This window comes from Pholis gunnellus, assembly GCF_910591455.1.
Source record: "Pholis gunnellus genome assembly, chromosome: 10".
In the NCBI taxonomy this organism is placed as follows: Eukaryota; Metazoa; Chordata; class Actinopteri; order Perciformes; family Pholidae; genus Pholis; species Pholis gunnellus.
In genome coordinates, this window is record NC_136537.1 from 15257284 (window position 1) to 15393434 (window position 136151).

Here is a 136151-nt window from a genome sequence, read left to right on the forward strand (position 1 = left end):
TACTGAAGTGCTGTGTGTGCGACCGCAGCTCACTCACACATCCGCTGCCACGTCTTTAAAGTGCCCAGGATGAGACGCTGGCCAGCAGCATGGGTGTTACTACAGCTCTCAGACAGATCTTTTTTCATGCACAGGCAGACAAGATAAGAATAACTTCTATTTGGTTCCAGAGAAAATTAGGCTCTGGAGGCTTGTAATTCAGTCTGTAAAAGTAATTCATCAGCGTGAACAACCCAACAATCTGATTTCACAACATAGCTCATGTTATTGTGTGTAATAGAACATTGTTAGTGTCAAGACAAGGAGGGAGGGGAGAGATAATCTCTCCGAAATAAACATTTAGTTATGTGATTAAATTGGAACCCACCTAATGTCGGTGATAATCTACTCGTGCCAGCAGAGAAAAAAGCCAATTCTACCTGCTATTTGTAGATAGTCTAATGGAGTGTAATAATATAAAACAGTAAGGGAATGCAGTAAATGGGCAAAACTCTTAAAATGAATGAAAACGTAATATTCCATTGTAGCGTTGGTCATTTATTTTGTAAACATTGCATACTTGTCTTGTGTTACAGGCCAGATTAAACACAAACACAGTTAAATGGGGTTTTAAAGAAGACCTGCTCTTCTCACGCTGGGAAAAAATGCTGATGGTTGACGCACAATGTTTGTATTCTGCTGTGAGTGAGGTCATACCAGGAAACGGGGCGAGGATGTGTGAGTTTCCCTGGCGATACAAAGTGGCTCCTGTGTGTTGTGGTGTAGCTGATAATGAGCATAGATGTGTGTGTGTGTGTGTGTGTGTGTGTGTGTGTGTGTGTGTGTGCTGAGCTAATTCTGGAAGAGGCAACCAACGCCCTTTCTCATAAAACATTCACCCCAAGAAGTTCTGTGTTTTCCCAAAAGTTCCCACCGAAACGCTTTCTAGCTTTTTGACACTGTGTCATCCAAAACAAGGATGTGGCAAATTGGTTTCACGCGATTTGTGTGACACCAGCATTGTCATCTGATATCCATTCGTTAAGCGCTCATCTTGAGGAATATTGATAGTGTTTACGGCTTTTAGTCTGTTCTGTTCCGTCAAAGCCTTGACAGTTCATTTACCTATAGGTTGAGTTGACTGAGCACAGCGACAGCCTTGGTTCAGGCTGGATAATTGAATATAGTGAACTTGTCACCACTCTTGTCCTTTGTGTTTTATTTCAGCCAAACTGTGTGAGCGGTGTTCAGAACTCATTAGCCTGTGTACATTTCACCACTGACATTTATCTGTGCCTGGTATTCCTTTTTGGCATGTTAATAGATGATTTATGGTGGACTAGAAAAAGCAAGCCATTTTATTGTATTGGACCAAGAAAGAAAGGGTGTTGATGGAATGTCTAATTGTATTTGTCAAGTATTAAGTGGGATTGTGACCAGAAAGGGGTCGGCACCTACAGCAGCTAGAAGAATGTGGTTTGGAAAAGTGAAGGACAGCTAATGTCAAGGTGCATTTGTGCAATTTGTGCTGCTGCAGAGTGGCCAACAGTGGAGGATTGTGGTTGAACTGGGCGGATCCCGGTGGCCTCCTGCAGGAGACTGTGGTTGTGAGGACTGGGGAAGAATTTTCTTGAATTAGTTAAGATAAAAAATAAATATATATGACTCAATCAGGGCTATAAAGTGTTTTGTTGACTAGTCTATGTAAATGGTGTACGGCTCGTCTGTGCTTAATCCTTAAAGACATACTTTAACGATGGGATCTATGAATAAACCTGACTTGACTTGATCAAATGTTGACATGCACACTTAGTATCAGGGTCAGAGAGACCTCATTCACAAACACAAATGTTACGCTAACGTCTTATCTGTTTGCCAGACCAGACTGTGGTCAGAAAGGTCTTTTATCTACATCAAAGGCTTGTTGCTGCTCAACACATGTTGCTTACACAAGATTAGCTTCATTTTCTCACAAAAATCGCTGGCTATAGTGAACGAAAATCTGTTTTATGACACCCATATAGAGTTTTACTTTTTGAAGCAGTGCTTCTGCCAGACTGCAAGTGAAGTTGGAGAAGTTCAAGTACAACCTTTGGGCAAATGACACCAAACAAGATGAAGAAAAGGCACATTATCTTTGTCGGCTCAATTATTACATCTGAGCTTTTACCCACATGAATCCCTTCACTTTTGGTTTCATGCTATGCTCCCAATTATCCCATTCATCCCTTTTGTCTGTTAGGTTTTACTCAGCTCTAACAGGGTACTCTCATCAAAGGGAAATCACTGTCTGTCTCTTACCAGAGCATGTTTAGGACCTGTGAGGGAGGGACAGAATATCTGAGTTATTTATATTCACAGGTTGGATATTTTTCCCTGGGTGTCCTCCTGACTATCTTTACTTTTCCGACTCCCACAGGAAGAGAATTGTGGGCTGGAAACCTAATTTTTTTGTTGTAGCTTAATTAAACTAAAGTAGGCAGAAAAGCACCAAGTGAGAAAGCCTTGTTGTTCTGCTGTTCACAGGTTAATGACAAACCTGTTTCCACGTTGTGTGCAGTATTTTCCTTTTTGAAGTCAGAGGGACCTCTTTGGCATCACCAGCCCATGTAGCCACATGTATGAATGTGCTGACCCCTGGTTTTCACTGCCACACCTGTTTCTATTCAGAGGATCCAAATGTTCCACTCAGATGAAAGAGTTTCCTTTTGTGAAAACATTGTGAAGGTTAAAGGAGACATCCACTTTTTACATTGTTGGTTGGATCAATCCATCCGGGCCGTGTTGTGCTTGAGGGGTGTGTCGTTGGGGTTGCTGCAAGAATACGGGGCTCTGAGGTATTGATACGAGCCATTTGGTCTGTTTGGCCTGTGGAGGTTTTCCTAGACCCCGAGGTAGACCCAGAACACGCTGGAGGAATTATACATCTCATCTGGCTTGAGGAGCTGGAAGGCATTGTTAGGGAAAGAAATGTCTGGTAGCTCTGGGCGATAAATAGATCTTATAAATTACTTTGAATTCATAATTAAATAATGGATTTTCACTATAATTCGGGTAATTACGGTGTAGAACTGCCACTGCTTCCCTGTGCTCGCGTAGTTAATAGTGAACGTGTGAGTCACAGGTAAAGAAATGTGCTCTCCTCAGCAACCTCAAGCAAAACACTGTCCTCTGTAAAGTTGATCTAAAGTCTGTGACAACTCAAAGCAGCAGCTCGACTAATTGATTCCAGCCTCTCAACCAGATGGAATATGGAACTGGATGACCCTCTCGCTGGTTCCCCGTCAGCTGCAACAGCAACGGAGAAGAGAGTTGCGTACGAGACGGGGACGGTGTATCCGCATTGCTCGACCGTTGTAGGGTCTGTGAGCGGAAACGCATCCAACGTGCTAACGCACCTTCGCAGTAATCTGGCCAAGAAATATCCCTCCATCGCAAGTGCCATGGTCAGGGTTAGCCGTAACGCCTGGACTGCTTTGATTAGCCTGCAGCCATGGCCACCCTGCCCCAGATAAACAGCAGAAAATGGACGGGTGGAAGTCAACAATCAGCAATGTATTCCAAGAGTAACTCTATGATAATGATTGAAATTACCATATAGATTGTAGAGTAGAGTAGAGAGTTTTTCTCATAAATATTTGTTATGCTGCCACAGAATTCACTCACTTAACCTGAGTCCAGATATGACAGGGCAGTGATGGCAATCTTTAATCAAATTGGTAAATGCTGGTGAAGGCATGTTTATATGTTTTTTTTTTACTTACTTGTTGTCAACCTGCTTTCGTCTGTTTTAGTAAGTACGTTTCTACATATATTGCTACAGCTACTAGAGAATGACTGAGCTTTGTTGTCTCACATCAGAGTCGGTACAAATTGGCTGCTCTTCAAAGGCCCTGAAAACGTACTGTTGAGTTTTTGTTTTGAAAATGATTCCACTATCAAAGTCTGGTACAGCACAACATCACGTTGTCATCGGTCGTCTGGGGAACATGGAAAATACATCACTAAGCAAAATAAGTTGCCTTGAAAGTCACGGTTTGATTTCCAGAATCTGTTCGTGTCAAAAGTGTTTTGATTTTGGCTTTAAACTTGAACACTCAATGTCCCTTAACTTTTTTTTTGTTTTGACATCAGACCCTTTTATGGGTTTCCTATTCGAGATTTAACAGTGATGTAAGATTTGTAATTTAATCAATAATAGTCATAATTCTCAAAGACATAAAACTAGACTAAATGCTGTCACCAGGTACTGTATACTGCACCTGCTTGCAGAATAGAAAGACATATTATAGTCTATTCTAATTCATCTCACGTGCACAAGGCTGTAAGATTTGTTGGGTGATCACACTATCTGTTTATAACTGCTAATTGATATGATCACTGAAATAAACCATTCTCACTGGTCATTATGTAGCAGTAGCAGATAGTTGTGAGCTGGCATAGACACTAATCTCACATTTACATTTATAGTAGACATTAACTGACACATACATCCAGACCGAGTGAATGAGTGCAGTGCCAATGATAACTGTTTATTAGGACGATGTTTATCTGAAGTGTAGAAACAAAATGGAAATAAAAAAAACAGTTAACTGTTAATAACTGTGTCCGGTTTGAAAATGTATACATTAAATATAGATCCCCTTTAACCATTGAAAAACATCATGTAAATTCAAATGTATTTTTCAGAATTAATAAAAAGTTTTGCCTCTGTTTGTATTCGTCTCTTTTGTCTGTGATGAAGAGACTACTTACTTACTTGGCATTCAGAGGAAATGAAAACTTGTTGCACCACTTCGTCATCCATTGTCTCTTATTAGGCAATCATAATGGTTCCTTGTGGCACATCAATGCACATCAATGATTAAGAGACGGTGGATGACAGGAGGAGAGATTGGCTGCATGCAACGATGTCGTTCGTAATTAATCGTGATTTTGTTTGCACAAATCATGTGAATTAGTTAATATGCTAAATAATGAGCTGTATTGAAAATGAATGAATGCTTACGGAGTGATTTATAAACAGAATTCATTATTCAGAGTGCAGCAAATATACCTAATTGACAAATGTGAACGAAGCGATCACACAAATATAATTTTTCATTTGTGTTTTCATCTGTATTCACGTAAAACATTCCACACGGTCCAAGAAATGTCAAAGCAACCAAATATTTGATTCGCAGGAACATCAAAAATATCAAACAACGCTGTCTTAGTGTTTTACCGAATAGTAGAAAATCCCCAGTATTCAGAATCTGGAGGCATTTTCTACACAGCTGCTCAACACGGTCTGTTTTGCCAAGTCTTCCTCTCCGCTCACTAGATTCCCTCCTGAACGGGTTGGGAACAATTGCTTATTAGGACCGAAACGATGGGCTATCAGTCCTGTATTCTCCGAATATTTCATGCTGACAAAAAAGTAACACCGCACCTGGCTGGCCCTCAAGTAAACAAAGCCCCGATTGTTCATGGTGGGACTTCTTCTGTGTTGACTGCATGCTGTTGCCTTTGTGTAGCTGCCTACTGGTGTAAATATTTAACTGTCGCCTCTCTGATGCCAGATCTCACTTGAATTCCTGTTATTAGTAATATACAGTCTGAGGCATTCTATGAAGTGTAATAAGCCAGAAGTAGTGATCAAATCTCTTCAGGGTTGTAAATATATTGTTCCTTTTCATTTTTTGGAAACGGAGGGTAGTTTGAAAGATGATGTTGTCGCTCTTGGCTTAACACGTGTCTGATTTATGCAGCTGATAGCTGATTTGTTTGTTTTATAAGAACTGTTGATTTCCTTCTTTTTTAGCTGGTAGTTTTCCCTGGTGTTGAATTACATTTTAATACTAAACGACTATATGTGAAAATAATGTGTCGAAAAGGAAGCGATTGGCTGTGAGGAGTAGGAGGGCTACCTTATTTATGAATGACTAGTTCTTAGATAGTAGGCAACATGGCGTGACATAATGTGTTACATATGACCGCATTCTCTTTAAATAGTTTTTTTTGCAAGAAGAAGGAATCTCCACCTCTAGCACCTGTGTGTGTGTGTGTGTGTGTGTGTGTGTGTGTGTGTGTGTGTGTGTGTGTGTGTGTGTGTTTGGGAGACATGAGTTCAGCATGTGGGTCTGTCACAGATTGCTTGTCATTGCTGCCATCCGCAGCCCACTGTGAAATAATTGTCTGTTTTGAACTCTAACATGTGGTTTCATGCTAATCTAACTTGTTTTCTCATTATCCCCCCCCCCCCCCCCACCCTTCCCCTTCTATCCCTCCCTCTCTGTATCTCCGTCTCACCATCTCTCCCTCTCCAGCCCAGCGTCGTCCACAGTGGTGCTGCTCATTGCTAACTAGGCTGCCTCCAAGCCCACAGGTACGTTCCCTCCCCCCTCCTCTTCCTCCACTTCATGCTCTATTTTTAACTCCACTTTGCAGGATCCTTCCCCATGATTCTGCCTCTCCAACCCCAACTTGCATCTCTGTCAGCACCTAACTACCATTCCAGTCGAGTGGTAGGAGCCTGTGGACCAATACCTATTTATTAAATTATGCCCATGCTTACTCGTCTATTTTGTGTGTGTGTGTGTGTGTGTGTGTGTGTGTGTGTGTGTGTGTGTGTGTGTGTGTGTGTGTGTGTGTGTGTGTGTGTGTGTGTGTGTGTGTGTGTGTGTGTGTGTGTGTGTGTGTGTGTGTGTGTTGAAGAAGCGCTGCCTCAACTTAATTTTTATGCTTTACAGTATGAGAGGGCACATTTTTAGTTTCCATAAGATTAGATGCTCTTTTCAGCTTGAGATGTATCCTCTTTTTACATCATATTAGTAGAAGTATAAATGAAGTGTAAAATGATGATAACATAGTGGGGGAGTTGAGGTAGAAGATGGAAGGGATGAAAGAGGAGGGAGGATATAACCAAGGTCATGATTAGGATTCAAAGCCTCAATGTTTGGAGTACATGTGATGCACCGAAAACCTACTGAGAGCCACGCTGACTTAAATGACTGGATTAGCAGTGGATACGTTCATTCATGTCTTAAGGGGTTTGCTTTGTTAAGCTGCCACCTTGCCTCGCATGGAGCCTGGCAGCCGCCTCGGCCCCCCGCTGAGTGGAAACATAATGCACTTGTTGGACTGTATAGCTGGAGTCCAGGGCCTCCTCAGGCCCCCCCCCCCCCCCCCCCCCCCCCCAGCCTCTTGTCTTTTAAGACCGCTCGACTGGCTTTTCCTGGTGCATATCCTCCTGACAAGAGCTTACAACACATAACCTCCTCCAGCGGATGAGTGCCACGCTCTCGAAGCTATCTGTGTTTGTGTGGAAAAAGCTTTTTTCACGTTATTACACACAGGTTGAGTGGGTGTGCATTTCTCTCACAAAAACAATTGTTGTTGAAGTTATTTACGCCTCTGTGACGGTAACGAATAGCTTGAAATGGATTGGACTTAGCATAGCTGTGATAGCTTGACTTCACCTTAGTGAAATATATACTGTATATAATGTATATTTATTTTGAATTTCTTTTTTAGATATCTGTTTTTGCAAAAATAAGTGAAAACATTGTTATTATAGCGAATAACTGTATTAGGATGATGCAGCGTGCAGATGAAGCTTACAGATGCAGCTATAGCTTTCCAGGTGCTTAAGTGTTTTATCTTAACCCATCGAAGGGGATCCCTTAATAGACATAAAGTAAATGAATTCATGCATAATTTATTCTCCGTGATATACTTTCTATTTAGTGGTTGTCACCCTTGGGCTTGTAAAGCTTATTGGACGACTACAGACTAAAGAACAATCTATTTTTCTTATGAGCAAGGGGTTTAGTTCCCATGGTTACACTGTTTGTCTTTGATGTGAAGCATTTACGTCTAATATGAACTTGATCAAGGTTGTCTTTGATAAAGAAGGGAGGAGGGACAGAGAGAGAGAAAAGGAATATGAAAAAGGCTAGATTGAGGCTCATTTAAAAGTCATTGAAGCCAGGCTTCGGCCGATTGGCAAGCATTGTTTGATTTTAATGATGGCCTCTCAAGAACAGATTACACTTTAAGTACCTGCTGACTTAAAAGATGAATTTCCATTTTCTGTTGTGTGATACAGACAATTGAGAGGGATGGCCACGTCTTGAGGTAAACAACATTTTGTCAACACGGTCTGACTCGGTAATGATCCTTGTCTGTGTTCCCAGATGTGGCGTTTAGGACTAAGGACAGACCTGCCTCGCATTATTCCTCCCTGACTTTCCCATGCAGAACCCACGCTGGTAAACAGCTATGAGAGAATCCATTTGTCAAACTCACAGTCCTTCACGGCCATAGACAACGGCTGTCAATGGGAGGCTTTTGAGTTATTATGTGCCTTACCAAAAGGAGCATGCAGCCTGTTTTTTTTTTTTTGGAGCGGTTTCTGAAGGATTTTACGCACACAAAGCACTCAAATACACACGCACACACATTAACTCTCTGCCCTCTCTGTGTCGAGCAACATCACACACTCTCCGAGTGCTCAGTCTTTGCCTGTCAAGGAGGAACACTCCGCAGCAGATGCAATAGGCCAAGCAGTGCATTCTGGGATAATGCACACAGTCAACGCTGCCAAAGTTGTGATGTTGCATGCTGCACTTAGTGTAGGCTTTGAATGAACCGCAATCATTTCAGTGCACTCCCATGCTTTGGCATATAGCGTTTACAGCCCATTCAAATTTGTTTAATTGCTCAATCATAAAACCATGCCCTTTTATTAATAATCCAGTCTATGACCCACTCTTTTTTCCCTCTGTTTTTCCTCTATGCTAAGTGGAAAATATAGCAGGAATGCAACTTTTTATGCAAACGTAGGTACTTCCAATGAACGACCCATCCTGTCTTGGACATATTTTAGGTGAAAGCAGGAGTGAGTCCCAACTAGCTGTGTTAGCAGTACCCTTGTAAATAGGTTCTCCTCTGTGAGCCACAAGGGCCTCTCTGTCTCTCATCTTTCTGCTCCACTTTGGCATCCCCCTTCTCTGCTCTCCATCTTTTCCCTCTGATGTCAGTTTCTCACTCATCTTCATTTATGCCCTCTTTTATGAGCCTGGCAAAAGCATAAATAGATCATTAATAAGAGAGAGGCAAGTTTTTTTTTTTCTTCATTTCATTTCCCTTCCTCTCCGCTTGTCTCATCCCTCCTCCCTCCTCTGCTGCTGTGCCCTCTGACAGCCGAGGTACCCCCCCCCCCCCCCCTGCAGCCTGCCTTGGCCAGGTACTGCACTAGATGAAAGGTTTGCAGCCAAAGCTCTCGTTCAAAGACGCCTTCTGCTGCATCTCTGCTCTCCATGAGCACTCAGTTGTCCCTGCCAGGCATATGGAGAGAAAGAGGGCAAGGGAAGGAGAGGGAAAGAAGGGCAAAAGAGTGAAGGAAAGATTACCGGGGACAAACAGTGACAGAAAGTAGAGAAAGAGAGAGTGAGATCTTGAAAATATGCCTTACATCAGATCCGGAAGTGGCACCTGGTCTCTGTAGATGATCAAAGAAGCTCAGGTGAGTGCAGCTAGGGGAAGCGACGTGCCCCCGCCTTTACTCGGCTTCCAGTTTGAAGCTCCTCTCATGCATCCGTACTCAGTCTGGGGGTCGCCACGGGACATGAACAGGTTTTTGAAATCATTCCTGACATGTTTTCATCACCTGACGTCTCGGATTCACACTGAGGTCTGGCTTCAGTTGAAGAAGTAACATCTTGTGCCTTCAACAGAATCCACTGAACTGCAATCCCTCAAGGTGAACATTGAAATGGCTTGTTTGGCTTCAGCGCCCGATCAAGTCAGCACTGATGTCCGAACATATTTATTCTGGATTTTGTTTTTATCAGTTTGCTACAGTGTAAGCAAGCTGCTCTGCCTCCATGCTGAAACATATGGATCAAAGAGCAGAGCAAGTAACATTTGTTGTCTCCGTGAAAGAGAAGTTTGATCTTGAGGAAAAACATGTTATCTCGAGAAAATAACACATGGACATAACACGTGGACATGACAAATTCCTTCTACTCAAACTAATCAATAGGATGTGCTGATTCCCCAATTGAAATGATATTGGCTTGCCACACAGGAGATGTGTCTTGCTTGTGCTCCAATACGTGGCAGTCCTCCAGTTACCGTTTTATTCTCGTCAAAATCGTCCGCTGCCTCAGCTTCCAAACTGTTTTACAAGCCGTTACTAGACCAAATCAAAACACAGCGTTGTGCTTGCAGGCCCAAACATACATTTATTAGCTTCTGTCGGAAAAGTCATTGCCTGGGAATAATTGGAAACTTTAAGCGTAAAAGAGATATTGTGTTTGCCGTCAGAACGTAAACGATTTGTTTCTGTGAAATAAACATTGTGATAGCATTGTCCTCCGGGATTGGAAGGAGGACAAGCGGGGGATCTATGGTATACCTGCATAAATCTTATCTGAAGACAAGCTAGATAATGCACTGTAGGTCTGAGCTCGGAGATTTAGCCTCTAGATGCTGCGGTGACGGGAGATACTGAGGGGAGGCAGTGCGGGCACTAAAATAACTGACAGTTGGTCATTACGAAAGACGCAGGTGGGCCAAAAATCAATCACGCCGAGACTGGCCTGGACTGTGACAGATGCCTGACGTCTGCTTGATGAAGAGCTCCGCTGAGTGATGGAGAGGAGGAGAGTGGATTGCAAGGGGAAAGAGGGAGGATAAGAAAAAAGGCGAGGAGGAGGAGGAGGAGGAGGAGGAGGAGGAGGTGTGAAGACAATAATGAACCACTGAATCACAGGAATCAGCAGGAGAGCAGCAGAATGGTTGAGGTCGTGTATATGTTAAGGAGTAGATATGGAGGAAAGGTTGAAGAAATGGGAAGAGGTCAGCCTTTCATAGAGCAGAGGGGAAAAGGGGATAAAGAAGAAGAAGAGGAAAGGCAGGGCAGGCCGAAGAACAAGGCTTTTGCCAACCCCTCAGGTCGAGCTGTCATTGGACATGGGTACAGTTACCGCAGCAGCACTTCAACAGCACTGCGTGCAGGGTTTTGGAGCGGGACGCAGTGCGTGTTTTGACAACACCTTTTATAGGCTATTTCATGGTGTCTGCGCTAACTGTATGAGAAAATATCTCAAGTGTGAAATGCCACTGCATTATTGGCCCACACTCAATAACTGGGAGCACTTTATTTAATTTTTCTACTCATTTAAAAAGCGTGTATATCAGGGGGAATTTTGTACTGCGGGATAATGTCGGGGACGTAAATGCACTTTTAAAGGTCGGCCAAAGTCCAATGAGATTCATTTCAAACTGTTTCTAGTGAATTTACTGAGAAATAACTTGAATCAAAAGACGGATTGTTCTGCTCAACATGTCTACTTTATGGCTAATGCGTGAAATGAACAATTGATAGCACACACCTGTCGTCTTGCCATTTTAACCACCATATCTGAGTCTAGGTCGCACAATACAAAACATTTCCTTGCTGATGCTAATATCCTCTGTAGCAATTTATCTCTTCAGATTGAGAATCTTTTTAATATACAAAATGCATTGTTGAGCTCATATCTGTGTCGGACCCCTTTTTTTTTTTTTCTGTAGTACAATGAGATGATACCGCAGCAAATGGAGGGGAATGAATCGTCGCGGCAGACAACAATCCTGTGGCAAATGGGTAAACGTGTTTACAGAGCAGCAAGAGTATACGTATCTGGTGCATCAACGTCGGCCTAAGTATTCCACAACAAGACCACCAGACAACATATGAACAAACAGGTTTCAGATTAGTGTTTGGGCTGTCGGTGTGGAACAGAAAATAACTTGGCTAAGCCGTGCTGCTCCGGCACATGCATGGCAGCGCTGCACTGAATTACCACTACAGCTTCTTTGTGTTTCATTCCTTAGAGTTTGCTCAATGATTAGCACTTAATTTGAAGAATTATTGATTTTGACAGTCTTTGTCAACACGTGTGATAATCCACTGAGCCTCCAGTCTCTTCGGCACGCCCTCCTTTCAAAGCTCCTGAAGCTCGAGTAAATAGACTGGACCACACCTCGACCGGAGGGGAGATGTTCAGGTCAAGTGCATAAACGGTGCACATGCAGTATGATGCGCATGACAAGAGAATATGCCTCAAACCCTTTTTAAAAAGTCATGAGGTCATTTGCTGCTAAAAAAAAAAATTAAGCAATTTAAAGAAGTTGAGTAGGACATGCAATCGGTGCTGAATATGAATAATAAATTGAGGAGAAGATTGTGGGGGTTTTCAGTTGCTCATCTCTTAGGTCTGAATTATGCATAACTCTTCCCTTTGCTGCTGCTACTACTACTACTACTACTACGTCTACTGTATTCTGCGCTTGATACTTTGTTATTGACAGTTGTCTTCTTGCAGAAATGAATGTGCCAATTAGCCTCATTTTGATCTCAAACTAAGTGTAACAATTATTATAATTTACCTGTTAGTCCCTGTTGGAAAGAAGGCAGCAGTGAGACAAGGGCGATGATATGCAGGTTCCACTCAGATTGGGTTTGCAACCATTGTATTCTTCATAAAAGTTTTCATTTTTACGATATTTAGAGTGTTTCTTTGTTGTTCAAGAACAAATTATGATTACAGCACCCACAATCCTCTGCATCATCACACCAATCCCTCGCACATCCATTCGGTCCACATGTGCTTTGAATGGTTTCACATGTGAACATGTAAATCAGAGGAGATGTTATTGTATCATATTTCATGCAATTTGCCAAAAGCTTGCATGAAAAAAGATCCGATATGCTACAGACACATTTTTTCTGCCATCCTTCGGTTTATGTTAATGAGTGCTGCACAGCTCCTAGCTTACGCTGCACTGTGTAGAGTCTTAACCACGCATGATGCCTGCTCCATACTTTCCCTTAATCACTATTTATTCCTTCTCTATATACTCAATCCCCTTCCTCCCTCCGTCTATGTTCTCTACCTCTTTTCTTTTATCTCCTGCTTTAATCAAGCATCCCATCGCAGACCCAGGAGGACGGGGGATAATGAGATTAGGCCTGTACATGTTTACACTTCCTGATTTACATTGAGCCTTCACTGTCTTTCTCTGTCTGACCCATATTTTCTCTGCCTCCTCCGTGTTTTTGCTTTTTATGTCTCCAGTCTCCCTCACAGGCTCTCTATCTTTCCCACTTCGGTTTCTTTGCCTTTTGCTGCGGTAGCAGTGTCTACACACACACACACACACACACACACACACACACACACATATATGTTCACAAGTAATGTTACCCACTGTGCACCAGTGATGTTTTTATTCCAAAGCTGCAGTGTTAGATCTGATTAGTTCAGTTGACTGTATCATACATAATTTCTCGTTTGCTTATTTTGCATGGGACTACTGTTGTGTGTGGGTTATGTAATAAACAATCATAAGGGGACTTTTTTATGGTGGATCCAGTGCCGTTAGAAGTATGCATGCGAGTGTATATATATGTGTGTGTGTGTGTGTGTTAGTGTGTGTGCACATGAAGTGTATACAGTGACTGATCACGTTGAGCACTTCTCCTCCAGTCATCTGTCATCGAAACTGTCCTCAGTGCAGCCTCCCTTCATGTCACCCGGTAGTCTGAGAACCACTCAATTTTTTAGAGAGCTATCCAAACAGGGGAGAAGAAGATACTGAGGCTACAACAAATGCAATGCGGAGAGTCCCAGGTTTTAGCAGCCACTCCTTGTGAGGAAGCATAAGGTCTTTGCAATAGGGGAAATGAAATGATGAGTGCTTAGCAGGAGGGCCCTATTGATCCGCTGTGATAGAGATAAGGTGAGTGAGCCCATTCCAAATGTCTGTAATCCTAAACGACTTCCGTGGTACCCAGGGGACGTGAGATACTCATATCTGCATAATTGACCAATACTAAGCAGCACTCTGTTTTGGAATGTCTTTTAAAGGCCTGATCCGTGATCCAAATGTAATCAGAAGCGTAGTGCCATCGGCACACATTCGAAACCCTGAAACCAGCTCTCACTCTCAAATCGAATCGACTTCTAAATAGTTTACATCGGTAATATTTGTAGGCTAAGAAAGGAGACGCTCGCGTTACAATACGCATAGAGGGAGAGCGACGTCATTCTCTGCTCAGGTGGACACTACTCCTCTTTATCTGCACGAGGAGAATAGTTGTTTGCCGCAATATTAACTCTGAAAATGTAATTTAGCACCTTTCATATCAACCATTTGTATTTCAATCATCTCTTTCCTTATAAATAACAGGTGGGTGCTCGTTCACCAAATCAATCTTGTCATCTTGTTTGGACGTGTGGACCTCAGATAAGAGAATGAATATGAAGTAACTATACGGGGAAGTTTGTAGGTTGCTGTCAAATAATTCAGTGCTGTGCTCGTCTAACTCCCACGTCTTGCCCTCGACCACGTCTGTGAAGTCTGGTTCAGACACGCACGCACCCAGGTTGTTTTCTGCACATCGTTTGCTTCACACTGCTGTGTGAGCCACAAGCTTCGTGAGCCATTTTAAATCCGCCCCCGCAGTTCATTAGGTCATTATAAAGTAAAATACATAATGTTAATGGCACCACTGCAGTATGGGGACCCACTAACTGTTAAGAGCTATTACCTATGTGTCCCAGTTGGGCTGTATTTTAACCTAACTGCAACACACACACACACACACACACACACACAAACAAGTCATCGTCTAGCCTCTGGAAACCAACCACTTTGCTGAGTGTGATACAGTCTGGTGCTACGAGGCCACCAGTGTTATGGTAAACCAAAACAATCATTAGTGAATCAAAAAAAAAAGCCGCTCCTGTGATCCTAAAGATTCTGACAGCTGACAACAAGCTTCGTGTTCCCAAGCCGGGCAGCTACTCAAGCAGAAAACACAAACGTGACTTTATGGAAACAAGATTTTAGAGCTGAATTTGATTCCAGATTCTTTTTGAAGGTTTCAGGCAGCCGTGGTAATACATATCAGCTGGAGTTACAGCAGTATTACAATGATGTCAGGAGACATTGGTTTGACTTCCAAAGAGAATGCTTGGTGCTGGATTGTGTTTCTGTTTTGTGATATGTATTGTTTTGGGATTTATGATTGATTATTTTTACTAATAAGGTTGACCATCTTCTCTGTTTTACTTTTTTATATGCACTGTGGTCGTGATAATTTTGTGTGAAAGCTGCTACGAGGAACTTTAATTTTGTGTTGGTTTTGGCGCTCCCTGTGGACAAAAGCGATGATGTTTCCAAACACCAGACTCTGAAAATGATAGCAAGGACTCAAGTTTCTAGGTGGTGCACTAACACATCATTGCATATTTCAACGTATAGTGAGCTCGTACTGTACAGATTAACTTCATGTTAAAAGCTCTAGTCTCCATCAGATATCCAACTATTTTTGACAAATTGGTTGTGCATGTTTTTCGTCTGCTAATCTTAATGAGGTGGCCCAAAGCCCCTAAATGCATCTCAGTTCTTTAATATTATCTAATATAAATTATGTTTTAGAAACATTACTGACTAGATAAGCACTTTAATTATGACAAATGTGGGGTTTATAAAAGCTCTTTAAATCACTGTTTATATTTGTCAGTGTGTCCTGGGTGTGCACAATGAGTCAAAGCTCGTATTTCAGCTGCAAAGGTCAAATAATTAGCCGAATAATTTTATCTGAATATATTTTAGCAATTTTAATTGATATTATTCTCATTTATTTGGTTGTATAGTGGTGTACAGTACTGTGTCTCTATTTCACAAATGAAGATTATGCTGTTGGTGACAAACACCCACTAACCTGCTGCTATGTCCATCCAAATGACCTTATAAGGAATGCGTGAACCGGCGTAAAGTGGATGAATTGTACGTTCATCATTTTGTGTTTTTTTTGTACAGTAGTAGTCCCTCCTTAGGTTTGGCTCTGTGTGTGGACAGCCTGTGTTCGGCTCCAGTCTGTCTTGGTGTGGAGCCAGAGGGTGAAGAAGGCAATGGGACTATGATAAGAAAGTCTGGGCATTCCCTCCACAGAGTACGCAACCCCTCCCCCCTCCCCCGCACACACACACACATACACACACACACACACACACACACACATACACATACAGTAACAGACACAGCAGTTGCCATTCAAAGGACACAGCATTATTTCATCAGATGGGTTCACCATGTCTTCCAATTTAGTTTTCTCATACCTGTCACCAATGTGACACAGATATGACCTGTTTATGGATTCTACTAAAGATAGTATGTCAGCAGCAGCAGAGAGGACACTTTGGGCACTTGTAGCTACAGTAGATACAGTAGATAGTTTATATCTGGCTAAGTGACCAGTTGGAATTGCACACAATGTTTAACTTGAGTTTTAAGGACTTCAGAGGGTAAAGCATACCTTAGTTCTATTAAAGTAAAAATGCCAACATTTAACAACCCATAGTGCTTTCAATTCTCCACTTAAATTGTTTTTGAATACAAAAAATTAATGGTGTTTTTGTCTGTGTAGGTTGAAGTGAAAACTGAATGTCTGCAGTCTGACTCTATTGGCAAAAAATATTAGATTTGAGATGGCGAGACTAATGGAAAGTTGATGGAGCGATGCCACACCCAGCAACTTGTTTGTTTCTGCCCTCAGAGTATTTTATTGATCCTGCTCCATGCCTTTTTTTTTATTTATGGTTTATGAGGGAGTCAAGTTAAAATGAAGAAAAGGATGGCCTGGAGGATGCCATTTTTAACCCCTTTTTAAAAGTGTACGTACCAACCTGTAGTATTTTATCCCACTAAAGTAATGGAGAAATAAATGTAGGTTGTTTTAAGTGCATCATGAAGCGATGTTAGATTACTCAAACATTTGTTGCCAGGTGAACGTGAGACGGCTCAAAATGTGCAGTGCCATGTTACGTCTCCCAGCTATATCTCACCAGGTTAATTGTTGATTACAGTTCAATAAAATCGGAGTGAAATAAAAATGATTACCACGGCTACTGAGGACTGTATGTATTATTACACCACAATAGTTAGACGCATGCAGGCACAGAATACCAGATCACCCTCTTGAGGTTTCTGCACTCGGTCGAAAACTTCCTACGTTCCCGAAGGGAACAAAGGTTTTTTCATGTCTCTGCTGTGAGTGTTTTTCCCCGATCCCTTCATGTTGCTGCAGCACACAGACAGCCTGGTGCTGTACAATAAGTCCCCGATGATCTGTGGGCTGGGAGAGGAAAGAGGAAGAGAGGAGCTGATGCATTTCCTCTGGACACACGCTGTGTGGTGGTGTTGGTGATTTGTCATGCATTTCCAAGTGCGCAACCACACACACACACACACTGTTAAAGTACTGGCGCTGATGGTAATTTGATATGTAATATCACCCATGCCTGGGCCACTGTAGCACAATAGTGAGGCCGAGTCTCCAGCGGCCGGTTTGTCTTCTGTCGACAGCAGCTTCAGTCCTCATGCCTGCCCTCATTCTGTCTTTCATTCTGTCTTTTCATCACATTTTTCAACATGTATTTTGTTTTCCAAGGGAACAGTTATTTATTTAAATACAGTCAAATAAAAGCTGCTTCAATTTAATTTTGCCGTACAGTAAGTCAGTGTCCCAGCAGCCTGTGACAGAGTGTATTGATTCCCAATTCACTTTTTTTAAGATCATTTCAAGTGCTGTGGCAATTGACGCTATTGCATGTCAAATTGATGTTCCCAACTTAAGTTGAGAGTTCGTCATCGATTCCTGTCCTCGTGTCTTAATCCCTCCCACTTGAGATGCGAGCAGATGGGGCAAGGAAGAGACACGAGGAGAGAGGAGTCAAGGCAACCGTTGTAAACAAAATGAGACAGCCGGGCTTTGGGGCCGTCATTTTAAAGCAACGTCAGTTAATTATGTATTAAGTATGGCAGGCTTCATCTGTCCATTGTTTTTGATATAGCCTGCCGCTGGATTTTATGATCTCTGTCAGATGAGTATAACAGTGTTCTTAACAACTTATGCATTTACTTTTTATTCAATTCACAACATGGCATGAGGTGTCAGGCATCTTTTATACGTCTTCTGCAAAGGATACACCCGTGCATCCTCGCTCATAGCTCCTCCGGTAAGACTCCTCTCGCCTCGACATGCATTTTTTAGGAAATGAGACATCATTCAAGATGACACATTGAGATCTATTTATGGCTCACAGGCAGGAGGACGGGAACACTAGGAGGCACAAAATGGAGAAATACGAACAACGGGTGGACTCAACAGGTTGCTGGGATGGATGTGGGCCTTTTTAAAATGAAGCGTGACAAGGAGCTCCAGCGGCAGTAGCAGCAAGTAACAGTGTAGCTTTCAGGTGAGCGATGTGGCAGCAGGCATGGCAGCAAAAGATCTAACAAAGCACTGACAGCTTAGATACACCTCTGTGCTGATAAGGGTGTGTTGGATATATGTATGCAGTAGAAAGAATATGCCATGTGAGCGTAACGGCAGAATCGATGTGACTACCTGAACTTGTTTGCAGGCTTTGCTTTTTTTTTTTAATGAAATAATAATTAAGTTTTGTACAGTAGTAGTCCCTCCTTAGGTTTGGCTCTGTGTGTGTGGACAGCCTGTGTTCGGCTCCAGTCTGTCTTGGTGTGGAGCCAGAGGGTGAAGAAGGCAATGGGACTATGATAAGAATGTCTGGGCATTCCCTCCACTGAGCGCGCACACACACACACACACACACACACACACACACACACACAGACACACACAGAGCATTCAAAGGACACACCATTATTTCATCAGACATGTCTTCAGTTTGCTTTACACTGCCAGCTACAATTTAGTTTTCTCATACCTGCTTTAGATCTGATCCTGTCACCAATGTGACACAGATTTGACCTGTTTATGGATTCTACTCACGGTAGTATGTCTACAGCAGCAGACAGGACATTTTGGGCACTTTTATGCTACAGTAGATAGTTTCTATCTGGCTAAGTGACCAGTTAGAAAGGCACACAACGTTTAAGTGTAACTTTGAGGACTTCAGAGGGTAAAGCATCCCATCTTAGTTCTGTTAAAGTCCAAATGCCACAAACATTTAACAACCCACAGTGCATTCAATGCTCCACTTGAAGGTGTATGCCATAGTATTCCATGTGAGCGTAACGGCAAACTCAATGCGACGACCTGAACTGGTTTGCAGGCTTTGGATTTTTTAATGAAATTTGCTATAATCACATGGAGTATGGTGTAACAACCAGCTAGTATTGCAGTAGCAAGTGAGTCTCACTGGCTGAAGTTAGAGTGAAAAATGTAATGGACTGCCATCAAAATGATCAATAATGTTCCTCTGACCGATTATAGTACAGCAGCCAGTGGTTGCTCGGCACAAACTACAAGTTAACATACGTCCTCTCTGTCCAGCACCACAAATTGCTGAGTTCATTTAGAGCCCTGGACGAGGCCAAGGCTGCCTTCACTACTGCCAGTCGCAACAATCCGATGTCCACGTGGTTAGTGAGGATATCTGAGTGACAGCACTGGTGGATGCCTGGAGCTGGATCCGGGCTAAATCTGTGCAGTCAATCAGCCAACCATTCCGTCGGGCTCAAAGCATAAAAGACCTGTTGGGATCCAAAATACCCTCGGTGGGGAATTCAAGTTTAATACATACTTGCTCAAACAATTTGTAACCACACACAGAAAATATGTCGGTTTGTCTGGAAACACCACCTTGGTTTCACAGTGACAAGATTTCCCAATATCTTTGGTGGAAAAACAAGCACAGCTGTCAGACAGATAGACTCATATACAGTAGAGAACGATTTGCACACTGGGAGGCCGATTTTGCTGCAGACAGGAAGACAGGGTTTGCCAAAAACAGTTATCAAGACAAGAGAAGGCATGACATCTGTGTTTGTAGATGTATTGAATATAGGCTGACGGGTAAATATAGTAAATAGTAAGCTCAAAGAAACAGACAGGTACTCAGACGATTTGGGGTGGCGCTTGTTGACAGTTGTAGAGCACACCTGCTTGTCGGGCCACACCTCGTCTGGCACTAATTACCCACAGCAGCCTGTGTTACACCTTCATGCCGCTGATGCTTACTACACTGGAGGCTCATTTGACTCACTGGTAAACTATTAGTTTAGAGCTTTGATCAGGCCGAAAAATCGGGTCCGACCCTACATAAACCTGCATAGTTTCTGTCCAAGCACAACCCTGAATGACTGCAGCAGTTTTGGCCCAAAGCCCTATTATTAACACACACATTTCCACTATAAAAGCAGTGTGTAGGATTTAATGATATGTTGCAGATTGCAACCAACTGAATACCCCTCCGCTCACCACTCCCTTTTCCAAGTCGGAGAACATACCGTGGCCTTCAGGTAACGTGAACAACGCGAAGGGATCCGCTCCACAGCCAGTGTTTGGTTTATCCGTTCTCGGGTAGACTCTGAGGAGGATCCGCTTCCTATGTGGATATTAAAGGCTCATTCCAAGCCAATACAAAAAACAATGATTCCTAATTAAAGGTGATGATGTGCTAATGAAAACATAGTAATTCATATTATACCCAGCGGATCAGGTCGGAACCAATCGGGTCAGGGCAGAGAATCAAAGCTCCATATTAGATTCATGTTTTTCATACTTCAGAAATCTGACTGTATGACTTCAGTGTCCAATAAGTAAATTATCAGTGATGCCTCAAAAGTTACTTCAGTAAAGGTTGGTTTATTTGGGTTATGCATATAAACTTCTGACTTTGATAATGATGTTTTGGTATTTGACATGGCCAGTGGTGAGACATTTTTGAGTCAGAAATAATTTGTCTCTTAAACACTGTTCATACAGTTTGTTGAAATGTCAAATAGACCTTCCTAAACTCTGTCAGTGCCTATAGCAGTATGTGATCAGTTTTGAATACCATTTACATCAATATTACATTACTCATTACATCTGTCTGTTATCATAAGGCACTCGCAGTTCACCCGCGGGGCAGATGCAGAGAGCAATGCACGGGGAAGGAATGGTACTACGGGCAGCGTTAGGTCGGATGGATGCAGGACAGGCTGGCAGCAGCAGCACACAAGAGCAGTCTGCTGGAAAGCTCTGCAAAAACCTCTTGACCTCTGCACCGTTCTCAAGCTCACACACACAAAAGCAGCAGAACACACACCTGCAGACACAGACATCACACCCGCTGCTCGGAACAAAGTGATTCTCTGATATATTTTTGGTAGTATAGGATGTCTCCGGTGTGTGCTATCCCTTAGAAATTCGATGGGAGTACTACAATGAAAATGTGGGACGTATAAACAACCATTAAATAACAGGCCGACGTGTGTCATATAGTAGCATCACACTCACACGAAAACACACAGGCATTATGGCACACAGACACAGAGACAATCATGTAATCATGTAATTTATCCAGGAAATTAAAGTGTGATATCGGCGTTATTATAAACCAGGTTTGCCCAAGTTTGAATCTATGAATATTTTAATTGCCGCCTTTGGGTCTTTTTTTTTTTTTGCAATTGAACATAGTATTACCTCCCTGTTTTAGTTATTGATAGTAGGCTAATGAACAACGCAGGGCTTTTAATATCTGAGGCCTGCTTTATTACCCGCGGTTGCATCATTTTTCCAGCACAAGAAAATGAAGAGGATTGTGGTCATTAATTGACTCGTCATGCAGGCTGGAAAACTGCTGTCATCTCCTCTGAACTGCCTCTCTGTGAAGGTGATGTGTGACCTCATTGTGTGACTTTTGCTACTATAGGCACCATCGCTGGTTGCTTCATTCCATAAGCCGTAAACCAGTCCATAGTTGTTTGTCACCAACATTTGCCCTCTGATTTATAGCTGATTATCCAATAAACTGTATGCATGAGTGTGACGTGTAGTCTGCTGCCCCTCAACACAGGAGTTATTAGGCTGTAGTGACAGCAAGTCGTTTCAGTTTGGAGTAACGCGGCCGTCACTGCTCGGCACTGACGCTGCTCTATCTGCTGGCTTTTGCTTTTTGTATTGTGTGTGTAGGAGGAGTCGTTTTCCTGTGATTGTCTGGCTTATTCTCTCTCGCGCGCGCGCTCTCTCTCTCTCTCTCGCTCTCTCGCTCTTTCCCTCTTTCCCTCTCTCATTTTTCCAAAGTTGAATATTCCGCTTGCAGGGCGCTGTCGCTAGCGGAGCGGTGCAGCCCCGCTGACTGAACGCACCGGGCTGGTCTTTTTGGTTTTGTTGCGCCGCGTGGAACAGACTTGGGGAGAAGGGAGTCCTCTACAGTATCCAACCCTCCTGTCTGTCCGCTTCTCCCGTGTTTCTTCTAACTTCATTTCGGGCTACTTTCAAGATGACAGAAGAAAAGAGAGTTCGGCATGCAAAGCTGGTAGGTATCTAAAACCCCTCCCCTCCGCTCAGAGAGGTGTCTGGCTCTGGTTCTGGTTCTGTGTGGGCTTCAGGGTTGGGGTGGGAGAGGCGCACGGGAAATAGAAACGGGGACCGGTTGTTGTGTTTTCCTCCATCCTTTGGGAATTGTCGTATCTTTTGAATGGACCAGATTCAGACGGACATGTCTGAAGTCGGCTGCTGGTATAATGCTCAAACTTAGACACCTGGTGCTCTGCGTGTGTCTCTGTGTGTCTAATCATGTCTAAAAAACACGCGGAGCTAATTGGATATTTTTGCCATAATATGGACAGATTTGTGTTGTTGGTTTAGTAAGCTGCCAATTTGGACAGCAGCATTCTGTGTCTATAAACGTGTGCTGACAGTGACACATTAGTTCAACTGGTTTTCTCACTGGGATCATTTCCAGTCATTTTAGTAAAATTACATAATTTTTTACATTTTGCTTTGAAGTCCCCTGTAACTGTAGGACCATAAGTCCCGGTCCCTACTTTGTGTCGGCCGTGCTGCGCAGAGGATTGCAGACTCTTGTTATTAGAATGATTCAGCAGCTAGATTCATGTGTTACTGTCATGCTAAAGCATGTGAACCAGCTCTGTCCCTCTGCCTGTGTTTGGGGGTTTTAGGCTCAGTTGGAGAGCTGCAGTGCCATGAAACAGACACTTTTTACATTTATTTTTTACCTTTTGTTAGGAATGATATAAGCATCTTCATGGCATCCTCATTCTTCCAACAGAAAAGCAGTGGCCTGAACTGTTCTTGTGACATTGTTGTAGATTTCGAGGTGAGTCTTTGAAACTTGACAGTGAACTTGTTGTGATTTTGTCTGTATTTTCTGATACGGTACCACAGTAATATTCCTGTATTCCTTTTAAGAGTCGAGATGTCTTTGTCTATTAGAACTGCATATGCAGTTTTTACATAGAGTCTTTCCTTTGTTTTTTTTCCGACTGGTCTGAAGCAATGAACACTGACTTTAAAATCAAAAACAAATCTGCCACCGGGTAACATCAAAGAAGTAAGCCGGTGCCCCAGAATTAATACCCTGTCAAATTGTGATGAAATGCACAAAGTTGTCAGCAGAGTGTTGAAGTGTCGCTGCACATAACTCGGCTCATGCGGTGTTGAACTATGTTGTGATGATCCCGCTGAGCTCAGCTGACAGCGTGAGGGAACATGCTTGTTGTTGGGCTGCTTTGAATGCCTCTGCGTGCTGATTAGCAGCATTAACGGGGAAGGTCAGCGCCCTTGTTGGGAGATGAACGGAGTGCACCTTGAGAAGTGAGCTGCTTTTTATTTGGCTCTAACCTTTACTTAAATCAGTGGCTCTTTGCTGAATATCAAGTCCTGTTTCCTCTCTCTCTCTCTCTTTCTCTCTCTCTCTCTCGCCGCCATCTGTTTGAGCGAAGCAAAACCTCGACACGGTGGACTAAGAGCACAAACCCAACCAACCCTGTGTGTCCCATAAGTACACTGTAGTAGTAGTCATAGTTTTATTTGCCATAAAGCCTCAGAGATGCCCCGTCTCGTACCATTACACAACATGGCTCATCAGGCCGATTACACATCGGCACACTCATGTATGCTTCCATCTCAAATAAACTAGAGTCAATGCTCCAGGCTGCCACTTATACCTTCAAAAGTCATACATTCTCTTTCCTGACTGTCTAACTTTAGGGTTGTTTTCCTGTGGTCTCTCTCTCTCTCTCTCTCTCTCTCTCTCTCTCTCTCTCTCTCTCTCATATCCTCCCTCTCTCTCTCTCATATCCTCCCTCCCTCTCTCTCATCCTCCCTCTCTTGGTTTATCCATGCATCAATCATCTGTCTCCTTCCTCTCTCCTTCTCCCTCAGTCTCTCTCTCTCCCTCAGTCTCTCTCTCTCCCTCAGTCTCTCTCTCTCTCTCCCTCAGTCTCTCTCTCTCCCTCAGTCTCTCTCTCTCCCTCAGTCTCTCTCTCCCTCAGTCTCTCTCTCTCTCTCTCCTCTCCCTCTGAGGAATACAAGGTGCTGCTCCCTGTCAGTGCTCTAAGGCACATTGCAAAGCTCACTCTGTCTGCGTTACCCGCTATTAATCTATTTAGTTTGGCGTTTCGTGCGTAAAGTTCCGTCTATTCAACAAAGACAGCAAGGAGATTAAGGGACACTGGTGGCTTTAAGGAAACATTGTTGTCCCATTGAATTTAATGGATCAAGGGAGATACGTTTGACATTACACAAAGCTTTAATGCTGGATGTCGCGCTGCAGTCATGGTTTGGATTGTAAAAGGCGGGTTCGGGAAAAAAAGTTGCCTTTTAATTTCTCTTTAATGAGAATTGTAAAAAGGAACTGGAAAATAACACACATAATAATTAGTACTTTGGATCCTTTGACGCCTTTTGCAGTGAGTGGAACAATCCGACCATAAGAGGGTGTTAATAACACAGCACAGCACTTCACTAAAACAGCAGACATGTAATTGGTCTTATTCTGTCCTTCCTTCCCACAGTGCTAATTAAAATATCTAAAACAGAATATATCTCAGATTGCCCTCTGGCCATTTGTTACAGTAAGTGACTTGTGCCATGTCACTGATTTATCATGGTGTCTGCAGGTTCTTATTAGATCGTACATTATATTGTGGTCCTCACCTTTACTCAAGGTCCTCAAAAGTCCTTGAATACTTTAAAATAAAGTCTAGTGTTCAGCGGCTTAGAAATAAGCCCCGGTTGGCAGAACTTTTTTTCATCTTAATCAGTCGTACATCTAATTATGTCATTAAAAGGTCTTTTCAGTCTTCCATTTACCTTGATGGAACTTTGAGACAGTCTGAAGTTGGCACTGCTTCCAGTAATATTTGTATTAATACACAACCACATCTGACCCATCGCCTGTATATGAATATGCTGTGTTAGGTTTCAGTGTTTGTGTTATTAATGTGTTCTTTGGATTTGTCCGTTTTTATAATAGCAGCAATACCCACGAGGTCCTGCTTTTATGCTGGGTACAAAAGTGGTATGTTTGGAGCATTGAAGTTAGTATAATCACAGTATGGAATGCTCTTGTGTAAGTCTGAGCTGTGTAAAGCAGCTGCCAATGCGTTTGTACTGACAGAAAGCTTTGTTCAAAAATATATCTACATATGCAACGAAGCAACGGGGATCTGTAACGAGCTCCCTATTAACCACGAGAGTTGGCACAGCAAACAAGGAAGTGTGGCTCTAGTTATATTAAATGGGAAGTGTCAAAACAGAGTGATTCCTGGGAGCAAACCAACCACTGTTTTAGAAGAGACTGACTCATCCTGTTGAAAATCATACATTAAGAACAAAAATCGCATATCCCATTCAACTTACTTCCTGCAATAGACTGAGGCCGTCACAAATAATTGGCAATAACTGCCAACTCGGTTTAGCCTGAGCAGAAGTCAGCAGTGGAGATAAGTAAATGCCTTCATATTATTGTTTGTATTAGTCATACAAAGACAATTTAAATCTCCTTTTCAGTGAAAGAAATGACTCACTTTTATATCCACAGTTATGATTATTGTGATGGAGGTGGCATTATGCATGCAATTTCTATGTGATAGCTGTAGTAATTAGTTATGGAGTGTACGAAAACTGCAACTAACAGATTGCAAAGTTATTAATGGGGAGCATTCATGAGCAGAGGAAATGGTTTCTGTGCGATATAGAATGGATCAAGGGGATGAATGTGGGAGTCGAGGCAGACATGGCATGGATGGATGTATGGTGTGACAGATTCCCTCCTGTTTTCTATTCCCGACTCTTTTGATCTCTTCATTGCAGGCATAGCCTGTCTCCTGCATACATTTCACACTGCATGTAGATCAGCAAAGAGTCGTAATGCATGGCAACACATTGCCTAACCTTCTCTTTCTGGTAAAAAAAAACAATATTAATGGGATTTTATGGTGAAAGACTGGGACTGAGCAGTGGCACCCAGCTGGTCAACTGGCAAGCAGTGCTTTCTGAGCAGAGCTCACATATAACAAGGCATAGAGAATACATTTGGGAGGAATGCTGAAGAATGCTGTTTCTCTCGATCGATACTTAGTGGATGTTTTCCAGACTAATATCTCGCAGCAGAAACTGAGCTTGCAAGATTTTGACTGTCTTCTGAAGGGAATCCAAACTATATATGTTATGACCCCAAGAAATGGATTGTGGGCCCATTTAGGAAGGAAACTTGGGACGTTGACAGACTCACTGCAGGTTGCTTAATGCAAACCATACTTTAGGCCAAATTCTGTACGATGTCTTCTGTAACATGGAGTGCCAGCAATGGATCACTTGATATGAGCCGTTGCTTATTGGGTTATAACTTTACATGTGTGGAGGCCGGGGCAGCTCAGATGACAAACTGGCAGTGGCAGAGAACATGTCATGGTCCAGTCCCTGAAGGTAAACCAGTGAAAGCCAATAAGCTGCAGGCAGAGGCCCAGGCTTTAGCTCGCGGCTACAGGCTGCATGCATTTCAGATTCAACAACCCATTGACCTAGCAAAGAGAAGTTGGAAACCAATAATCTCAAACACATGAAGACCCCAAAACACTAAAAGAAAGAGGGAGGACAAATACCGCTATAACTTATTTCACCCCTGTCTCTGCATTAATTTCTTTCCTCGTCTCATTCTTTCCCGTCTCTCAGTGCCAACCTTTTCAGTTGACTTTAATGCACCTGTAAAACACAAGTGTTGTGAACATGCACATTACATGCCCCGTTCCGGTGTCGTAAATAAATTACCATGTGGAGCATTTGCTCCAAAGATGTGTCACAAATCAGGTGAATTGTTGACACAGTTTTACTTCGTTAGGTAAAAGGTTTATTGGCTGTGTTCCTCTGGGGTGAAGACTGAATGTCCACAGACTTTGGATAAGACTACACAGCATCAGTGTGTATTGGAATCCCATAAGGCTGCAATCTAATTGTCTGGTATTGCTGCTTGAAGGTGGTGCTATTTGAAACTTAATCAGCCAAAGAAGCTCTCTGCAGCAGATTGCACCTTGGACAGATACATTGTCCACATAACACTCATTTTAAAGCTGCATGCACGCAACATTGGACGATTCTGAGGCATTTCAGTTTTATTTGGGAGGTGAGAAAAATGTAATTTGTACCTAAACGACATTGAAGGAATGTGCCTCAACAGGTGAGTCTCAGTCAGTTAGCAGGGAGGTACATTTAGGGAAGGAGTGCAGATGCTTAGTTTATGAAGGAGAGAACAACTTGAAATGAATATTGACATTTACAATGAATTAGACTGCATTAACATAACGGCTTGATTCAGTTGTTTGGTTAGATAGTGTTGTTTGGTGATGAAGGAAATGTGTGAATGAGAGGAGCTTTGAAAGCGTGGGAAGGCAGAGACGGAGAGAAGATATGAATTTAATTTTTCCCAATAGAATATTAAAAATTCTTGTTGAGCCGTAGTGGAATTTTATCTAAATGTAGAGATTTATTGTGTCTTCCTGACGGCCAATAACCTTGCAAAACTATGTCCCATGATCAAGCATCTTGAGAGTCCCTTTGTTTTGCTCGCTTGTAATTGGACAGCTTGAACCAAAACAACTAAATACAAAAATGTAGACAAGGCCTAAGCTTGTCCTGTTGCTCTGACGTGTGCAAAACACAAAATAATCTCAAAACACTGGGGTCTAACTCCTGAGAATCCACCCAGACAGGAAGAGAAATGGGGCTTTTTCCACCCAACAGCTGAGCTGAGGAGGCGTCCAACCTCCCACCACGCTGTAGTTAACAGCCAGCTGCCTGTGTATACTCCAACAGCGACACACTTGTTTCCCATGACCTCACCTGCTGGCACCAGGAGCTTGGGGTAACGCCAGGTTTCTGCCGTCATGCTGCCCACCCCAGAGTTCTCTCTGTTGGGGTAGAGTGTACCACACCTGCTCCTCTCCGGGACGCAGGAGCCATGGAGGTGGTGGAGGGTGTCGAGCTCTGCCCAAAGGAACGGTGGTGTGACCCGGGGATAAATACTGTACATATGTTCACTTCATCATGACATGTGAGCAGAGTGTTTGTATTTTTTGTTTTTAATCTGAGGATGTCATGGAAGATTCTACAAACACCCAACTTGCTTCACACGTCACTGCATTAGAAGATAGTTTTCATTACGTTTTTTCATTAAGATTTCCAACTGTAGTGGAAACTTTTTACCAACTCTCACTCTTTATTTCTGGGCCATTTAACAGAGCTATAATGAACAACTCTGTACCAATGCCAGCACAGGATGCAGTTGTGATAAAAAATAAAAAAATAAATAAAGGTAGTGGGATTGGCCATGGAAGACGGTGGCAGAGAGAGATAAATAACTATAAAAAGACAGTTCGAGAGGTGTAAACAGGACGAGGCGTGAAAAAAGATTTTTGAGCTTCAAGGATGCAGGATTCTGGGAAACGTTAATAGCTACACCGCAAAGAGCATAGGCAAAAAAGTCATGGGGGTAGAGGAGTATAAAAACACGGCTCTTTCCTCTACTTACTCATGCTCGCACATACATACTTTCATCATACACACTCATCCACCCAGCAGGCATCTTTCAGGAACACCTCTCTAAAAGCAGCTCCTCTCTTGCTGGTTGATCACAGCTTCAACGATCTCCAGGAGTCTCTGATATTCTCCCAAGAATCTCTGCTAAACATAGATCGTCTGTCAGAGCCCTGCAGGATGTTATGTATACACTATTAGTTCCTTAAAATATAAAACACCTCCACTGAAGTTGGCCATTTTATCCAGACCCGTCATTAATGTGAGTAGGAGTTCTTGTGAACCTGCCTCCAGCAAAAGAAACCTTGGACTGAGCTCTGTTATCAAGTCTCCAGGCCATCGGTTCAGTTCAATATTGATATAGCAGTAGACATTGTTAACCTTCACAATTATTCTCTTTGGTTGTGCAGTGCTGTGGGGGATGGCTATTTTTAAAATGCCGGCAACGTTGGGCAGCTATTGTTTAACAATCTATTGATTTGCATTGGCTTCAGTTGCAGGACTAAAGGAGGGGGGGGGGGGGGGGGTTCTTTGTTTTCTAAAATCACAAACGCATAATTCAAAATGTTTTAGAGAGCATGTAAGCTAACTCTATCTCAGCCCAAGTAGATGTAGCCCCTTTCTTTCCAAAAGGCTTTCATATTTGAATATTGGCTGCATATATTTACATATTTCTGTGATATTTTATTATGCCGCCACTTTGTCAGTGCAGTTGTCTGCTCCTGAAGTTTAGAGTGACTGCAAATGTCTGTGTTTCCAATGATAATGTGTTGCGTATCATTGCTGCATCATCTTTGTTGCTGCAGCTGCACACTCAGATCTGCCTTTGGACAGTTTAGTTATGATGCGGTTTTCCTCTCCCAGAAAGTACACAGCAGCAACCTACAACATGTTCATATCAATATTTCACAAAGGGTGAAAAAAAACAATCCATCATACGTCTGTCTGAGCTCAGATCAAAAATATGTTCCATCTCGAGAAGGAACAAATGAATGTTTATTGGTGATGAATAAAACTAATAGAACAAATAGAGCTACAAGCCTCCGACATTTCGAAGCCTGCTGAGCCAATCGAACAGCAGCCTAGGAAAACAATGGCTCATACTCTCCCCCCCTGAAGGAAATGCCAAACATTACAGCGCTGTATAAATAGAAGGCTCCGACTTTGTAGACTGAGAGTGCGAGATAGAGGACAGGAACCCCCTCCCTTGGGTCACACCGATGAAGGTCTCCCACTTCTCACTTTATTGCTCTTTTTGTTTTTCTCTCTGGGCGTGTGATCTATTTTTTGAGTGGATTTCTTTTGACCTCGCTGTGTTTTTTTCACCTCCTTTCTTTACTTCTGTATCTCCCTTTCTCTTCCCCTGACACCTGGTCATAATGAATAACTGAATAGCCTAGTAACACATCACAAATCCATCCTGCTTTATTAATGGCACCATCTACATCCACAGCTGAAGTGGGAAATGGCCCTCCTGGATGTGTTGTGTTTTTGGGCCAGGTGTACGGACTTTGATCCAAGGTGAATGCTGTCCTTAGAGCAGGACAGCTTCTGTTTCATGGCTTTTGGTCAAGGATTATATTCCCACGGCTCAGAGCAGTTCAGTTCAGTCTAAGGGTTATGAGAAATGTCCCTTTGCATCTGGATAAATGCAGCCAACGTGAGGGCACACATGGTCCTACAACGTGCAGCATGAGGTGCGGCAGCGAGGCCCTTTTTTTGCACCGAGGCCACCAGAGCTGGAATGGAAAATCAATCTAGGGATTAAAATATTGAAACGTCGATTTCATTTTGTCATTTCACACTTATTTTTATCCCCCTTGCACCTCTATTGGGAAAGGAAGGGAGGGGGAGACAGAGTCGTCCCCAAAAAACGAGGTTAGTTGCTTCTACTGTGTGTAATGAGGTTACGGATGATTCAGCAGAGACAACTCCAACAAGTCTTTCATCTGCATTATCTTTTTGTATCAAGCGTAAAAATGTATTTCCCTCGGCTGGAAATCTGTGCAGACAGTTTGGAAGATTGAGCCCCAGCTGCCCGCTGCAGGTTTAGGGAGCTGCATGCACATGGATTAGTTTGCATTCATATACACCAGGACACACACATTCGCCACCAAGGCATCCTGTCTGTCACTCTTTGTCTTTCTTTATCTCAATCTTATCACCACAAACTGGCAGAGTCTGTCGCTGCGCGAGTGTAGGTTTGTTTATCTTCCCGAGACATTTTGGTTTTACTGCAATGAGGAGGAAAAAAACGTCCAAACCGTGTCGTTTTCTAGCAGACAAATCCATTGTTGTGACACAGCAGGCTGTTTTTGCTCAGAAATGTTTCTTAATAAGGATAGTTGTCAGTATTGTTAATGCTTTGAGTATGAGTATCTGCGTCCTCTAGAATCAATAACGCCAGCTTGGACAACATCATTTGCTGATAAAGTGGCCGGCGCCTTTCGGGTCAGTTAGCTCCTTTAGAGCACAAATACAAATGCATTTAAAGACGTCAGCTGTTTTTCACGCTGGGAAAACTTTTCAGGAATATATCGTCAATCTTCATGCAGAGGGCTATTGTTTTCTTGACAGCCTTCCAGTCTAATATAGGTGTACAGGATGCAATTTCCCACTGAAAAGAGCCTCTTTTTGGAAGCTGAATGGGCCGTTTATATGGTGCGTGGATTGCTTTTTCACACGATGTGGAGTAAATTTGCATATATATAGAAAATACCAGTAAAAGGTGAGCCATTAACCCGGCGCCATGCTCTTGTACACATTACATGCACACACACAGATGAAAATATAGAAAAATTGAAGCTGATTTGGAGTCAAATGTAAACACAAGCAAGTTTTGTTTTCTGCAAGGCGAGACAATAGATTTTTTGGTGTTCTGCAGCGTGTGCTTTTCCCCTCTTTCATCTTATTTGATGTTTCATCCATACATGTGGTGGAATCGCTTTGCTCCAAAATATTAGTTCTTTGGAGCTTAATCATAGAAAACAGAATCAATGTTGTATCTCTTGGATGATATTCATGGTGAACTGGATTTGGAAATGTTCAATATTCCTTGTGTATGAGAGCAAACGTAGTTTTAATAGGCCTTATCAGCCAAGAAGAAAGTATAGTTTTAGGGAGACAAATCTCAAAAAACAAGTTTTCAAAGGTTTTTAACAAAATCCTTGTCAAGTGTCAGTTTGAAACGTTTAAACTCCAAGTCCTGTAAGCTCAATATTTTAAGAGAGAAACTACTTGATACTGACCACAATCTATCTCCAAGCCTGCCTTCGTGGGTCAACAGTTCACAACCCTAACACTAGCCACTGGGCTTCAAGCCTGCTCACCAATTATATTTTTGCCTTTGTTGACGGTTAGCGGTAACTCTCGTCTGTTCTCCGTTTCCTCTTCATCCTTTCCTCCCTCCAGCACCCTCAGCCACGTCTAAATATCTAATAAGCCGTTCTGCCAACTTCTGATCCCGGGTTTGTTCTCACCTGGGCAAAATGCACATGAATAATGGAAGCGGCGTGAAGTCAGGCCGGGGCATGGTTGCTACTCGGTGTTGTGTTGAGGCCTGATAAGGCTCCCCACCGCAGCGAAAGAGCCTCGGAGAGCTGATGAGACGCCGTCTGACAGTATTAGCTTCATTACCCAGTGGCTGCCAAGCTGTAACAGGCAGATGCATTAAGTGGAGGGTGAACGAGAGGAGGTGTGTTCTACTCACTGTCACAACCCTGTGGAAATCTCATTTCAGTCTGCTTTCATGTAGCCTATAAATGTATTAAGCCAATTAGCAAGTCTGGCTTGGCCTTGCGCTTGACAAGAACTGATTGTTTATTTCATTTTGAGTGTCTTGCATCAGTAAATGTCCTTCACACAAAAGAGCCCTCATCAGCACTGGTGATGAGCAGTGAAAAGCATATAAAACACATCGGCCTGTGAAAAGAGATGTGGCTGCGTGCAACCACACACACCCAGCTGCACCTTCAGTGACACCCCTGAAGCACAGCTAATTATATTTCAGTTTCAAAGTTGGGTGAAATGTAAAATCATGTTCAAATATAAAAAAAACATTTTTAATTGGAGTATAATGACAAAAAATTGTTAAATACTTAATTTATATACCAACTCATGTACTGTATTAATAGTTTATACAAGAAAAACAAGAAATATCATTATGTCATTGCTATGTTATTAGTTCCAAAACTTACTTTGGATGACATCCATCACGTCAATAACTGGACCAACACACCAGTTTCCTATTGTGCCAACATCATTCATGCAGAATTTTCTTGCGCCGTCGTGTGTTACATAATAACAGGAGTTTCCATCCACTGAGGCACGGCAAGGTGAACTGAGATAACTCGTCCCAGCCATGTTTTCCCCATCAAGAGCCAACACTGGTAACCGGGGAATGGGAAAGCTAACTTGTACAGTGAGTCACAGTTCTGCCTGCTGCCTTTTTAATACTGCACTGATGTGGTGGAAGAGAGCAGGCTGACCTTGACGACTGTCAGAAGCTGGCTATGCAATTGAAAATGTGGCTTCTGTTGAAATTCTTTATTTCAAATGTGAAATGTTTCCCTTATAAGGACTCTTTCAGCCAGCTTGAGACTAAATCATTTGAAACAAAATACATAAAATACATTACTTGTGGAATCAATTTGCAGTGCAGTGTTTGTAGATGTGTCCTTAAACGGACCAATCCTAAGTCAATGAAACAAACAGGATATAAGAAGTCAGCAACTTTGTACCTTGAGATGGGTGAAAATGCAACACTGTAGATTTATTTTGAAATTGGTTTCGTAATAGGAGCTGTCTCCTATGTAGCAGTGAGAGGGTTAAGCTTAAACTAGCCTGCTCAACTGCACTGAATGTGGAATGGAAACACCGGCTTGGCTGCATTACTGTTTACATTCTATGAATAGGAATCACATGTTTGATGAAACCAGACCGCTCTGAAGGCTGCGGAGAGAGAGAGAGAGAGAGAGAGAGAGAGAGAGTGGGAGAAAGGCAGGAAAAGACGGAGTGAGAGAGAGAGAGAGAGAGAGATTGGGCAAGTGGAGGCGGTAAGAAGAGTGTGTGAGAGTAGAGGAAGAAGAGAGGAAAAGATGAAGGGAGACGGCGAGACTGAAGGGGATGGCCCAAGGAAAACCTGGCCTGCTTATCATATGCTGAAGCATTCTTTTTTTATCCCATGCAGCAGCGGCTGCATTGAGACACATGGCTTCTTTCAAAGATTGCACGGAAATGTAACGCAACAAGTTTAATGTGCTCCTTGATCCCACTTACATAATCATATGTACAGTTTGGTGTCTTCTGGTCAACTTGAGGTTCTCTCATTTCCTTTTTCCAAAACCATAGCAGTGACTAAACTGGAGCCTCTTAGTGTCTGGCAAAACTCAGCAGTTCTGTTCCTGACATGTGTCCTATACTCGGGGGTATATATTTAACCCCAATTGCTGAAATAGATTGCCCTCCCAAAAATGCAAGCATTCCATGCACTAATGTGACTAGATTCCACTGAATACACTCAGACAATGTCCCGTTTCTTTCTGGTTTAAATGCTCAGCTGAGGTGATTAGGATAAACGCCATGTTTCAGAGCTTCAGAGTTATGTTCGCTAACACGGCCGCTAATGAAAGTGTTCATATACAGCAGTGCTGCTTTAGTCGCGTTAATGTGTGCACCCTTGATTGGTACCTTGTGCCTCGCCAAAATGTGTGAGGGTCTGTGCTTTACCAACATCGCACAAACAGGCCAGCCATTCTCTGTGGGGAGACGTGTGTTGACTCCAGGTATGGTATTTTGTTACCTCATAAACGAATGAATGAAAGCGCCTTGTTTTAGAAAGAAGCAGAGAGAGATCAAGCCGCCATCTTGTCGGGCCATGCTTGAGCATTTTCCATGCTCCATAAACTTTTCAAGCTTTTCAAGTAATGTTTAGGCTTGGGAAGTAATGGGTTACATGTAATGGCGTTATGTAATTAGAACAATATACTACCACGCACACACAATATGACACGAGTCTCAAACAAAGGTGGACAAGCATGCATGCATTCTGCAGCAGCCGTCACACACAGGTAGAGATAATGGGTGATGTGGCCCATGTTGGTAAAAAAAATGCTTTCACTGCCATATATCATTGCCATTATTTTGTATGTAAAACATAAAGGGGAAACTAAATCATTGTATAGTGCACGTTATTGCAAAGCAGGATGGTTTGCACACTGCTGCTTCAAGTTAAAATCAGGCTTTGGACGATAACAGTATTTTCAGATCTGGAATGCATAACTTACTGTGATTTTGTTTCCCTTTTCTGCTTTATGTACAAAATAATGGCAAAATGTCAGCATTTTCCTTTCTCTTGTCTTTATTTGCATATTTGGTGTCGAGGTGATGTAAGAGCATGGGAAAGTAATTAAGTCACGGTATTTTAATATTGTGATACTTGGAATAGGTTACTGAATAACAGGTAATTGTATCGGAATACAAGTAACCCTCTCCTGGTATTGTTTTACTGTTTTAAGTTAGCAAGCTGGCGGATACATTCTTTAATTTGTTAGCAGCATCTTTATTCTTTTGCCTGTTTGGAGCTATTTGTGGAATGCTCTCTGCATAACAACAGGTCCACAGCAGATTGAGGTCACAGACTACAAGCCGGGCTTGTCAGTTGAATAGCATCTGTCTTTGTTCAGCCCTGAACCACTGGAGAATCACCTGATGGCTCCCATGAATGCTGCTGGCCTTCAGAAGACCCCTAACTATTGTACTAGTGCACACTGGGGTTAAAAAGTTGAACCCAAACATTTTATGATTTGCCTGTTAAAACATAATGTTTTGGTATTTTAAAAAAAATACAAAGATTCAGTTGAAATACCAGTGAAGTGAAGCTAGCGAGTTTCTCTGGACTATTTGTTTAAAAAGAATAGTTTGAATTTTTGGGAAGATTGATACCACTCTGGTGTCTGCTGTAAATGTGAAGTTACAGTCATCAGCCGGTTCACTCAGCTTAGCATGAGGACTGGAAACAGTGTAAAACATCTAGACTGGCTCTGTCAGACGAAAACTTTAAATTAAAGCTCATTAATTAGCATCTCTTTTGTTTTATCTGTAAAAATTACAAGTTAGGTGTTGCTGCCACTGTGACCAACCAAAACCTACTCGTGTGACCTGTGCCATTCTTTAGCACAAAATGAAACAAAAAGATATAACGTGTTCATTAGTGAGCTGTAGGGGGGCTGGTAGGTAGATATTTTCTTACTTTGGAAAGATTGATTCCCCCTCTTAGTCTTCATGCTAAGCTAAGCTAACCGTCCTCTGGCCCTTGCTTCATATTTAGTGTACAGACATGCAAGGCGTATCAATAAAAGTATTTCCCAAAATGTCCAACCATTTTATCAGTAAGGTACTCTACCTGCCTACAGACCTGTGTAATCAAAAACATCAATGGAGTTTGTGTTCTTTTAAGCCAAAACGCCCCTTTCTCAGCTTTCTACAGAACAATACAAGTGTTGATAAATGGGCTCTGACTTGTCCTGTAATCTGTTGGGAAGTTTCGTACTCATTTGAATTTTTCCATCTCTTGCAGAAGAAGTCAATGAGTCACTAGCTTTGGCTTGTCGAAAAAATGTGTTTCCTAAATAATGTCTCAATTATTTTTCACCTGCTACCAAAAAGCACATTGCAACAAAAAAAACTGTAACCGATGAGAAGTGATAGCATTTTCCCACAATGACAATCCAAATGGGTTTTTTTTTTCTGCAGCTTTAACATCCCTCGGGTACACCATGACAATGTCTGAGGGTGTGTTTTCCAAATCCCCTGCAAAAAAATAAAACGGCCGACCCCCTGCTGCTCTTGTTTACTGTCGTCTTGCTCTCTGGGGCCTTTAAACCTCAACTGTGTGATTTACTGCTCCTCTTCCTTTACAGTGATCAGCCTAGGATTGACAGCCAGTGAGATGGATAGATTCCAGTTACACTCATGGAACAGAGAGTAGTGGGAGTGCTGTTGGAGGGATGGGGTGGGTGTCTGGGGGGTGGATGAGGGATTGTACATACACTGTCAATCTGACAATGAAAACCGGTGATTCACTGTAGAGTCTCACAGTGTTGAGGTTGAGTCAGCTGCCACTGATGGGTCTACTGGTGCTGGAGTGACCACGGACTCAAAGTACATCTGTGTGTGTGTGTGCGTGTTTATTCAGGTTAGGGATCCACATATGGATGTCCATACATGCGCCTTGTTGTTCATACCGTATAATCCACCTTGCACTGACGCATGGCCTCGCCTGGAAGTGATCTTTTATTCTGCTTTCTACCCAGGGAACGAGTCTCTTTGATAGATGTCTAACATCTGGCTCTGGTTGAACCTCTGCACGTCCTTCGTGTCTTTGAAGTTCAATGTTTTCAGTAAACGCTGGCTGGCTTGGGCCCTTTTGTGTGGAGTTTGCATGTTCTCCCCGTGTCAGCGCGGGTCTTCTCCCGGGTTCTCCGGCTTCCTGCCACAGTAACGCATGCAAGTTGGATTAATTGTTGACTCGCAATTGTCCGTTGGGTTCTGAACGTGAGCGTGAATGGTTGTCTGTCTGTAGATTGGATTGAGATTATATAAATCGCATGTATAGAAGAGGGGATATTCAATAAATGTAATCCACACAGTGACGTATGAAAATGTACATCAAATATGGATTTCAGATGAAAAAAAGAATTTAGGTGCAAATAAGGTCACCAACATTACTACACAGGAATGCAAGAAGCTGAGCTTTTGTGCTCTTGACAATGCTCCTTTCAAATGAAGTATAACTGCTTCAGTGGGAGAGCCCTTGTGTCTATGGTTCAGGGGTCTAGGTGTGGTGCTTTGTTTCAGCCATCCCCTTCATCCCAACATCATCAAGTGTCCATGAAGCTCCCGTTTCGGCTCTGCAGCTGTGCCACTACAATCCACGGGGGAGCAATTCAGTTTTTACAAGTGGATTGTTTATTCAAGGATAATCATCTTTGTTCCACAAATGCCTTTTCTCTAGGCTGATGCATGCGTCAACAAAGTGAATTTATACACTTGCAAGTATACACCCAGGGGACTGTGTGACTGCTTTTAAACTAACTGCCTCTTTTATTGTGTCGATGTTTGCAAGATTACGAAATGTTACAAACCGTGACATCATTTTTTTCTATTTTGGGGCATTCTCCAAGGTCATGTCTCATAAAGTGGTAGAGGAATCCATTACTGCTGAAACACTTATTGGATCTAATTGAAGCATAAATACAATTCTGCACACACATACACTAGATACACATGCAGTCACACTGGGTCCTCGCATTGGGCGGCAGTTTGTCAGCACCCGTCATGGCCTTTCAAATGTTGCCCTCCACAGTAGCAAGGTAGCTGCTCGATTGTTTAAGACCTGAGCAGGCACCAGATGCATGATTGTAAGCTGTGCTGTACTACATTAAGCTCGTACAAGTCCTCATTTGCAAAGCAAACACATTGGGATTTTGACTATTCAAATGAAGCAGCCTATAGCGTGAGACAAAACCACAATCGGCGTTCTGCTTTTGGGGTGTCCGACTTGAATGCATTGTTGTCTAAGTCATCAAAGTCATTGGCTGAAAAGGCTTTCTGTGTATGGATGTGGACTTGCACCTGTTCAAAGGATGTCAGAAGCAAAAGTATAAAGCATGAGCCGATTAGAATTCACCGTCTGTTATGTGGGCGCTAAAGAAGATTATTTATCTAACCCTGCCTCTTCAGACAGGCTAATGCTGAGTTGATGTTTTTCATCTTTTTGCAACAAAAAAAAGCTCTGAATGAGACCTAAGAATCTACATTAATCAGCACAACAATAGATCAGAGAGAGTGCCTCGCAGCTTTATGTGTGTGTGTGTGTGTGTGTGTGCGCCTGTCTGTGTATGCCTGTGATGTGCGTGTGTGTGTCTGTGTTTTTCCTCAAGCACCAGCTCAAGCTGTTCTGCTTCCAGATGGGACACTTCACCTTAACAAGAATGGCAGAGTAAGAGAAACAACGAGACAGAGAGCGTTTGAGCTTGTAAATATGTGGCTCTGGCTGTGTGTGTGGATTTTTTGTGAATGTGTGTGTGTGTGTGTGTGTGTGTGTGTGTGTGTGTGTGTGTGTATCTGTGCGAGCCTGTCAGCAGAAGAAACGCCTTCACCATGAAGCTAGCGTTTCAGTCCCCATGTGGCTCAGCCGGCATTGTCTCCCCAGAGTGACACAGCTAAAGTGTAATGGGCCTGGTGATGGTGTGTTAAAGCTTGGTGTTAATTATAACACCGAGCTTCGTTAAACACAGTCACATTCACATCAGCATGAGCGGCGCTGTTGGGCTCTGTCTTAGGGAATAAAGGGAGACTGATTCAGCGTACACATGCAGGATGAGGGTCATGCACTCCCCTCTATTGACGAGATGAGCTTAATAAATTGAGGGTTTGTATTCTGTTTCGGTCTCTGTCTATATAGTTGATTGTTTTCTGGTTGTGATTCTGCTGACAGTCGTACAATCCCACAGCACATTTACTGCGATGATGTACGGTTTATTTCTGTGAGTAAGATGGGAATCGAGGGATTTGTGTGACTTCCTTTGTTTTTCTTGTCTAACACTTATGAACAGAGAGGCAGGATTTGTAGAAAATGATTGAAGTGCAATAACAAAAGTATTGATTGACTTGAATTAAATCTTGGTGATCGTTTATGGTACTGTGATGAAAAGATTTCTTTGTTGCGTCAGTTTGACCTGACTCCAGAGTCAGTTTCACATGGTACGATGACCTGATGATCTTGAGTCAATGTGTTTCCTGAGAGTCTTAATGAATGTGTGCCTTGTTTCCTGTTGTTGACATATTCCACTGACCCAGCAGTCACACAGAGCCGACCTGTTGTTCAGCCTAAAGCTGCTCTCAGTGACAGAAAACTTCATTCTTGGTGAAAATATTGGTCGCACTCACTTTAAACGTTTTACCATCATTTACTCATTTGATTTTACAGATTATTGTTGTTAAAATAATTCAAATGTGTAACTATAAATTTAAGTAGTTTGTCTTGCTGGATTAACTGGAATGTTTTCTATGTGAGAAACGAAGTATCAACCGAAAAGTGGCTGCGGGGTTGAATGAAAATAACAAAAAAAAAAGTGTAAAGCCTAGAGGTTGGTTGTCATATCTGTACCTTGAGCCGACAAGCAGAGGGGCCAGTCGCCTCAAAAGGTCTTGAAGGTTGTCTTTGCCTCCCCTCATCACCTTCCCCCAAATGCGGTTTGGTTATTTCCATTCGTCTGCCCCTGGTAATCAACTATGTGATACGGGGGAGATAAATTAGACCTATTGTTGGCGTGGTGAAGCAGAACTTTGTGCTTGCTCGTGCTGAGGTTGCTCGCCTCCTGATCTCTCTTTATCACTTCTACAGCCAGGCTGTGCGATAACAACCACATAAAGCATCTGATAAATAGCAGCCAAGGTGAATATTGGAGGAGGACATTATGTGCACGCAGCTTTCTCATTGACAAATACCTCATATATGGCCTCACAAACCCAGCACAGTGCCTTCCATCAGCGTAATATCTGCATGATTGGATGTGAGAAGTTATTTGTTTCCTTTCCAGATAATGAACTTTGTAAAGAAGCCGCTGCATGCATATAACTACTTTCCTCAGTTGAGTGCCGTTCCAAGCACTTAGCTGCTGCTCAAATCATGTTTGCTTTGAACACAGCTCAGTGTCGAGGCATGGTTTTTGGTGCAGCAGAAGGGAGGAGACTTTTGTTAGTGCAAATGAGTTTGAGCCTTTGAGCTCTGTTTGTGTATAGTCCTGTCTCCAGCTTGTACTTTGCTGGTCTCAGGGATTATGGGAAGTTGTGTAGTTCTCTATGCATCTGAACTCACCCAACCAAGTGAGGAAAGTGTCACAACAAAATAAAGTTATTAGAAATAGGCTGTGGATGGCAGCGCTAACTCAATATACCTCAATCGACAGAAAATTATTAAATATTTTGATAATTTACTACTCGTTTCAGGTTTTTCATGGTCCTGTACACAATGACCTAAGCGTCAGAGCTCACTCCCAGAAATGTAATCCCTGTCCTGTAGGTGAACTTTTTGATTAGTCATAACCAGTAAAACCCAGTCATCGGTGAATCCTGAATGACTGGCCGAGAGGGAGACGAGGGCAGTCTTTCAGGAACAAACCTCAACTAATGAAATTGTCACTGTCAGCTATCTGGGGTGGTCCAGTTTAATACTGTAGTTTCACGGTGCCTGCTTTGTTTTTTTAAAAGGATGGAGAGCCACTGCAAGCTGCACTACTATACAACTGAATCGGTGGAGGTTATTGGTGATTTCTCATGTCAGTGGTTTTAAGGCCACCCAGGGGAGACAGCTTGATATGTAGGCTACAAGGTGCTGAGAGTTGGAGGGCTTGCAGAAAGATCTGAAATCAATCTTTCTGTATAGCTCAGGCCCCGTTTTCACTGCCCCATTTGAAATTGTTGTTGGGATCATGGTTTAAAGGTTTAAATGTCCTCGGAGTGTTTATTGCTTGATAAGTCAAGCTGATCTTACCAAAGAAGCCATGAAAAATAGACAAAGGTATAGGCATGAGCTGGGGAAAGGCAGATGGCAATGAAATGTACGAGAAAGAATGAAAAGTAAAAAAATGTGAGTGTAAGAGTCCATCTCTGCTCAGCATCTGTGTCTCTCTTTTTCTAGCATTCTCTTCGCTCCATTTATTTGTTCTTCTTCCATACTATTCAGTTAACCTTTATCCTCCCTGGTCGTGAAGTCGTTCCTCTTCTTCTGATACAGCTCTGCATGACCGATTCCGTTAAAATCAGAAATGGGTGAATGTGCAAATTGATGAGTTGCCTACACTTTCCTCTGTTCCATTAAATAAAAGATAGCCAGGGAACGAAAGTGCAGTAAAGTTGAAGTTCCTACTGTAATTAGGGGCCTATGTAATATGTAACAGTAAATTATCATACATATATCTTTCTTCTTCATGCAGGTGATCTGCCAGCTTCTGTGGGTTTTGATGTCACCTCTAGATTGGTTCTACTGAAGATGGAAACACTGGAGTCTGAGCTGACCTGCCCGATCTGCCTGGAGTTGTTTGAAGATCCCTTGCTCTTGCCCTGCGCCCACAGCCTGTGCTTTAACTGTGCCCACCGCATCCTGGTGTCTCACTGCTCCACCAGCAAGCCCCTCGAGTCCATATCGGCCTTTCAGTGCCCCACTTGTCGTTACGTCATCACGCTGAATCACCGCGGCCTGGAGGGCCTTAAGCGCAATGTGACGCTGCAGAACATCATTGACCGCTTTCAAAAGGCCTCCCTTAGCGGCCCCAATTCCCCCACTGAGAGCCGCCGCCTGCAGCCGCAGCGGCCCTACACCGCCACCATTAGCGGTACAATAGCTGGAACAATTGGCGGCGGCGGCGGCGGCGGCGGTGGTGGCACAAGTGGAAGCAGCGCCCGCGGCAGCCCGGCCACTTCCAGCCACTCCCACCCGCACGCCAATCACGCCAACCACGCCAACCACACCAATCACACCAACCACACCAACGCAAACCACAGCCCAGCTGTTGTTGCTAAAATGGATCCACGCATCAGCTGCCAGTTCTGTGAGCAGGATCCGCCGCGTGAGGCTGTCAAGACGTGCGTCACGTGTGAGGTGTCATACTGCGACCGCTGTCTCCGCGCAACGCACCCCAACAAGAAGCCGTTCACCAGCCACCGCCTGGTGGAGCCGGTGCCAGACACCCACATCCGCGGCCTGACCTGCCTGGAGCACGAGAATGAGAAGGTCAACATGTACTGCTTGGTGGATGACCAGCTCATTTGTGCCCTCTGCAAGCTGGTGGGGCGCCACCGAGAGCACCAGGTGTCCTCACTCACTGAACGCTTTGATAAGCTCAAGGTTAGTCCTCTTTGTCCTTTTCCGTTTACAAAGCATGCGATAATGTCATATCAGCAACAATTTCTTTGTACTGCTCCTATATAATGTTGTTTGACTTGTGTGTCACAGAACCAAGGTAAGTTACCATCTGGAATAAGATTTAATTGAAAAAGACTTGATTTACTGCTGAGCTTGGGCGCTTATTCCCATTCTCACAGAGAGTTTGTCATGTATAGCCTGCAACATTGAATACGATATCTTTGTTTGCAGTTTGCCAAACAGCAAAATCTTTAATCCATCCATTCCTACCATGGGGATGTTCACTCTGTGCATTTCTGTTTACTATGAACTTTCAGCACTGCCACAATTGCATCATACACACTCACACCAGCCTTTGTTTAGCAAGAAGGACAGAAAGACAGATGGGGAAACAGAAAGAGCGAGAGAGACAATTGGGATGGTGCGCTGGCGAGAAGGGCAGAGAGAGAGACGGAGAGCAATAGGAACGCCGTCATTATAATAGTCGATGAGCTGGCATTCCCTGTGGCCACTGAGCTTTCAGAGGCTCTGCGTAAAGTCCAGGACTGCTGAATCAGGGTGAAAAACAAAAGAGAGAGGCACTAACTGGAGCTAATTCCACCACTAAAGACCTAAAGCAGCCAGTCTCATCAGCTGGCCGAAAAACTTTTAGTACAATTGTGTCTGTTTACATACCTCTTTATGCACCCGTTATCCAAAATAAAACATTATCACAGAAGCTTGCAGTGTAACTGATTTTACACTAGCACAACTAAAATGAATTGATTATTTAAGTCCCTCTCCCCAGGGTGCAAGGGTGTTGCCATTGGTTTGATTGTCATGGTGTCAAATGAATGGCATTAAGTAGCACACAGAGATAAAATAAATACTTGAGAAAGCACTACATTGGCGGTTTTAGGGCCTCATCTGTAGAAAAGTGTGTGTTTGTAGGTTGATTCAATTTTAATGGTCTTACATTTGGGCTTTATTTTGTCACTCTACATTACAAAATTGTTGGGTGTGAGAATGGGCTGGCAACGTTTCCGGAGACGTTGTTAACATTCCATGTACAACAAAAATCCATCACATTGTGTGATTCAGTAAAAATGAAATCCCACGTTCTGTATTATTTATGATTTTTTGCCACCAAAACTTTCTGGCTCTCACTTTCAGTTTTGCATCAACATGTCAGCAAAATTCCACCTGCTCAGCACCTCACGTCGACTCAACCCACCGGAGCGCAGAGTTTATTTTCACTAGCAGTTACCCTTCTCTTTTTACACCTCCCCTTTTCTGCCAGTGCCTTCTCTACAGACTGTGGGAGAGTTTACTGTAAGTAGCTAGCTAGCTCTCCCCCCTCCTTTCCTCTCCACTTCATGGCTGGCTGTGGTTCTTTTGAACGTTCCCCAGCCAAGGCTTTGAACTTGCTTGACTTTGAAATCCCCAATCAAACCCAAATCTGGGAGGAGACCAGCTCCAGTTCAAGCTCCGGCTCAGCTCACCAGTGGCAGTGGCAGTGGCAGCTAACTTATAATCTTCTTCTCACTCGTGGCAGGGCGAAGGAGAGGAAGTCCTACTTGTGCATAGCTAATCATGGAAGATGTAGGTCAAAAAGGGCTGTGTGTCTTCCACTGCATTCTCCCTTTTCTCTGTGTCTTTGTAAGACTAGTATTTAGTGAATCACACTCTTGGCTGCATTTTCAGTCATATGTAACCATAGGTTGTTGTTGAAGAGTGTTCTGCAATGCCCCGTTCAGCTCTCCTAATTGGCCACACGTCAGTCCTGCTTAATAATTGCGCTCAGTTGCCTCTGTTTGACCCCGCCTCACTCCATTTGATCTCTGACCTCTGGATTACCCTTCACATTACTTCCTCTGTCTGCTGTGTACGCTGGGAGCTGCTCTGTCACTAAATGATTGCTCACACATTAAGGGGAAGGTAAGCTTCCCTTGGGCAAGGAGGTCGGATATTTCAGGGAAGAAAATGCCAACAAGTTTCAGCGCTGAAAAAGAATGTGCCGCTGCTGAAACTGCAGGGAAGTGAGTCAATTCCCCAGGCAGCTGCTAAGCAGAGCTCTTTGCTCAGAGGCAAAGACATTTGTGCCTTATAATTGGCAGACCTTGGTAATAGTCTTTTTTTTTGATATTTTTAAAAGACTGCAGCTTAAAAGGTACTACACTCTAGATTTGTATTTGTTTTCACACCATCAGAGCCACTGAAACCACTTCCAGCTAACATACAACTTTCTGTTATCGCGGTGAATGACTCATCACCTGCTGCTTTGGAAGAGTCTGTGGCTCATTAGTGTAATTTTGTGGCAGCCTAACAACCCCCGATCAGAGGCTGGGTAGACAACAGTAAGGAGCTGAAGTGTGTGTTAGGTGCTCTCAGCAAAGGATTTTGGTCTTTTGTCTGTAATGTGAACAGTGTAACCCCAAAAGTGAAGTTGCAACATTGTAGGTCTACCACAAGGTTCTTAAATGAAAGGTTCTACATTCAGGTTAATTTGCATTTATTAATGCGACGATGCAAAGCAGAGTCCTGAACATGTGTTTTTTTTAAGTGAACAGTTTCGCTTGGACACATAAGTATAGGTACGTGAGAATAGTGTAGTTGCCATCTTGAATAGTGTTGCAAGGGGAAGAAGTCCAATCTCAGTTTCCAATCCTGGAAGATTGTAACTGAGATTGTATTTTTTTCCCTTTCAGACGAATCCTTTTGTGTTTCCATTTATGTTGGGATCTGTTTGTTAAAGTGCTTTTGGAAAGTATGCTTAAGATCACTCTCTGTACTGAAGCTATATAGCTGGAACCAGCCGCATGTTAGCCTTGTTTAACATTTAGACTTTTAGTTTTTGCCTGGTAGCATTTGCTGGGCAATAAGCAGTGACACCAGAAGGTTGCTGTTCCCGGCCAAGAGGTAGTCCCACACATAACCCTGTTGTTTTTACACTTTGGTTTTTATACAGATTAAACAAATGAGATATGAAGTGTGAAATGAGTGTGCTTTAGAGGTGCTGGTAGGCAGATATCGTTAGCTTTTGACAGAGCCAGACTAGATTTCTCCCATTTGCAGTGCTTAGCGAAGCTAACAGGCTGCTTTAGGCCTATATTTACCATGTGACATGATTGGGGTATTGATCTTGTCATCTAACTCTGGGAAAGAAAGCGAGCAAACATATTTCAAAATGTTGAATTCTTCCTTTAAAAAAAATTAAAAAAAGAACATCTGAAAAGAGCCGACGCTTGTGAAGAAGATATGCGGACCAGCAATAAAGGTTCTTGGCTGGTATCCCAGGCTTTCAGTGCCGTCAGATTCAGCAAATGCTCCTAACTTCAAATAACTGTAAGAATGACCCGCGTTAACATGAGGAATGCCATTTGTGCGTTAAATGATGTGCATGTTCATCACAATTGCTGATTAGCATAAGTAACGGCCCAGTAATACCACGCGCGTCCTGCCCCATATATCCTATATTGAAGTCCTGCTTTTGAAGATCCATAACTTTTGAACAGCGTTAGCAGCTGAATTAAGGGACCTTCTAAAGCCAAGGAAAGGGGGAATAAAACCAGTGCTGTCAATGCGTGTAACCTGAGGGTCATAGTGTCACTGAAATAAGGAAGAAATGGTTGAATATGAAAAACGTCTTGCCACAGCAAGGCGATCGATGACTGCATTGAAAGGGGGTCATTTTACATTTTGAAATGTTCATATTGATATTTTTGGTGTTATACAATGGCATCAATAGCCACTTTAAATTGATGGTGATTATTGTTAGCCTGTATGAATACGTTTAGGGTTATATTAGCCTATAATTCAAATTGCAGAGTCAAACAGGACAATGTGATCATGATTATGAAGTGTAATTTATATAGGGTTTATAGTAATGAAATATAAAATCAATTAGTGAGAAACGTGGGCTTGGTTAACAGCAGATTGATTACACATGAGGTCTGGACCACTTGTAAATTGTGTTCATTCATACTACAAAATTTAAATTACGAGAAAATGGGTGAATGGTGCTCATTCTCCAAAATCCGTGGTACCTGCCACTTAATAACGAATCTGTTGGTTCTCGTATGACGCCCATTGTCTGGAAAAGTCACCTTGTAGCTCTTGTGCCGACAAGTTTGTGTGCTAGTTCATGTGTCTGTGTTTCACTCACTTGCTCGCCAGCACCAAAACTTCACATAGTAATCATTTTTTGATTCAAGAAAGACACCCGATTAAAAAAGATAAGTGGCAAGGGAGAAGCCAAAAGACAGGGAGAAAGACAGTAAGATGAGAAAGAAACTGAACAAAAACTGAAATAAATGGAGAGCGATGATCAATAGTACACATCACTAGTTTAAAAAGTCTTTGTTTTCTTTTCTCTATTACTGGCAGTTAATTTACTGACTCCAAGGCTCTTGAGGGTTTGAAGTGTGTGTGCTTTAGCATCAAGTACTGAGCTGCCACGGTGGCAAAGCCTACAGCAGGGCTGCTGACATTTGTGACACTCGCACAACACTTGAAAAAAGCAGCAGATAAACTTAAAGACTCTGGATCTTCACCTCTCGGTGGCATCCCATGTGCACTTACCCTTCAGCAATGGGATTTGTTGCGCGTGTGTAGGTGTGTGTGTGTGTGTAGGTGTGTGTGTGTGTGTGTGTGTCTCCAAGGTCTTTTCAGGTCTCAAGCATACTCGCGCCAGATGATAGACTATGTATGTGAGAAGAATGAAGAAATATGCAAAACATTTTCCAGCGATTATTGGATTAATTCCTGTTTTGGAAAGAGGCAAGTCATAGCACACTGACACCACCCCCACTCTCCTCTCCTCTCTGACTTTTGCTCTCTAACTCTCCCCTCTCTTCAATTCCTTCTGTCCCTGCAGCCGTGCTTCTTTCCCTTTATCCTCACCGTCCCCCCCCCCCCCCCTTCACCCCTCGTCTTCTACTTTTCCCCCTTCTAAGCTCCTTAAGGCACTGTCTAACTCTTTTTCTGTGTGATGTGTGTGCATCATGCCTGCTCCTGCTACTCCACTTCCGCTGTATTTACAGCCATTTCCTTTGCTAAATCCAGAGGCGAGCTTCTGCACGTGTGCATGATCACACACACACACACAGACACACACATCGCATCCATAACCCACAAATGTACGTTCTGACTCTTGCCACACACAAACACAGATACAGGCAAATATGCGAAATACAGTTCAGCTCACCTAATCTGATTGTACGCCAAACACTAACTATTGATTTTAAGAGGAAATCAAAGGGCAGCGATGTCAAGTTCTCAACCAAGCTGAATTCTTCATGCACACCAACTCTCAATTTCTCATCTTTTTTCCTCGTGCACAGTCTCACCCCACACTCTCTCTGCGGCTCTCCTCCCCCTCTGTCACTAAATTTCTCTCACTTTCTCTGTTTTGCATGCAGCCACATGAACATCATCCTTCCCACCTGCTTTCTGTCACCCTGTTTCTCTCTCTCCTCCCTCTCCTTCATTTGGCCCCTGGCCAATCTGCCTTGTTTTAGGTAACACCACCTCTCTCCGCCTGCAGTCGCCCATAAACCCACATACGCTGCTGCAGCAGCATATTGCTGGTGAGAGGGAGACTCACAGCCGTCCAGTGTGTTTGTGTGTGGGAGGGTATATGATTGCCTTCAAATATGTGTACCTGTGGGCAGTATCTACAGGTGTTTGTGTGTGTGAGTGTGCACGCACCTGCTAGCACATGTGGGCGTGCATGTGTGTAGTAGCAGATGCTATTACCTCTGACATATGTGGAGTGATTGGGAGCTGAGTGTGAGATGCCAGGGGAAATCATGGCTCTCTATCTGGAGAACGGTGTGAGAAGGAGCACACTTAGTCATGCTGACGGAACCACCAAGGATGTAGTAGAAAGCTTTTAGAGTCTGTGTGCGCCACTTCTGTGCCTACGTGCATTAACATGCCTATTGGGTAGCGTGCGTGAATGTGTGCGTTTTGTGCACGAGCGAGTGCCTGTACTTCACTACTGTCAATGCATCATGCATGTGTTGTGAAAATGTGTCACGCCAGCCCATCATGAAATTAAATGGGTCATGAAAAGGAAAAAAAAGCTTATCAAATCACTCCCAGGCACTGCATCATGCATATGCACAATTTATGCAGAAAGAAAGTGGAAAGCTTTTAAGAGCTTTGGTGTCTGCAGTGATACAATGCAATGCGGAAAAAGGCATATAACCGGCATTACTCATCTGAGTTTTGTGTGTATGTTTGAAAGCTATGTACAAATGTATCCATCCCCATTTATCCATTATCCATTGATGCCCCCCCCCCCCCCCCCCCCCACCCGCTTTCCTTCCATAAAGTCAGAGCAGCGTTCACTTTTGTAGCTGGGTCCTTGTTATTCACAGTTCAGGCAGCTATAGTGTGCTACAGATTCACTGCTACAGGATAGTCCATGTGATCTACTGAAATAGATTAGCTATAGTACAGACTAAGGGCACTCCTAAGGCATTCATCTGCAAATCAGTGTTGTTCATCATCTTTAAAATTGAGGTTCATGACTCATGAAAAACAGTACTTTTGCCCTGTTAGCGCGGTCAGCACCGTTAGCTGCAAGCCGCAGGCTCAGCCATCACCGCGTAGAGAGCCTTTGAGAGCCGTTAAGAGTTCATAGAAATGCACCCAATCTTGTATATAGCACCTTTAATCTACTCACTCAATTACATTTATTTGAAATAACTTGTTTAACTTGTTTGTCTGTGAAAGCCTATGAAATATGTATGTTTGGTCTGCAAGCCTTAAAGAATGTCCCCATTGTTTTAGTGTCCCACGGAGTAAATCTGTTTTAAGCACTTTTCACACTCCCAAGGATAAAATTCCTAAGTAAATCCTTTTTTATTTTTTGCATGAAAATAGTCAACTTGAAAAAAACTAAATATCAGCACAAAATATTTAGGACCATCAGCCTGTATCCCAATATTTGACCTGTAAATGCATACTGGTTGAACCCTGCTAGATCTTCCACCCCGTCTTTCTTTTTCATCTGCCTTTTTGCCACTTCCTTATTTTGGGCTTTTTTACGAGGCTCGAAACTGAAATTCAGGCAGTTGAAGGCTTGCGCTGCGTGTATTTTAGTGTAAAGCTGTTGGAAGCTGACAACATAGCAAAGCTTAGCTAAGCTTCTGACTCTTTTGACACTCAAGAAACATCGTTTTAACTAAGAAGCTGATAAATACAACTTTTGGATTTGTGTGGCATCCACCCTAAAAACATACTATATATGTATATCTACGATGCATTGGAGCGTGCCAGAATGAGTTTAGGGGAATGTTGTGTCTGTCCTTAAAAAATGTGATGTACCGTCTCTTTTTTGTTTGCAGTGGCTTTATTCATGTTCAACATGGTTTGTCATAATGCACAGCAAATCATAAAACCCATCACTATTTATGTTTTTTTGTTGGATTTCTTGCAGCTACACTCCACAACGTAAGAGGATTTACACATTAATCAACAGTGGAAACTCATCTTGCCATGCTGATGTTATTTTTGCACTGGCTTCTAAGCATTTCTATCCCAACCCTTCATATAGTGCCACATTATTTGGCTGTAATATCTGATGAGTAAGCACTCCCTAGTATTAATGTGCAACAATCCCGAGCACAGATCACATTTATATGAGGGAAAGGGAGAGGCTATGCTTAAGGAAACTGATGACACATGCAGTCTCTGAACATTACTTGATTTAGATATTACATTTCAGTCTGTCTCTGTGGGACTTGGAAACATGTTAAAAGCTTCCACTAAAATCCATTAATTTTAATCATACCAGAGATTTTTCAGGTCCTCCAGATGCTGTTTTGGTTTGTGGCTCAGGGACAGCGGACAAGACAATGAAGCATAACAGGAATATTTATACTGACTCTGGAACGTACACAGAAGTATGTATGTGTGCATGTATACACACAGAGGCTGAAGGCACATTGGGTGACTGTCTGTTTTCTCATTTTTGGCATGTTTTTGGTGTCTGTACAAACACACTTCCTTTTTGCATGCTGCTGTGTGCGTGATGAGTTCTGTGTCCTGTTGTGAAGCTGCCAGGCAGAAACAGTGTGTCGCCACTGGGAAGACTCTTAGTTTGAACTAACGACACCAGTGTGAGATCAACAGCACGTCTTCACTGGCCTGAGGACAACGGGGACCTCTGGTTCATCCCCAAACTTAAAATAACCCCGGTGGTTAATATTCTCTAAGCTTCACCCAGGCAACAGTAATCATAGGTTAATAATATTTTTCAGCCATTGAATCATCTCTATTATCTACATTTTGAAGAGTGAATTTCAAGCAATTTGACTGAATATTCAGCCTATAACCACAGTCAGTTGTTCTGTTCAGTTTGTTTTCGCTCACTCTCTTTGCTCTCATCTGTGTAATTTTCGGCCATAACAGGCAATGTTCTGACTCACTGTACCCTACCTGCTCAACACCAAATAGCAGACATACAAAGCTAGCGACTAGCTGGTGAACATAATGGAGCATTTAGCGGCTAATGTGCCAGATATCTCCCTCAGAAGTAGGTGGAGACCAAAACAGAGCTGAAAGAATTTGAAATTGCTGTTGTTGCTCCGTGTCTCCTGGGTGTATAAATGGGAAACTGTTTGCTAACATGTCCACTATATCATCTCTACAGGATGGTAATATATCAGTGTTGTGTTTTCATCATCAATTATCCTGCCAGTTTAAAGATGTAGCCACTCCAGAAAATGGCAGCGCTAGAAGCTAGCTGACTTAACATTGCTAGCTAAACCAGTGCAAACCTGCGTCATTGATGGAAGTGTGACTCCGCCTCAAGGATAGAAACTTAGAAGCACCCAGTAGGTCCTTTGCCTAGTTTATCTAATCATGTGGGTTGAAATCACAACTCTTTTTGCGGTTGATAACTGGTAGCAAAACAAGCCTCATTTGCATCATTCCCTAAATCTTGGAAAGAATGTTTGACTACTTGGTGATAGTCGCTCTCGATAGTCATTCTCATTATGGAGTGCTTTTCATTTTTGGAAGGCAGTGGCTCTGTCCACTTCAGTTTTGGCTCCAAGACAGCTGAATTCCTTTTTTTTGCAGCTTCACTGTTGCAACTGCTTGTAATGTAAATCACATAATTTCCCTTTCAGCAGAGAGATGAAGAACTCAATGACACTGGGTGCTTAGAGGGCTAAATTACCCAAACTGGACGTAGGCCAAATACGCACAGTTCCGCAAGTTAGTGAGGAACTAATCTTGCCTATCTGCTTACAGTCACACTGTGTTCAACATCATCTCATAAATTGAGTTATGTGTTTGTCTTTGTCATGTCACTGATGCAGCAACAAGACCGCTTAAGCAATCCCATTACAGTAACAGCAAAAAGTGCTTCTCTGTGAAGGCCAGTCAGTGAGGAATAAGTTAGCTTAGTTCAAAATTACAAGAGTTTAGGGAATGAAAAGTGAAATATGGGAGAAGAGTTGATCAAAAAGAAATGTGGGCGGTTAAACTGATGAATTCCCTTGAAAAAGCCCCAACTGTTCCCCAAAGGGCTCTCCCCCATGGGCAGTCTTTGTTTAATAATTGAATTGACTTCCAGTTTACAGCAGCAGACATAGTTTCCTATACAGGGAAAAGTTTAGCATTGGATATTCAGGTTTGATGAAAATTCTTATTCTTTTGTACAAGTGTTGGACTGTGAAATGGAAAGATAGATGGAGAAACCCAAGTGAGTGTTTGGTTCAAGCAATATGCAAGAATGTTTTGGATGTTTAAAAATGTTAAATTCATTGAAATGTTGAGGGTACATTCTTTTTAAGTGTCCTTAAGTTGTCCCGTCTCTGTAGTGTCACATATCTCGCATACATAAAGTTCTCTTTGTGTGTGCTGTTTTGGCTGGCTGAGGAGAATTTCTCCCACACTGCTCTCTAGCATCTCGCTCCGTCTCAGACACACAGCTGCCTCGGACAGAAATGTTCTTCATTCCATTCCCATGAATCTCTCGCTTCCTGAAACAAGCACATTCTCTCTCAAAGCACACGTACACACACAACGATGAGCTCCGTTATCCAACACAGTGACACTCGTAATGTAGGAAGCCAGGAAGTGCTGCATATACGACAGGCAGATCTAAAAAGAAGTCACTGCCTGTAATCCGTGCAACATATTGTTGCGGGAGATTTCTTTTGTTGATGACTTTTGTATATGCCAGTGTTAAAGTTAACGGTTTTTAATATATTCTGAATATATACTTATCTGCATTTTCAGCAGTTGCATTTGTATTTCTTTCTATCCCGAGCAATTGACTTAAGAAAAGAGACAGAAAAGTTCCATTTCCAAGTTTCCAATTGTAATTACTCATCTACCCTGATTATTATGTTCCAAAAACGTCCATATTGGAGCTGAACCAGAAAATTAAAGTCAATCTGTCTAGAAAATACAACCATTGTTTTGGCAAAATACAAAATGGCTGTGTGTTTAGATTAAACATTTAAAAAAAGTACTCTCTGCTTCCATGTATTCAGCAGTTCAGGCCTGTATTCCTCCACAGCATGCACTGTTGACCACAAGTGAACCTGCGTCTTCTGTGAGGTGCACCATCGGGCAGGGATGGTCCAAGATGTACACGTCATTCAGGTTTAATTAAAAGATGTTAGAGCCGCATAGCAGCAGGACAATATGACCATAAATTGACTTTGGACAATTAGAGTTACCCGTTAGCTTCTTCAATTCATGTGACATAAAGATTGAGCACAAAATAACGATGCTGTGCTCCCTCTAAAAGCGGGACACTTGCAGGGCCTCTTTTATGGCTTCTAAAAAGGGACACATCATCTATCCTCTCTGGCCACCACGGTGGTGACAGCAGCAGCCAGCACCCTGTCCACTAAAGCTCCACGGAGAGACACACGGCCACGGTTACATCTGAGGTCATGCATACAGTACAAACATCACCATTCATATAGTATCTATGGCATGAAGATGACTTGAAAGATGCATGAAACGGTCACAAGCACACAAAGATACAGATCACAGCCCATGCATTGAAAATTATTTTCTTGGAAGTGAAAATTGCTAATATTTTCTTCATTGACCTGTGAGCTTAAGTAAGTATTACAATAATGAATACAAGTAATTGGTAAATGGTAAATGGATGGTTTTCTAGTATTCTGTCCATTCAAAGCGCATTTACACTCCATGTCATCATTCACACCCATTTATACACTGATGACATGGGCTACCATGCAAGGTGCCGCCTGCCCATCAGGACTAAGTAACATACAACATTCACACACCGTGGGCACAGCTACGGGAGCAACTTGGGGTTAAGTGTCTTGCCCAAGGACACATCGACGTCGACTAGCGGAGCTGGTGATAGAACCGCCGATCCTCTGATTGAAGGACGACCCTGCTCTACCACTGAGCCACAGTACATCCACATATAGTGTGTATACCAACATACAGAATATACACAAACCCTCTCTGCATTTGATATCAAGCTAATGTATGTCCTTCATAATCCGGCAGGCGGCTGCTTAATTTTGATGAAACTCAGATTTCCGTCAGAAGTTTGTTTGCATTCCATTATAGTTTGTGTATGAAGCCAAACCTCCAGATATGATGTTCACTAGGATGACAAGTATAAATGTCATGTTAGTTTCTTTTTTATATGTAAAAAGAATATTGAATACTAAACTTAATTCTGATGTCACTGCTCTGCAAGAACATTCCTGGAAGTTCCTGTTTAGCACGGGTTAGTCTGGAACAAAGTTCCTCTCCCCGGGGAGTCAAGAGGAATGTCTGTTCCAGATATCGACGCCAGAGAGCCAACCAAGCAGAATCACAGGAACGCAGGGAATGTGTCTTCTCTGTTTGCGGGGAGCTCTGGTTCCATCGCGGACGCTGTCCAGACTGGTTCCCCTGCACTATAACTCTGGCGTCTGGCCATATCACGAATGCAGAGCAGTGACGCTGAGCCGCAGTTAGACTTGTGTTGTGTGATTCTGCACTTCGGTTGTCATCCCTGAAGATGTTTCACTCCTTAAGTGAGCTGGAGCTGGGATTCTCAGCATGTGAATCCATGGTGTCGTAACATGTTGCAGTCAAGAGTCGAAGCTGAGGATGTCATATTTATGTGTGCAATGATGATCTGATTTTTTATCTCTGTGCCTCTCACATTTGCTCGCTTCCTCTTTTTCTGCTCATACTCCTCTTGCTGCAGTGTCCATCTCATTTTTTTAGGCTTCCTGCCAGCAGCTGGCGTGGTAACATGTGTCACATATAGATGTTATGTTGCCGCCATCAGCACTAGAGTTACATGACCTCATCTATAAATACATGACAGTGGCATGATTTACGGGCCTGCCTCCTGACCACGGTCCGTCCAATTAGATAAGGCAAAGTATCGTAGAGATAGAGTAAATCACTTCGCCCACCTTGGAGGAAGCAAACCCATCTGTTAGGGTGGACAGATCCACTTTGATACTAATAGAGCTGCTCTGTCTTGTCACTGACCACTGCCACTGTGTGTGAAAGGGAGGAGGAGAGTGTGTGCAAGCTCTGACTTCTTGTTATTGTGCATTGTATATATACATGTCTGATTAGTTGTGTGCAGTTACCCGCTGCAGCCCGGGAAGATGAGAGTCTGGGTCTTTTTCTGCTCCACATCTGAATGCCTGCAGGGCTCAGAAGGGGGTCTCTTTGTGGTAGGCAAGATAAAACGCTTCAGGGTGGAAATTTCACCGTTTCTCTCAAACTATCACATCCAGTACCGCTGAAACAGCAGCAAACATAAAGCTGTCGTTTCCTTTTACACTTTCCATTGTGCTGTTTTCTTCCACTTGGCCTTTATGTACCGCAAGTAAATTTCAAACATTTATTCCCTGAGCTCTGTAGCTCAGGGATCCCATTTAATAAGTCAGATGGCAGTGCTGGAAAAAAACAAAGAATTAGGCTTGTGCAAAAGCAAGGTTTTTTAATTCGGGAGGCAGGGAAGTGGAGAAGCATATTTGTGGCAGATTGAGTTAAATGCGCGCTGAGATCTGTCGAGATAAGCAAAAGTCTTAGAGACGACGTATTTCTGGAACTAAATTTGAGACTGCAGTAAAAGTAGCTTGGAATCACACTTGCTTTACGTCAGAGCCTTCTGTGCCTCCGTTTGCCCAGAAATCCTGCGCCAGTAATGATGCACAGTGATGATATGTTGTGTTAAGATGCCCCTGAGCGGGCAGCAGCATCTCAGGTTAAATTTCGACACACATCATGACATGTGTTTGTGTTTTTAAGTGCACGTGCGTGTATGAGTGTGTAGTTTACCCTCCTGCTGGTTGCATTAGTCTCGTATGCTTTCAGAAACGAGGCGTTCGCTGCCTCTGAACCCTGTCACCTCAAAAGAAATCAGCTAACTGTGTTGCTAATAACCTTATCACGCTCGCGCAGAACCGACCCCCATTTCTGTAGTCCATGAGCTCGGATGAACTCCTCTGGAGGTTTTACTTGAAGCTGACAAGTGTAAAGCTTTTAGCTTGGAAAGTGTCATTCACACCAGATTATTGTTCCAGTTATGTGGCTGAACGTTGAACAGCAATGCGAGTCCACAGAGAGTAGATTCATTTGTAGCACTTTAATAATTGAAGATCAGATAAAACATGTCATTTCCACTGGGTCTGCTGTTTGCAGTGGTGCCTGAAGTTGTTGTCTGCTCTGTATCTTTACGCAACTGACCCAATAGAACTAGCAAAAATAGCATTATGTCTTAAAGAAAGGACTCTTATTGTCACAGTTATTTTTGTACAGTTAAAAAAAAGGCAAATAAAGAAGTAGAGGATAAGATGATAAAGGTCAGGGGTGAGATAGAAATTAGGAGAGGGCGACAGCTGACATTGTAGAATAGCAAGTATAGCAGATCAGAGGTGGCAAGAGCAAATAGTGGGGGTGGGAAAGAGAAAGAGAAGCTAAAGGGATTCCATGATGTTAAACGTTCAGTGTGTTTCACTCATCATCGCTTGACAAGCCCTCACTTCCACCCAACCCGCCTGCAGCAAACCCACAGGAAAGGTTTGAGCCGTCAACATGTCTAACAGAAAGTACTAAATAGATAAAACTTCAGATGCTGTTTAAAGCAATGGTTTGACAATTTAGGGAAATATGCCTATTCATCTTGTTGCTTAGAGTTAGATGACAAGATCAACACCACTCTCTTGTCTGTAAAGTAAATATGTATCTGGAGCCAGCAGCTGGTTAGTGAAGCTTAGCATAATGACTGTAAACAGGAGGCCAGTCTGACTGTAACAAAACATTCACTCACTCACTAATTATCATGTCGTTTGCTTATCGTTTATTTATCCATACCAAAATTGAAAGGTAAACATAATGGTGAAGAAATTGTCTGAGCACCTGAACTGAACCCCCATAAAACGGCCAACTGTCGTTTTTATTCACTACAGTTTTTGTCCATTTTAAACAACCACGATGTAATGTGTGGATTCATGAGTTTAAGAGGTGCTGTCTTTATGTTGAGCGAAGCTAACCTGCTTCTGGCTCCAACTACATATTCATTATACAGATGTCAGATTGATCTTTTCATCTAACTCTCTGCAAGAGAGTGAAGAAACATATTTCCCTAAAATGTCAAACTATTGCTTAATGCATATTTTAACATTTGTCAGAATGAGATTATTTTTATCATATACGATGTTTATAGTAGATTATCAGTGGCACGTGTAGACAACAGACCAGACGCAGAAACTACCGCTGAAGATTGTGAGCCAACGGCGGGCCTCCGCACTTTGTTGTGCTCAATACGTAGCCGAGTTTTCTAATTGTCACTCTTTGTGTCTCAGATGATGCAAACGTATCTTTATGTGATTCCAGACAGGCTTAGTTCATCATCACCATCAAATGTTTTGGAGGATTATAGGATATAGCCAAGTGATATGAGTCTCAAAAGAGCAATAAATTAGGTTCACTCTAATTAAAATGCAATATAGGAGAGGAGAAGAGAAACACAGAGACGGAGCTGACAGTCGCAGTGCACGTGCTGATGCGCGCATCCAGGTGCACAGAAAGAGAGATCGCAATGCTGAGATAGAAGGAGAAGAAGACGACGATGATGATAATGATGATGATAGTGAAACCATTCCTAGAAAATCACTTCATCTGCCTGAATCAGTTGTCTCAGAGGGGGAAAATGGGTTTGAGGTTCACGTGCCAGCTCAACCAGAAAGCCCTGCTTATCCAGTGTTTGTGAAGTGCACATGAATTTTCCACAAGCGCAAATGTGGTGCGGCCCGTGTGTCGGAAGTGAGATTATCTGGTGTGTCACTTTGCCACGAGTGATCTAGTAAAACACCGTCAAGGACTCTCAAAGCTGTGGGGCCGCGATGAAAACTTCATAACTGTCATTTCAGTTATTCATTGCGTTTTCACAGACAAACCGCTCTGAATCTCGGGTATCTTCAGGGAATGCAGCACCAGCTCGTCTCTATCAGTCTTTCCCAATGGCTCTCAATAATGTCCTCTGTAGTGATAAAATCTAATGAGAGACAGCAAGCATAACGTGAAAGTGACAAACCAGAGAGGGCCATGCCGGATTGTTAACCCAAGGTGACACAACAGCTTTGTTGTGTGTACAATGTAATGGTAAATAGACTGCATTTATGAAGTGCTTTTCCAGTCAAGCTACCTCTCAAAGTACTTGCAATAGTTATTAATATATTTGAATTTCCCAAAACTGGACTAATGTCTCAAATATTGTTGGTTGCATCATTTCAACATCTAGATGTCAGTTAAGAGAGGGTGATAGTGAACTTATAATAAATAGTGAATACCCATTCGAATTCATTTGAGTCTAACCCTCTATACGGTTACAGTTATTCACATTTTGCATCAGCTTTGTAACAAGACAAACATCGTCGACATTTGTCACCTCCACATAAATGAGTCTTAGACGTTTTCACAACTTTTTCTCTTTCCCTCACTTTGGGTGGATGTGTTGGTGCTTAAAGGCTTAAGGGGAGGTTTAGTGAGAACAACACCTTGGCTTCAGTAAAGCAGTCTTTCTGGATCGGCTGGCGCTGTGCTTATCTTACTTCTGCTGTAACTTTTTTGCACAGCTGAGTGGGGTTGAAATCACAGGGATTATACTACTTAATCAGAAGCACACCCTGATTGTAATTATTAAAATAAAAGATGTTGGTATGAGATTCATGCAGCCGGTGTGGAATTGCAACGCTGATGTGAAATTACCTCTTAAATCTCCGGCTCCAGTGAGCGAAAACCAACATGAGGTAGTGTTATGCTTGTGCACGCATCTGTATTATTTACTAATACAAAACATACAATGCCTTCCCACCTCGTCTTGGGATTTTCGGCACTTTCGGCACCCAGCTAACCAATCAGGTTGCCTGTTTTGTCTCTTGGCAAACATCTTCTGCAGCTGCCGCTTGTTTCTGTGTGTCTCATTACGCTGTTATATTTATGAGGGTGTTCACGACACGTCTCGGTGACCTCCTGTGGGTGCTGGCTTTGCAGCTCTGCCACTTCCACTGAAGATAATCTTTTTTTCCCTTTTTAAGTAATCATACGGCTAATCTAGATTAAAGTCAAAGTCTAATGAAATAGATTCTTCTACTTCATCACACATCTCATTTGATTTTAGTTAGTACACAATTCAACATGTGTCTCGGAAATACTCAATAAAGATTGTACTACAAAAACCTTAGACTGAACTAAATGAAAGTATGAAGTCATTCTTTTTATGGCAACTCTTCTGGAGACCATGTTGATAGAAAGGCAGAGCATATCTTTGCTAAAAAGATGTTGGTATTTTGTTGATCATTGTTCATTGTAGCAATGAGTCCGAGGGTTTTAGATGCAGAGCAAAGCAACAACCTCTGGATTCTCATCAGGCAGAATGACTCAGACCCAAAACACTGCTCTCTCTGTTATTGCATTTTAGAAAATAAGGAAAATGAATAGCAATGTCGTATGAATAAACCAACGAGTCGGCAGCTAGATAATTGTATTACAGCCAATGAAATGTGGCTCTGCGCGGCTTTCTCTTTCTTTCTCTCTCCGTCTCGTTGCCGCTTTCTGTACCTCGTCTGGTTTTTCATGCAGGAGCTAAGCGGGCATTTTGGCTAAATTGATGTGAGAATATGAGATTGCAACCAATCAGGAGAAATAAGAGGACAGTGAAGCCCATCAAGCTGCAGGCTGCCACTTGGAGCTGGTGCTGTGGGAGGTGAACGTCGAGGACACGCGGTTAGTAACGAGCCATGGAAATCCTACCTAACGAGCCGGGCCTCCTCCTTACTGTCACACATGGCATCTACTATATCAAAATATCTACTGTGCACGGCTTGTATATTTATTTATATTTCTTTATAGTTAATGTTTAAAATGTGCAAAAGTTTGCCCACAGGCTTGTTTCCATACCAAAAACTGCTGAGGCTCTATCAGAAGTGTGTGGGTTATATGGGATGGTCAAAAGCGTTACAATGTCCTGTTGTACACTGTAGATCTAGTTTGCCTAACATTGCAAAAGTAACAAGCCGGCTTTTTGTAGATAATGTTGTGGGAGCCGAACTGTAACCAGACTGTCAATTTGTCTTTGTTTAAGAATAAAAGTAAAACGGCCTGAAAAAAAAGAGAGATAGAAAAAACCTCCAAAGAACAATTGCTCCTCCTGTTTCAGATGTCGGTTAATAGGACCGTGTTTTCGGAGGAATTCCCTGCGTTGCTGAAGGACACTTTAGCGGTGATGCTCATTGACTCAAGAGATTTAACCTGGACTATTGGATTGCCCCCCCTTCCTGCTCCTGCTCATTAGGCCACTCTGCTGCCCATCAAAGCCTACATTTTAAGATGTGAAGCAGACTGGTGTAGTCCTTTTGGGAGGCTGAAGGTGTTCTCAAACATTTGCCGTTTTAACCTGTAGAGTTAGAATAGTAGACCAGTTTATTCTTCTTATGTTTTGTTCACATCTGTCACAGTCCAGATATTATCAGGAATAAGAAGATGCGGCCTCATGGATGCAGATATAGGGTGTTTATCTCAGGCTCAGGTCTGCTGTTTGGATAGTTATCTGTGGGCAAAGCATACCAAGCAACAAATCAGACACAAACATGCTGAGCAGTTGTTTGTGACCGTATTCATTTGACTTGTATCTTGTAATCTAGGCCTCTTTTTCATGGCTGCAGGCTGTGCACATCTGATGTCAGTCACAGATTAACAGAAACACATTCACCAAGGTGACCTTGTCATAGCTGATTTAGGATAGCTACAGAGCTGTTCTCTCTGTTTCTCTGGAATGTCTTAACAATATTGCACATAACTTTGTAAACACTATAGGCTACACTAAATATTGACGTGTGATATATGATGATATTCAAAGACCCGTTGCTACTCCACAAAGCAGCCAAACCAAGCCACCGTGACAATAATGTCTTTAGTCAGGAGTCACAGTTGTTGGCTACAGCTCGAGTCGTATTGCTGATCTAGCCCACAGCTAGTAGCACCCTCATAATGACATCATCTACTATGGATATGGCTGCACGTGGATGACAAGGATTTGTTATGAGCTGCACAGCATACTGTACAACAAGATCCACTCATGCCCTGTGCTGTAGGCTCTGGTGTCTGTGGAATGTAAGTAATTCCCAAATCAATGAAAAAATGAGGATTGCATAGACGCTGAGCTCTGATAAGAGTTGCAGCAGCTTCACACAAATGTCTTTTGCATCAGTAAGATTTCAATTTCGACTTTGACTTCTTCTCTGGAAATGATTTGTCAAAGGTCAATGCTACATTAGTTATATAATAATCATTGAATAAGCATACCAAATCAAAGTGCCATTTTACTTACAGCACGAGTTAAGAGAATTTAATAACAAAATCAGTATCAGATTTATTATTCTTTGTTATATCATCTTAAGATCCAGTGGTAAAACGGTGGTCCTATTCTTCACAAGATCAGGTGGGAATATGGTTCTCTGCTAAATATTAGAGAACATTTCTGAGTGAAATAAACCTGCTTCAGTCATTTCTTTTTGTGTGTTGCTCTTGATTTACTACCAAACTAATAATATTTGTGCTGTGTATTAATGTTAACAGAAGTGGCTTTGCCGCACATATGTTTCTTAGTAAATAACTAATTATTTTATTTGTTTTAATTAACTTAATTTCTCAGCCCCAATTTAGTTCACCAGTCTGCTGCTTCATTTGTATACTTTATTATTCACTGTTGACTCCAAAAACAGGTGAATAAAGAGTTCCTTTCTCTCTCTCTTAAGCAGAGATATTGATCATATTGAACAACCGCCAAGCCACTTGTTCGTGTGGTATTTTCCTTTCTTAGCGTTAATCATTGAAACTGAATTGCACTGTTCCAACAAGAAGCCAGTGTAGGCCGATTGAAATGAAACAGAGAGCTCCTTTAAGCCCATTCAACTATATCTCTGTTTTCTACTAACCCCGCTTCATCTCAGTCCAGACCCCCTTAATCCGCAGCATTAAATTCCCATCTCTTAACATTCAAATATCACAGTATTCTCAGGCTGTAAGATGATATGAAACTGTCTTATGAAGGCCATTGGGAAATGGACAGGGATATGGCTTTGCCTCATTTTCCATCTCTTTCCGTGTTTTCTTTTTCCATCTTATTCTCTCCATCCTTTCTTCTTGTTTGTACTAGTCCTGGGTCAGTCTGTCTCTGACCTAGACAAATAATTGGGAAGCTAAAAGCACACATGGGCCCGAGGGATATCTGAGAGTCTTATAAACAAAATCAAATGCCAGCTTGTGTCCTCGCTGCTGTTCAGTAGTCATGACGATTCATTATTCCCTTTCAAACCTACAGAGAGATTTCTTGATCCTAATCCCCTCACGTGGCTGAAAAGTTGAATTACTATTGGATTTGTGTCCATTTAAGATGTCTCTTTCTCATAATAAGCCTTCAGGGAAAAAGGCAAATCGTCAAAGCTGTGAGAAGTTGACTATGGCAGCATAGACTTGTCCTTCCGTACCCTTCCCTGCTTCCTTTTCCTGCTTTCTCTGAGCAACTTTAAATAAATTCGCCCACCAGATGTATAAATGAAAGTAAGCATCTTCTAGCCGTCAGCTCCCATTCTTCGCTGCTCCCCACTGTTTCGGGATTCCTTGAACATTCACGCGGTCGCTTGTAGCTTGAAGGTCACAGGAGTCCATTCGGAGTTTAAATATGTGTGTCATCTTATTCAGAGCTAACGCTTTGAAAGTGAATACCTGACAGTCCATTACAGACATTTGTGTTGTATATTTACTTTCATGTTGAATCGGTAGCGGGGGAACTCTCGTGTACTACAAAGCCAAAGCCAAAATGAACAAATGGACTGCTTTTGGTAGCGAGATACAGACTAAAAAGTGTTAACATTTTAGCTTGTTTTAAGTGTCCCTATTGGTCTCATTAATTGGGCTTCAGCCAGAGGGTTAAAAGACAAGCGTGACTCCCCGTTTGTTATACCCCGCTACAATTGGTTGGTCTCAAGCGCTCTGCCCTATGGAATATTATCCTCAGACAAAAACCCCGTTTCCCAGAAGGCTTGTGTTACAGACACATCCAGATTCTGAAAAGCCTCGTGTTAACAACAGCTGTAAAGCGAGCTTGTTCTATTCTATTGCTCTTTCTCGGGTTTAATCTCCCCCTCTTTCTCTGCCTTTCATTTCTGTTTCTCTTACTGTCTTGTTGTGCATGGGGGAGGATCCCGCATTAATTAAAAAGAAAAAGACTTTGAAGTTGGATACTTTGCCTTAGGGCATTCTGTTCCAGTTTTTTGTTGTGGCGGTGGTTGAATTTGTGTTACCGACCCAGAGACTCAGCCACTGGACGATGTCATCTTATTTGGGAAGCAATGCTGTGCCCTTTAAACCCTCTGTGTACATTTGTTCCCTATAGCCAAGCACTTCTTAATATTTAGGGGAGAGTTTTCGCCTGCCCGATATGTGGAACACTCTCACTGCCTCACTTTTGCTGCGATTGCATTCTTGAACTTGAATTTGACCTCAGATAAAAGTCCTTTAATGGTCCTGTGGCAGAGTAACAAAGAGCTTAGCCCGTGCCTCAGGTTGAGTAACACATTACACTGTAATTGGATTACCGTAATATCATTTCACAAATTGCCAACTGCTAATTTGTCACAGTTACTACTGACGCACAAGATTTCTTTTCAAAAATCCGTCATTGGCTTGTTGGATTTCGCGTGAACACGAGTATTTGGATTTACACCTTATAGACACAAATATTTGTGTTTGATGTAATGCTGTGTCATTTCATGATTTAGCAGTAACGTGGATCAATCTACAGACTCTGTGAACAGTGATGACTTGAGATTCAAACTGTGACAGCAGTCGAATGTGTGTTCAGTAAAACCTTCATCATACGCAAGTGTTCTGGAGAAAAGGTATCTTTTTTTTTCCCCACAATCCTTCTCTCCAGTCTCGGTAGCTACTGTAATATAAATAGGGATCAGTCCTTTTCTAGTTTCAAAGAGAGATGGGATCATCTGTAAAGGAATGAGACCCAGGAGCCCCTCGACACAATGAAGTCATATGAGGGGGTGGCGATCTAACCCAAGATGATGGGCTGTCAGCAGCTGCGCTTGTAGCTGTGCCAAGACCGACTGACAAAGGACTGAAGTAGCAAGGCACAGAGCGATGGAGGAGACAGACAGCCAGGTTAGAGGGAGAGTAGATGTACTGTAGAAAAGAGAGGAAGGTAGACAGACAATGAGGGGAAAAGAGAGCTGCACCAGAGACAGAAGACTGAATTAGAGGCCAGACTGGAGCTACTCTGCCAAGCTGCCCCTCTCAGCACGGGACTCGTGCCTATTTCCATCCCATCAACCCGCTCCATCTCTGTGGCACTCTCTCTGTTCACTCTCATGACATGCCACATCCAAAGCTGAATCAGTGAATGAATGATATTACCTTATGCAAAGAGCCCTGCCTATACCCAGCAAGCCCCATCATGTGCCTCAAGCAACTGAAATGCGATTGGTCACTCATTTCTACTTGCCCTTTACTTCCTCCTCCCTCCATTCAGGGGTTCCTCTGCTCTCCCTTCTCTCACTCCTCCGTCTCCCTCCATCTCTTTTATCTCTCGCTGTCTCCTTCATTGTGTGCCTTATTGTATTTATCATCTACTTTGCCTGCCAGTAGAGGTTGAACAGTCTCAAATTATCAAAATATAGCCCTAAAATGAAAGTTGAAGTTGCGCCCCATGGTTGGAAGTTTAACATTCTCATGGTTATAAAGTTTACTAAGTGGAGATTTCATTCATTATTTTTGAAAGTTATGTACAGCTGTCAATGCTACAATGACTTTCTGTTTCAAAAGTTATAGTTTATAGTTATAAATAGTTTGTATGGTGCTACAGATATTTCCTAGCAACCGATTTACACATTTCAGGTCTTTACCAGTTATGACATGAAGTTTGAATGATTGAGTAAATCAGTAAACTAGCTTGTAGTTACAAAGAACTAAGGAGGGACTTCACACACCATCTGGTGAAAGCTAATATTGATGTCTTTTCACGTTCCAAACAGTTGCCATAGCTGCTCTGATGATGATTTTGACAGAATAAGCCATCGCATCATGTTCCTGATTTTCACCATCCATCCAACACTTGCTGGCACCCTCTTCCACCCTTCACACCCTTTTCTCCCTCCATTTCTTCCTCTTCATCCCTGTTTTTCTCTGCTCCCTCTCTCTATCGCCGAGTGGTTCGAGACGTCTTTGATGTCTGTTGTGTGTTTTAATGAGTTTGTTATTGACGGTTGCTCTGCCCCCCCCCCCCCCCCCCTCTCTCTCTCTGCCACTCATCCTGCCTGCCGGGCTGAAGCCACAGGAGTGCCAAGCAGAAACTTATCAACCCACACACACACACACACACACACACACACAACAGACGTTTTGTGGTCACTTGTAGAACGGATACACACAAACAAGGTTTAGTGCCTTTATTCATCTACGTGTGCAAGTACCAGCAGATGTCATCTGCATACACAGAGAAATACGAATTTATAAATGCACGCACACCTGCTGAGTCACACACATAAAGACGGACTGAAACACGCACACACACACACACATGCATGTATGTATGTATGTTGAGGACGGAGGAGTTTGCCTCACTGCAGTCACACGGGAGGCAGCTGTGTTCTGATGTATTAATCATCTTTGTCTCCAGCTTGCTAATTAATGACCCATCTGTCCCCTCTCACTGATGTTCCACTTCAGACTCCCTCACACACAAACACACTCGCGCAGGGCTGCGACACAACAAACGCACAAGTTCCAGTGATGTATCTCCAGCTCCAGACACTGTGAGCCCCATTCTCGTCTGCATTCACGTAGAAGACCGTGAGAAGAGTGTCTGTGGCAGCTTTATCAGGGAGGAGTTCTCCTCTTCAGTTGCGTTTAGGTGGCGGACGTTGTGCGTTCAGGCTTGTCTGTCTGTCTGTCTGTGTGTGTGTGTGTGTGTGTTTATGTGTGCACTTATGCGAGTGTATGTGTGTGTTTGTAGGCTTATCAGGTGAGCCCGGGCAGAGTGTCAGATGCGGTAATGGAGGCTTCAAAGACAAGCGCTGCGGTGAGTTCCCTGGCTGCCTTTTTCCCCCCCACCCCCCCCCCCCCCACAACCCCCCCTACCCGACCGCTGCATAGAGGCAGACAGGCACACAGGTAGACACATGGATGGATAGGGAAGGGATGCAGGGAGGGAGATAAGCAGGCAGATAAATAATTAAGTGGGTGCAAAGTCAAACCGACAACAAGCAGACAGAGTAAATCAGGCTGAGCGTCAGGCAGAGGAGATATTGGAAAGCAGGCAGACAGACAGACAGACAGACAGACAGACAGACAGACAGCGACGCGGCCAGGTGCTTTCTCAGCCCACCTCCCTTTCACTTGCATGAGCAGAGCTACTTCAAACGCCCGCCGCTTGTCTGCTGCTTTGTTCTACTGTTTCCTTTGCAGCTGTGGTTGTTGTTGTTGTTGTTTTGATGCCCATCGTCGTCGTCGCCGCCATCGTTGATTTGCTTCCTTTTGAACGGCAGATCTATTTCTGTCTCGCTACTTGCCTGTTTCCATTTTCATCTTTTGTGCTGTTTGTGTGTTTTGAGTGAATTTATTTTTTTGTGTGTGTTTTGTTTTGCATTTGACAAACAGCCACAGTTAACGGATCGTAATTGAGTGTTTGATCATTAAAAGGTGGAGGTTGATCATATGGTTGTTTTTGTGGCTGTAAAGTATAATGAGGTCAGGCAGTTAAATCATCATATTACAGATAGTATTGTTAGCTAATAAAACAGAAAAGAATAAAATAAACAATGAATTTCATGGTGGGATTGACTAGCCAATAGTATATTTTGCTTCAAATGCCGATTTCAAGGTATTAACTTTGATATTTACTCAGCTATAGAAATAATTTCAATGTGTTTTAATAGCAATCTGTTGTGCCTCAAAGCATTTGGAACAATGTACTGAACTATTTGAAATGTCCAGTTGCCAAACAACAGCAGTCAAACATTTGTAAAGTCTTCTTTATTGCTTGGATTTCATTTGTTATAAGGTAAACCTCAGGACATGATCAAAGGAGGCAAAAGTAGTTCAGTATTGTATTATTTTGTGTTGATGTCCCTGTAAAGATATCTGAATAGTGACCATTTATTTAGTATCACAAGACTAAATCATTTCTGTGTTGTAGCTGACCCCCAAAAATATATATGTAAATTGATTATTTGTAATAATAATCGTTATCCGTGAGTTCCTTTTCATGTAATTTGGTTTTCAATGCAGTATTAGAAGAGCACTACGGTTAGGACTTCAACACTTACAATCCTTTTGCTTTTCTTTGTAAATGTATAAATGTATGAGTATGAACATATGAGTTGCTACTTATTGGGTACGATGTTGATGACATGGCACTGATATCACAGACTTCACCAAAACATCACATACCACGGCATGCTGTCACCACATTTGAACGATTGTTGTCTTATTTTGTTTAATGAAAAAACACAATTGCATGGTGATACATTATAATAAGTAATCTATCAGGTGTCTTAAACTGAATGTTCAAAAAATATAAATACACAATAACATTGAGGCATCCATACCCTGACTTGTGAATGCACATTCTGTACACTCTGTATGTACTAATGACCGTCCTTGGCTCTCTGTCCCTCGTTCCTCCCGACAGCAAACCCTGGAGAACAACCTGACCAACCTGGTGAAGAGGAACAGCGAGCTGGAGAACCAAATGGCAAAGCTCATCCAGATCTGTCAACAGGTCGAGGTATGCATCATGTCGTTGTGTTCGTGTCCTTAGGTACAGGAGGGAAGGTTCAGTACAAATGCATGCGTGTGATTGGAGAGTATTACTCATAGAGTCCAGAGGGCGGAGCCTGTGTTAGTTAGAACTGGCAAGGACTACGTTCACATGCACGCTAATTTTACACTATTATTCCGAATATGACAGTACTCCGAATGTGATATATATTGAATATTTTGTGAATTTATGCACATTCATATTTGCATTGAACGGGGAAACTATAAACAACCCAAAGCCTTTCACTGTTATTGATTGTATACAGTTTACTGCCTTTGCTATTGGCGACTGCTCTGATGCCACGCTCCTTACGCTTTGTCTCTGGCTCTGGAACATTTCTGATTAAAGAAGCACAGTGGTAGAAATTGGACTTTAATTTATTTATTTATCGCTTGCTTGCTTTCCTTTTTTTTCTCTCGCGCCTCCTGGATAATGCTTGTGGTTTGTGCCAGCAACAAAATGAACGCTCCGAGCGCTACTGATCAAATATTGATTAGTCTCAGGACTAAAAGTGAATTTCAGCTCCCTGTCATGGGTTCATTAAAGGTCAGCAGTGCAGCACTGTATTCAGACAATTTATATTGAAGACTTAGAAGCCAAAAAACTGAGCAAATACAACAACAATGACATAAAAGTATCTTTAAAATCTCCTTTATCTTCCATCTCTTTATATTTACAATCACTGGGATGTGTTTGTGCAGAATGATCTTGTTCTCTGTCATTTGATCCAGTGACTGACGCAATGCACTGCCATGAAATGAAAACACCAGATACCAGTTGCACTCTCAGTGGCCTCTTGTACTTTGCCGACGGTAGCTCTCCAGATAATCTGACTCAAACCATGACTCAAGAACAAAGGATGAGCTGGAGTAGCTCTGGGCAACCATCCACCCTCGAGCTGTCTAAAGGGGCAGTTATGTAATTCAGACAACTTCAAACATTGGAATGACCACTCGACTGTGGACAAAGCTACTACCAAAAGCACTTCTTTATCTCCTATTACAGACACCAGCAGCGTAATATGATGCTTTGTGTGTTCAAGGTTATTGTCCCAACTGTGTAATGCAGTGAGGTTTGGTTCTCATGCGTCTTACTGTGTTGAATATGATTTTTAGGATGAAATACAACACTCAAGAGTTGAAGTCCCGCTGGAGCCACTCATACAGGAAATGTTCGCTCCCACTTTTTAAAGCAGATAAGATTATCTGTCAAATGGCGTTTATCTTCACAAGTCGGCGATGTTTCACCGCTCAGCCGCTTTGATTTAGCGACAACCTTGAAGGACTTATTTGCACTCTCAAGTCCTAGCATGAACCCATACCTGTCTGCAGAACACTATACCTCAGCCAGTCTTGTCACTGCTGACCTCTCCCATTTGGGCTGCTGCTGTGATTTAATGGAGGTACCGAGTGAATCCAGCCAGAGAGTGCTAATGCTTAGCCACCATATGTTGTCTGCGCTGCATCGCTAAATATGTTTATGCACAAACACACACACACACACACACATACAGAAAATAGCATACTTTCTGTCTTAACGCACTGGCTGTGAATAAACGCCATCATTTCTTTGTGAGAGTCGGCGTTAACAGCCACAGAGGACAAATGCGCTTTGGTGCCGCCGTCACTCTGCGTGTGGTTAATTTCTTATTAGCGGGCCCGACTCCATTTTCTCTGAGTCACTCTGAGGTCCACGAACAACAACTCGTGCGGCTCGCTCACCCAATCAAAAGTAAATGATCGCTGAGTGATTCATTAAGTACAGACAAACAGTTCGCCAACAACGCATGGAGAGAGAAAAACAAGTCTCTCTTCATATTGTCTCTGTCTGCATACTAATGTTTTGCCACCGCCAACAACAACATCAGGATCTCATCACTTATTCGTCAAAAGTAAATAAAGTGCAATAGCATGGATGGGGGTGGGGGGGGGGGGGGGGGGGGGGGGACATGCTCCATTGACTCTTAAGCAAATTATTATGTGTTCCCTCCCTGTTGCACCCATTGAGAACTATTGTCCTGTGCGATGTCAATGTCAAGAGGCTGATTCAATTATTGACATGAGGAATTCAATTAAGTAACATTTTCAGGTGAGTTCATGTTAATGTGGCTCTTTAGAGGAGGGGAGAGGAAAGGGGAGAGGAGGACGAATGAGAGCAAGAAAGAGGGAACATGAAAGGGGAAGAGAAAGTGCAGGATTGAGAGGGCAAGAAAAAGGAAAAGAGGACGCAAGTGTTAGCGTGACAACCGATGATCTCTTTGACCGAAACAGACACAGGCGCTGTGCGGAAGAAAACGCTCAGCAATAATGCAATATAGCACAGACAGGGAAGGGAGTGTGTGTGTGTGTGTGTGTGTGTGTGTGTGTGTGTGCACAAAGTAAGAAAGCTCTGAAGGGCTTTGAGCATGACCTGGTTTCCTCTCCTCCTTGTTTGCATCATATTGTATTGGTGCCGAAGATATGATCAAACATAGTGTGTGAGTCAGCTTTCAGTGTGTCAGCGCACACAGCAGCGATGCAGCCCCGCTCTCCTGGGGATCTCTTTGGGGAGATTTCTTCTCTTCAGTCTAAGGAAAGATGACTCGATGATGTGTGGGATGTGTTTCTTTCTTGGGAGGCCTCCCTCCTTGTCGCATCATTTGGTGTGGGATTTTTAATTCTGCTGCTGCGCTTAATGACATTCAGAATGTCATGAGTGTTCTGCTTTCTTAAAAAAAAAAGGAGGAAAATGGCATGATCCTTGAGCTTTTGCAATGATTGTTGTTGAGCTAACATTCACTGTTATCCATTCAATGCCAGATAGCTGGCTGGATATTAATAGACAGCAGAGAAGAGACACTCAGTGAGGCTGTTTGGCAAAGAGCATTTCCCCCGAGAACCACTTTGATATTGAATATGTTGATACAATGGCAACTGAAACTAAATGTAGAGCCAAAGTAAAAGCTGGGATGATACCCACAATCATGCCCCATTTTACCAGCATGTTGTTTATCTCAATTACACATTTTCAATATATTTATTTTAATTCTAGTGTAATATTTGTTTGCAAAATCGTTCTCTAATTTTCTTTCTTTCCTCTGTCACAACAATCAGCTGGCCTTTATTGTGTGCATCTATTACTTCACTTTCATTGCCCGATTGCTTATATTTTCAAATATGAGTTACCACATTAAATGCAAACATTTTATATTACGTTCCACTATTTTGTGGGAATGTAAGTTTTTGCCATTGTACAAGTTTTGAGCAGACTTTCATTTATTTCCCAGGATTCCTCTTCTGCCTCTGTCATACTTACATAACACTTCCTTAAAGACTTGTGCACTTGAGAACTTTGTCACTGTTCTGAAGTTTTTGATTTTGTGTTCCCTCTTCTCTGAATGTGTTTTGTCTTTTCATCTTTCTCTGTCCCACTTTATCTCAGTCTTACTCTCTGTTTGTGGGTCGACTTACCCTCCTGGAGCTCGGCTTGTGTTGTGATGAGGGGTGTTTTCTGGCGGCTTCTTAACGAGGGCTTTCCCTAATGATCATTCATTGCCGAGCTCACATACTGTATCTTAAGGTAGGGAACTTTCAGACACAACTAGTATCGAGTATTGTTTGAGAAAGCGGTCAAAGCAGCAGCCGTTTTTTTTACAACCTCTTGAATTGTGTTGCCAGCTGGGAGGAAATAAATTAATTCACTAATAAAGCTGTAAGTGTGTGCGTATTAGGACTGATGGAAAAAGGGAAGAATCACATCAAACAGAAGCCCACTGGGTTTAATTCTCAGACATGTATGTCTACTGATTAAACATTGAGCTGTAAGTCGTTAGCCAGAGCTGTCTAGGTGTATGTACACTGAAGCTGATCCCACAGTGTGCAGAATATAAATGAGCTGTGTGGAGATGGCTGTAATGCCGCCTAATCCTTTTGTATCAGGTCTCATCCCGCCTCTCTTTACCTTTCTACCGGAGCATCAGTGAGATCGAAGAGTCCGCTGGTGTTGTTTGTCTTTCTCATATTTCCAAAGCCATTTGCAGTTACACTTTCAGGCGAAGATGAGGACATCAATACAGCGGGATAATGGCATACACTGAAATAAAATTCTGGCCTTTATGCAGTTGTTATTGTTTGTGCCTTAACCCGATGGCCACACCATGTTTTCATCCCGATTTTGTGTTAAGTACTTATTTTAATGTTCCTCCTTTTCATCTGTCGATTCCATTCATTTTAGTGAAAAGAGCTTCAATGCTTTAAGCCATATGCTAATGTCAGCATGCTAACACACTCAAGTTTAGCAGGTAGGCCTCTAATGTTTACCAAGTACACCATCTTAGATCAGCATTTTGAAATGATAACATGTTATACTTAGCACTAAACACGAGGCAGATGGGAAGTTTTGCAGGTATTGGACTGGATTCATATTTGGACTGCTAGATTAAAGTCAGAGGATCTTCAAAGCCTTTAGTCAGGGAACTAAGAATGTCTGTTCAAAATGATTGTTCCCATTCATCAAGTAGATGTTGAGATCTGTGACTTGACTGTGGCGCTAGAGGACAAGTCAGGGGATCATTAAAATCATTATCTTCTGGGCCCCATGTTTGTGTGCACAAGTTTCATGGCAATCCATCTCATAGTTCTTGAGATATTTCAGTTGGATCAAAGTGGTGCAGAGCAATACTGCCGTCAGCTAGTGTGCTAAAAAGACTGCAACAGAATCAATTCACCACTTCAACGGGACTGTCTAGATTTATCTCCGAACTCATATCATATATTATCATATGCCGATTAATGGTTGATTAATGTGGTTAGCATATAAAAGTTTACGCAAACACTTTGTAGGCTTAAAAAGCCTTAACTCAAATTCATTACCAGTGAAGCATTTCCATTTATCCCCTCTTTCTGACATAACATCCATAATATATGTCTCGCAGTTTCTTTTACGCCATGCATAAAGCCACTCTTCTCTGTTTTAAAGCCAGGTGCCACACTGGTGTCATAAATCTCTGGGAACTATCCCGGTATCTGTGGACAGCATCGGAGGTAAAGCTGTCACACTGAATCCTGGCATCTTTCTGAGAAGATCATCTCTGAGAGACAGAGGCGGAGGGGGTGGAGGGGTCTCAGTAAAGCAGACAGAAAGGGAACCAGAGGTATAATAGGAAGAAGTGGAAAAAAAAGTAGAGTGGGATATGAGGCAGGAGAGGCTGATTGGAGAGAATGAGCACAGAATTGATTCAAGATGTGAAGGCTTTGGTGTCAGCAAGAGGTTAACAGCTGTTCCGAACCCGGACCAGTCCTCACATAGTTTGAATGGGAGCCTCTTTGGCTAGAGTGGGTACATTTTGGGAGCCGGCCATTGTTCAATTGTCTGTGTTTGTTGTCTGCAATTGGTACCCCGGATGTCGACATTCTGAAGTTTGTGGGTGTGATGTAGGGCTGGGCACATTTCTTGCAATATTCTTACGTACCACAATATGGCAAATGATTGCAAAAGCACATCTGAAATATAATAATGTCTTCAATGTGTTATATTGTGTTTTCACTGTAGTTTTTGTATCACAGTTTGCTTACAATCATTAATTTACAGTATTAACAGTATAACAATATTTTGTAAAACACGATACAACATCATATGTGAGCAAATGTAAATTCATGTCAACTCCTGCAGTAAAGTTTGAAACAATGTTTTCAGAAACATATTTTAGTGTACTGTTTAGCTTTAAAAATGAGAAACTTTTCTCCGGCCCTGGGGGTGGTGCTTGGTTTCGGCTCGACTGATTTAAATGTTCTCATTTTACAGCTTAACAGTACACTAAATCATGTTTCTGAGAAAAAGGCAATGCAGTAACTGAATCTTGATTCATATTTGACCAGCGCTGCTCAGTTTGACAGTTTGATCGTAGTTTACAAGCAGTGACTGACACCGCTGAAAAGAATGGTTTCTTTTCACAGATTATCTTCTCATGACCTACTGTCAGGATATAGTGACAGTTTGACAAATATGATTAAATATAACTATAATTATATTTATAAAAGTTACCATCTGCAGCCTTAAGGTGCCAACCATGGATCTTAACATTATCTTTGTTTGTATATCCCTGGTCTGACTTAAATGCACTTTTTAAAACATGACACCTCAGACTACAGGGCTCTGATTTTGTTGAACCACAAATGAATGGATATCACATTACTTGTGATCTTGTCTGACTGTCTCAGAGTTGCCATCTGTTAGAGGTGACATTCCCAGGCTTTTCACATTGTGTCAGGCTGCCGTAGTCCTCTTAAACTCTTCCTTTTCTCCAAAAATGTCATCTAGGTTTCCCAAACCTTAAAAAACCTGCAAAATATAAAGATATTACACACTGTCTACGATCTGTATCTGCTCATTCCAACACCTCCTTGGACCTGCAAAATGCATACACTGAAGGAAATATTCATACTGAGCGCTTTTATTCTTGGTTTACCATTTTTTTTTAAATGTATTATATTTCATGTAGACATCTTGTGAATTAGTTAATAAACCTGCCATAGTTGGAATGTGTGTATGGAAACTTTTGGAACAAAATAAATGTGTGTGAGTTTGAACATCAGTTTGTAAAGATTCACAGTTTAAGAAGAAACATTTGGATTCGTTACGTCAGGGTGGGCGGAGGATTATTGTTTGCCAGGGTTCGGGATGTTTTTTATGGTGTTGCAGCGCTTGAGCAAATACACATAGCTTTATAACGACAGAATGCAATTTGCTGAATCATTAAAACTCACAATTCAGTTAATCTTTCCGGAGTCAACAGATTCTTTGCAAAACCGCGAAATAGTGAGAGATTACGATGTTAATCAGAATATTAAAACCTCAAAACCTTCCCCCTCATTTGGACTTCAGCCCACCTCTGTGTGATCGACAACATCAGAATGACTCCGCTTGGCCCAACACATCAGTCACGTCATTACTTGCTGAAACAGCACAGAGTGGGTGTTGAATGGTGGCTGTCAGTCATTTGAAGGCAGAAAACAAATGTAGCCGCATGGCTCATTTTATTTTCATTTCAGCTTTTCAGCTTGTAAGTAATACAGTACTTGGTGTACAAATATGGGCGATACATTTAATCCTGACATAATGCTGGAGCTGAACTCGTACTAATGATGTATGGGAGCATATGGGCTCAGTGTAAACCTTCTGTGAGAGAACGAGAGTTGGAAGATGTGGTGAAGGTTTGTAATGGCCATTTCATTTAATGATTCTGCTGTCAGATTGCAATCTGTGGGCTACATTGTGTCATAATCGTCGAGATGGGCTTATTTAATACTATTCAGTCGCTTGTTATGTCTGCATCTCCTTACTGAGTGTAATTATGGCTGCTGATGATAAGACGTTTTCTATTATCTTATGAGATAATAAGTGGACGGCCAAGAATGTGGTGCACTCAGATTACAGTCAATAAAGCTTGGTGCTGAAACATACTCAAAATTGATGGACCATGTCACATTTTTCATATTAAGATGTCCGCCATATCATCTGCCCAGATAATTGTTAATTTGTTGCTGTTGTTTACATTCCTCCTGATGCAACTTCAGAAAACGCTCTACAGTTTGTTGAGTTTTTCTTGAGTAGCAAATGGGCTGCAACTGCATGGATGAACACAACTACCATAACAAATGTGAAAATATGAAATGGCAATCCCAATTCATTTAAGAAATATCGTAATCATAAATATCGTCAACCAATATCAGTCCATCTCAGACACTTTACGCTGATTTTTACAACCGTCCTGATCGCAGGAACAGCTGGAAATGTCTTTGACACTGAAAGAGTTTTCAACCTTGCTGTGGTTGTTTTCCACATACTCCAATAATAGACCCACAGTACACTTTAACGTGGAGCTGGCACTACTGTGATTTCAGAGCACCTGCAGAGGAGCCTGATGAATAGGGAGATGCGCAGTTTGTGACAGTGTTTGTGTAGCAGGGAGTGGATAACAATGTCAGGAGCTGGCAGAGGAGGAGGAGGAGGAGGAGGAGGAGGAGGAGGAGGAGGTTTTGAGTGAGTGAAACAGGAGGAGGACAGAGATGAAGATTGTTTCCGTAACTCTCAGCTGCCAAGTAGCTCAGTTGTAATTCACAATGATCCTGGGCGGCTGCATTTATCCTGCTTCAGTACTAACCTGCAGTCATAAGGTTGCTCTTTGCAGAATTAATTGTGTGTGTGTCTGTGTGCGTGTGCGTGTGTGTGTGTCTGTGTGTGTGTGTGTGTGTGTGCGTGTGCGTGTGTGTGTGTGTGTGTGTGTGAGAGAGAGAGAATAAAGAGGCTTAAGTGGATCGGCGCTTTGCAACGAGCAATGAGCTTTGTGGAGTGATGAGGTGAACTTTGTTGTTGGCTAAGTAGTTTGATAGTCTGCTGCATGACAGAAAGTCACAACCCAGTGAAATTTAAGAATGAGGGACTATATTCAAAAGGAGATGAATCGTTCTTTGGACATATATGAGAATGCACCGACCTAAATTAAATTAACTTGTTTTTATCCGTGCAGAGACAAAATCCACAGGTGGTAAAACTATTAATAATAATATAAACAAACCTCATCTGAGATAATTAATGAGAAACTATAACTATAGAGGAGTTGCAATAAAGCAGAATTCAACTCTTTTATTTATTCATAGTTTACAGAAAACCTTTTTAATATCATTGCGACCCATTTACTCTTTCTTCATTCTCACAGCTAGTTATTAAGAAGTGCCTCCAAATCCAAACTGAAGAGACTTTCTTCGATCTTCTGCCTCAGTTTTCCAGAACCTTTCAGCGTACACGTGTGTGTCTTTATTACACCGCTGGTGTGATCTTTAATTTAAATGTAACTTCAAAATTGTGGAACCCAGTCAGAGCAGTGAAAGGGTCTCTCCCCACAATGCATTCGCGGATGTACTACTGTATAATGTTTGCCAGCTCAGCAGTACTCTATGCGACAGTCAGTGCACTGCAGAAAGCACTCACCAGTGCTTTTGTGGCAATAAACCCTATAGAACTATTGCGGCAGATAAAGCAGCCGTTGATGGCGAGCCTCTATTGGATTTGTTCGTGGAATTCCTCCTCCTAGATACTTCTGAAGCTGCCGGTTTGAGTGAAAGCGCCCCACAGTCACCGCGCTGGGTTGTAGAGTATGTTCTGGAGTAAGTCTGTGATTTCTCCGTTGTTTTGAAGTGGCTCCCGCAGCCAAAATCATGGTGGCTCCTGTCACCACTGTGGAGGAGATGCCCTCGCAGTGTGTGTAACTTTGTGGCAACTTTACCTCAGTTTACAAGAACATAGTGTAGAGTTATGTGGAGATCATGATGAAAGTACAGCTCTTGGAGCAAACAAAGCAGTGATATGGTTTCTGTCTGTGTGACGGTGCGGAGATACGTTTTTATCTCATTCAGAGGAGAAATTTGGTTTCGAATTCACAAGTTGGTGTTTGCTGACCTTCACATTAAATCTGCTGGTGAAACAGCCTCCCCACCCTCCAATTTGGTGTCGTTATAATTGTATTTTACAACTGGCAAAACTGTTGGTAGCAGTTTAAGTCTAAGCACCCTTAGTGTATAACACGCACCCACACAATGTTTGTTGAAGTTGCTGGCTGTAAATATAGTGTTAGCCTGAGATGGTGAACTGATGATGAGTTGCCTTGGCAACTTTGCTCCTAAAATAATCACAGAATCTATTAAATCTTCGTGGTGTACGCAAAGCCTTTCAGTGAATTAACGAGTGTCTGCACAGCCCCCTTTTCGGGAGCTTTTTTAATGAAGAGTCGAATATTCCAACAATCCTCAACGTATTTCTTGTTCATAATGAGTGAAATAAACATGTTTTAGAAAGGAATGGTGTATAGTAAGATGGTAGTACTTCATACAAGAACAATACATGATTTATATCCAGCAGCAAGAATTAGAACATTTTAGAGAATGACACATTATTTTATGACATTTCTTATCACCTTCAATGCCCACTAGATGGATGACTGTGGAGCAACCAGTGTATCTACTGTATGTATTCCAAGGATCCTTGGATCAGTGTTTGCTCTGTAGTGTAAAATGATTTATTGTCTTTCCAGGGACAATTAAAGATTTGGAAATCACTTATCTCGAGAGATAGCAAGTTAGTTCTAATCCACGAGCACATCTTGTTAGCTTTGCTTTTACAGCGAAATGGAAAAAACAGATGATGTTCTCTACATGTAAGTGATCATATGGATCGTCATGGCTGCTAATCCAGAAATCTGACAAAGCTCCCTGCAAACAGAGAAGCATGATGTTCACATGTGTTTGCTTCTGTCTCTAGGTAAACACAGCCATGCATGAAGCCAAGCTTTTGGAGGAGTGTGATGAGCTCGTGGAGATCATCCGCCAGAGAAAACAGGTCATCGCTGTGAAGATCAAAGAATCCAAGGTAAAATATTCCCAGGATGCCTTTATACTTTTCTTTTTTTTTAAGTCGTCTGGAATTATGACGATGGGTCGTTTCAGTAAGTTAAAGCTACATCGACGATAGTAATATATTGCATTGCAGGTTTAGATTTATATATGAATTTAATTTGTTTCATTCAGAGTACGTCAGTCCACAGTTCCGTCTCACTGCCATTTGAAGCAGCCAAATTGACAATTACGTATTTAAGAAACTCAGCTCTGGGTCACATTCCGCTGGCAGAGAAACAGTTTGTTTTTTCTAACTTCTGTACAAGAGATTGAATAAGAGAGCAGGAGCGCCGTGGAAGGAATATATTCATCCAGGTCTCTCAAAGATGTTTTTTGTAAAAGGCTGCCTCTGTAGTTGCCCGCTTGTTTACCCAAACACACATCACATGGACGCTTGAGGAGAGATGGAAAAGATGAGCGAGGAAAAAGAGAGCCGCAATAGGCCTCTTCCACACATAGGCAGCCAACCTGAATGTGTGTGGAAAGTATCTGAGGTGGCAGCAAAGACTGTTGCTGCAGGACTTAGTGTATATTTGTATATGTGTGTGTGTGTGTGTGGACTGCACACGTGCCCATGTGTTTATGGCTGGTTTGAGCACCAAGGGTTTCAGGACTGAGGCAAACTCTAAATCTCACCCTCCCCGAGGTGAGGTTGTAAGTGCTTGTGGAAGATCCTCTGAGACAGCAAAAGAGCTTTGTCGTAAGATGAAAGATTTCGAAACGCTAAACACAAGGACTGACGTAGGTTTGTGTGTGTGTGTGTGTGTGTGTGTGTGTGTGTGTGTGGGGGGGGGGGGGGTGTCCGCAGTGACCGCCGACAAAGAGCAAGGCTTGTTCTCTTGAGAGTCTGAGTCTGTAAAGAGGCTGTCTAGTAGAGGGTAGAGGAGTGATATGTAGGAGACGGAGGACAGAGGGAAGTACACATAAAACATGGATTGATGTCAGCAGATGATGTGTTAATATTTAAAGCTGTTTAAGGGTCAAGAAAGATAAAAGAAATACACCTTCAGTAATTCAAATAATCACGGCTGTGTTAAAAGGGATGTTTGCCTTGAGAGGAGGCCACTCAGGTCAACTAAACGTAGGTTGTTTGAGGCATTTCCCCAAATGAAAAAAACATGTTTTTCTGTTAAGAACAGTGTCGGAAAGGAAAGTGTTCAGAGGTGACTCTGCAACAGAATAACAGGATTATGCAGGCGTGATCATGGTGAGCAGAGCTGTGCAAGGTGCTCCCATTCTCTCTCCGAGGAGACTCGGCAGTCATGCCTAATCTCTCCCTGCCCGGACAAAACACACACACACACACTATTCCCATGTTGTGGTGTGTGCACGAGCGTCTCTATCACGTGACTCTGCTTGTCCTCCAGCCTTCTCTGCTATAAACTATTTTAACTCCTTTTGAGCCTTGAAGATTAACAACTCAAGTCTGTTTGGGGTTTCCTCAAAAACGGAGGTTATTAGTAGAACAAGAGCAGGTATTTGTTTGAATAAATAAAACAGTACTGACCCTTTAGTGGCTCTGCCAATTACGACTGCTGTGTCTCAAAGGGAATGGCAGAAGTAGCGTGACGATGTCATGACACCAAAATCCTCTTTGGGTGGAGGTTGTGGTCGATGGTTGGGTTTACAAAGCATGTGAATGCTGTTCACATCCAGCTTCCTGCTGTTTCTATTAACCAGAATCTTTCCTGAAAACTACTTAAAGGAATAGTTTGACATTTTCTTGTCAAGAGTTTGATGAGTGATTGATTCACGTCTATACAGTACATACACAGTAAATGTATACTGGAGCCAGCAGATGGTTAGCTGAGCTTAGCATAGAACGAGCGTAGAGTTTAGAAAGACCGGAAGCGGGGAGGGAAACAACTTAAGTTTGCTACTGCTTATCTGACCAAAGTTAGCTACACACAAATACATTTTGTGAGCACAGAGCTCAAATTATTCGTTGAGCGCTAATAATAACATTCTAAATATAATGTGTGTGCTTGCAAAATATATTTTTCTGTGCTCAAAAATGTTTCACCGTCCCAACATTTAAGCTGAGATTAGACTGTAATTTTTTAACTTCAGATGAGTGTGTCTCTACAGGAGGTGAGACACTCTCACACACACACACACACACACACACACACACACACACACACACACACACAGACAGACCCTGCCATATTACTCTGAGAGAGAGAGAGAGAGAGGGAGTAATCATCTCTAAAATTGTTTGTGACACGTTACCCGTCCATTAAACCCGTCCCGCCTCTCCTCTCTGTGCGGTCAACAACCTGCTCAAATGTTGTTTTTAGGGACAACCGATTAGGGTGGACTTAGTGGAAAAGCAGCGAAGACATCAATTGAAAAATCCATTAAGTCGCCAGCTAAGAGAGGCTTCTGAGCAGCAGCAGTAGAAAGTGCACATTAGATACAGTTTTGATTCTTTGAGAGCTTTTGATGACAAGCTCTGAACCGATTGCCACCCAGTGTTTTTTTAATATACCTTTTGTTTGCATAATTCACGCCCTGCATGCAAAGAACGTGTTGCTGATAATGTAAATGACTAATTCTTTAAGGGCACTCATCACTTTATATGTTTCTGCTCTTTTTTGTTTAACTTTAGTGTTCAGAGATTCAAGTTGTTAGCTGTTACTAGAAGTGTACTTTTTAGACAATAAAGCAACTTTACCTCATCGTTTGCCATTTATAAAGTTCAACGAGGGTTTTTATTTAATCATCATTGCTGAGAGGCTCTCCCTGCTGAGGCTGGTATTCAATTCTCAGCTCACCTTTCGTTGACAGTCTCCAGGCTCACAAGCAGTCTGTGTTGTTTCCTGTGGAGAGTTATATAAAACTAAGTTCGTTTGAGGAATTAGGACATGCGCCATAATAAAGATAAATGGATTACTCTAACTCAAATGAGCATGCAGTGGCTTCCTTATGCTCATTAGATAATCATAGAACAGAACATTACAAAACCCTGTGCGCTTGTGATTGTGTATAAAGAGTCTGAACCCTGACCTGACTGATGACCTCTCCCTTGGTTTTCAGTGCATTCATAATAGTTTCCAATCCATTTTGCAAATCTTTTTCTCCGCATTTTGCTCTTTATTAGACAAACACAGAAATACACATTTATGACTTATTATATCAGCTTATTATATACTATGAGCGTTCTCCTATATGTTACATTTTTTGCGACATTTTTCCTCTTTTCATCAGTTCCTCCTATACGCTCTTATAATGCCCTGTGCTCACTGTTTCTACATGTTAAATTAATTGCACATAAGTTAAAGATTCATCTGACAAGATAGTGTCAAACGCATTCAATATCTATCCAAAATTCCTGCAGAGGCGTTGTGTTTTTCTTTTAGTGTTGTAATTAAAATCGCAATAGCCTGCAATATGGCAACTTGTTGGTTTCACCTAGTAGGTGTCATCTCAAGGTCTGACAGAAATTCAGACTTCAGAATTTTAGAGCAATTTGGCAAAAAAGCTTAATCATCCTTTCTGGAAGTACAATAACATATTTATGGATTGGTGTCACAATGATGAATGCCTCATATAGAGACCAACAGTCCAGTCACCAAAACAGGCTCCTTCCAGGCCTCAGACTGAGCAAATGATTATAATAGGTGTGTCGTAACATAGCAACATGGTGTGTATTTGTGTTTTTGTTCCAGGTGATGAAACTGCGTAAGTTGGCTCAGCAGATTGCAAACTGTCGCCAGTGTCTGGAGCGCTCCAGTGCCCTCATCACACAAGCCGAACAGAGCTTGAAGGAGAACGACCACGCCCGCTTCCTCCAGACTGCCCGAAGTGTAGCAGAAAGGTGGGTTACCTCGTGTATAGACACACACGCCTGCAAACACACACACACACACACACAGTAAAGGGAGAACAAGTGATGGAGTGGATGGTAAACTTTGATTACATTGGTGGTTGTTTGGAGGTAATATTGAAATTTCCAGTTTTTACACTATTATTGGTGATAGCTCTGATCATATGCACTTAGAAAGGGTCAAAAAAAGACACGAGACACATGAATGAATGCAGTGGTAAGCCACAAAAATCATAAAGCCCTACAGTGAGTTTGCCTTTTTGTTTCCATGAAATCCAATCTTGGAAAGTAATGCAGCTGGTGGAATCAGCATTATATCAACCTCATTAGCTCCTGCGACCCATGCCAGGCCTCTGGTGAGAACCATCTATCTTTTAAGTGGCCAGCTATGCGGTTTCTCTTTCCACCTGCGTACTTCTGTAATACCTTCATCCCCTCCTGCCTCCACAGGCTGGAAGCTTTCTCCCTTATTCTCTCACACAGACAAAGCTCTGTACAAAACCTGAAGCTAGCGTAGCATCTTTTTATTTGGCCCGGATTCCTTTCCAGCCCCTGGCCGGGCTCTTTATTGACTGGCTGGTTTCTCTTCTCTGAGGAACAAAAGGCTCAGCTCTGCCCTGCTCTGGGATTCAGGCCGGCCCCTGTCATAGACGGACCACTGATGCTCAAAGCAGAAGCAGCCACAAGTTTCCACAAAGCTGCACAGACCATGGAGTCAGTGTGTGACTGGTTTGTGTACTGATGGATCTCTGGGTTAACGTTAGTTTACGATGGGTCTGGTTGCAGACTCTTCAGTTTGATGCTGTGCACATTTCTATATTGTTTTTACTTTATATTCTATTCCTCCACATTTTTGTTCCCTCCATCCCTCTTTGTCACCTCATCGTTTCTGCCACCTCTCCCCTCTTGTGACCTCGCCTCCTTCGCCTCTCTCCTCACATTTGTTCACCTCTGCGTCACCTTTCGTCGTTTCCTGCTCGTCCCCGCTTTTCCTCCTCTGCCTCCTCACCCTCTCGTGTCGTTCCCCCTGACACTTCCCATTCCTCGCTCCCATGTCCTGACCGCTCTTTAGGGTTGCCATGGCGACAGCCTCCTCCCAGGTACTCATTCCTGACGTCAACCTGAATGAGGCGTTTGACAACTTTGCCCTTGACTTTTCTCGGGAGAAGAAGATTCTGGAGGGACTAGATTACCTAACAGGTAAGAGCTGCATCAGTTTGGGTGCGATGGACACTTACAGTATTAAGTCTTAAGTACATGAATGCAACTATTTAGATCACTTATTACTTATTATATTACTATATTTGACATTGTAGCGCCTGTTCCGGTGCACCTAACTTTACTAATCTTCAGGTGACAGACTTACTTCTGTATTAAATCAGATTATAACCATTATTATTATGACGATGTTTAACTATTGCTTTGTTACAAATCATGTTGTTGTTTCCTCATCGTGTAGCTCCCAACCCGCCATCCATAAGAGACGAGCTGTGCACCGCCTCCCATGACACCATCACTGTTCACTGGACGTCCGAGGACGAGTTCAGCGTCACCTCCTACGAGCTGCAGTACACCATCTACACCGGCCAGACAAATTTCATCAGTGAGTCTCGTGCACATACACACACAAGTATGGTATCAAAGAAAATCAGATCCGTACTGTAGATCACATGCACTCATGATCTGAGCCAAGGAGGAAGTTCATGTTTAATTGCGTTTCAGCAATAGCCCAGGGGATTTTTATTAGATTTTTTAATCAAGGGTTGGCCAATACTGTGTTGACCTGTGTTTAAATATCTTAATAGTTAAGTTGATATAGAATTGGAAAACTGGCAGACATATTTGATTTGCTTTTGATGTTGTGTATGAAGGAAGTAATTAATTTAAATGTCAAACTGGCTATTTAGAGCTTTCAAAAGAAACACAATACAATCCAGTTGCCTTTTGAAGGCCTCTAACATGGAGGCTTCTGCTATATCATTAGAATAAAATACCTGCATGGTAACTTCAAACGTTAGAGATCAATGGATCTCTCAGGCATGAAGAGTGTTTTAATCATCAATAGTGTTTTATCAAACGGAAATTGGAAGAGCTTTTAAAGTGAGATTGTGTAACTTTTGAAAGAGGACACAACACGTACAAATAAAACATAATCTCACTCAGGGCTTTCAGTGCTCGAGCTTCACTGGTTTTGGGATGGCCAGTAGCTTATTTTTGTAAGACAATAGACATTACTGAGTCAGTTTTCTGACTTTACGACTCTTTCCTATTTGTGGTGCAGTTATGCTACATTTTAGCGTTCATCAAGGTACTGCAATTGTAATTGTCCACTGAAAGCAGGTTCTTCTGACACAGATGCAATCTAACAGAAACACGCCGCGCACACTGACCTCTCTGCCGTTAAATAGCGAACGAAACTGGAGCACCACATTACTTATTTTCATATTTTTCATATTTCATACAAACTGTGTTGCATAACCTAGATTTTCTGTCCAACTTTAGTCATTGTTCTCTGCCATGCTTGTATTTATAGAGATAGAGCTGAGTTATCAAGATGTCTTGTTCTAAAAATAGGACGTACAGTACATATCATGAAGGAATGCGTTGAAAAGATTCACTATTTAGTATCTGGTTTTGCTTCAAACGGCCTTTTGGCCTCGTCCATTGCTCCCTCTACCAAAGCTCATCTTTGTTTCAGGCTTGTAAAGATATCAAGATTTATATTCACGATACTGCAAGTAATTTGGATCTGCTGGTAGAGTCTAATTCTCTCAAATGTGTTCTTACATTGTCTAATTTGCCTCATTAATCCTCATTTAGCACTGCCATGGTAAATGTCTGTCTATGCTTCCTTTGTTGCATACTTAAACATGCACCATGTAAAGCTGCAATCATTGTAATTTTTCGGAGCAAGTTATGAGTCTTCAGTACAGAAATTTGGATCCATTATCACGACCATGGGTCTGTCTATTGCGGATCCTTATTGTTTTGGCTCATAACTCCAGAACAAGAGGCTCAGAACATGTCCTAAATTCACGGGTTAAAGTCAAACCTACCCCCATGGTCACAAATAGTTGTTCTTGAATGCAGTTTGGCCTTTTTTCCATCATACTTATAAAATGTTATCCATTATTCCCCATATGTTATGTTATATCAGTATATTTGTGTGCAATTGAAGCCAACTTTAGATGCACATTCAAATGATCTATGTAGTCAGGGGCCTTACTCTCTTGAAATTAATTCAAAGTTCTAATATTCCTGCACACAAATTACATATTTATCAAAACTCTGGGCCCCATTAGCTAATCGGTATTAAAGCTGATTGTCTATCACCTGTAGATAAATGAAGGGAAAGAAAGGCCACTGTGGAGGAGGAGAGGAAGGGGTGAGCAGGTGAGAAACCGAGTGGATAATGGTTATGTAGGGGAGGTGAGAATTACCACTCACTACCATGAGAAGGATATGATTGATGTACATAACCGTGAATGTGCACACACACACCTGTGCCTCTCCCACTTTAATCCTTTCATCGTCTCTTCTCCTCTCCTCATCTCTGTGTAGCCTGACATTTCTCCATTTAACCATGCAACTCAAGTGCCCCAGCCATTTGAAACATCGGGATACATTTCAGCTGTGATAGACTGAGTGACTCAGATATTCAGCAGTGTGCTGCCACAGAGTCCTCCGAGATTCACAGGAGAAACTGAGAAAGAGAGAAACCCATTTAGCCTGGCACACCACTCGAGTTTTTACCACAGCATTTATCTCAAACTTTGCGTGGCTAAATGCTCCCACTTGAGCGCCATCCGTTCTCTCTTTCTTTTTTTTTTCTTCTCCTGGCCTCATCCTCAGCCTTGGCTCTCCCATGAGGGGGGGGGGGGTCTTGTGAACCTCGCCTCTGCAGGATCATCCAAGCACAGCAGCAGAAAATAGAATCAGCAAGTAAAACCAAATACCATGGAGAAAAGTAAGCTGCGTTAGAAAGCCAAATATGACTGCAAGTAAAGATGTCTGCACTGTAACAGTGGAGCTGCTACCTATGGCTCTTTGCAAGTTGCAGTGTCTAGTGGTGTTGACCCATTTGTTTATCTGCCAGACAACATCCCCAACTATCCACTTATTCTGTACATCCACTCCATGGACAATAATTGTGCTCACTCACTCAGACACATCATACTCAGAAATTAAAACAGAAAAGCCGAGTGTAATTGCTGATTATTTGACTGATACAGATTTACTCCAATGCTTGTATTGATCCAAGGGTTCATTTTAGCGTGCACATTTCCACGTTAATGGTCCCAATGTATATGCATTCAAAAATATTGTCATTTAAACGGAACAGTTTGACATTTTGGGAAATATGCTTATACGCTGGAGTCACAGTTATGTCACTTCGCCCAGCCAAAAAATAGTCCAGCACATAAGCCCTGCATCTTGTATCGGGTTTTGTCTGGATTAAACAAACGTGATATAACATGTTAGTTAGTGAGCTTTAGTGGTGCTGGAAGGAGGATTATGTTACCTTTGGACAGAGGCAGATACTTTATTGAATGAATTTGAGATATTTAGACTATTTAGGAAATGCTGTGACTGTTTTGCATGGACAAACAACTGACTGATGTAACAGCATCATCATCATGGCTCCAGGTGAAAAGTCTTCCCACTTTACATCCACAGAACCATTGTTGGCTCTACAGCCTCTTTGTTTCTATGAATGCCTCTCCTCATTGTCCTATAAACTAACAAGCTTAAGAAGCCAAATAGCCTCACTATCTCCATACGCATCAGTTTTCCTGCATTGCTCAGCTGATTCTCAACCAATAGAAGTCAATAGCCATGTTCCCTCCTCTGCATGACTTCAACCTCTCTTTTCCAGTTTCTATTGCCAATGTGTGATTTATTTCCGGGAGGCCTGTGCGTTAACCACACTAGCAAGACCTCTGCCTGCTGGTTTCATCCGTCATTCATGTGTATTCATATGCACTGGCCTGCGGTGAAGTGTTAATGTGATTATCACAGGTGAGAGCAGTAGCGCAGTGGGCGTTAGGAAAGCCCAGAGTTTGGTATAAATCTCTGTTTCGCAACAGTATCAGCTGGATCGATCTTTTAGCAGAGCGTGATGAAACGTTGATGAGGGTTCAATCTTTGCGGGAAACTAGTGAAACAACATTGCTTTTATTTATGCACAGCTGCTCACACACACACACACACACACAGTGACCATTAACTTTATATTGCATCATCAATGACAGACCCTCCTGCAGTCCGAGGATACTTTGTTGTTCTGTTCCCTTCTTGTCCGCAGACACAAACAGACACACACACACAATACTGTACACGCACACTCACACTTGATATCTGGATGCAAGACACAAGCCGATCTATTTCCCCCGTTTCCTCCTTTTTTTTACAATGACACATTCAGTATCTGCTCCGCCACACTTTGAAGTCACAATTCTCTCCGAAGCAGCAGCACTCGGTTAGTGTCAGAAAGCCCCTTTTCAGTGGTACAAGTAGCAGTAGCAGCATTGCTGTGTTCTGACCTAATTTGATTTTGCAAAAAGGGAGAGGTGCTGCGGAGATCAAAAGCTTTAAAAATGGAAAGCAGCGTGAAGTCCTTCTCCCTCGTCTTTTCCCTGTATCTCTTTTTGAGAGCCCACATAACGTCGTAGCATGCCTAATTTCTACAGGAAGTGGCTAAAATGACAGGTGGGAGGCACGGTTTTCACAAAACGGGACAGCTGTCCCAGCAGAACGACATGCTTGTTTTCTTTTGTGAGGATTTCACAGTATGTGTACGAGCAGGCTGAAATAGGAATGCAGATGAATCTGCTGGCCATCTCTGGATGCAAAAGGGATCGTGTAAATGCAAGGTGTAAAGAAGCCGCTCTAAACCTCCCCCGGTTTTCCTTTCTCTCTCATCTTAAAGGAAGATGAAAGCCCTCTACGCTGTTTTCTTTGCCTGAGAAAAGCTTGTGGAAGTCGGCAGATATGTAAAGACACAGCCTTCACTTTAACTTTAACAGTCCCCTCTCCTCATTCATTCTTAACGCCGCCTCACTTTTAAAGGCCTTATTTGCGTCCTGTGAAGTATTTATATTTACAAGCAGACTCTCGGATATTACTTATGCATGCTGTTGCCATCTTGTTCAATAATTCACAAGGCCTCCTCACCAGAAGGGACAAGGCAGGCATGGCCCTGAGAGCTCTCTCCATCTCAGGATTCTTATTTCCCTGCAAATCTGCAGGGAGGGGGAGAAAGATGAGACAATGAAAAAGATTGGTATTCTACCTTCAACTCTACAAACATTATCTTGAGCTGTAGTGCTACAAACAAGATGCTTTGTGTGTTTTGGCGAGGGTTTGTTGGAATGTGTTTCGAATTGTTCAGGTGGGTTAAATAAATCTTCAGGCTGGCGTTCACGATTTGCATAAAGAACATAATGTCTGTCGGGTCTTCTGTCACATCATGCCACTATTTCTCATAATGTTAGTGAAGCTCACAGCTGTCAGTGTAATTAATAATTCATAAATGTCATCATTTGTGCTGTTAACGAGGTTAAAGAGGCCCTGTACTATTCACCCGTCCTCTATGACAATGCCATTAGAGTCTGCGGCTTATTTCACACCATGTTTGTTTTGTTCACACAGCGACTAGAAGCGCAGGTGCAGTACTGTAAGCAACTGTCACATTTTTTGATTTAAATAAACAGCCGCCTTCCGCCTCAACCCTGCCATCCGAGATGAACCCGTCTCACCTTGTGTTGATAGGACAAACACCACTTCAAAAATTCACATGTTGGGGGAAGTGGCGGTAATGTTAGTGTGTAAATGCGTGCCCGTTATTGCACACAAGAACTGGAGGCCATAAAGAGCACCCCGTTGTAGACGAGCCTCTCCTCAGCCCTGAGCTGACATTTCCTTTTTATCCTTCACAGTCGGATGCAGCTGAGAGACTGAAAACACTGTGTTTAGAGGCAGGTGACTGCAGAGCTAGCCCAACCTTTACTAACCCTCTATCTGCAAGCCGCTCTGAATCAGAGGGCCCACCAACTGGGGTCATGTCGGTATTGCACACGTTTTCATACATTTGAACATTGAAGGTATATTTGCCCTCAGGCGCTTAACAGCAGACGTTCTGTCATGTTGTGGAGATACCTTGTTGTTCTTAATGGGTTATAGATTCAGCTTAGTGTGCACACAACATCGCCTCAGGGGAGCATGCCATGATAAGCCTGATGGAAAGGTATTGGGGTAGATCAGTGTGTCCACATAAATATTGCATAACATCGCAAACTGTATAGTTTCCGAGCCTCTTACTGCCTGATGATTCACTTGATGTTCGGGGGGAAAAATAACATACTGCTGTGGTCCGATTTATAGGGGAAATAGTTTTTTTTGCTCTTTTGAACATTACTGAAACGCTTTTCAGCAGGATTAACCTGAAAACATCAAAGTAACTTGGTAACTCATGCTACGTGTGTTTCTGTGGATCTGCCAGGTTTGTACAACTCGGCAGACAGCTGGATGATCGTACCGAACATCAAGCAGAACCACTACACGGTGCACGGCTTGCAGAGTGGCACCCGTTATATCTTCTTTGTCAAGGCTATCAACCAGGCAGGAAGCCGCAACAGTGAGCCCGCCCGCCTCAAGACCAACAGTAAGTGAAGGCTCGTGTGTGTGTTGTGTGTTGTTTTTGAGAATACAAAGTCTGTGCCGTTTGTGCAACGTAACATACGGGCTGTCACTTATCAAAGCTTTCCTCAGGGGGGTTGTCTTTGATTTACGAAGGAGTGAAGGATAAGTAGCAGAATTAGAACCAACTTAGATTGTAAACTATTGAAAATGAAAGGAAGGACCTGAAACAGCGTCTGTAGTGTTTGACAGATTTCTGTCACAAACACGCATTCAAACATCCATTGCGTCCTCCATGAGAGCTTCCCTAAATGATTTGTCTTTCAGTAAATACGTGTTAATTTTTAGAAATGTATCATATTGAAACACTTCTTTTTAGTCATGAAAGTGGGATGTGGTTATCCACTGTTTGTTTGTTTTTAACGCAAGAGAAGCACATCCTAGCTTGACTTGAATTGAGTTAACCAAAATAAATCTTAATTGCTGAATTAAATGTTATTTGTCAGGTTGTTTAAGCTATCAGGCAGAGCTTGTCGTAAACAACTTATTATTTAGTTTTACCCTTTAAGCTTTCCAGGATACTCTTATGAATTTAAAAACAGGCAGGTAGGGAGGTCCGTCCACATAGAAGCATGTGTATTTGATATCATAATCATATCATCACCTTCACTTTTTGTTTTTAAGAGATTGCAACATAAACCTACTGTGTACATTGAGCTTTGTCATAACCCATTCTTTAATCCCCTCCTAGAACGCACGAGGCCTCTTTTCAACTTAACTTTTTGATGTAGTATTAATGACTTTATATAGAGAATCGTGGCTTTTGCATATATGTTCCAGTCTGTTCAAGTCTTCCTTCTGCTACTAAATTAGCAGCGAAGTTTAGTAGCAAGACCTTCATTAAGGTATCGGTGGTTCGACTCAAATCACATGATATGAGAAACGGTCAGTGTCTAGATTTTGGGCGCATTCATGATGTGTTAATAGCAGAGTTCATTAAACAGAGCATATGAGAGCTTTTTCTTTTCATTATCTACCTCTCCTACACTCCAGTCAGCTTGTAACGAGTTGTGCAAAAGTTTCATTTTAGACGCACTTTTTATGGTATGTTGCACGAGAAGATTACTTCTCCTTTTCTGTTTGTTTTTTTGTTTTCTATGCCTTTCTCTCCCTCTCTCCCTCACTCTCTCTCACTCACACTCTCTCTCTCAGCTGAGCTATGCAGTATTTTTCCCCTTTAAAAGATTGTGTTTAATTGACACCTTCTCTGCATGCGTCTCTCTTTTTGTCTTGTTTTTTTGTTTTGTTTTTTCTCTGCTGCAGAATCCTGTCCTGGACTTGAACTGTTTTTGTTTTTCAATGCTTCTTCTTCCCTGTAAACGTACACAGTAAATATATATATATATATATAGAAAGAAACTGAATAAAGGTAAAGAAAATGTAAAGATATTGAAGCAGGTTGAAGCATGTTAGGTTACAGTGAACCCAAAATACTCATTAACAAAGAGCACATTCTTAACTATTTAAAAATAATACTTTAACCAACAGATCCTAGTTCAAGGTTTAATGTGCCTTTCTAAGTCAGTCAAGAGGGACAATATGTCCGTCTCTACGAAGTCCGATCACTCTAGATATTCCTCACCGGGGTCTCAGACTCCACTGTAGCATGTAAAGGGTTAAAATGTCAGCGATTAAAGCTAATTTAGGATTTGCCTCAAGGGTGCTCAATGAAATTTTAAAATCGGTCTTAAATTACAGCAGTAGCGCAGAGAAGCTGATATGACAACTTCTCTTAACTGCTGTCAGGAGTCTTGCTGTGGCATTTAGGATTAACTGTAATCTGGATACTCTGCTGGGTAAAATAGGTGTGTGGGGAAACTGCAGTAGTCAGGCGATGATCTCTCTCTCGCTCTCTCTCTCTCTGACACATGCATACGTCCTCTTTCTCTCACTTTGCTGTTACTCTCGCTGGCCCTGTAAATGGGCCTCTGAGCAGAGGTCTGGGGTCGACATATCATTTAAACCTGTGAGCTCCAGCTTCAAGACTAATGACCAAACACAAACAATTTCTTATGTTTGCCCCGTGTTGCTTAAAGCGGGCTATGGTCGATATCTTTATAGTGATGAATTCACCAGGAGTTATCGTCTGAATCTGCCTGGACTGCCTTCCCAAATATATGACAACAAAAACTTAACATGATAAAAAAGGAGAAAGAAATAAAGTGGCCTGTAAATATGCATTATGCCTCTGTCAGCTGTAATGATAAGTTCAAAATAAATATTCTGCTTACTCTCACCCATCACTGCCTGCCATTGTGAATCCATATTGAATGTATTTAGGGTCATATTTCCTCAACAACACCATTTGGAATCTTTACTGGCTTCACTTCACTCTTTCATTTCAAAAAGCGATGCTCAGAAAAATGCCATTAATGGTACAAATGTTCTCTCTTTGAATAACTAAAAGCAGAATGTGGGTTCAAAGCTAACAGGACACATAGGCATACTTTACATTTTGTCCCTTTTTTATGTTCATATTATCAATTAAATATATTTTATTGTTATTAGTGATGAGGGGCCCTAAAGAGAGCGCTTCTCCACCACTTCACCTGTCCTGCCCGAGCATTCAACACTGCCATCTGGCACTTTCAAGTGAACCGTTTATCCATCACATATCAGCACGCCCTGTCGTCTGAATTTCTTTGCCCCCCCAAGTCAAAGTCTTCCCGGCGGACCCCGCCTGTGGGACACGGAGCATGTCAGTGCTTGAATTCTTCTCTTATGGCATTAGAGTGGATTACTGCCTCCGTGTGATGTGGGCACGACATCTAGCCGCAGAGCGTTTAGAGGGGAAGTGCAGGGTATCTGGAGTTGGCAGTCAGCTCGCTGTCACTGATGCTCATGGCTCTCACCGGGCACAATATAAATGACACTAAGTAGCAGTTCGATTTACAATGTGCTCCATTGACACAGATGAATGGGACGGTGTTATTTTTCATTGTTAATCTCACATCTGTTATGTCTCTCTTTCTCTCTCTCTGTCTCGGAGTTCAGCTAATTAAGCTGTATTGACTTCATTGACATTTACATTTATTTTAAATTGCGTTGCCAATATACATAAATAGATTAAATACATACAACGAATACATACAAATGATGTACAGTATACTATATACAATGAACTAATACATAATAACACTTATTAACACAAAAGTATGTCTTGCTTTATTAAAAGCAGGTTTATATTATTCCTCTGCCAGTTTTGCCGTATTCCAGTTTCTCCAAAGAGGGTCTGAATAATCTCCTCATTTGAAACAAATAGATGTTATCTTTCTCTCACTTTTAAGTGAATATATCTGTGTTTTCAAACAATTTAGAGAAAGAAAAAAGTGGATAAAAAGATTAAAAGAAAGTGATGTCTATGACATGAAATGGTTATATAAAAAGAAAATGTGATCAGGGGACAAAAAAATCCACACCTTAGCCTTTTAGGTCCACACCTAAGAAGCTCAGTGTGGACCTAACACATCATATAGAGTAGATCATGTGTTACGGTTGTACAACGCTAAACCCCCCCCTCTCTCTCCTCTTCCACTCCCACTGTCTGTCATCTTCCCTGGTAGTCGGTGTTATCAGGGGGGGAAGCTTCTCCACCCACAGAAAAGTTGGATTGAGTTGTTGAGCATGTGATTGGCAACCAGCATTTCTCTCTGCTGTATTGGTTTAGACAAGCCATCAAAATTAAAACTGCGAGCAGTGATGAACGGGCCCTCGCCTCCCTTGCGCGTCGGGGCTTGCGGCGGACTCCGGCCTGCGCGTCGGAGAACGTCCGCGACCGCTGGACTGCGCGTCCGCGAGCGAGACGTCGTCGATCCCGCGTGGGACCGCCCGATGCCGGAAACGATGCTTTGCAAATAGTACTATGCTGAGGAAAAATGACACCGAAATCAAAATGGCCGACTTCTGGTAGGTTTTAGAGCACGGTGCCAAGAGACTTATTTTTAAGTCTCCGCAGGATACGTGCGCCTACCGAGTTTCGTACGTGTAGCTCAAACGTAGCGCCGGGGCTGCTCTTTTGAAATATTGTAGGGGGCGCTACAGAGGCAATTTAAAACGGACAAGGCCAAAAATCATACCACATACTTCTTCCGATGCCTTTGACACATGTGCAAAGTGCCATGAATTTTTGAGCATCCTAACCTACTATGCTATGGAAAAATGACACCAAAATCAAAATGGCCGACTTCAGTAGGTTTTAGAGCATGGTGCCAAGAGACTTATTTTTAAGTCTCCACAGGATACGTGTGCCTACCAAGTTTCGTACATGTAGCTCAAACGTAGCGCCGGGGCTGCTCTTTTGAAATATTGTAGGGGGCGCTACAGAGGCAATTTAAAACGGACAAGGCCAAAAATCATACCACATACTTCTTCCGATGCCTTTGACACATGTGCAAAGTTCCATGAATTTTTGAGCATCCTAACCTACTGAACCATATTTACTTCAGCCAGTAGGTGGCGCTATGAGTTTTCTGAATTTTTTCAAATCAGGTATGTTCAGGCTTGAAGTGGCATCATGCACAAGAAGTTTTGTGCAAATTGGATAATGTACCTTGGAGTTATAACAACTTCAATTTTGCATGGCGAACGATGCGTCGCCACGGCAACAGCGTTCAACGAAAACTCACAATACTTATGGCAAATCTTCATCAATGTCTTAAGGCCATCCTAGCACAATTTGAGACTAATCGGGTCACGTGGCTAGGAGGAATAAATGAAAGTCTAAAAAAAAACATTGCCTTCAGCCAGTAGGTGGCGCTATGAGTTATTGAAATTTTTTTAATTTGTGTGTGTTCAGGCTTGAAGTGGCATCATGCACAAGAAGTTTTGTGTGGATTGGTTAATGTACATTAGAGTTATAACAACTTGATTTTTCATAAAAATGATGCAAAATGGCCGCCACGCCACGTAAAGGTTCTTCGACGAAAACTCTAGCTTTTAATAATTTTTAATCACAAAGGTCTTAAGAGCATCCTGGCCAAGTTTGAAGTTGATCGCATTAATTCTCTAGGAGGAGTTCGTTAAAGTGCGAAGGCAGAAAAATGCAAAAAGTCCCAAAATGACAACTTTGCGGGTTTACTGTAGCGCCCCCTATTGGTTGAATGCAACAAAAGTCTCAGGGTATGTTACGGTATGCGATGTGCACATATGCTGAAAGTTTCGTGAATTTTCGACCAATGGTTGGGAAGTTATGTGAATTGATATTAAGCCACGCCCCTAAGAAGTTCATTGGTCCATATCTTTTCAACACAAATAGATATCAAAAAGCTTTTGATAAATCTGAGTGATCTACATCCACTAATGATCCACAGCAATTTTGGTAGCAATAGGAGCCAGCGTGTGGGAGGAGTTCGCAAAGATGTGTTTTACACTAAATTCAAGATGGCGGAAAATCTAAGTAGGCGGAGCTTAGGGGTCTGAGAGGCTTTTTTTTAGATCTAGCGGATTAGGACATGTGTGTTGATTTTCAAGTCAATCGGACAAACTGGCCGAGGGGCGTCGCCCGTCCGCTTTGTAGGGGGCGCTAGAGAGCCATTTTTTTACACACATTTATGGCACCTATATCAAACCCCAAGTTTCGCCAGACCTGGCAAGTATGCAAAATTTGGTGAGTTTTCATGCATGGCAAATACTCCAAATATGCAGCCAAAGTACAAAAATAAAAATCAGAATAAAAACGACCGAGAACCCCTACAATTTCAATAGGGCCTTCGCTGGCCCGACGTTGTCGGTGGCTCGGGCCCTAATAATAATACCCCTTACAAACTCAATAGGGCCTTCGCCGGCCCGACGTTGTCGGCGGCTCGGGCCCTAATAATAATAACCCCTACAATTTCAATAGGGCCTTCGCTGGCCCGACGTTGTCGGTGGCTCGGGCCCTAATTAAAGCTGCGAGCAGCGATGAACGGGCCCTCGCCTCCCTTGCGCGTCGGGGCTTGCGGCGGACTCCGGCCTGCGCGTCGGAGAACGTCCGCGACCGCTGGACTGCGCGTCTGCGAGCGAGACGTCGTCGATCCCGCGTGGGACCGCCCGATGCTGGAAACGATGCTTTGCAGATAGTACTATGCTGAGGAAAAATGACACCGAAATCAAAATGGCCGACTTCTGGTAGGTTTTACAGCATGGTGCCATGAGACTTATATTTAAGTCTCCACAGGATACGCGCGCCTACCGAGTTTCGTACGTGTAGCTCAAACGTAGCGCCGGGGTTGCTCTTTTGAAATATTGTAGGGGGCGCTACAGAGGCAATTTAAAACGCACAAGGCCAAAAATCATACCACATATTTCTTCCGATGCCTTTGACACATGTGCAAAGTGCCATGAATTTTTGAGCATCATCACCTACTATGCTATGGAAAAATGACACCAAAATCAAAATGGCCGACTTCGGTAGGTTTTAGAGCATGGTGCCAAGAGACTTATTTTTAAGCCTCCACAGGATACATGTGCCTACCAAGTTTCGTACATGTAGCTCAAACGTAGCGCCGGGGCTGCTCTTTTGAAATATTGTAGGGGGCGCTACAGAGGCAATTTAAAACGGATAAGGCCAAAAATCATTCCATATATTTCTTCCGATGCCTTTGACACTTGTGCAAAGTACCATGATTTTTTGAGCATCCTAACCTACTGAAACAAATTTCCTTTAGCCAGTAGGTGGCGCTATGAGTTTTTTGAATTTTTTCAAATCAGGTATGTTCAAGCTTGAAGTGGCATCATGCACAAGAAGTTTTGTGCAAATTGGATAATGTACCTTTGAGTTATAACAACTTCAATTTTGCATGGCGAACGATGCGTCGCCACGGCAACAGCGTTCAACGAAAACACACAATACTTATGATGGCTCTTCATCAATGTCCTAAGACTATCCTTACTGATTTTGAGACTAATCGGGTCATCTGGCTAGGAGGAATAAAGAAACGTATAAAATATGACATTTCCTTCAGCCAGTAGGTGGCGCTATGAGTTATTTCATTTTTTTCAATTTAAGTATGTTCAGGCTTGAAGTGGCATCATGCACAAGAAGTTTTGTGTGGATTGGATTATGTACCTTGGAGTTATAACAACTTGATTTTTCAGAAAAATGATGCAAAATGGCCGCCACGCCACGTCAAGGTTCTTCGACGAAAGCGCTAGCTTTTAATAATTTTTAATCACAAAGGTCTTAAGAGCACCCTGAACAAATATGAAGTCGATCGCATAAATGCTCTAGGAGGAGTTCGTTAAAATACGAAGGCTGCAAAATGCGAAAAGTGCCAAAAAACACAACTTTGCGGGTTTACTGTAGCGCCCCCTATTGGTTGAATGCAACAAAAATCTCAGGGTATGTTGCGGTATGCGATGTGCACATATGCTGAAAGTTTCGTGAATTTTCGACAATGGGTTGAGAAGTTATGTGAATTGATATTAAGCCACGCCCCTAAGAAGTTCATTGGTCCATATCTTCTCAACGCAAATAGATATCAAAAAGCTTTTGATAAATCTGAGTGATCTACATCCAATAATGATCCACAGAAAACTTGGTAGCAATCGGAGCCAGCGTGTGGGAGGAGTTCGCAAAGATGTGTTTTACACTAAATTCAAGATGGCGGAAAATTTTTCCAGGCGCAGTTTCGGGGTCTGAGAGGCTTTTTTTTAGATCTAGCGGATTCGGACATGTGTGTCGAATTTCAAGTCAATCGGACAAACTGGCCGAGGGGCGTGGCCGGCCCGCCTTGTAGGGGGCGCTAGAGAGCCATTTTTTTACACACAAGTATGCAACCTTGCGCAGCAGAGTTTCTCCACCAGACCTGAGAGGTGTGCAAATTTGGTGAGTTTTCATGCATGGCAAGTGCCCCTACTAGCTCATTCCCCACAAATATAAGAATCATAATAATAAGAACCCTTAGAAACTCAATAGGGCCTTCGCCGGCCCGACGTTGTCGGCGGCTCGGGCCCTAATAACAACAACAAATAACAGTGGATATTTGTATCCAGGATTGAGGTTTTGTGGTTTTCATCATGTTTACCTGCATTATGTCTGTTCATATGTCTTTGTACTTCGCCTTTTCTTCTCAGAATAATTGGTATTCAGATTAAAGTGCCTCGCTCATCTGTTCTGGTGAAGTCGAGCAGTGTTTTTGGATTCAAAATGGGTCACAACAAAATTGATCACAAATATCTCACGTTGACAGTTCTTATTGGGTTTCTCTCCAGACTACGCTGATGTACGAGCTCTAGTAGCAAGCTTTTGAGCTGAGAAAAATTATGTTCCGTGCATTTGAAGTCTCTCTTTCTGTCTGTGGCTATATTGGAGGGTTTAGCTGTCACATTTCTTTTTTAAGATGAAAAAATGAGGCTCTGGAGGCTTTTAGCCTAAGCTCATCATATATTTCAGGCAGAGGCTTGCAAAGCAAAGAAGGCAGTGACAAGTCGCGCAGATACTGGAAAGTCGTGCATCACAGCCCCGTCTGTTCGAAAGAGTAACTCCTAAGTACACCCATAAATGCTGCGCTGCATGTGTAAAACAAATTTGAGCAGCGAACTGTGTCGATCGTGCACTCCTGCGCTTGCCTTTGTGGTGCCATATCTGTCCTTTTTTTTCAACTGCATGACGTAAATTATGGTATGTAGTATACATATGATCTGTTTTCTCCGTAACCACAGATGTTGCAAGAGAATAGATAGTTTAACCTCGGAGGACAATCACAGCGCACAATGCTTAAGAAAAGCTCATTCAGTTTTGCATTACAACACACGTGTTCTTATCTCTCTGAACAACCGATTGTTAACAACTGAAACAAAGTTTGTGGAACTGCTCGTGTTGGAAAGAAATCAAGGAATTTAACACAGGCTTGTGTTATTTCTCCTGAACTTTAAGAGGCATTGTTAAAGCCTGTGTTCTTATGGCCTCCAACTCTCCATGTTTCTCCTTTATGTCCCTCTGTAACCCCTCGCTTGGCCTGCTGTTCCTCTGTTACCTCTGGCCATGGTATACAATCTCCTCTTCTGTCAATTCTTCCCAGTGGTAAATCGTTTCAACTCAAGATGCCACCAACTTGTGGTCTCATGGCGAGGACAGGCCAGACACGCTTGCTGTAATCCCACAGCGATATAACAGAAACCCAGTCTGTGTACACATTTGTGTGTGGTTTTTTTGTGTTTTTTCTGGTAGAGAGGCAACGTCTGTCTGCCTTCAAGGACCCCGCTCAGCATCGCTATGAAGATACCTGGAATAACGTTAGCTTGTAGCTATTTGTGCAATCGCATGAGAAAGGTCAAATGCAGCAACTTGCGTTGAGTTGATTAAATGTTACAGCAGCAGAGACAAAGTTCGCCCCAAAGACCTTAGACATCGGTCTAAAAACGGTCCGCTTATCAAATGGTGGCCAAACAGCATGCGGTCTATTTAAATCAGGAAACCATAAAGGTATATGTTGACGGTAGAATATATCATGATAGGAACATTAAAGTGGAAGTCTGTTTACTCCCCAAGACCTGGGGAGCTTTACTGCATATTTGAGAAAAAGTTTTACAAAAGCCTTTTTGTGGAGGCATATGCACAAAGTCAAATAAAAGATAACATCTCTGGTCCTGCTTTGTATTTAACTCACCACCATGAGTCCCACAACGTTGTAGGAGTGCGCTGCTAAAACAGTGGAGTACTCTTTTAATGGCTTCACACCTCTGCTGCAGTCCTGTCTCGTGCAATTCAGTTGGCTTGATGGAGACAACATTTAAAACCATGTTGTGAAGTCTTAAAGCTTTCAAAAGCTTTTTAGGTCACTCCAATGAAACCACTCATTGAGTGGCTCGCTGTAGACTATACTGTAGAAGTATCACTGTGCTGTTAGATTCTCACAGCTAACATGTGAAGTAACCCACAGCTTCTTGAAACACGTATGAATTAAGTATGATGAAGAGGAAGGCAGTAGAGGAGAAAGTGTGCGTGCATGCGTGTGTGTGTGTGTGTGTGTGTGTGTGACCTTCTATTGCTATCATCATACCTCAGAGCGTACTGTGACCAGGCTTCTACGCGACCTCTAAAGTGAAAGGAGGAACCTACAAAGAGACAGAGGGATATGAAAGTGGATGAAAAGTGACAGATTGAGAGTGAGAGAAGGAGAGTGTTGAACGAATAGAAGACACCAAATAGCTCTTTGCAGGGATGAGTGTCTGCAGACACGAGTGCCCTCAATCCACTGCTTTTTACCCATTAATACGGTCCATGCCTGAGTGAGTCACATCGCAAAATTGTACTCTTGCTGGTCCAGTTACATTTTCTAAATCTTAAATCAACAATCAAACAGTAATATTGTTAATAAAATACAGAATAAAAGTACTTTTTCTGTTCATAAGGCTCAGGTTTTGCACAGATTTTTCTCTCACTGACTGATTTTCACCCCTTTTTAAATATTTACAATATAGCCGTTTTTGTTTTGTATGAAAAACAAAAATAAGGAAGCCTATCTAATTAAATCAGTCCAAAAATATATCCAGTTATTTTAACATTAATAAGTCAAAGCCGCATCTTCTTGTTGGCAACATTGACATCATTATATCTGTGTTTAAAGCGCCGTATTTTTAGCCATTCACAAGCATGAAATTGAATTAAGGTTGCATCCGAGTTTGGTCACGACTTTCTAGAGTGGCGGCTGACAGAGCAAGAGCCCAAATTAATAAAGAAGGCTTTTATCAGACTGTGCCTTGATTATGCTTTTCATTATCTGTCTCAGTAATGACTTCATACCAACAATAAACAAAGTTACAGAGACGGAAGCGGTTTGTTAATTGAGGACGGAAGAAAGGGTTCAAAGTCAGACTCGGTAGTATCAGCGGCGTGTAGACTGTTACAGTGATCTTACAGTATCATTATCATGCAGGATGCGTCTGTATCTGTGTTGTCTCTCCTCTGAGCTGAGTATTCCATACTGCAGGCCAGGGACTTATCTGGTTCTGTCAGAGAAAGCAGTCTGTACTGTTTATTGTGTCTGATTTAATTATGTGAGCATGTGGAAGTCCACTTCAAGACGTGATTTCCTCAGCTATAGATTCAGCACATGGACCCAGGCCAAGAACAGTCGTTATTTAAGATGTTTTGACGTTTCTCCGAAGACCTTTGATGTGGAATATATGTTTTACTCGTTGCATTCTCATGCGCACTGATATTTGCTTTCCTGAAATGGTTTTAAAATGTAATTTTACCGGAAGGTAAAACCATGATTATATTACCTAATTTTGTAAATGTGAATGGCGCATCTGAAAGGTTTGCCAACTCTGGTGAGATCCTGTTCGGCTGAGGTACAATTGTGTGCTTCCACAATGACCAGCTGCAGTGGAGCCTCCTGGTAGCACTTGTCCCACAGTTTAAAGCCCTCTAATATCAACATCCAACATTTTGTCATTTTGGAGTACAAAGCTACCGGATGGTGTAAAGTAGGAGTACCAACAACATAAATTCTGGCTTAAATATGTCTTTATTTAGCAGCTCTGTTGTTTACAATTGAATACGAGGCTCTATTTTGAGTGAGCATATTGTTTGTGTCAAAACAAAAGCTAATCTGAATGAATTACAGTGCTGACAGTCAAACACTGGACTGTTGACTTTATTATGTCCGTCATCCTGTTGGTAAACTATTCTGGGCGTCCATATTGTGTGTACGAAGCAGGGAGTCGGCAAACACCCCAGAGTGTGTGTGTGTGTGTGTGTGTGTGTGTGTGTGTGTGTGTGTGTGCATTACACGTTGTTCTCAGATCTCAGTCCCTGCGTTGAGTAAGCGGCTAAAATCCTGGCTGAAAATATCACTTGTCAAAGTGCCCGAGGGGTACACGTCCCTCTTTACTTCCTGTTGAAGGACCTGCAATAATATTTACCCAACATGCATCTCTGACGACAGGCCTCAAGCTACCACACAGCCCCTAAAGTAAACAGTTGGAGGTGGAGAGGAGATGAGAGAAGAGGAGTGTTTGGAGTAGAAGAAGAGAAGGGGGTGAAGGGGAGGATACAACAGGAGAGGAGAGACAGGTGTCCCCATGGAATAGTGGTATATCATGCACACTGTGTGATTACGATGTCCCGGGTTTCTCTCCAGTGGGAGAGCTTTGTTGCATGTCACTCCCGTTGCTCTCTTTCCCGTTGTTCCTGTCAATGTCTTCTGTGAGCTGTCAATTGAAGACAAAACATGCTGACGAAATATCTACAAAAACAGAAAAGGAGGGGAGAAGCGAAGACAAACTGAAATATGTTCTCGTCAAGGACAGGAAGGTCCTGCTTTGAAGTAGATTAACGTAAAAATGAGGAAAGAGCAGCACCTTTCTCTCCAACTGTATCAGGAAGCAGTAAGAACTGCAGTAAAAATGGACATCATCTCCCTAGCACTGCTTAAAAGATAAGGCCGGTGGTATTTATTATTATTCTCATGAAAAGATAAAAAAATAACATTGTATTTTGCTTACTTCCCTCCCTACTTACTGCACCATGCACCTCCATTGTTGTCTGCAGCTGAAAATAGTCCCAACAAATGCATGATTTACTCCTGTTAGAGTAACATTGCAAACGCTACTGAAGAAAGTTTTCAAAACTTAAATGAAACTAAATATTTGTGACTCGTTTTTATAGATTTCCTTCTTTAGGAACCGATGGGCTTGATGCTGCACTCACTCATTGTTGGCGTTGGGCCTAAAGGGATTTGCTGATAATATCCTTTAACCTGTCTGTTTAATCTGTAACATTTCCAGGGCTGTCATTGATGCAAAAAAACAACAACTTTTTAACTACGACAGCAGGGAACAAACAAGCTAATTAGAGCAGAGTTTTCCCATTAAACGGCAATATATCACTGTGTTTTGTCATTTGGCTTTTGGCTCTTGACAACAAAGAGTTCTGTGATGTGTTCGCCAGCTCAAAGCATCGTCCTTCATTCACTGAACAGATGAAAATGCCAGCAGGTGCAGAGGGAAGATTGGTAGTGCGTTAAAATTCCAGTTGGCTGGCAGTTTTTTTAAATATTTTTTTTCTCCAAAAAATGTGAGCTCCGAGCACACCTCACCTAGCGGACCTTGATATTAATTAATCGATCTTTCAAGCCGTTATTTATGCAAAGTAAATGTACAGTAAATACATGTGCATTGATACAGGAGTAAAGACTGAATTATTAACACAGAAGCCGAGTTTTAATGAATGCTTAAATTCTACACACAACCGATAGTACTGACAGTGACTCCTGTTGAGGAAAAAAAAAAATCTTTCACATGTTTTTACTCTAACGAACCATCAGAGAAACTTTCCTTCCAGAAAACGGCTCCTTAATCACAGTGAAATTCTAAGCAGACGCAGAAGCTTTACCGAAATGATTTTCTAGCACTGCTCTCTGAAGACTCTGCTGAGTTCATTAAAGGGTGAAGTTGGAGAAGATCAGTGACTACTGTTTGTCTTTGCTCCTTACTACACAGACATTTTACTTTTTTGTGGATATTGAGTAGAAAGAGACAAACAAAACTGCCCAGTTAGAGGCGAGAATACAGGATGTGATACACAGTGCCAGGAATACACCTGCTGTGCACCTCAACCGCCTGCTGTGCTATAGCCATGTTACTTGATTCATGCATTTTTAATGTCGCCAGTGTTAATCCGTGTTTTAGTAGACAGCACTGTTGGATTACACACCACATTACATATGGATCAGTCAATTAGAGGCCAAGTGGCACGCAGCTATGCATTTTAATGACTTGGAATGATTGACAAGTCCAACAGAGATGTGTAACGATACGTACGGTTGTGTTGGAGCTCTAGAGAGCTCTCTACGTCCCCGATGCTGCTGTTTCTACTGGAGGTTATGCAGTAAAAATAGATTTTTTTTTTTTTTCTATCTCCCTCTTTACTGAGTCTGCTCAATATATCCCTCAGCGAAAATGTGAACCAGTGGGGAAAAAAAATGAACTGAATTGAAACAAAGTCGATTACCCAGATGTTATCCCACTTTAAGTATTCCAACAAGGACCCGTCGTAATGAAGTTGGAATGAAATTGCTTTTTATAAATGCTCCCCCAACACTCTCCCCTTTTATTTCTCCCCTCTTTCTTTGACTTTATCTTTTGGGTTGTACAAGTTTCCATTTATTACTTCCTAGTTCGTAACAATGCACAGCTTCAAGGCATTCAAACTGAGAGCACTTATTACCTCTGCAGACAATTGGAAACATTTCTAATTGCTACTGTATTACAGAGCGGGAGCAGACTGATCACAGACCTACAAATCCGGTCTGTGTGATATACTATGCCATTATCTTGTCCTGTCTTTGTTTCTAAATCACACACATATACACACTCCCGTGCTATCAGATTGTATATTATTGAAAATAAACAGTGTCATCTCTGTTTTTTAAATGCAATGTGTGTGTATGTGTGTGTGTGTGTTTCTGCAGGCAGCTGATGTAAAAGGATTCTGAACTTTCTTAGACGTACAGGCTACATCTGCTTTTCTTATTTGGACTTGGTCTTCTTGCTGATGTATTGCACCACACACTCGTTCTTCAGCCTTAAGGCCATCAGTGTAGCTCTCCAGTAGAAATCAAATTGGGCATGTTCTCTGAGGGCTGCTAGCAAATACCGCTATACTCACTGTGACTGCAGGTCTATTCATTTCATGGCAACTCTGCAACGTGAATGATCTTCTGTGAAGAAGTGGAAGAAGTACTCAATGTAGAGTATACTTAAGTCCTGCATTCAGACTTCATGTAAAAAGGACAGAAGTATTAGAAGCAAGTACTGTCAAAAGTGCAAGTGTAATGCAGAATGATGTCTTTCATACTGTTGAATTATTTTGTATATTGTAAAAAGGTTTTATTATTCTTGAAGCCTTTAAATGTAAGCAACATTTAAATGAAGCTGTTTTCGAACAATGTGTCACGTTTTACAAACTGATCTTGTGATTTGTTTGTAAAATCATAATCAGGAAAGTAATTAGTCACTAAAGCTGTCAGATAAAATGTAGTAGAACAAAATGTATAATACTTCTCTCTCCTCTTCTCATAAGTATATAGCAGCATAACATTAAAATACAGAGGTAAATACTTAAGTAAACGTACTTAAGTAAACGTACTTTCCGCCATTGATAAGTTTGTGACTCATGTTGGGTGTTGACACGGTTTGCACGTTTTTCAAAACAGGAAGTAAAAATTGTACTTCACATCACATGACAGTGTTGAGCAGTTGCAAACAATGATGCCTTGAGGGTTGTGTGAATATTGCGGACAGTTCACTTTGCCAGTCTGCCATCACTATGCCAATTAAAAACAAGTCCAAGAGTTCTTTAAGTGGTGCATCTGCCATTTTGCTTGTGCAAACCTCCAAATTCAGTTTTATTTTGAGTATCCTACCAGCTTCGTGTGTATATATACATTTATTCTTACGTACGAAGAAGTCACCATTTAAACCAAAGCTTACAACGCATGACTTTTTCCATTTACAAGAATCCTGCTGGCGTTGGTTCAAAACATTTCCTCCCGGCCACTTACTTTACTGTATGTTTGCATGTGTATAGGCCGGAGTTGATGCTCTGTCTGTGTGTGTGTGTGATTGTGTGTTTGTGTGTGTGTGTGTGTGTGTGTGTGTCTGTGTCTGTGTCTTGTCCTCTACCGTCACGTGTGTCTCCCCTTCCCCAACCTCGGGCCCGGCCTGGCTCTCAGGAGTCATCCCCTGGAAAGGCATGACAGAGCCCCAGTGTTTGGAAATGGCTGCGCTGGCAGCGATAAGCAGTTCAAAGAAGAGAGCGCATTAATGTAATTGGCTGCCAGCAGCACATTGGCCTCGTCGTCTCATATCCACACGCGGTAACACACACTCACCACGCGGATTATTGGAGAGGGAGAGAGGATGAGAATGAGAGAATGGGGGGGGGGGGGGGGGGGGGGGGGGGGGGGGATGAAGGAAAGGACAGATAGCGGGAGGGGAGGAGGAGTCGGGGTCCTCATTGTGTCGCTCATTAAGCTGTGGGAGGCTCAGGGAGGCTGAGAGATGAGATGAGAGGTGTCAGAGTTAAATGTCAGGTCTGGAAGGGACGTGGCTGACCTCCATGAAGCCACACACACACACACACACACATTATGGACATAGAGAGGGGCTCCTCTGCTGAATCTTCGGCCTCATATTATCCCCTCAACTTCTCTCCTCACTCCCTAACTCCACTCGCTCTCTCTCTGCCACTCACCTACTTTTACCCTCTCAATTTTCCACCCATTACACCCAAATTACTGGTGTCATTGCAAATTGAATTGTTGCAACCGGATAGCAGCATTTCCACTGAATAGCCTCAACAGCTACCTACTGCAGTGGAAGTGAAGGCTATTTCCTTCAGCTAATTTCCAAGTCTGTGTGATGGAAGGCAGTAGGCACTGAGGAGAATGCCGGGTGGCTTCCTCCACTGTTATAAAATGTTTTCACCAAAGGCTGTGAGAGGCTTTGAAGTTTCGACTCTCGCCCTTGTATTTCAAACATTCTCCTTTTCTGTCTCTCTCTGTGAGTTCTCTGCGAGCGCTTCTCGCCCCACTCTGTATTTATTTCCGTCTTTTGCTGCCGCTCTCAGTTAAAATCTTGCTCTAATTTTCATTCTCACTCTCAGCGCTTTCACACTCTTGTGGTATCTTTATAAAATATCCAGGGATGACAACCACAAAACGTATTTGTCAATAAATTGAAATTGCGAAATGTTATATTTCAGATTTGTTTTGCCTTGTGTTTATGATACAAAGAAGCTCTGTAGGCAACACATATTTCTGTTCAACAAGACATTACATGGCTCTTAAATCTAAAACTTGCACAGTGACTTCTCTTCCAGTCGCTGCACTGCATCTGTACTGCAACATAAATATTATCAGGAGAAAAATATCTCATGATAAAAAAGAATGGAAACTACTCGTGAGCTACAGTGATTACATTTAGGGATTGCAGGGAATTGTATTAGCCTTGCTTTTATGTAACTCATTTAAATTTGATGTATTTTTTTAATCATTTTTTGTCTCCGTGTTAGTTGCATCATGTAACCGTTTTTATGCCTTTCAGGGAGAAACTTTGTGAACTGTGATTTTAGATAGAGGTGCCAGTTTGCCAAAAAAAAAAATGATCATGTTAATGATGTTCGGGATAATGATGATTGTTATATGGTCGTTATCATTAGCAACAACATTAGCTGCCAACACACAGTAATGGGCGCTTAAAAGCATGACATTTCTTTGCAGGTCAACCCTTCAAGTTAGATCCAAAGACGGCCCACAAGAAGCTGCGTCTGTCCAACGACTGTCTGACCATGGAGAAGGACGAGAGCTCGCTGAAGAAGAGCCACACCCCGGAGCGCTTCAGCGGCACGGGCTCCTATGGTGCAGCTGGTAATGTCTTCATTGACAGCGGGGGCCACTACTGGGAGGTGCTGCTGGGAGCATCCACATGGTAAGAAACACACAAAAGACTGCATTATATAAGCCTGCAAGGAGGCTCGATAAACCAAAATATCTTTCTCTATGGAGTTTAAATCTAGGCTGTTATGCAAACCCACACAAAACACACACACACACACACACACACACACACTGCACACAGTGTATATACTTATCCTATTTATATTCTTTTCACTAATTGGCTCTGAAGTAGACCTTTTCATGCAGGAAAGACCCAAAGGGCCCGTGCCTATCTTGTGTGTCCTCAGCATGAGGTAGCTTGACTGTGCAAGTAAAGTCATTAAGGACGACTCCGGTTTCAGATCACTAATACATTCCAAAATGTTCCTTCCCTGCAGGTATGCCATCGGCGTGGCTTACAAATCAGCCCCCAAAAACGAATGGAGTGGCAAGAACTCGTCCTCATGGGTGTTCTCGCGCTGCAACAACAACTTTATGGTGCGCCACGATGGCAAGGAGATGCTGGTGGAGGCAAGCCTGCAGCTGAGGCGGCTGGGTGTCCTGCTGGACTACGACAACAACTCACTGACCTTCTATGACGCCATGAACTCCCAGCACATTCACACCTTTGAAGTCTCCTTCCTCCTGCCCGTTGTACCCACTTTCATGATCTGGAACAAGTCAGTCATGATACTCTCAGGGCTACCCGTCCCCGACTTTGTCGATGGCGTGGCCACAGATCTCGAAGAGCAGCAACAGCAGCAGATGGGCCTGTGCCGACAAGAGTCGCCATACTTGACCGGGATGAAGACCTGCCACTGAAAAAGGCTCACTCAAGGCCGAGCAGAGTCCACTCAGACCCGGGGACTGAAAGGTTGATTGGGAGCTGAACGACATTGAGAGCGGACCAGTAACTTTCTCATGAATTTAGAAAGTTTTGGAGATATACACACCTGTCTGGAAACATGTCAGTCATGTTAGTTTGTAGCCATTCAATGCTTTGCAAATACATCAGTGTATAGGAGCAAGGCCTCCTGACTACAACTGTCAGTAGACCTAAAATTGATCTGAGGCTCTGGAGTCACTGAGGGACGGGCTGGACATCTGGTTTTATGACCATTTAAGGTCTTCCTTTTTGATTTATCTTCCTCCTCATCTGACCCCAGGCAGAAGACCAAGGAGGGAATGTTCTCATCAGCCATTTAGAGTTTGAAGTTACAACATGTGAACAGTGAGATCACATCTCACCTGGTAGATTAAAAACACAGCACAATGCAGAGGCAGCGATAAAAATTTTAAAAAACTGAACAATCCTCAGACTATAAGTTTTGACTTTATTTTAAATCGTCCATATTTCTGTGAACTAAATCTGACAAAAGTTAAATTAAACTTTAAACTAATTAGCAGCTAAAGGAATAGTTTGAAATTATTAAATTTACACATTTTTGGCGAGTTAGATGAGACTAATACTACTCTCATATCCGTATGCGAAGTATGAAGCTAGAGCCAGCAGTCGAGTTAGCTTAGCATAGCATAAAGACTCGTAAAGCAGTAAAACTACACTCTCCGTTTTGCATTTCCAGTTAAACAATTAAGATTTGTGAGCTTGTAAGGAGTTGCAAAATAAGTTGGTTTTTTTTTTTACCTTAGCTTGGAAAGAGCCAGGCTAGCCATTTTCCTGTTTCCTGCCTTTGTTCTAAGCTAAGCTAACCACCTGCTGGCTGTATAGCTTCATATTTAGCGCACAGACATGAGAGTGGTATCATTCTTCTAATCTAACGCTCTACAAGAAAACAAGCGTATGTCCCAAAACATTTCTTCCTTTGAATATTGATGTGCCTTCTTTGACTCCACTTTATCGAGTGAACTACATGCTACCATCTTGCTAATGCAATTACATGCAATCACATCACTTTCCATGTGTTGTAGCTGTAAGTGGTCGTTGCTAAAGTCTTTTCCTTGATCTTCCTCCTAGATTTGATTCAGCAGTCTTCTTTGTTTTGGTGGGCTGTAGCTTCCAAGTTTCAGGAAGTGTTAACATTGCTTCCAGATATTAATATGATCACAGGGAGTAGATTTGCATTATGCGACTACTCAACTTGTATAATAAGAGGTTTATTGAATATTAGAGGAAAGAAAGTGTTATTTATGACAAAAAAAGAGGGTTTACTTTTATGACGATCTCAACATATTAATGATGCACTTTTTAGTTAACACTATTTGCCCGTTATGAGTATTAAAGTAGACTGAGCTGAGTGGCAGGGATGTAATAGGGAGGGAAAGTGACAACTAGCACTACTGCTGGTTGTGTTCACTCAGAAAAATCTACATCACCTTTTCATACTCGTATTTATAAAAAAAATAAATAAAGGTGAATAATTGATGATGGATACTGGATATCAACCATTACAAAGTATTGCAATAAAATACAGTTTAAACTGTTTTTTGTTGCTGTTGTTGTCTAATCTGTGGTAAAATACCAGAAGAATCGGTGTATCAATTGTTCTTTTCACATTCAATAGGAATCCAAAATTGGAAAATTCAAACAAGCATCTCAAATCATTTTTTTCAGCTTCTGATTTTGGATTCCCAATTGAATATGAAAAGAACAAATGTTACACAGATTCAGAAGCCCCTGCTGTAAAGTTAGAACGGTGTTTTCATTGCGCTTTGAACGCGACCAATTACTTTTCCTCCCCACGACTCTCTTCAATAGCATATAGTAACTTTATCTTGTTTAGAAAAGGGATATGATTATGGTGATGTTTATGCGCTTTTTATCATGATGAAATTATGATAAACTAATAGTTGTTTATAAAAAAAAAGCTGTTTTCAACTAATCAGGGAAGGAGGGGGTTAACACTTTAACTTGCTGTCTGTCGCAATGTCATGGCATGATTGTGTTTTCCTCTGTGATTTGTTAACACTCACACACACACACACACATACACACACCAGCCTACACACATGTCATGTTTCGTTTAGGTTGGCCTTGTTGTGATAAATGCATGAAACATTGTAGGATCCCACACCGGTTCACTGGGTAATTTAAGTAGCTCTTTCAAGTTCAACCTTGTTTTTCATCAGAGACCGACTCACCTGCATATTTGCTTACAGCTGACTTGACCTCTTGTTGTCACCCAACACTTTTCAGATAGAAGCTGTAGCTGGATCCATTGTTTGCTTTTTTTTGGATTTGAAGGCCTGGTGTGGGTGACAGTTTCTCTCTGGTTTGATATTCAGGTAGTGGCTCCAATTCAGACAATCAAATATGTATCATAGTTTATGCAGACTTCCGAGATTGTGTAGCAGAAACAGTAAGGAGGGCTTGTGACAGTGACACTTGAGGTTGTGTTTGGAAAAAAAAATAAAAAGCAGATGTTTTACATACCATCTTGTTAGATTTGACAACTCACAGCCATTATCACTCTTTTTACACATCACCAGGTATATACTTAATGTTGAATGTCATGTAACATTTGTATTGACAAGCTATGATTTGCTCGACCTTGAAAACACACACACTGATTTCAGTCATTTGCTCGTAACCATGATTACGTATTGATGAGTTTAAGCAAAGATCCGGGGATGTAAAACTCTCAGCTATGGAAAGATAGTGATAATGACATGTCGTGTCCTCTCAGTGCATCTTTCAACCTGCAGCGTTCTTTTAGGGAAACTGTGTGATGATGCGTCAGTCATTATTGTTTGATGGAGATATTGACTGCGTGAGCGCTGCAGGCGACAGAGATAATCCGCTGTTCAATGCAGGAGGAGCTCCAATATGAGGAGAGGGTTGTCTTTTCTTTCTGTCAGGGAGTTTCGTGAATGTTACCTGACTTCCAGATATCCACCCATCTTGTGGAATAATGTCGGTCACAGGCTCGAAGCGGTCATGTGTTGATTTGTGATCCAGACTGACAAGCTCAACTCATCTGTGCAAGGGCGCTTGGCTGGGTCACTGCATGATTACGTGACCTTGCTGCAGGTTCATAACTCTTTCCTTATCTTCACGATGGGGTTTCTTATCTTGAATCAAGCATATTCTCTTTTTTTTTCTTTGCAAAAAAAAACAACACAGAAACCATGACAAGAACACTTCAAAACTAAATGTTCATTACCATGCCTATCAGATAGTTTGCAGTGCTTTTTCCTTTCTTGTGCCACAAGTCAATACAGTAAAATATAATATACGGTGAATGATTTTCAATAGCTACCCACTCCTTGTAGTGCAGTGTAAAACCCTAGAGACAATGCAATAGATTCTCCGTTTTTGCTTTTCTGTTTGTGTAACTTGGGAAATTATTTTTTACGACTCATGAGAAACGCGCTCCTCTCCTTTTGGCATTTGGACCTTGATGAACAGCACAAAAAAAAAAGGCAGCGTTGCATTCATGCAAGGCTTTCTGTTTCCATAGATATGAGAGATAATTTTAGCCAGAGAGGAATGTAAATCATAGGGGGAAATATATATTATATAAAGTTGTATAATATACAAAATATATATGAACCAATGTTATTTATGTGAATTTAAGTCCAATTAAAAGTCTGATCCCAAATGTGTTGGAGTCCCGATTCTTTATCTCAGCTGTGTCTAAAAGTTCTTCCTTTAAGATGTTGATGTTTTATGCTCATGAAAATATAAAAATCTGTTTTTGAGAGGCATGTCCGACACGAACAGTGCCTCTGATCTCTGGTGTGTAGTTTGGACACCGATTTGCAGCCCAAAGCTTACAAAACGGCTGAACCTTGGAATGATGAAAGGCAGAGTCAGGCTGGCAGGTCATCCAAAACTCAGGGTGGTGTTAGTAGGACTATGCCCTCTTAGCCCTCATCTGTCATCACTGGCACAAGTGCCTCATTACTACAACATAGTACTGTAGAGCATGGGTCCCAACACTGCCTGCAAGCATGGCACTAACACACACTGGCCCTGAAATGAGGACCAATATGTCTGCGTATTTTGTTTTTCATGTGAGGCAGGACGGTTGTCACAGTGTCACGGGGAAAGCAGGGGAATCTCAGTCGCTAAAACATTGAAAGAATATATCAATCAGTATATGAGGTGAAAAAAAAGTGTGGGTACAGAAACATTATTATTATTATTATATGGTGCTATCGTGTGTATTATTTGGCCATCTGACCCTGTGTCTGCCCTGCAGTATGAACCAGATCAACTGCAAGGTTACTGTTGAGCACCTGACCCTACACTGCTGCCCCCTGCTGAAAAGATGAATTTACTCCCTCGGGGAACAATATGGCATCGCACACATACATCATCCCCTTGACCTTGGATGGTCTGTGCAAATCTGTGCAAATGTTTTACCCTAAAGCTAAAAAATGTGTGTTTAGTTAGTCCAAAAACAATTCAGGACCGGAGAATAGTTTATTGAGTCGAGCTTTATACTGTTTCATTCAGTGTCTGGCACAGTGCACACCAGGCAAAAGAAGATAATGCTTTATTTCATGGGTCTTGATTCCAAGTAGTTTCTTAGAAAGAACTATGTAATTTGTTTCTAATTATGGGTGAAATATAGACAGAATTCAGTTGATGCACTTTCAACTCATTAATTCCAGTAAATTAAAAGATAACATAACCTTGAGTCTTAGTCAGAGCACAGAAGGTCAGCTGAACACGGGAAATGTGATAATTGTCTACGGTTAAACATAGAGTTCAACATAATTAATGATACAACATTATTTACTCGGGTCCTCTTTCGAGGAAATTACATTTGAACTTAACATGCTTTTAAACTCAACACAGGTTTCCTGTTTGCATACAAACGGCAACAATGTTGATGCATGACGTAAGACACTTTCAGGGGAGTTATACAGTCTTTATGTAAATCAAGCCAAAACCTCTAGCTTTTATTGGATGAATAAATTGTGCAAAACAGATTAACACCACCAGACTCTGACCTCAGTTCTCTGACTGATTATATTGGATTGAAGTGTAATAACAACGTATATGGTTTCCTCTTGTTCTTAACTTTCTCCAGACCGTGAGCTCATTGAACACAGTTTGACTCCACAAGAATTTGCAGACTGATCATCACATGATGCAGATTGTCAATTGACTTAGCAACCTAACAACCACTGACATAACACTGAAAGGTTGAGGGAAATCCAATTATTATCCATTACCTGCCAACACTCGATCAACACTTGACAACTCTGTCAGTTAGGTTAGCAGAGCAGTAGTCTGGACACTGGTTGCTACTTGTTCTCGGTACATTTGAAGCAGTAGTTTTACAATGATGGATTACAAACATCATTGACATAACTTGGTCCAGTGCAGTCCGCAATTTAAGAAGTGGGGCTGTGATTGGAGGCCTGAGCACTTTGAAAGATTAGCTGGCATTTAAATGCGATGCTCACTCTGTCTCTGCTCCCTCACACTGCTAGCCAACTAGCAAGCAGCCGTTGCAGCAAACCCATAATTATATTTCTAATTGTAGAATAATTAGGACTCCCTGTGTAGCTCGTTAAGTCATTTGTCACCGAAGCATCTAATGTGGTGTACAACAACTCTCTAATTACACCAAAGAAAAGTCTACATGGTGGAGAGCATTTCATCACCACCTGTGGCTTTTAGTTTCACCTGATGAAAGCATAATTCATCCATTCACATCTAGATTATTTGTTGTTCTTATAATTATTATTATTTTACTATTATTATTTGTTCCTTCCTAAATGGGCCATTACTTCATGACACTTTGTCCAGCAGCAAAGTTTGAATCTTCTCATGCTTCTATTCACAAAATAGTTTTCAAAGAGCTTTAGAGATTTGACCAAACTGCTTTATCTCACCTTTGAAATACACCAAGGTCAGGTAATTTGTCTCTCCAGAGAACACTGAAAGGCTAATGTACGCCTTCATCCAGCAGGCTATAGATTATTGTAATGTTCTCCCCACTGGTCTCCCAAAAAAAAAAAGAAATTCAACTAAATTCTAACTCTACAACTCTGAATGCTGTTTTAGCAGAACTTTTTTTTCATTTCCTTCCTATGAATCCTTCCTGAATACGTTCAGAAATTGCCGAATAGACACATTCCAGACTCTTTTTTTTCCAGTCCTGTGGCTGATGAGAAGACATGTGAATGTTAAAATAAATAGATAAATAGTCTAACTATGTGTCTTTCTTTGCTCTTATGTTTTCTGGGGTAGCAGTTATTGATTCGTACAATAAATGCACAACAACAAAATAGAATTAATGATCATATCATTATAAAATGTGGTTATGGTTAGCATTATTGTAACTCCATACAGTAAAAAACTAGTCTGGACAATCTTAAACACTTATTTCCTGTCCTACATACGTCACACAGCCACCAAATTACCAATCCCACTATGGCGAAGGCCTGACATCTGATTGGCTTGTGCCAGCCAGTCAGATGAACGTCAAACCTTCGTCATAGCAGGAAATAATAGTGCCACCCTACGCTAAATGACGCAAATCAAACAGGTGTTATTGAACAGGTGCATTCAGATTTTCTGTCTAAACGTTGAACGCTAAATTCTCCAGTTGGATCCTCCAGCGGTGACTTCCACGCGAGTGTCCCATTGAGGAACGTTTACCTCCATTGAGGCGCGTGAGGCCTTTCTACCGTGTGTTACCAAATCTGACTGCAGCTTCATCCAGCTCAAAATGTCTGAAAGCTGTGACGACCGCAGTGGGACGGACGGAGAGTATAAACAGCAGCAAAGTTGAATCTGGAGCAGATTGAGGAGGATTTTGCGGCGCACGAGGCCTACAATCTCGTTCCGACAGGTGAGTCAAGATGTGTTGTGGCTGCGCTGTATGTAAAACTGCGCGTCATCTCCTTTGATGCGTGTTTTGTAGCTGCGGCTGCTGTTGAGTTTATATTGTTTAACATTACACATGTCCGTGTTGTCTGCTTTGGGTATGTTTTATTCATCTGTTGATTCTATAAGAAGCCTCGGTTGTTATATATTTAGAATCGATGATCAGTTGTACACACTGGCTGCAATGATGTAGAAAAGTCATTTACTGTTTGTTTGTTTTTGGGCTCTGTGGTGTGGTTCCACGTGTGTAGACATTTAATGCAATATATTCTGGAGCCTAAAGATGTTTTTTAATTCATCAAAGTCTTGTACATCATCACAGAATATTTTTCTTGATGTCACTTTATGGTCTGAGCGGGGCTTTATGCTGTCTGATTTTGACTTAAATTAATTGTGAAGCACATTGAAATATGAAGTTGTTGTAGCTGCTGCAGATTCCCAGGGCTATCATGTTTGGTATGAAATTATACTTTTGATGGCTCATTCAAAGCATTATTATTTTATTCCTTCCTCTTGGTGATACATGATGTCATTTGTGGCAAAGAAGTTTGTCTAAATGCAAGTCTAGGGTCAATAATCGTTTATTTGCACAACGAGCCAGGGTTTTCTCTTCACTATTTCCATCACAGTAATGCTAGCGTATTCATAAAATCCATCCGGATTTGTCATCAGCAAGGTTTCGTTGCAGTGAAGATCTGTCGGAGCTACAAATGCACAGCTGGCCATAATAAACTGCAAATGTGCATCCAGCCCCTGGCCCTGTTTCAGTAACGCACACCTGCTCCAGCTGCACCTACCTGCCCAGAGTGGAGTGATATCCAAGAAAAGCCTCATTTTGTCACCATCTGCTTTGGAGGAAGTTATTTAAATCTGACTAAATTAGAGGCTGATCTGCTTTCAATTGGGAGTTTGACATCGTGTGTAGGAGTCATGAGCCACTACATGTGTCGTCTGTGTGTATTTATGCCTGCATGTGGGCGGCTGCACGTGTCCTGTCATGTGGACAGGACACGTGCTACACTTTCGCCTATTTTTGCCTAAGGAAATTCTTCAGAAACTGTGGCTCATTTTTTCCTTTTCGACTTAGTCCATGCAGCATAAAAACAAAGAGCAGAAGCACACAATCGATCAAATCAAAGATAAGGAATACAGAGATTGCAGATCAGAGAGAAGTGATAAAAATGAGTTGCCTTTGGACCTGTTGAGGCCGACACAGGCAGCCTTTTACCTTTCCTAAGTGCGGATGAATTAGACCACCGTGGAGGAGAGAGCAAAGGCTTGGCTCCCTGCCTGGAGGGTTGATGGAAGAGAGCTATGAACTCTGGGAAACGAGGATCTAAACAGGCTGTAGATCACCGGGCCCACTGGCTCCGTCTCTATCAGACTCTCTCGCTCTCGCTCTCTCTCTCTCTCCCTCTGACTCAACCACACAGACCCACATTAACACTTGCACAGTCAATATCTAGATTCATCTCTGAGGGTGGAATCAATCAACCGGCCCGGTGGCGTCTCAGAGAGCCCCGGAGGCTTGATGGTGCTGCTGAAAGGGAGCGATATGTCCAGGTGCTTCAGAGAGATCTCAGCAGAAAATCTCTACCTTTCCATCTCTCCCGAAGGATGTGACAGGGTGTTAGTTTCATAGAGATATTGTTGCCATCGTTGACACATTGATGAACAGTTTTGGGAGAAAACCCTTGGACTGGTGTGGGCAGGATGGGTGTTAGCGGGGTCATTCTCTATCCACTCGGCCTGAACAGCAGTTATAAAGTCATAGCTCCACACTCCATAGTTTGGAGGGTGGTGTCTTCTTCTAGTCAATCCAAAACCAAATACACAAGAGAAAAAGTGTAAGGAAGTGTACCGTGTTCGGCTAACTAGCTTACTACACCTACAGTTGTAACCAAGTAATACTTTAAACATTTGGCATATGATAAGCTAAGTAGTTTGTTGGGTTGGCAGGGTAACTAGATACAGCTGATGAAACCTGCCTGTGGAAACATCAGTGGACAGCTCTGACTAAATGAGAAGCCTAGCTTTGTTTATACTGGTCTGTAATCAAGTACCCATGTTTATATATTTAAAAATGTATGTGATTATGATTGTGAAGAATGACGTTAAATTCTAGAGATGTTGTACACTTCACTAGTATTTGAATGGGCTCTATTGGTTTGTATGAGATGTCTGGAGAAGATAAAACTATTTCAGGCGTCGGTCCCACATCATTTTGACAACTCTGTTCTGTAAAACCCTTTCTTAAGAGCTTACACCATAGGCGACCCGCGCTCACAGTCTGTGTGCTGCATCATTTTTGACCAAGCGTGTCCTTAAGATTGAGTGCTTCTATTTGGATGAAACCGTCTTGAAGGGGTTTTGGTTCAGCCAGAGGAGGGTGTGTCTCGGAGGAGCTCTTCATCATCCCGTACAGCCACTTTCACCGGTCAACGGATTAAGAACACATACAGTCTCACTGAGCAGTTGGAGGTCAGGGTTTACAGTGAATTTTGCAATTGATGGTTGAAGATCAGCAACGGGTGAAGACAGTTTTTGTGTATACGTTTCCATACATCATTGCAGATTCGGACAGCGACAGAAAATGGAATAACCTTTTGTTGGAAGAAAAAAAAAAAAAAAAAAAGCTCATTCACAGACCGCCAGATGAAAACGTCAGAACTTCAGACAGTTGTGAAGAATAAATTCCCCCTGAGCCACTGTGACGCAGACAGTAAATGTGGACTGACATCCAGAGGTTTAGTGCTGGGAAGTGAGCTTTGCTGAAGCCGTTTTTACAGCAACATAACTATACGCAATGAGAAGCAGGCCCCCTTCTGCTGGTCCTGTGAAGCTCATAAACACAGTGTTACTGACTCAACTATGAGTGATTATCTAAACTCTCTGCATAATTTTATTCTCCGGGGAGGAATCGTAATCCAAAGTAAACGCGGCCTGATCATTTTCCCAAGTGAACCATGTGGACACTTTGATCCACTCGTATCTGATCCGTGCACCAAAAGCGCCGTCTCCATCTCGATGATCCCCTGCATTATCATTAATATCAAGCTGTCTCCTCTCTCGTCTGTCCTCGCTCTTCATATTCATCAAATGGAAGCCTATTAGCTGCAGATGGTTTCAGGTTGACATGTTGACTTAATTGGAAACAGCTCATGATATAAATAACCGACCTTGACCCACATGAGTGCTTTGTATTAGAGATGTTCACTAATAAGGATGTGCTGTGAGGGCAGAGGAATAACGATGAAGCACTGCAGCCGTGGATCTTTTGAATCATTTCAGCTTGCATGCGACTAAATCACTCTTATGGCGCAGGAGGGTAATAAAAATAGTAGTTATTTGTAATGCTTCTTTGATCAATATTTTTTTCACTAACGATGGATTAAATGACTGTTATGTCAGAGGTGTTGCTCCTACAGTGGTAAACCTTCACTGTTTTGGTCCACTCTTCAGCGATGTTTACAGATGCAGGCAGCTGTTTTTCAGGGGCGAAGCTCTGATAAACGCTGCTCGCTACCTGTCCAGCGCCATACGGCAGACAGACAAAGTTAGCAACTATAGCTACTGGACATAGAGGAGCATTTAGCAGCTAAAGAGACAGATTTTCCCCTCAGGAGTTATTGACCACGATGCTTAGATTGCTCCGTGTCTCATCGATGTGTGAAGGCAATGGTTTTGCTGACACATTTGTCTTCTCTGAGACTGTAAGTTGTTTTTAGATGTGTTTGAGGTGACGGAGTTGGTTTTTGAGATGTTCGGTTACGTTTGTTTTTCAGAGGATGTGTCTCTGCGTAGAGGCTGTTACTACTCAGGATCAGCTTGTGCCAAGTGAACCTGAAACTAGATCGCCCTTTTAATCATGTGGAGAGACGGAGGGAATTCCCCCAGCTCTGCTTTACATGCATGGTTTGGGCTGTTCAAGTGGACATTGAGGATTTCTTAATGGAACTGTTGGTGACATTTTTTTCAATTGGGGTTAAATCCCAAGATAACTGCCACTGGTTCACTAGAGGACCCCACAATTCACTTCCAAATTGTGACTGAGTTTATTTAGAGATCTCTTTATGCTATAGTAGGCCCTGTGTGCCTTTTTTTTTTTTCTATGTGAGGGAATTTGAATTTGTTTTACCAAAATATTGCTCTGTATTTTGTAAAAAAAAACAATTTTCTTAAGATATTCTGCTGCTTTGATACATCCATTCAGGGCTTGATAACAGATGAGTTTTTTTAGTGACGCGTTGGGGCTCACTGACTGTTATTCTGAGCTCAGTGTATCTCAGAGCCAGCTGGTACCTTCTTTTTTGAATTTGACTTTTCAGAGGAAGTACACAGAACTCTGTATTGCTCTCTCTGTTCTAGACATGTACAACAGGATCCCTTGGAGAGGAGATGAAGTTGTTATCCGCAGGCCCGACACAGCTTCACATACCCCCCCACACCCAGAATCTACCTTTGATGTCCTATAAATTACGAAGCCTCTCATCTTGATCATAATGAACCCGGTCTTGAAGATTCTACTGCATTTCTGATAGGGCTTAATAGAGCGATCTCCATGCAGCGTACGGTAACTTGTGGACAGTTACTGTCACTTCTCCAGCCCCAGACAGAATACCACTATGATGAAATGATACCACAGTGTAAAGTACACCGGGTGTAGAGCAAAGACCAGCAGGTTACATGTGGTTTAGTTAGCTTTGAACCAGTTCTAAATCCGCCGTCCGCTCCCCCTTGCAAACAAATCCGGCCTCTTTCATCAGTACGCTGACATTTCACCACTGCCAACATTAAAATGTCATGGATCTAGTATCGCTGTCTAGTATCGCTGTATCGTGTGAAATACTGTTCACACGATTAGATTACTATTAGATATTAAATGGACAAAGGTTAGAGGACGATTCTGGGTGTTTCTCACTAATGTCGGCTTTGATCAAACTGCAGTAACGTGTGAATGGTATTTTTCAGGGTCTGTTTATTACAATGTTCAGGGTGACTGAATATGTTCAACATCAGAGTGTGTGAGGGAGGACAAGAAGTGACTCGGTTAGTGCGTAGTTTATTTAGGAGTAGTCAATTTTATCTTGTGTGTTCAAATTCCAGGTGGTGCCCAACCTTGTCTGAACAGTGTCACCTTGACCACAGGGACTATATGTAAGAAAGGTAGTGGTCTCACTGTGCGACCTCATCACTAGTCAAAACGCTGGTCTCGTGTCTCTGCACCGGTGAGGTGATGCTCTGTCTGATTCTCCCTTTTCTTGCTCGTCTCGTGTGGCCTCAAGGTTCAGCAGTTTGTTCTACCAACTCTGGGCCGCTAATCCCAGCTGCCTCCCATCAGTTTGCGTCGCTGTCTGCCTGTCTTTGTCAGACCTTCTGCCCCTTTTGCGCAGCACTCTGGTTGAAACAAAAAGGAGAATTGTAAGCGCTCCAGACTGCAGATGGTTGATTGAAAATTCTGTAGCCAGTTTCGTCTGATTGGCCACAGCAGCTGGCAGAGGAGGTGCTAGACAAAGTATTTCACTGCAGAAAACGATATAGGAGTACACGGCATGCAGCAAAACAAAGACTCACTTCCTTTTTGACACTGGACACACACGCATCTCTGCACACAGTGAAAAAGTACAGTACATCAGATACCTGATCAAAGTGATCAGGTGATTGCATGGAGCAGATGTGTGGAGGGATTAAATAGGACTCGTCAACCGAACAATGCCCTCCTCATTTTATATGAACAAAGGCACTTGTGATGATAATCCTTGGTCGATTTAATACAGGATGACATTTACTGGTAATCTTGTGGGATTACTGTGAGACGAGATGACTATTATAGTGTGGCAGTTGGCAAATCTGAGCTCGATCAGATCAGTAGTACAAGTGAGGGAGGTACAGAGCAGAAACTGAAAACATCTTCTTCTTTTTTACGTGTAGCAAAAGTTTCTTCGGCTGTTTAGATGTAGTTCTCTAAAAAGATATTTAGGTGGCAAATTATAAAATAACAATCACACGTAACAATACAGAGTTGAGATTTTCCTCTTGTTTTATTTATGCATGAGTTGCATCAAACTGCCCATTTGCAGGAGAAACATTGCTGTTTGTCATTTGACTTGAGTGTTGTTTTTTAGTTTTGGGGCCCAGAGTTTTTGTCCCTGTTACTGAAGCATGGTACATATTGAGTGTTAGTGAATGAGTCAGTGGATGATTGAGTGACTAAGCTTGCCAGTGCTCCTGTCTGTGTTTATGTTCTCTAAATGCATTCATGTGTGCACGAATATGACTTTCTCTGCCACTTTCACTTATGCACTCCTTAAGGAAAAGTGACAGTAACATACTACATTTCCACGTCAATGCAACCTGCAAAATCCCGATTTACATAATGCATTAAGCAAGCTGTATATGTTTCCATACAGCTTCCACACAGCTGAGCAAAACGGTTTTCCATACAGCTTGCTGGATGGTGTGTGTGCAATCAATTCCCACAGGATGCAGAGGCTATTTGGAGAGGGAGGTCGGGTTAAAGGCGAGTCACCAAAGACACAAATTTCATGTAGGGATATGGGAAAAATCACGCATACATGAAAGCTGCATGAAGCGAGGGTGAAATAGCTACTGCTGAGTTTGCATGAGAAAATTAAGCTTCCTGTACACATGTGGTGGACAGAAGGCCAATGTCAGTCAATTTAGCAGCAGACATTTCAGGCCAACCACTGAGAAACATATCAAATGTACGTTTCTCTAAAAGAAGAGAGAGAAGTGATGCTAATAGCACAGAATTAAAGCTTGTAGTAAATGGAAAATTCTGAAAAACTATTTAAAACGTTGCTGTAAATGAATCCTCTTTGCAGACTTCCCATGGATGTAATTAATTCGTGAGCAGTCGAGGAACATTAACTTAATTATTACATTCATGAGTGCAACATGTGCAGCAGAGAAAACAGCTTAGGGTGAGGTCACTTTTGATGCACTTACTCCCGGGGCTATGCTAGGATAGGTCGGGTTTGTTTCGTGCCGTTGTTGCGCGTCATGTGTGGATGTTTCTCTTCGTGTACCAATCTAATAATGTTAACAAGATGTTAGCCTCTGCAGCAGCCTGAGGATGAGGCCCCATTTTTAAAGTTACTGCAGGTTACAGACAGTAACGCACAACTTTCCTCCTCCTCATCCTTCTGCATGCGTCCCATTCAGAATGCAACTGTATACATTTAAGGCTGTAAAAGAAGCCACAACCTGATGCCTCAAGGTCATCGTCCAGTCTTGCATGTCTGGCTTGTGCCGCGTACTCTGCTGCTACTTTAGGTTCAGTTCCCTGTTGCAACTCAATCCAAGACCTTCACTCTACCCCCACTGTGAGGAGAGCTTGCTATACTGTATTATATATTGTAAGAATTTCATCTATATTACTCTCCTCAGTAAATTACATTTTCCAACCTCTCAAAAGACTCAATTCTATGAATCAAGAGTCAGCACATCTTGCCTCTGCATCACTAACTATATATATATATATATATATATATATATATATATATATATATATATATATATATATATAAATAAATTAATTAATTAATTAATTAATTATCATCATCATCATCATTGTGGGCACAAATTTAAAACTTTCTATTTTCTTTTGAGTTTTGAATATTGTGAGACAGATTTTCCTTTTTTATTTTGTAGATGTATTTTCTGTATAATTTGTGCTTGTTGCTTTTTACTGTAATTAGCGGTGCTGGGGTCAATAATTGAATACTATTACATTGTATTTAGCAATCAGTTGTCATTGAACAGGCTTCAATTTTCCTAATGGATGATCGTCGTCCGTTTTTTAAATGTATTCGTTCAGCTGTGACCTGACAGATGAAATGGCAGCAACTGAACCCCGCGGAGTGAAAGGCACGAGGCAAAAATACTGGGTGAGATGAAAAAGATTAGTCTTTAGATCAGTTTAGGCTGATTGTACTCGAGATATGCCCACATCCGTCAGTTGTAGTGTTCCTGCTGCCAGAGGACACTGTTGAAGGCAGTTTGTAGTAAACAAGCTCTGCAGACTGTACCCATGCTGGCTCAAACAGCTGGATCGGGTATCCGTGACACTGGGGCCGATCTATTCAGTTCAATTCTATATGCATATACGTTCTATACTAGAGCTTTCATTCCTGTTTAAGTTTTGACCAATTTGTTTCTGCTTTAAAAAAGTTTGTACTGTAATTGCTGTTAATTTAGGGGGAAAAATGGTTTATAATTCATGTTGATAATTAAACATATTCATATATTTATATCTATGTATTCATTTGATACGTTTTGTACCACAAAGTTAGGAAAGCAATGTGTAAGTTGATCCTGATGTCTTGCACATAAAAGAATGGCACCATTCACTTCCTGGCAGTGTTATTAATTAAACACTGTTATCGGATCAGTACTCTGTATTGGACGATACCCAAAACCCAGGTATCGTATCGGGACCACTAAAGGTCGGATCGCTGCATCACTAATAGAATGTGAAGAGAAAAATGAAGAAAGAATGTCAAGAGCTGCTGAGCGCAAATAAGTTATTACTGAAAACTAATACCCTGCAGATGCAAAAACTAATGAATCTAATTGACAGAAAATAATGATCTGTGGGCATTATCATAACCACTTACCTGCTTACTTGCCCACCCGTGTACCAAGTCTTCACACATGATGTATCAAACCATCGTACCTGCATAAGGAGAACACCTGTGACGAAACTTTCATCTACATTCACAAGTTACGGATGTGTCAGTGACTTCACCAATAAGGGAAAAGATCTGTCCCGAAGCTTCGTTCTTGACCAACAAGTATGCAGAATAAAAAAAAATGATGTGACTGATAAATGAGTCAAACCCAGATAGCATGCAACATTAGCCTGGAGCAGAAGGGTTTACTTTGCTCTAAAAACCTCAAATAATGATTTATTGAAACGCTCTGTAGACGTCTGCAAGCATGGCGGAACGATCCGGGATAACACGGATACCTCTTTATTTGATTCAGAAGAAATTATTTTCCTCCATTTTAATGAGGATTCTTTGTCATGCAGTCAAGCGGTTATCATGCCCCCGTAATAAGCTACGAATACTTCACATTGAACGTTTACCGTTTGTAATTTGTATAATTTATGAAAGTATTCCCTCCACAAACCTTGTAATAGCGTGAGTGTTTATATGTTTAAATGCGTATGTTGTGTGTACATGCCTTGGGGTCTCGTGGCTCCAGGAGCTGCATACAGCATCACCAGTGAGCCAACACTGATGATTAATGCAGATGAGGACATATTATGGCTTAACATGGAAAAGTGTGTCACATGAAACGGAGGTGATGGTTACAATTGACAGTGGCAGTCTGAGAGTGAAGAGCAAGGAAGTCCTGAGTCTGAGAGTGAGAGATTAAACATGTTTCCAGGGCTTAAAGACAGGGGGAGGCAGACAAATTGGGAAAAAGCGACACACAAAATCCTTACAACTCAGTCCGCCAATACAACATTTAGGGTGTGAATATGGCTCTAGGTTGTCATCTCTACTGTGTCGATATTATTTCAGTATGTGAAAGAAGTGCTTCATGATGCAAAGATTGCAGGATTAAAATGACCAGACCTTTTCTTTTTCTGGTTGCAGCATCAAGAGTTGTATGTCGGCACAAACTGTTCCGCCAGAACGCTATTTGCAAATCCATTTAACAGTATATAAGTGTCATTTTTAAATGGCAGGGTTGGGAAAGGAGGTGGGTAACAAAAAGTATGGTTTTATGCAAACCTTAACTGAAGGGCACCCTGCTGTTTTCTCAAACTGCGAGCGTCACAGGTTCACACATTACTGAGAGAAGATTTCACTCTGTCCTAGAGAATGAAAAGTCTGTGGTCGTTTTTCTCAAACCGAAGTGCGCTATATGTTCTACATTTCTATTTCATGCTATTTGTTCTCGTCATCCTCCCGCGGTTGCCTCTAACCACAGACCTCCACATTGAGCTGATTGAGTTTTCTCTGTGTCATGGATAGAAGAATGTGCTCAAAGGGCTGCTTTAAAGGTCACGTTCTTGGCTTCACTTGTCTTTCACATAATATAGCTTTCAGGTTGCTCAAATCTGCCACGTCGGAACCATCCACATAGACAACTGTCTAAACATGTAGACGCGTCATCCCCAGGGACGGACATACCGTTATTTAGTATTTCTAGTGTTTAATAACTTTCACTTCTATTGCCAGGCAAAAGATGTTTCCCTTAAAACCAGTTTTATGTTTTCACCAGTGTTAAGCAACTTGACCAAATACATAGAGGTGAAGTCACATTGGGACCTTATTTAGAAAAAAATATGTACGTCGGTCAAGACGTATAAGAGATATAATAATGTTCTGATCCCGTTGCATTGTGCCATCAATTACATATGCGGTGTTGGTTGATTTTAAAACTGTGAAAATAAGTAATTAGAAAGAGAACGCACACAAATAAGGGACGTCTCTCTCTGTGTGTTTCCTACCAGGATGAACTCTCATGAAGAACGGGTCTTGCTAGTTATTTCGCTTCCCGGCACATAAAAAAAGAGTCTCTGCATAAAACGCATTCAGTAGGCTAGCGTTACGTTTGTGCGTGGAACATGGCGAACTACATGTTGGTGTTGGTGACGTACATGGTGCAAGACGAGAGATGTAGTTCACCGAGAGGTTGCACACGAAACTAAATGGATGGTGCTTCGGCAAACTATTGACATTCTGCAACTTTCTTTATTTGCAAAACGGGCTCAAAATAAATTGTCTCTTGCTGTTTACTACCGTCCATGTTGTGGTTTTTCAGACATAAGGTCCCATGGGGAACACCAGAAGTAAAAGGACTTTCTATGGAGGAACTCCATTAATATTAACTCCTGAGCTTTTACTTGAATCTGATGCCTGCATTCTTTGCTGTTCGTCTTCACTTTGATCAGTAATCACCTGCCTCTAAAGTCACAAAAAAAAACCTCCTCATGTTTTGTTTGTCTATTCTACACTCATTCATTCTTGAGTCTTTCTTGAGATGCCAGGAAGGCAGATAAATGTCATTACACTGGCATCATTCTCCTATTTAATCATAGACGTACAGAAGTGTTTAACAGGGATGCAGAGGCATTTTCTTTTTTTCTTTTTTTAAGGATTTTAGATGAAAAGGTGAGTGACGTTTGCTTTTTATAGAGCTGTCCAGTTTAAGGTTTTATCTTAAAAGAGGCCAAAGGGACTCGCACAGACCACGCAGAAATGTTAAGCTTGGGCTTTAGATAGTGTGGACAGGAAGTTTGTCACCTGGGGCCTGTTTCAGAAACTCTGAAGCCTGAGTTGAGCCTGGGGGAAAACTCTTGGAACAGCTGTTCAGAGTGAACAGTCCGAGTTGATTGAACAAACTCTGGAGTTAAGCTTGTGTTGTGAAACAACCTCTCTGCAGACGACAGAATGCCTTTCCATCCGTCCTGTTTGCTGGAATGCTGTTGCTTGCAGAGCTGCTACGCTGAGCCAATGGGAACTTCCCTGACAGACTAAACAGACTTTATATTGCTTCGTTTCTTGTTCCTGTTTCTTTGGGTTTGTCAAATGAAAGAAAAGGCTTTGAAGGTTGTCTATCCACAGCAATATACAAACGGTACAGAACACGGTTTTAGGAAACGCCGCACACGGGTACCGACATACTTAACCTCACATACTGTTTATACACAAGAATACTGTGCAGCTGTTCTCCTAAATCTTCAAAGATGCTTTAAGATCACCCAGCTCTCCAGCTCAGATCCCGCTTAAGCCAATTTATTGACCTTTAGTGCAGACAGGAGTTTGATCTTTGGAGGATTTTCTGACTTGTTTTGACATCATTTTTCTTTCCCTCCTTTTCTCTTTTCCTCATTTACTATCCCTCCGTTCTGTCTGCCTCTCTCCTACTCTGATACATCCTTTTTCTGATGTACAGAAAACCGCTTCCGATGGGATTAGAAGCTTGAACTGTCGGGGTTAGCAGGATGCTGGATGTGAGCGATGTTGGAGTTGGAAGGGTGGAGGGTAGGAAACCACCTCAAGGGTACTGATCCCTGAGTCTGCAGGTGTCAGTTTAAGCATGAGGAAAAGCTCTGCCTCGTGCTGCTAGAGAAGCAGGAGAGGCAGCTGCCCTCCAGGCCCTGGAAATCAGCAACAGCTTAAAAATGTCAGACCTCCATGTTCCGGCTTTGTGTTTTAATCCAAAATAAATCATTAAAAGGTTATGTAGTAATACTAAACTTCAGAACTGCTGAACCACTGAGATTACAGTTCTGCTTCGGAAGCAAAGTAATGCACTTTTATTTTAACAGTAAGATGCATGGCAATTTCAGTTTGACCCAAGCTGCCTGTTTGGTCCGAGCTTAATGAGTCCAGAGGCCGTGAACCGCTCTTTGGTTGGTGGTAATTGGATGTTTGTCGTTTAGGTTTCAGTCCCTAATTGAATCTTGATCCGATTAACCCTTTATGCACTGTTACAATACAAATACCACACTGCTGTCTATTTCCATTTTGATTATGGTAGCAGCTAATATATGGTGGAAGTGTCAGGGAGCAAAAGAGAGATTGAGCTTTTGATTTTTCGATTTGCTGTTTGATTTTATAAAAGTTCTGGATCAATGAGAAGTCAACACCGCCAAGTCTGCAAATGTAACAAATGTTTCTCAGCAGCAATATATTGTCATAAAACACGGAAATGCATGAGCCTGATGGGAGGAAATGTGATTAAAAAGAATTGCAGTTTAATAAATCTAAAAGTATTTCATGCACTCGCTCTAAAAATTGATTTTCACATAAAAGAACAGATTGCTTGTGGCCCAGCGCTGGTCCAAAGGTGGGAAATCAATCTAAACCTTCACCGCTACACTTTTCAGTACTGCAACTTTTGGTACTTGATTAGATTGATGTAGTGCTTTTGCATTTTGTAAGTTTCTTCTTCATACTAGGTTCAAACGTTTGCAAAAGGCTTTGGCTGATAGGACAATAACCATTCATACTGTTATAAATAAAGACATTAAACCAGACCTGTACATTTTTATCATATTTATGCAGACGGATCATGTGAATCATTTATTTTTTTTGTTTCTATCCAGGAGGTAAACTTCATTCTTAAGAAAAGTGTATAAACCCATCGATTATATAATGAGTTTATCAATCGTGAGGAAGAAGGATTTTTGGCAATTAACTGAAGTGTAAGACTGCCTGCAACATTTTATTTCATTGTTATATGAGTAGATTTAATTTTTTTTTAATTGAAAGTTGAACTTGCAGATTAGCTTTACGCCACCTACGCTAGAATTCCTACAGGGCGACTCCTACAGGGGGTCTACAGATTGTTTTCACTGGTGCAACCTCGTCCAAGATTTGAGATACTGTAGCAGATAAAAGCATTTACCATGTCATCGCAGGAAGACAAGGGAGTAAAGTACACTGGGAATACTCCTGGACAAACATGTTAGCAGTGTTTTCAGCAATATCAAGCACAGCTGTAATGGTGACAAAACATTTTGGATAGCACTAGAATTTAATGTATGACCGAAGTTGTGAGCAGAGCAGGAGCCTTGTTGTGTAAAATCAACCAACTCTAAAAACTGTTTACTTATGTAGTTTGTGCTATTGTTAATATGTATGTTCAAGTCACCTGTGATAAATATGCTGTCATAGTCAATTGTGATTTTTTAGATAGCTGCTCCCCTAGTTCTTCTAGAAAAAGCCATGCTGCTGGGAGGCGGGGTTAAAGAAAATGCTGGTGATCTTGCTCCATGGACACAGAAGATCTGGGTCATTTTATACCGGCCAGACAAACGTTCCTATGAACCTCCATTGTTTTATCCAGTTATCGTTATACATCCATAGTTAACTCCTTGAGTTACATCAGAAAACATTCTTATTGTAACCCCAAACTATCTCCTTCTAAACCAAGTAGTTTTGTTGCCTAAACCTAACGGTTAGTAACATACTTAACTCCGTCACGTAGCCTACGTCACATACTTCTTTAAGTAATGTAAAGTTAACCACGTGTTGCCCCGCGCGTTGAAAAATTACGCTAAAGGGGAAACCCTTAAAAAGTGACCCTGTCTTTTTTTTTAACTGAAATGAAGATTACCGTCAAACATAAATATATTTAAAATATTGTATGATATGCAAGATGAATGATATGCTTACACAAAGGGTGAAGATCTGAGTTCAGAGCAAAGGTACAAGCACGTAAGCATTTACACAATATCCTCAAGTAGAAAGATGTACTCAGTAGAAATGTTCCATTACAATGTCCGTATGTGACGAGTTGGGAGTGAGAACGTGTTGCCCACATTAGCTTTCCTGCCAAAGTCTTGTTAAACAGGACCACGCATCTTGTCCGGCACCGTAGCTCGTTAAACAAGACACCAGACAAACTGAGGAAAGGTGCTGCATTTAAATGTACCTGCAAATGTCACCTCAGCGTGGTTCATACCGCATCTTACAACACAGTCATCCTATGGCTCGTGAGCCTCAGAGCAAATTAGTTTACGTTGTCTTGTTTACCCTCTGATGTTCGGCCTGCCAGCTGCTGCCAATCAAGCATGAACACGCGTGTCCCTCCGGCAACTGAGACAAAAACATGTATATCTGATATTTCCTCAAAGAAGAAGTTAAGGCATTGACATTATTTTTGACTGCAAAAAGGGATGACTGAATATTGATATTAAAGTCCAACTGAAATCACATCCAGTCATGATTATTATTACGAGTAGTAGTTCTACTTCCTATGTGTAGAGACTTCTTCAGTTCCTCACAAAAAGCTTTAGTAAGATGTCACCTCTCATCCTCTGCACCATCATTCTCGTCTATAAAAGACTGTTGTTGACTCTGATCGTTTGCAAGGGCATCTGAAATCGATAAGTTAGAACAGCAACTCTTATTACTTATTACATTTCCACACCTTGACAGCAGCTCGCCAGGCCTGATGAGGAGCACACACACACACATACACAAAAATAAGCACCTCAAGGTCTCCTTCATGTTTGAGCGACCACAGAAATTATGTGCTGATGACACCTAAACAGATTGTGTAATTACTTTTGCCCTGGTGGCCCTGGCCTGCAACAGAGATTTCCAAGTCCTGAAGCAGGTTATTACCAATCCCAAATTTGAGTGTTTGGCTGCACCTGACATTTATCATGTGGTGCAAAAATGCTCAAGTTGAGCTTCCAGGACAAGAAAAGACTGGAGGGAAAGGGGGAGGCCTAACGGGGTTAAAGATTGCAGGTGACATTAGAGCGTCCTGTATTCAAATTGTGATCCCTTCTGTGCTTGTTTGTTCTACTGAAAGCCGGCAGGCAAAGGTCATCTTAGTTTTTTTTCTGGGCACTTTATGTTAAACGGCGTGCCCTGCTAAAGAATATATAAACTACAGAGCACTGACGAGGTGGTAAATTCGTCGTACAAACGGACCATCAGGCAGGTGTTAGGCTGGTGGTCTAAATTAATCTCGACATACTAAAATAACTCTCTACTAATTTGCTCATTTATTGTTTCTGCAGGCGCGTGCTGCCTTCAGGCACCTTGGGACAAAATACGATATTTTGTGCTCGCCTGCTTCATAGAAGAAGAGGGAACGTAAAGATGTCAAAGCACTGACGAGGTGAAGAAATAGGTCATGATGTCTTCTTTTTTATTTAACTGTGAGGGAATGACGGCCGGGCTCTTTTTAATTAGTGTTCAACTGTAGTCACAGAGCAGATTAATGTCGACTCCTCTCACTCGGCTCACCTGAAGTTGTGTTAGTTCAGTCAGTGGCAGTGACATGATTAACTGCCAGAGTCGTGACACCACTAGAGGTGAACCCAAGTGTCCTCGGTATCATAAAATATAGACCGAGGAATGACGAAAGATTAAATATATGTATATATTCTGTAGTCATCAACTTCCACCTTTTTTTTATGCGAGTTCAGACCTCATAGTTATGACACTTGTAATAAATGTGGCTCCTCGTCAATAATCTGAAGTTTCCAACAACAAGAATTTAATTTCGGTGTGAAACTCCCCAGTGGAAGCGAAGGTTAACCTTGCTTCAGAGGTGTAAATAAAAAATCTGTGCGGTGGTCTCCTTTGAGAAAGCAGGTGGTATTGGTGACATAATCATACCTGTGGAGGGAAATGAGAAAGACAAGACTGTTATTAACAGAGTACAGGGTTTATAGATTGATTTATCAGGTGTAAGACAGCAGTTACCTTCCTCTGCACACCGTTTACTCATAGTTGCAACATCAAGGTGCATGCTGCCACCTACTGTACATGATTATATGATGTCAAACTTTGAAGTATTCATTCATATTCAATACCGCACACAGAATAGTTCAACAAATCCTGCATTCAGAATTGTAATTTAGTAAAAGTACAGCAGCATTACTGAAGTCAAACCTTTTTGTTTACTGTTGTGCTGGTAAACAACACTAACATATTTCATGAGCTTATACGTTTGATGTGTAGAATCATAATCACAAAATGGAAGTTCATCAAATATACATCACAATTGTACTGAAGCGTTGTGGTTTGATTTTTGGTAAAAATCCCAGTGCAGGAAACAAACCTCAAACCAAAACTAGCGTCTGCATTTTGGGAAACCGAAAAATGTCACCAAATACACGGACACACATTGTATACTGTTGACATGATATGGGATCGTTAGACCCACAGGGATTTTGCTACTCAAACTACATTCTACAGTTTATGAGAACGGAGACAATTAATGTCAGGGAAATGTATATTTCATGTTTTAATTAGTTATCATTATTTTTTTTTTTCTCCATGTGCATTGGAAAGTAAAAACAGGTGGTTTAGAAAGTTTCTCTGCGCTCATCTTAACGACGTCAACATACAAGCATGATCACAAATAGCCAATAATGGTGAAACCAAATTTTGAAACGGTATTTGCGTATTCAATAACAAAATGTCTGGAGGGGATCTTCAACCTTTACCTCTTGATGCAAACTGTGGTTTTACAACTGGGAGCATCCATTAAATATGAACTTCACTGAGAAACTCAAGAAGACTTTCTTTTTTTTTTTTTGTTGTAAACTTTTTATTTCAAGGGGACCTTGACAGTTGGTGTCGAGGGATGAATAAGCATTACCTATTCGCTGTTCCCCTCCACTGTTCCTCCTCATTTTCCCCAACAACGTCCCAGTCGCAGCCCGACTCCGTCTCTGGTTTAACTCCCTCAGCGGAGGATTAGTCGGGTGAGGATTTGCCACAACAGGTAGACTTATTTCCATGCATCCAATCGTGTTCACAAAGCATGCCGTCCTTCTGAGGGATGTTGCACAGTCCTGCCAGTTTTTTTTCAGCTGGGAAACACGCGCTTCCTGTCAACTGTAATTCCTTCTAGACAGCACACTGTGATGAGACCTCTCTGGTGCCCACACAGCGTTCATATTTGATCTCACCAGGACAAACGCACAGACAGAAATGGCACGGTAACATGTACTGTACTGCTAGGTTAATGTTTTAAGTCTGTTTTTTAATGTAATACTCATGCATTTACTTTGAAATACGTATTGATTGTTCATACTAGAGGTGAAGTGGTCACTCTGATACAGTCTCTGTTCTGTGCAAAAAGGCAAGTTTAGTCGACTCTAATACAAAGCCTCCGCAGTTGGCTTCAATTAAGTGAGAATCTTCCAAAGCTACAAATTTCTCTTCGACTTTTTCCAGACAAAATCCATATATTTTTTTCTGCCTTGTAAAATATGATGTATGTAGTTTATGGTTTCACATTTGTAAATGTATTATTCTCGCTTACACTTGGAAGAGCTTCGTACAATATTTGCACAATTTATACAAGCTCATCAACCTTGATTTGTGTGCATGCTGGGAGGTGCAGCTGCTGGCGCACTTATAATATGACCCTCCTGCCTACAAGCCTTGGTAATAAATGATCACGGTTTGATCATGATCACTGAGTTAAAGGGGTCAGTTTGTCCAACTCTCCTCCTAAATAATGGCTGTGGAAAACTCTCTGATCATGGCATGAAACCAGCTGTAGCCCCTTTGGCCAACAGAAGAAGATGTATTGTGGAACCTCTTTATCCTGGGATAAAACACACGGTTCAGTGTCCAGTCCAATAACACAACTGCACTCGTTTGCCCTGAGCCAGAAGTCTTTGACATGTTCTGTCTGCTGTGTGGATGGAGCCAGTGTCTACTTAGTCTCCATGATCTATATTGAGAAAAGTCTAAAAACTGGTTCCTTTTTATAGTTACTGAGAATGAAACTTGGACAATATCTCGAAGTGAACTGCATGGGCTTTAATGATCCATCATTGCCTTCTACTGGGAGGGCATTCTCCTGGAAGCAAAGCGGGTATTGACCACGTCCCTGTGTCTCCATTTTCCTTGACAGACAAGAGAAAGGCAGGAGGGAGGGGGGGGGGGGGGGGGGGGGGGTACAGAAAGATGGACAGCACAAGCTTCCCCACTGAGACCAATCGATATCGCAGTGAGTGGGGTTCGTATACAGAGTTGAGAGGATGGATCCACGGGGGGGGGGGTGTGTCTCTCTGTCTGTCTACAAAGAACACAACATGTTGCTTTTAAGAGCATTGTTGCGTCTGCGGTATTCTATTATTCACAAATGCACCGCTCCAGTAGTGAAATCAATAAATAAATACATTTTACATGCATCATGATTGCTCTCACCGCTGATGTTTCTTTCCACCTTTCACCCTCTCTCTTGGGAATAACTGAGATGGGGATTGTGAGATTTCCAATGAATCTTTAATGTGCCAAGATGGGGGTTTTTTTCTTTTTCTTTTTTCTTTCAGTGTCTGCTCATCTGCACTCAAGTTCAAGTGAAGTGCAATTACTTTATTTTCTCCCTGGGACTAAGCACACACATAATACATCTGTGTTTATTTCTCCCATATCATATTGACACGCATTTCTTTTCTTCTTTTTTCTCCACCTACAGTAACAGCACTTGAGCAGTAAAAGAGTCTCCCCGTCAGGGGAACCTGTTTGCAGAATGGACACAGACCTGTCCCAGGGGGAAGTTGATCATTTTAGGAGAATAGCAAGGAAAACAAAACCGTCTCCCACATGAAATGCCCCATGAATATTTATGAGTGATGATCACAGTGGGCTATTATTATGATTATACCTCTCTTCATTGCAACACATGTAAAGCCTGCACACACGCAGAGCTCCAAATGAAAGTTGTCTCATCCTTGACGCATCATTTAATTTCTTTCTGTCGCATTTTTTTCGTAAATGTGACCTGAAAGCAGAGAGTTGAATGTGATGTGAGCCACAAAGTATTTCAAACTTTTATACAGAAGAAGTCATTTGGGAAAAAAAAAGCAACGATTGTAAGTGTTTCTCCATTATTCCCTGAACTCCAATCAGACCTGAAGTGAACACTAAGTTGAGAATACAGAAACTGTTCTTTGGGTGTTATGTAAGATACGATGAACATTGTGATGTAATGGGTGTCCTGCTTTGCTGCTTGCCAAACTAGTTGTTTAAAATCCGTCTTAGCTGTCGTCTGTTTTTCTCTGTTTGTCTCTCTAAAAGGAAGCTGAAGAAGATAACCGCTGTGTCTGAACTTGCGCCTTCGTTCACTTTGTTCCTAAAGCTCTACAGCACATGAACTTCTCATACCCCTCAACCCACAACCACTGTCTGCTTGTAATGTATATATTTAGTGTGTGCCTGTCCTGACATCTAGTGGACAAAAGGGAACATGTTCTTTACTTTGAGTTAGAAAACTCTCCACTAGAGAATATACATTTTGTGTTGCAATAAAGAGGCTTTGCTGCTGAAAGCACTGTCGCCTCAGAGATACTTTTGAGCATCAAAAAGTCACCCGAGGCTTAAAATATTCTGTCAAATGTTTTCTCCTTAACGAGCAGCGAAATTCATGTCGGTTAAAAAGTATTAATGTGTACGTGTCTTAAACTCCTCCTGTACCATAATCAACTTGTCTGATGCCCATTTCAATGCAATATGTTCCAAACAGTCCTATTTTGCTAAAATATGCCTGCTTTAGTGTCTCCAGACCCAACTAACACCTCGTTTTGCTCTAAGATCTCGTCACCATCAGAATATGTTGTAACTGAGCAAAGTGTTTTCAACACATTTCTCTTCGAAACTCTGCAAAACGTTATAGGACAGTTTCTTCCTTTTTAGTTTCATGGTTGAAACTCCATCATATTGTGATGTGTATACATTTTACCGTTGTCTGTCCATCTTTCAGTCATTGCTGTTATGCACTGAGCAGGATTCAGGGTTAAGGTTGCCTTGATCAAAGCCCTCATTCCCGTGTTTGTCATACACCAGTGAGTGTTGCACTGGCTTTCACGAGCCACTCTTCCTGCACACTCGAACCAATAGTTTGAGATCTGATTGTACTGGAAGTGTGACTACTGGCACGGGCCAAGGCCATAAAACCAGCAGTGAGAAGCAGACGACAAACAAACGCTCTGAATGTAAAAGACGTGATTTAGACACAGTTTATAGAAAGCCTTTCACAACAGCCGTGTCAATATTATCACTGTGAATAATCATTTACAGGCGCTTCACTGCGGTGGGAGATTCTGACTCTTGAAAGTACACTTCCAAATGGTTTCCTCCTCCAACTCGGTTTGTTCAAACAAAACATCTTTGATAGCTTCTGAAGTTGCATCATCCTTCTCAAATGGCCCTCAGGCCAAGCTCATTATAGCTTTTACTTTTCAAATTCATTTTAGTTTTAAGTTAGTTTAGAGAGTGTTTGTTAGTTTTGTTTAAATGTTTCAGAAAAGTTTAGTTTTATTGCTATATATACATACAAAATGCATTGTTGAACAGTGTAGAAATGACAATGTTTAATCTTTATGCTACCTTAGTTTCTAATGTAAAGCAATTGTGGTATATCGGCACCATCTCCGGAAAATGTGTGGGACTGTGTAAAAA

The 136151-nt window shown here is 42.0% G+C and overlaps 1 protein-coding gene across 1 annotated transcript; it reads left to right on the top strand.

Annotated features, from left to right (window-relative positions):
- Positions 1-6292: 6292 nt before the first annotated feature.
- mid2 (midline 2) lies at positions 6293-111958 on the top strand. The gene is made up of 11 exons (XM_079168100.1): positions 6293-6346; positions 41827-42737; positions 66289-66354; positions 67966-68061; positions 78388-78495; positions 82193-82341; positions 83423-83550; positions 83810-83953; positions 89852-90013; positions 107256-107463; positions 107810-111958. Exons 2-11 carry the CDS (start codon positions 41883-41885, stop codon positions 108231-108233), a joined length of 2340 nt encoding a protein of 779 aa, XP_079024226.1. The 5' UTR covers positions 6293-6346; positions 41827-41882; the 3' UTR covers positions 108234-111958.
- The last annotated feature ends 24193 nt before the right edge of the window (positions 111959-136151 follow it).

Bases quoted from the DNA above. Each gene is read 5' to 3' on its own strand.
- mid2 (XM_079168100.1), top strand. From the start codon at position 41,883: ATGGAAACACTGGAGTCTGAGCTGACCTGCCCGATCTGCCTGGAGTTG. The intron at 66,355-67,965 runs GTGAGTTCCCTG...TCCTCCCGACAG, and splicing joins CTTCAAAGACAAGCGCTGCG to CAAACCCTGGAGAACAACCT. The intron at 83,551-83,809 runs GTAAGAGCTGCA...CTCATCGTGTAG, and splicing joins GGGACTAGATTACCTAACAG to CTCCCAACCCGCCATCCATA.